Source organism: Platalea leucorodia (assembly GCF_965183815.1).
Source record: "Platalea leucorodia genome assembly, chromosome: 2".
NCBI classification, from domain to species: Eukaryota; Metazoa; Chordata; class Aves; order Pelecaniformes; family Threskiornithidae; genus Platalea; species Platalea leucorodia.
Genome location: NC_138824.1, coordinates 29,605,501 through 29,707,052, shown reverse-complemented (window position 1 = coordinate 29,707,052; position 101,552 = coordinate 29,605,501). Strand labels below are relative to the sequence as shown.

Sequence of the window (101,552 nt, the reverse complement as noted above, 5' to 3'; positions counted from 1 at the left end):
TCCTGTACATTTGTGCCAGAGGGGATGATCAGAGGCTTATCCACAGCAGTGCGAGGTGGATGGTTTCTATGACTGACCCTTGGACTGGTGGTGAAGGAAATGCCAGAAGAGGCACATAATAATCCCGTTTCCTTTGGCAGAAACTGAAGAGTAACTTGTGACACCAAACTGCTTTAACTTTTCTGAGAAATTTCCTTAACTCAGGAAAGATGGGAGGAGAAAAGGGGTCTTCTTTCCCTTTCACAAGTTCCAAAAGCAGCTCTAAGCACAGCAGGTAACACATCTCCAGTAGAGTCAGGCAAGACCTTTCCTGTGAGGACACACACAATTCCTTCTAACTTCTGAGAGCTGGCAGTGCTGAGGTGGGGAGAAGCTTCACTCCTTCCCCAGGGGCGAGGAAGCTCCACTGTATCTGTTACTTTGGCAGTCCAGGATGCGGAAAGTGCCAAAAGGGAAACCTTACAGAACATTTTCAAGCCATCCCCTCAAAAACCCCATCCTTTCCAGTTGGAAGGGAGCCATCTGGGCTGTTGTCTGACCCACTTGGGTAGACAGTGGTAAACCCAAGAAAACCATGTTTGCTACTTCTAACTCAGGCAATACAGAGCTTACCTTTTTGGAATACAAAACAAGGAAGATAACTCAGCGTTTTTATATATTGCTACACCACTAGTTCCCAAATATATGGCAGCTCCCTATTTTTTAAGGGATTGTTTTTTCCTGATAAAAATAATTAATACAGAAACTTATTCTTCATATTTCCAGTGCAAGCATACTTCTTTCTGAGTAAAACACATTTCTGCTCAAATACCTCTCTCCAAAGGGAGAACAAGTGAAATTTTACTGGCTTTTCAAGTGATGTTTTTAAAATACACATGCTTGATAACCTGTTTTGCCTCAATTCATTTGGTATTTAAAAAAAAAATAAGTACAAAGCTGTTAATATGACAGCTAAGTACCTTCACCAAGATTTAAGTTGTATATACAGATTGTATCATGCATGTTCTGAAAAGTTACATTTTTAGCAGAGAAGTGGCACTGATTGCAGCTGTGGTGTACCCAGTGAGAAAATGACCGTGTTAAAAGGTGTATGTATAATGCTGTATGTAACCTATATACAGGTACAGATGCTGAAGACCTACCATGATGGCATTGTGGTGGATGGAATAAAAACACATTTGTGGAGAAAAATGTTTGCTATATTACCAGGTAGTTTTACTCAGAAGAATTGCTGCTTTGGGCAAAAAAAAAAAAAAGGGCACACGCGTACTCTAAATAATATTTACAAAAAATGGAACAGCTTCCCTTGCCCATTTAAGTAAATGCACAGTTTGTACAAACAATTCTGGAAGAAAGCGTGGGGGAAATTGAGTACAGGTTTATGGGGGAGGAGCGGGGATTCCATTAAACCTGCATCCCCAATCCAGAAGAGGCTAGAGGGACAGTCAAGAGTCAGGATACTATTCCTTTTGTAGGAAGGAAGGCTTTTTCCTTTTGCTGCCATTTTCTCCACACAGGGAAAGAGGCATCAGGCTGAAGTCCAGGTCTCCTCTTTGTGAGATGCTATCATAGCATGTACCAGAGGTAGACCTTGTCTTTTGTGCTAAACACAGTGTATAAATAGGAAAATCCATTCAAGCTGTAAGAGCACAGGAGATTATCAGCCTTCTCCTGCCCTCCAAACTGTTTAGGCTTACTGAGGTTTTGGGTAAACTGTTTTCTTAAGAAATGTCTGAAAATCCAGAAATAGCACCAGTGAAGGATTTGTCATGGTGTGCATGTGTTTACCTGCTCTATACTCCTTCAGAGTCCATGCAGTCTTTCCTCTGACTTCCGTGGCCTTTAGATCAAACCCCCTCTGAACACAGCGGACCTGATTTATCCAAAGTTGTGGTCTATGTTATTGTTTGTACCCTGTCAAAACACTTGTAAAACACTGTGAGGTCAGACCAGCAGTTTTTTCCATCAGCTTGCAATTCACTATACGAGCAGCAGTGCCTAGGACAGTCAGGCTCCACAGGTTTAAATTTATGATTCGTTATTTTCTGTCGTATTCATGGTAGTACAAAAATAAATTATGAAATAGCATTGTATATTTATGGGACAGCCATTTTATCAACACTTGCCACTTCCAGATATGACAACCAACAGGATAAATTTGGTTCAAATCTGTTAAAAATTTTAGTATTCATTATTTGGAATAGGAAAAAAAAATCCTTTTCACAATATTTTAATAATATAGACAACATTTGATCTGAACATGAAATCAAAAACTGGTTCAAGCTGATGTGTTTGTCTGATCTTGGAATCATGCCAACATCCACGACAAAAGCTGATTGGGGCTTTCAAAGAAGAGGAGACTTTGAAACGTCTCTCTGCCTAGGGTGTGCCTCTGCAAGAAGGAGTTCAGCACATCTGGGGACCGTCTCCAGACGCAGCAGGAAGCACTGGTGCTGGAGGCCTACAAACAAGCACGGGATAGCTCAAGTGTCGATCGTGAGGCTCATGTGCGGCATTAAGCAACAGCTCCGCAAACATCTCAGCTCCAGATTTTACCACGTTAATCCTAATGGGAAGAAAGCCAAATGAGCTTCCATGGACTCTGACTTTATGCTGTCTCCAACTGGTGCTGTCTCCAAGTATTTCTGTTCTGTTTATGGATACTTAACTAGAAATGGAAGTTTTAATTGTTTACATTCATGGTGCTTGTAACCAAATTTTGGAATAACTGAGTGTCCTACTGTCAGGAAAAACAGATGATAGTGTACAGAAAACACTTTGTCTATAATAAAGACAGACAAGATTTTGAAGAGTGTTTCACTGAAGGTAGGTTTCATTAATTCTCTTCCCGTTATTTAAGAAGGGGCTGATCTCTTCAGGGAGTTGAATATGCACAAGTTTCATGGCGTTTACTTATTGTTTTGGTTAAATTATGAACAATGTCTTTTGATAACTGCAGGTTTTCCCTGAACTTTCTCTCCTTCTCACCTCAGAATGCGTTGCTTCTGTGAAATAAAATAGAGATGAAAAGTCAGTTGTGCTTAACCTTCTGCGTGTTCATTTATGAAGTATTGCAGACTCACTGACTGTTTTAACTAGGCTTCAAAATGATTGTGGTGACACAAGCTCTCCAGCTCTTGGCAGTGCATGTCAGTGTGATAATTATAAAATAAACATAGCAAAAATATTTTTATATTGGGCTCAGTTTTGCCTCTGCAGACCGGATCTTTTGATTCTCACTGTGTTGTTGTAAATCATTTGCTCCAGTAAAGCTGAATGATAAAATAGGAGCTGTGACACATATTGGTAATCTTGCATGCTTAAATCCCATCTTGGTTTGTTTCATGTACATTGGTCTTCATAATAGTACTTCCCTCTTATTTCCATCAGTGTGTGGTGTTATCTATTATACATTTCTTTATTCCCCTCATGGGATGTGTCTGCATGTCAATGTTATATTGTATATGCAAAGCTATGTAGGTTTGGCTTTAGTTAGTTTTTATGGTTTCATGGTTTAACATTGTGGGTTTTATATATATTTATATGGCAGTTATAGAGTCGTAGAAACATCAGGAGTTGGAAGAGGCCTCTGGAGGTCGTCTAGTCCAAAGCGTCTGCTGAAAGCAGGCACAAAGCTGCTCAAGCCTCAAAGCTTTGAAGTTAAATCAGGTTGTTCAGGACATTGTCTGGTCAGGTTTGAAAAAATCCAAAGGTGGCAATTTCACAGTGTCTCTGGGCCATGTCATGGTGAAGAATTACTTCCTAATCTGCAGTCAGAATTCCCCATGTTCAAACTTGTGATCTTTCCCTCTTGTTGTTTTGCTGTGCACCTCTGAGAAACTCTGGCTCTGTCTTTTCTATAATCCCCCTTTAGGTGCTGGAAGACTGCAGTTGCTCCCGCAGCCTCTTCTTGCACATCATATGCTGTAGCTCCCTGACCATCTGAACTCTCTCCAGTTTGTCAATCTCTCTCTCGTACTGGGGAGCCCAAAACTGTACGCAGCTCTCTGGATGTGGTTTGAGGAATGCTCAGTAGGCAGGAAGAATAATTTCTGTCAACCTGATGGCAACTCCCTTGCTTATCCCACCCAGTATGCTGCTGTTCTTATCACTGCAAGGGTGCACTGCTTAATCATGTTCAACTTGCTGTTCACTAGGACCCCAAGATCCTTTTCTGCAGAGCTGCTCCCTAGCCAGTAGGTGCTTAGCTTGTGCTGTCATACCAGGTTAGTCCATGCCAGGTGCAGGACTTGCATGTGTCTTTATTGAACTTTGTGAGGCTCTCGTTGGCACCTTCCTCCAGCTAGTGAAGGTCTCTGTGAATGACAGCCCTGCCCTTCAGTGTATCAGTCACTCCCCCCAGTTGGGGGTCATCTGCAGACTTGCTGAGGGTGCATTTCATCCCCTTATGCAAGGCATAGACCAAAATGTTGAACAGCACTGGACCCAGTGTTGACCTCAGAAGAATGCCACTTGCAGCTGGCTGCCAGTTAGACTTTAAACTGTTGTCCAGTACCCTTTGAGCCTGACAATCCAGTCAGTTATTCACCCACTTTGTAGTCCACCCATCTAGTCCATGCTTCCTTGATTTGGCTACAAGGATACTGTGGGAGACTATGTTGAAAGCCTTGCTAAAGTCAAGGAAAATTACATTCACTGTTCTTTCCCCATCCACCAAGGAAGTCGTCTCATCAAAGGCGGCAGTCAGGTTAGTCAGACATGATTTACTGTTGGCAAATACATGCTAGCTTTTCCAAATCACCTTCTTGTCCATCTTGAGCATGGAAATGGCTTTGAGGATTTCTTGATAATCTTCCAGGTGACTGAGGTTAGACTGATGGGCCTGTAGTTCCCCAGATCATCCTGCTTGCCCTTCTTGAAGTGGGTTATGACATTTTCTTTCTTCCAGCCATCTGGAACTTCACCAATGACCACAGCCTTTCAAAACTGATAGAGAGCAGTTTCACAATGACATTGGCCAGTTCCTTTAGCACTGTCAGATGTAGCCCATCCAGCCCCAAGGACTTGTGTATGTCCAGCTTATTGCATCCCTGACTCAGTCTTCTAGTGTGATTAGGATTTTTCTTCTCCAGATTTTGCTACTAGATACAGACATGTGGCAGGCCTGACAGCAGACCTTGTGAGTGAAGATTTTGTGAGTGAAGACAGAGGTTTTTCCAATTGGCAGGTTTTTCCACTTACAGAAGACAGGAACTGTTCTAGTCTGTTCTGAACCAGTTTCCAGTTGTTCAAAGAAGGCTTTGTCTGTCTTCTCTTCTTGATTGAGTGGGTTGCCCACAATAATATCCCTTTTGTTAGCTTCTACTGACCCATGAGCTCTTGACTTTCTCATCCTCTGTTCCCTGACGAATGTGCATGCATTCATGCCACTCAGTTGCCTAGAGCACAAACCTGACCACCATCTGCCATCCTTTCCTAAAGAACCTGTATCCAGCCACGGCAGCTCTAGTTACGCAACTGTCCTATCCAATCTCTAATAATCTGTTTTTACATCCTGAGGGTGCTGAGGTCTTTCAGGAGTGATTTTCAGATTCAGCAGCCTGAGCATTGGCACTGGCCATCCCATCTGCACAGCAGAATGGAGCTATCCTGGTCTTGGTAAGATAGTCCCATCTCACAAAGGGCTTTGGAAGCAGAGTAAAACCATGGATGTGTTAACTATTGAAGAAATCAGAATATTGGAACACATTGGTGTTTTCAGTGGCTGGTATCAGCAAGGAGATGAGCTCTTGTGATCCTGTACAGAAGCTTTTTGAGGCTTGCAGTTTCATGCCTAAGTAGCAAGCACTGCAGTGGCCTAGCTTGGACACCTGAGCTGCCTTCATAAGAACATATCCAAAGGCTATATGAATGATTGTGTGGCTCAGGAAGGCCTGAGGTGCCATAGATGGCACTTTTGTAAATGGTTTTCCTCTCTTGAATTTGTCCAATTGCTTTCTGAGCCCATTGATCATCTGCGGCATCCTGTGGCAGAGAGTTCCGCTGCTACATGTGGAACTACTACATGTTGGTTATCTGCCAAACCTGCCACCTGCTAACTCCATTTGATACCCCCTACATTTGCTCTAGGGAGAGACAGTCAATAACCATTTGTTCACCATTTTCAGACCACTCATGGTTTTATGGATTTTCTCCATCTGTTCTGTTTTCTCCTTTCAATCTGAGAAGTCATAATCTAGTTAGTTACTCTTTTTCATAGGAAAACCATTCCATGCTTTTGTTCATTCTTTTTACCCTTCTGTATTTTTTTTCTATTCACCTATGTGCTTTTTGAGCTAGGGGGTCCATAACCACACATAGTTTTGGAGATGTAGATGCACTGTGGATTTACAGAATGGCTTGAAGGTGTTTTCCATTTTATTTTCTGTTCCTTTCCTAGTAATGTGACTTGCTGCTTTGACTGTGGCTGAGCACTGAGCTACCCTTTTCATAGTTCTTTATATAGCCCCAAGGTCCAATTCCCAAGCAGTAAAAGTCGGTTCAGAGCCTACTATCATGGACATAAAATTAGATTCATTTTTTTTGATGTAATTAATTTTAGCATTAGCTACATTGAATTTCATCTGCCTTTTTATTGCCCAGTTGCTGTTTATTGTGAGACTCTTCTGCAACTTCCCCAGTTGTCCGTCATCTTTACTGTCTTGGATGCTTAATATCCTCAACAAACTCCCATCTCACGAAGCCCCCCTTTTTCCAGGTTTAAGTCATGCTGAACAATGTAAGCTTGAGTACAAATCCCTGCATGACTCCACTGCCAACCTCCTTCCACTGTCAGAACTGGCTATTTATTTCTACCTTCTGTTTCCTGCCTTTTAATCAGTCCTTTATTCACATAACCTTACCTCTTAAGCCATCACAGCATGGTTTCTTTAAGAGGCTTTGATGAAGGGCTTTGGAAAACCGTTCTTAGCTGTACACCTATTTGTTGTTGCCTTCTGAAGCCTCTAATAGATTTATGAGGTGTGATTTCCCTTTATAAAACCATGTTGACTCTTCCCCAAACTAACTTAAAATTATTTCTGTTCAGATAATGAATTCTCTCTCATCTGAGCCTAAGTGTCATTTGAGTACAGAGCAATCCTCCCTGTGGCATCCTTTCCCAGCTTCCAGGACTCAGCGTAGGGTAAATTTCTAAATTTACACAGAATCCAGACTTCCTGAGCCAAAACCTGTGTTCAGATCACTGTGTGACCAACTGGTACATTGTGCTACCAATGGATTTATCCTCCGTCAATTTGTCAAATTTTCTGTTGAATTTCTTTTCACTCCTCGGGTTCCCACAGCATTTCATGGCAACGAACGGCACTGAATTCATGCCCTACATGAGAAGAGAGTCACGTTTATTTTCAGCCTTCACCCAGACAATTTCACTGAGTGCTTCCTGTTCCAGGAGAAGTCAGTGCAGAGTGCTGGGCAATGTTAATTCAGTACCTGGGGAGGATCCTGTCGTCCTGAGCCCAGGGACGAATGGGTTGTGAGATAACTGGGAGGAAATGTCCTGCACGTGTGCATGTGGGGGAGGAATCCAACTGTTTGATGTGGAAAGCCCTTCAAGGCATTGTAAATCCTGTGATGGGAAAACGTCTACAGTGGTAAATGGAAGAGGGACAGGGAGAAGGTTCGGACACTGGATCATTTGGTTGCTTGTTGGCTCTGGTTTGGACCTCTTCAAGCAGCTTTCTCCAAGACACTACCCAGTGCCCTTCATCCCAAGGACTGTTCCCTCTATGGAATAGGCTACATGAAGCCTGGGCCTCTGTCTCCAACAGTGTCCCACCAGACTTTGCATCTTCCTGTCCTCCCACATGCCCTTGGGCATCCCACAGGGCATGAAAACTCAGCCCCTCAGAATCATGCTGTAAAAACACCTCTCAGCTGGGCTGCAACACCGTCCTCACTTTATTTTGGATAACAACCTCCCCTGCAAAATGGGATAATTGTGTCCTAGAGCTGTAAGGATCCCGCAGCAGTCCAGAAGGGAAGCCAGGCCAGCTGCTGTGTGGGATGTCTGTGACCGATGGGACAGCTCTGAAGGGTGTGGACACAAGGCAAACAGTGCTGGGCTGGCCTTGGACCTGGAGATCAATATTCAGCCTGCTTTTATTTAGCAATTTACAGATAGACAGTGTTGCTTCAATTTGGCCACAGAACAGGCATCTGGAGTCTGAGAGCTTCACAACTGAAGAGGCACACCCTGTCTCTGCTTTGACTCAGCCTTTTGCATTACGCATGGTTCACTTCAGAATCAGTTGTCCTTTTTAATCACTTTTCTTCTGAATATATGAGGCATAAAATGCAAAATAGTCTGGTAGGTGGAGGCCATTAATCCAATCTGCACATCGTAAACAAAAACTGCGGACCGTTAGTACATAATGAAATGGCAATGGAGACAGATTTAGCCAAAGCTGACCAGTCAGTAAGAGAAATACCCTGTTCACGTCTCTGTGACTGCAGAGTATCTGTATTTTGCAATGGGATCACAGCAATGCAGGATGCTATTTTTTTGTGTGTACATTGCTGGGAAGCCACCAGCCTGCAAAAGTTGCTAGTGCCACCTCGTGGTCTTCGTGCACACGAGTGTCAGCGCAAGGAGCTGCCAGCCCAGGCAAGTGACACCCCCACGGCCCGCGGCGGGGACCCTGCGGGCCCTGGCGCTGTGCCCTCCGCACCCCGCAGCGGTGCCTGGTGAGCCTGAGACGTGCCCCCGTCCCCGGAGTCCGCCGGGTGCTTTGCAGCAAGCATCCCCGAAGAGCGCGGGGTGAACGCGGTGACGTTCGCTTCACAGCACAGTAGAGAGCAAGCCTTCCTCCAGCCATCTCTGCCAACAAGACCTGCCTGCCCTCACACCCTCTGTGCCCTGTGTTTCCCGATTAGCTCCTGACAGTGCCTGTGCTGGGCTTCCAACCCACCACTGGGCTTTATCACCCTCCCTTCCATCACAAAGCTGGGCAGCAGAATACGGCTTGATGACCCAAATGGCTCTGCCGTGTTGTTTTGCCACATCGGAGCCACCAGCAAGGAAGCGGCCACAGCCCACGGGGCAACCGCTCAGAGCTGCGCTCGAGACGGAGCCGAGCATCTGCTATGAACAAGCCCTTGAGCACTATACGGTGAGCCGGCTGGCTGTCACAAATTCCCCTATTTACTTTGATGAAAATTTTAGCCCTCCTGGTACGGCGATAATCTGCTAAGTATGACCCAACTCCTGCCAAGACAACACTTCTTGTTAGGTTAGCAGTGCCACCAAAGCACTCCTGCTCCTGAGGTGTAATGTACTCGGTGACAGGGCCTCCCAAAATGATACAGTTTAAGAATGCAATACTTAATACTAATTTTATAGGTCCTCCTACTTCAGTGAATTAACAGCCATATTTTTGCAGTTCACATGTGCTATTGCATGGACTGATTTTTTTTTTTTTCAAACTGGATTGTGATTAGGAGCAGGTGGTTTTTTACATGGTTTGCCATGACATGGCTATAAGTCCCACTTTTTCCTACTCTGTTTTTTTTTAGTCACAAGAAAGCAAAGCTTTAATTAATTACTCTGCTCATGGATCTTGACTAGTTGCCAGCGTTCCCTTGTTGTGCCACATAAAGCTACAGAAATGCAGCCTCTGCCCTTAATTTTCTCTCCCAGCACTTTGCTGCCTTGCTTTCTTTCAAGAGCTGGTTGCTCTGTGGTTTTCCCACAGGAGGGGTGAGGATGCTCATTCCTGCCCTGCCACATTCGTGAAGACTGTGCAGAAATTTTGAAGAAAGGAGTTTCAGGGCTGCCTATGGCAGCGATAGGCACAGCTGCTGCTGGGGCTGCTGCTGCTGCCCGCCTGGGTATGTGATAGGGAGTGCTGGGACAAGCCAAAGGTCAGGAGAGGAGCGGAAATATAGGATCCAGCTGTAACCTTCCTCCCTTTTTCTAGCTCCAGATAGTGCGCCGGCTCCGGGCACGCGGGGCCGTGCAAGACCCTGCTCTTCAAGGCATCAGGGTGAGATATGGGGATGGTGGAGGGGAGCAGTCAGCCCCAGGGGCTAAGGACACTGAAGCTGACAGGTTGCCAACGGGGCCCGAGTGCACAGAGTGTTTTCCAGGTTTCCAGGACAACCTTTGCTCTGAGCTGACGGGCTGATTCGCTGTTTCAACCCCTTCCTTCGCAGATGAGTTCTCTTGGGTTCGTGCTGCCTGTCCCCACAGACCCTCCTCTTCCCTGTACTTCCCTTCCTCCCATTAATCTTCCCTTTTCTTTTGTCTTCCCATCCAGCTCATCCCTCTCCTTCACAAAACCCCAGGTCCATAAAAAAAAAATCACACTCAGTACAGCACTAACCCCTACTTGGCCAACACAAGCCTGGAAATGCTCCCACTGTTCCCATCCCCTGGTTCCCCATCACATCCCCTGTCTCATCTCTTCAGAGGGGACCGAAATTTGGGGTTGCATCTGCAGCTCTGTGTCCAGAACAGAGCAGGACAGGCCCCAGGCTCCTTTCCTTCTGCACAGTCCTCTCCTTAGTGTCTCCTTATTGATTCAATGGGATTTGGTACTTACCTTATCTCTAGCACGCTGCAGGGTACAAAATTCTGCTTTCAGCATCACTGGGAATCGTTCAATGACATCCACGAGGATGCAGCTGCAGGTGTGCCCTGCTCTTCTCTGGGCATGGAGGTTCGTTGTCTGTTAGACATATCAGGTCACCAGAATGTGCCTTTTCTGATGCTGCAATTTTTGGTAGATGGTCCAAAGAAAACCTGGCTGCTCTCTGGAGTGACAGCTAGCTTGCAGCCTGACACAAATGAATAGCATAGCAAGATGGAACAGATTTTTGCCCCAGGCCTTCTCTGCTGATGTGTTAAGTTTGGCAGCATCATTTGGAGAAGTGGTGAATTAATCTTATTGGACTTGTGTACAAAAGAGACTGGGGGGAAAAAAAGGAAAAAAAAAAAAAAGGATGTGTGAATCCATGTTGATTATTTTGAAGCCATAAACAAGTGGCATCAGAAAAGAATTTGACAACCATATGGACTTTCAGAAGTGTGAAATCTTCTGAAAGTTATATGCAATCATGTAAAGATTGGCATGAAAAAAAAGAAGACTTGAGATATGGATGGCTGAGAAATATAGACAGTGGACTGCAATCTGTGATACAGGCATTAAGATTCTGGGTACATGAAAAGAATGCTATATAGAAAAAAGTATATAAATTAAATTAAATTAAATTAAATTAAATTACGTTACATAAGAGAATTCTCCCAAAGGTGATAGGAATAACTGTCCTATTTCTTATTGGTGGTTCTTAAAACTAGACTCTTTAGGGAGCTGCGGTCTCAGGGATTGAGCAACAACTTTTCCATGAAAATAATCATTGTTTTCCTGGGAAGCTTCACCGAAGATGCCACATGCAATCTGGATTTTGCACAGGACAAAAACTACAGGTACAAGAGAGCAGGTCCTGCTGAAGGGCATCAGGCTGTTTCCGCTGAGTTCAGTAACTGACAGTGCTAGGTTTGTCCCCTGATGTTGACCAAGAGAGTGAACATCACCACTTCTTATCCCAGAGCTTGGGAGGTCCTGGCATTGCCCCTGAGAGGCAAGTAGGAGGACAAGAAAGCAGATTTATGGATTTTGTAACTTTGGTTACGCGCTATACGTGCGTATGGTGGGGACATCCTCGTGGGCCGCAGGGCCTGACAGATGAAGGTGCATGATATGAAGTCACCCACGTACCAGGAAAGGAGTTAATTGCTGCTCTGCTGTCTTGGAGAAATGGGGAAATTGGCAGGGGCAACTCATCAGATCTGGACAAGGGCCACCATGCTGCGTGAGGTCTTACCTGCTAGGAGGAGAGAAACTTGAGAAGCCTGAACTCTGTCTGGGTGACTAAGTGCCACTCTGAGCCTCTTTACACCCTGAGTGTTTTATGCCTTTTCCCTTCAGGTTATCACAGTGCACAATACTGTGAGATACAAATTGCAGCAAAAATCTATTCAGGCTTGATTTATAAATGGTTCTGATTTGTCTCTGATTTAAGCTTCCCCTTTGGCAGCAGCCCAGGTCCAGATATTGGTTTGTAATGCTCATCACACCATGAGAGAATGGGAAAAGCAGATGAAAGGTGAAAAACTGAAAGTGGAAAACAAACCAGCTGTGCCATCCTAAAGCAGCAGGAACAAAAGTAAGCTGAATGCTCAGAGAAGAAATGATCTATCATGAGAAAACACAGATCAGGGCAAAAGCTGACTTTCATTTATCGATAGAGATATATGATGGAATGAAATGTATGATGTATGTGAACTGTATCTATTTTGTATTGTGTAAATGTACCTAGTTTGGACATTGGATCTGATACATCAGTAGAACTTTGGCTGTGAAGTTACTATGGTTTGGAAAGAGGAAGATGATGTTACCTATGCATCCTGTAATGCACATTACTGTGGCTCACCAAAGCACTGGGGTCTCAGACCAAAGAAATGCAAAGACGACTGATATAGGGGAGCCCAGAATCAACCGAAAGAGCCTAGCTGATCTCTCAAGGGAGCACTTGTGGGATTTTGGAAGCCCTGTAAAATGTGTGTTTGTTTAGCTCAACAAAGGTGTGTGAAAGTAACCATCATCTCTTCCCCCTTCAAACTGACAATCACTTAATTGCCTCAATGGAAAAGCTGCTATTTGAGCCCCTTCCTGGCACATTTTGCATCCTCCTGAGAAGGGGAGGCAGGCGGCGGTGGCTGCTCCTTCTCCATCAATATCAGATATTCCCTGAGCCACAGAGAAAGCAAAAGGCCCCTCTGTGGTGTGGTGTATAACCAGGCCCTCGTATGGCAGCTCCAGGATCCAGGTCTCTAAGAAGCAGTTAAAAATTTTTTACGTGGTTGGTTCATTAGTACAGCCACACCAGTCTGAAAAGGGTGGAAACTTGTGTGCCCCGAACTTGTGGGCCCAGCAGCTTCTTTTGGCTACATCCATCAGCAGATACCCTGCCTCCCTACAGACTTCACAGGTCTTACACAAAGTGGAAAGTTTCAGCAGGAGGACTTCAGAGCAGCCTGCCTTGGCTGTCTGGGAAAGGGGGCGGGAAGCAGGGAAGGAGGAGCTCCTGCAAGATCCAAGCTTTTCGACTGCACGGCAGGTCAGGCAGGGGAGGATGTCCATGTGTCTCTCATAGCCCAGCTATGGTGGCCTATCACTGAGGCATCGCAGGAAACCTAACTCGGAAGCAGGTAAGGGAGGTGAGAGGGATCCCAGCCTTGTTCTGCCATTGCACGGGTTCAGTGCTGAGGAAGCCATGTGGGTCACACGAAGCACTGAGACAGCAGCTGGGGCATGGGGAGACGGACAGGTTGTTCTGCACTGAGCACCAGTAACAAGGTTCTGGGGAGAATATCTTAACTTTTTTTGGCCTTCAAACCATTTCCCTCTCACCTGTAATGCCCAAAGGTGTTTTCTGCTTTTCTCCAGTGTGGTTTGTATCTCAGCAGGGTACGTGCTGCAGAATTTTCTACCTCTGTTTTGCTTTGCACCCAGAATGAACAAAACACAGAATCTGGGACATGCGCAATCCTAGAGTCTGATATTTTTGGTCGCCCTCTCCATTCTGCAATATTCCCATTAGACCCCAAAGTCTTTAAGAAGTCAGTACACACACAAAAAGGTTCACATGTATCTCTAAATTTTTCCAGATGTGTCTTCTAAGTACACCCTTTCTCTCTTTCCCCTTGCCTTTCATTAGGCCATCGCAACACCCAACAATCTTTTGTTGCCTGGTGACATTAGCACAGTAAGTTTAATGTCCCATGGCCTCCTTCCACCACTGCAGGTGGTATTTGAAGTTAGTCCTGAGAGGGACCAGCAAGAAAGTGTCACTGATGAGAATGTGATAAAATGTATAGAGGAACACAAGGCTCTGCTGCTATTTAAAAAGGAAACTCCTGAGAACAGTTTAAGATGCCACGATCTGTATTTTCAGGCTGTGGAGTGGCAGGCCTAAGGAAAAGCATATCAAGACCCTCCTTATTTCTTTATTTAATGAGGTATGGTGTTTAGCTGAGGAATTTAAATGATTGACTGATAGGTATTTGGAATTCTTGAGGGTCATAAAGATCAAGGCAAATGGATCAATTCAATATAATTAATTTTGATGCTGTGACAACTGCTAGCTGTTTTTTTTTTTTCCCTAAACAAACTATTAATCTTTTTTTCTCTTCTTGAAACACTGAAGTAAAGGGGGAGTCTTATTTTCCAAGAAAGTGCAATATTAAATGTCCCCATGTTTGACATGAGCACTTACAGACAGATGTAGGTGTTCTATCTCTAAAAGAAAGAAAACATTCAAAACCAGCAATTTCTTAATTTCATGATTCATTCATTCATCAGCTGGTCCTTTGACACTTTTTCTTAATTAATAGAGTTGTTATGAGACAAAGCAGCAAGAGAGACACATTAAGCAAGGAGAAAAAAATCCATTGAGAAATGTTTTATATTTAATTACAACAGTCATGCAGTGAGCATATGTGCGATGCCACATCTCAAGCAGAATCAGTGCATCGTTGTGTCCTTGAAGAAGTGACCTTCAGAAAGAGCAATTAGCTTTTTAACACTTTTTCTTTTCTATTACCAGTAATGTTTCTGATAAAAGAAGACAGTTGAACAGTTTAATTTTGTCTTCTTCCAGAACACAGATTTGCCACGTTAACATTTTCAAATGTACAACCTCACGGGCTGGGAATATAGCAGTGCTGAGGGTCCCAGCTTGAAAGGCATCTCAGGACAAAGTGCGCAGAGAACAACTCCAGATGAAACACCAGCAGCCATCCTGCAGTTAATGGCACATGCCTTCTGCATGGCTTCACACAGGACCCTCAGCCACGTGGTGCCCCAGTCTCCCCAGAGAAAAACTGGGAGTAACCTTGTGTTACTGAACCTAGGTCTAATGTAGAGCTGCTTACTAGAGAGAAATCTGAACAAAACAGTATTATTTTGATAGAGGCATATTCCAGCAGACTGCACTTAAAAGGAGAAGGCAGTGCATGTTTTCTGTAAGAGCTGAGCCCGCATTTGAGCCCTGAAAGCTCAGCTTGGAGCCAGCTCTCTTCTCCTGCCAGACTCCAGCTGTGTCAGAAAGAGCTCATGGCTGGATATGAAGCAGGCTGCACACTGACAGGAGAGAGGGCAGCTTCCCAAAATCACTGCTACTCTGGATATTATTTTTACTCTCTTGATCTCCAAGAACCACTATGGCTTAGGGAAAAAGCTTCAGACTTAAGGGGGGAAAAAAAAAGGGCATAGCAAGCAAACAAGCTTCATGCTGGAAACAGCACTTGTTCACACAAGTACCTGCATGTCTACTTCTACAACTTGAGCTGGTTTTTGCCTCTCCTGTTTGGGGCCATCTGAACAAAGGTAAACCTAGGCAGTGAATCACCCTGTGCTCAGAGGATCGGAGGTGCCCTGGTCACCACAGTATCTGAAGAACTACTGCCTAGCTCTTTGGTGAATTAGCCTAATGTTAGCCACTTCAGGATCAGCAAGTTACTTTTCAGGATCCCATTTCTGGGAGACTCTTCTCCCCTGACCTTTGTTCTGCTGCTTCCTCCCTTTTTCCATCTGCAGGAACATCTGCAACAATATAGAAAAAAAATTCAATTTTAAAGTTTGTTTTTTTTTCCTGGGCCGTAAGGGTGATCCTATCAGCATGCCTTGATACGATGCAGAAGTCTTGAGCGACCATCACAAATAAGGCAACGTGACAGAGGCAGCGGTCCAGCAGGGCTGAGGGTCTGTGAAGAGCCTGCAGGGAGCAGGGTAACAGGATTCTGTTTTGTCCAGGACCCACCCTTCTGAGAAAACTTTATATTAACATACTGGCTCCCTATTCAATTGCCGGTCTGGCCATTGCCACTGTCATGAAGATCAAGAGCCAGAGCTGCTAACATCCAGCATCAACACTGGGTAGGGGTTATTTGGCTGTGTAACAAGCTTTTCTTGCCACCTCGTGTACCCAGTTTTCTCTGTTGCTTTAGCAAATAGTAGACCAACCCTGGCAGAGCACCATCATCTCCCGACACCAGTGGGTTGAAGGGTTCAACTGCAAATTACCACTTGTTCCTGTGGAAATTAAATCCATGAATCATCTTCAGCTCTACCACTGCAGTGCACCTTTACCCTTGCATGCTCTTTCATACCTAAGAAGAGGACAGAAATGCAGCTGCCATGGGTACGACCCGTGTGCCAGAGCCCAAGAGAGCTGCCCAAGGCCCCCAGGTTGTGACGGGGGTGGGAGGGAGGGGGCCAGGGAATGGCCAGCAGACAGTGCCAGGCCATCGCAGGGGAGAGGAAACCGGTGGCACAGGGCCAGCTGCTGGCAGGGGAATCAGGTGGATGATTTCCTGAGCTCGTCCCTGAAGAGTAAAGAAATCTGCTTTGCCTCCTAGTGAGAACAGCCCCTGGCTTATTCTTAGGAGCTAGCTCTCTCTCAAGCACAGAGGAGAGAGACAGGAGCCTTCTTTTCAGGAGACCGATGGTACCCTCAGATACTCCATCAGGAGAGAAAGGACACTCTAGCCTCAGCTGCTGCATCTCCTTGTCCAGGAACCGAATGCCAGGTCCAGGTTTGCGTTGGTAGAGACCCGCTCAGGCCTGTAAAGAATGTGTGCTAAGACTATTGCCTTGCTGGAAAAAGAAGAAAAAGAACAGCTATAAATGCATAATTTTTTGTAGAAAACTGTCAGCAGGAAAACAATGGTGTATAACTGGGAGCAACATGCTCACAAAGAGTGTGATGGTTCATTTCTCAGCCACATCAACCAGGCCACGTTAAATTGGACACCAGCAGGAGGTGCAACCCATCCACCCTGCTGTAAATCAACCCCTTAATGCTCTCTTCTGCACTGACTTTGACTAACTTCAATTACCAGAGGGACATTTCCACTTTAAAGAGGATCCCAATGCCATTGTGAACATATTTATTGATCCATCTTTGGATCTCCTGCTTTCCCCTTGCTCTTATCCTTACGGCTGTAAACTAACCTTGATTTTTCTCCAGCAGGATTCTTTGTCCTGGTGCATGGCTGCCCTTTCAGGTCTGCTCAGCTGTCACTCACAGCGGTCACAAGGACAGGCTGAGTCCATCACCCAGACCACTAGGTAGAAATACTGGACATCACGTTCTTCTGTGGAGACAGTAAGCCAAAGGTTTTGCCTTTCCTGGTGCAGGACACCGTGGGCTACCATTGGTGCTGCATCAGGAGGGAGGGTAGAGCAGGCGTCTGGTCTCAGGGAGGCTGTTTTGCACTTTTGGGTTGCACCAGGACACCCGGACTGCAGCAGCCTGAGCGCTTTGCTGTGGTCTCTGTGCTTCACACAGGTGTCCTTCATGCCTTGAGCACACACATCCCTCTCCTCCCAGGTGTTCTTGCTGCCAGCAGTGCCACAGCAGCGCAAGGCTTTCACAGCTGCTTCTCCCCACCACCAGTGTAAGACTCTTCTTGTACCCACCTTGCTCACTTTGCTGCATGTTGTTTGCTTTATGGGCTACCATGAGGCTGGGGAAGACCTTCAGCACGCTGCGTGAGGAGGGCAGGGCTCAGCTGCTCGGTAAGGGAAGATGAGAGCCACGGTGGGCAGTGTGCAAATAAAGGCACACACGCTCGCTGATGCCTTCCCGAGGCTCCATCAGACATGGTGCTTGTTCACAGGAAGGAAAAAGAGAGAGGACTCATATCCACAAAGTCATGCATCTTTACTGCTGAAAAAGAAGAAGAAACTGTTCTTCTCTTTCATGCTTTCCACCTTCTGCCCTGTTGCAGTGCAGCACTGACAAATGCTATCTGTAAAAAAGAAACCTCAACAGAAAGCCGTTAGGAAGAGGCCTTCCAGTTAGTGCTTTCCCCTTTCCTTACAACTCCAGCTTCATGCAGCGGTCTCCCTGCTCTGTGTTTAAAGCCGTATCTGCCTGTAACTCACCCACGACACGGAGCACTAGACCTCCTGCTGCGAAGCACATGCGCCGGCAGATAATCCAGATCAGTTTACCTCTGTGTACCTGGCAGCACGCTACTGTGCAATGACCAAATATGAGAAGAGTTTGTGGTTGATTAGGATCAGATTAATCCCTGCTGACTGCCTGTCTCTGTGTGAAAAGGGCACTAGAGGTTAGACAGTATTAAGTACCTTAAACATCTACTTGCATAATGTAAAAACCTACTGAAGATCCAGACTTTGTGCTTGAAAGTGTTGATGTGACATTATTTACCCCAGAGGCATTTAAACATGCATCTTATCCTATCAAAGCAAGAAAATCCATTAAAAAATTTCCAGGAGGAAATGTAACAAATATTTGGCCATGGAAAATAATAAATCAGCAGCACAATGGAGACAAGACATCTACAAAAAAAAGGCCTTAGAAATTCTGAACATTATTCCCAACTTCTAAGAATTTAGTTCAATATATGAAATATAATTTTTATAGCTGCAGTAAAGCTTTTTCTGGGATACAATTGTACCTCATTTTCCATTTTATTAATTCCTATTCATCATAAAAATACAACAGCTAATAATTAGATAGCTTGATATTTACACCCAGTCTATGGCACTCCCCATAGAGCCCAGGGGGCTTCACAGAAAAGACACATTTCCTTGCTCTTATATGTTCGAATTATTTAATGCATTCTTGACACTAAAATGTAGATTGTATTTTGTTGAGATGCTTAGCTATCCCTAAGCATATAAGTGGTTATTGGACATGTCAAAATATGGAGAACTTCTGTGTTTTCTCTTAATTTTAAATGTAATAATAGCATTTTTAAATGAGGAAGGATCCTGAGGTTGATTTTAAAAGCTGAGCAGCTATATAGAAGGAGATAATAGCAGAAAGATTTTGAGAGGAAAGACAGACTAATAAAGAATCTACAGGTCTGTGAGAAAATGTCAAATTTACACACATCTTCTCATACGCTAATAGACCATCGAGCCTTTTTTCTCTCTTATTTTTGTTACTGGCACATTTATATAAGTATTAGGGACTTTTATATAATAACAGGATATTAGTTCCTTTTGAGGTCATCTGTTCTTGTGACTTATTCCCCATTTACAGTCATAAGCTTCTCATTGTGATATCACCTTGGCGGCTGCAGCAGTACCTGTGATGTCACCAAAAGGGATTATGACCTGAAGTGGGGAGTAAGCTGCAAGAGCAGATCAGCTCCTAAAGAATAAAGGTTTTGTTTTGCCCTGCTAGCAGAGGGAGAAGGAAGCACCCCACCCACCTTCTCTCCTCCACCTGTCATGGTGGAGCAGGACCATTTTTCCATGCAGTGCAAGGACCCCTTGCTGCTGCCACCAAAACCTGCCAAGGCTCTGCTGTGAGCTCTAGTGGAGAAGGGCTGGCAAGGGAGCCGGATCAGGCCCTCCAGAGCTGGGACCCCCACCTGCGCTGCTGCTCTTCAGTGCTGCTGTGCCAGCCTTGGGATGGCACAAATACAGAAATCTGCTTAGGAAAGAGGTGGCCAAGATTGTCAGGAGACATCCCTGACATACAGGGACATCTGTGAATTACATCTGAGCTTTCCCACAACTATTAATGTGTGGGGCACTCTGGTGAAGAAGCGTTGAATGCCAGGGAGGAAACTCCTCCAGGGAGGAAGATTGGGGCTGGCTGGGTAGGAGGGTTTGGTTAGCCTGGGTGAACTTTGGTGCACCAAAGTGGGTGCATGAGAAAATATGTGCAATGTACAGATATGCACAACCTTGCTTCTCTGCCCAGCTCAGGGGTACATCACAAGCTGAGGTGAGAGAGTAGGACAACAGCTTGCTGCAAAATTGCAGCGAGCGCAGGGAGGCACACATGAAAGCCGCAATGGGACACATTGCAGATGTGCTGTTCCTGCTGTGTGGACCCAGCAGCCCCAGAGGTCGGTCAAATGTTGCTCACTTGGGTCCAGTTGGTTTTCTGACCTTATCCGCAGGCTGAAGGGAGGGTGTCTGAGGGATGACAGGCAGGATAGAAAAGCTGTGCCTTCAGTACTAAGCCAGTTTGGCAATGTGGCTTTCAGCGTGTATCCACCTGGTCAGTTCAGGCTGCAGGAGGGCAAAACTGCAGCTAATGAACTGGCCTATGCAGAGCTGCCCTGTAAATAACATTTTTCCACATTGTCCAGTCTGGAAGTTCCCATTTGATCTCACCTCTCTCACCTACTCAACCAAATCCCTCTTTCTGAAAACCAGGCTTCTTATTGGAAGTCAGCTCTGCAACTTCATAAACATCTTCATGTTTTCATCTTCTGTTTGGTTCCCTATCATTTCAGCGAGATCAGTAGCAGACATTGCAATTGGCAACATGCTCATATGAGGACCTCTTCCAATGTCAGTTACTTGGCATCATTTATTTGGCACTGTAAGAGACTGTGATAGTCAGTTAGATAAGCATTTGGGGGTATCTGAATTAAAAACAGCTTTTAACATACTTTATATTCCCTGTCAACAGTAAATGTATTTAAATTGTCAGTTCATGTAGTCATCTGGGGGGAAAATATGCTGCCACAGTGTTGCTCCTCACCTCTGCTTTTGGCTCATCGGCGTGTCTTGTCTGAGTGTGAATTTCCACCAGGCCCCATGCAGGGTACTGACGCTCTCCCAGAAGCATTTTAAATCTGCAGATACTAAAAGGGTGACTTTTGGGGGCAGAGGTGGCATTTCACAGACTGGCAGGTCAACTCTGAATGTGCTGATGCAGCACCTCTGAGCTACTACAGGCAGCAAAGTAGCTGATCTGTGACAGCAGCCACCACAGGTCAGCTGTGCACTCAGGAAGGGTCCTATCATATATTCATAGTCCACAGGGAAGAGGCTTTACTGCTAAGATCTTCATATAACACTGCAGAAAGTATATACACAGCTGATATTATCTCTTTGGAGCTCATGCATTGTTTTCCCCAGAGTTTCTTAAGCCATATTCCCCTATGAGACATGCATAGGAGAACTACTTGGATTACAATAAGGATGTACAAAATATTTACTTTCTCCTCAATCAGCTTTTCTTCCTTTCTTTATAAATTCAAATAAGTTTCATCAACCTTAAAAAAGAAGTGATCTTGTCCTTGTGGTTTCTCAGCCCTTTTGAATTCTATCATCTGTTGAAAACCATATAATAAGAACGGTCACCATCAGTTAGAAGACTGACCTGATTTGGGCTCTTATTCAGCCTACACTTCTGCATGTGGAAACATATGTCGCTTCATCAGTGTTATGATGTTAACCGCATTCAGCGAAACAGGAACTCCTGTTTGCTTTGCTTTGCTTTGCTTTCCTTTGCTTTGCTTTGCTTTCCGCCAAAGGCACCATTCTGCCCACTGCAGAAGACACCACAAAACACACTAGAAATGTCTACCCTGCAACTTGAAAAAGGAGTTAACTCCAGCACTGATAGCTCACACTGCTTGTTAACGTGCTACCTGGCCAGGTTTTGGGTTGCTCCCACTACCTGTCTCCAAACCTGCCCCTGGGTACAGTTCAGGGCTCATTTTTTCCAGGACTCATGCCAAAAGCCCCCATGGCAGAGCCTGCCCCAAGCCTGGGTCACACAGTCCTCCAACACCAGCCTATCAGCCCTTGCATCCCCAAGGGCACCCACGTGCCCTTGGGCATCTCACAGGGCAGGGAACACTGATCCCCAGTGTGATGCTGTAAAATCACTGCTCTGTTATTCCACTTGCAGTATTAGAGATACAGGAAAAGGAATCCACAAAAAATGTGATATTCATGTTTTAGAGCCACAGGGGCTGAATGGGACTGAGATCCAAGTGCTGCGCAGTTTGGTCACAGCCAGCCTGTGCCACTGCCCCTCTGCTACCTAGCCTGCAGCCATGGGCAAGGAGGATACCTCCAGCTGTGAGAGCTGCCAAAAAGCCTTTATCACTGCTAACAGTGCTTCTTTCCACCTGGAGCTGGGCAGGAGGGTGTGAGTGAAGCAGTCCTCACTGCCAGTTCTCCACTCCCCATCTGCACCGTGCAGGGATGGGAGCCAGGACCTGGTTCAACCCATGGGCAAAGAAAATGCTCTAAGCCCGGAGTTGCAACAGGGCTCCTTGTTAGACCCAGCGTCTGGGGGCTGCTGCAGGACGGAGCCCCTTTGTGGGGGGCTCCTCCCCACTGGGTCCTGGCCAGACAGGCGCTGACACTGAGGTCATCTGCTCAGCAAGGCCATACCCTGCAGAGGGGTTTGCTGCCATGCCAGCACATGGAGTTTGGTCTGAGATGCCATCATAGCGTCAGCTGGCTGGTTTTTCTTTTAATAAAGCTCCACAAAAATTATTCACTTCACTGGACTTCTTTGAAGGCAATCTTCTACAGTGGTCATCCTTTGAAGAGCCAGATTTTGTCCTCACGCCCCAGCAGGAGGTAGAGGTAGTGGTGGTTTTTACATGGCGTGTGGATAGCAGTAAGCAAATTCAATTGAACTTGCTCAGCTGGGTGTTTCGCGGCTCCGCAGCCAACCGCCTCCCCGCAGAATGAGCTCTGTATGAAGCAATGATGCAAATTTTTCTTATCCTGAAATTCAGCAGAACCTTCTTCCTGATTGACCGAATGTATTGGTATCTTGCAGTGCGGGCTCTCTCCTGGACGAGAGATGCAAGCAGGAAGGAAGCTGGTTTGGATTCAATTTAATTTCCCGAGGGTTATATATCTTAAAGAGAGCAAGCACACAAAAAACAGATGCAGATAGAAGGTTAAATTCTGTTCTCATTTATGAAGGGATAAATGTACAGTAATCCTGCTGATAACAGGGTTGTGCTAGAGCGAAAGGAAGATTGCTGGAGACCAACCTGACACATGAAAGTAAATCAGAGGGTTCTGAAGAGGAAAACCTGCTTCTCACCTCTTCCTCTCACCTTTTTCTCTTTCAGCCTTTACCGGGGCTAAATTCTGCTCTGGATTTCTGTGTAAAGTCTGTGCAGCAGGAGCCCAAACTAGCCAGAGCCCAAAAGCAGCTCCCCCTTTCCTCTCAGCAGCCATGCCAAACCAGGGCTCGGTTTTATTAGAACACAGATTAATAAATCAGAGAAAACTCCAGTCTTCTGGGAGAAACATTTGGGGGGAAATAAGGCTTCCAAAGAAATCTCCCTCTGCCCACAGTGCCCGTGCAGGCTGTGCCTTTCCCTCTGGTTTCTCATTTCAGTCCTGTGACTTCTAGCTGCTTCCAGGGCTGAACAAGCTCCTCACCTTCCTCCCCAATGCCACTGCCATGGAGGCTCGACCCTGAGTCTGTTTTCCGCAGTCAGGGAGCACCCTGTCCCCCATTTGCTCCAGGACCCAAGTTGATGTCAATGGTTTGCATTCACACTCCTGTACCTGAGAGCAGACTCTGGCCCGTGAAGACCTTGAAGATGAAGTTCTCCAGAACAGCTGCCTCTGACCATTTCTCTTTCCCTTGTCTCTCCTTTCTACTCTTGTGTGTTTTTCACACCAGACATGTCGGAGCCACCCATGATGGCGTCTGTCAGTGCTGAGCTGTGGGGGATGCTTCAGCAGTCTGTCCCCTTGCCCACCACGATGGTCACACAGGAGGACAACGAGGTCCCATACGGTAACAGTGCTGGCACACAGCAGACGCAGACAGGATCTAATCCATCGGTGAAAGCAGCCACCGCCTTCCGCTTCTCTCCAGCGCTTGCCACCAGTTCTGCTCCCTGTTTGGGGGCTTGCTCACACATCAGGAAGCTCTTTGCTGTTTTTCTTCTCAAGGAGTGGTTGTTTTCTTGGCTCAGTGAGAGGACAGAGAGGTTGGGCTCCCTCTGAAGCCCTCAGAGCCGCTCCTGTAGATGCCCAGAGGAGCTCCACGGAGGCAGACCACCATGTGCTCCAGCCTCCTACCTGCACACCGCTGTGGCGCATTTTCTCCAGATGTCCTCGTTTTGTGCCTTTCCTCACTTCCCTCACAGGCAGTCTAAGTTATCGCAATGTCAAGAAGCATTTCTCAAAATACAACTTCTACCTCTGCCCCTTTCTGTCTTTGAAGAGTTATCTTGGGGACAAATCAATTGCATTCCTTTTTAAAACCTTTTCCAGCATTTTAGAAATAAAATGATTGCCAGCAAATTTATCAGTACTTTACTCAGTACCTTGTGATGCATATCCAGATTAAGACTCAAAAAAGAATGTGATGCCTAAACTAGGACACAGGCAAGTTTAAAGACTTTAAAAAAAACATAAAAAAGAGCCAGAAACTCACTTTCTCCACAGCAGCCCAATTCTAACACTCATGTAGGTCCAGGACACTTCTCTTTTTGACCTGGAATTTCTGTAATTGGCCTATTTGGTTTGCAGCCCCCTGGTTATGCCCCAAACTACCCTCACTGGGACAGCTCAGCTCCTGGCTCCCCAGGCTCACTTGGCAAGCTCAGTTTTCAGACTCACCCCCACATGGCACCAGTTTCTCCTCAGATACCCAGTTCTTGGCTTTGGATCCCACTTCGGGGAACAGAAACTTAAAACTCTAGGCTGCTAAAATAAAGGGGCATGATATTTTTTGATCTGGCCTTGATCGTGATAAATGTTCATACCCTCCCCTGAGTATTTTGTCACTTGCTTTTTAGCCACAGCTAGTTTTACTGACTCTTACTTCTTTCTTACTCCACTGCCTTTTATCCTTCTAATCATTCACTATCCTTCTAATCATTCACTAATGGATTTTCTTTTTTATTCGTTATATGTAAAACTCATTTCTTATTCCCCACAGCTGCTTTGAACAGCATTGATTCATTTTTAGTTTTCTTAAGTCCTCTTTCCTTGTCTGCAAACACTGTTTTTGCTGCTAAGATTCCTCCATAGCTTTCCTTTCCTAAATCAAGTGCAGAGAGGGAGGGTTTGAAACAAACACCTCAATGTCTATGATGTCCCCTCTGTGATGAGACATAAGCCAGAAAGTTTTCTTTCCTCTTTCCCACAGAAACGGTGCTGTCCTACATCACATTTATACTGGGTCCAATTTTCAATTACATCTTCCACAGACACTTACCCCAAATCTGAATAGCATTTTTTGCCAGGGAATTGAATGTCAATTTTTGACAGTAATGTCTAAAACCTTCAGGGGATCCCTATCCTTCTTCTAAATCTTAATAAATCCACAGGATAGTATCAGGCAGGGCACAGATGAAATGTCTTATCAGGTCTGGAGCCTCTGGGAACATCACATCAAATCCAGCTGTACAGTCCTCACCGGTGACCAGAGTCAGTTAATCCATCAGCAGCTCTGAGCCCTTTGAGAAACCACTTGGTGGCCTCCATTTCATTCCCTCTGAATACATCTCCAGTGGACACTATTAATGATAACTTCAGCAGAGAGGTCCTCATTCAGCAAAACTTTTAAACCTAAATGTGATTTTCACCATGAGGATACTGCCATTGAAATCCATGGCCAAAGCTACATCCCTGCCTGTTGTACGAGACTGGAACAGGCCAAACTCTTGCCCTTCATCCATCCTAGCAGGAATGTGATCTAAACCCCAGAATCCTGAGACAGACCCCAGTATCTTCGTCGATTCTGTCATCTTCTCAAGAGAGCAGAAAGAGAGGAGCAGCACAAGTGCAGATGAAGGGAGTCCCATTGTTTCATGCTGATTTGGGCCCTAATTCAATTGTGTGGCTGCTCCTTCCCCACTAAGGGTGGAACAGTAGCACATAAACACTATTGCTTGATTTTAATGACCTGTTTCCCCATGTTTTCTTTCCCAGTTGCAACAGGAACAGACATTGTAAAATAGCTAAGTGTATATATAAAGTCAAACTCCATGAAGATCAGTAAGCTGTTGTTTTACACACATTTTTAAACCACAACCTTGCTTACCTTAGGTGCCATTGTGAAGCTGTGAGGCTGAACCTGTGAATATGACAGGCAGGATTTGATCCTGTCACATGAAGAAAGCCAAGAACAGCTGAAACTGTTTGTTTTTAAAACGGTCACAACCATAGCTCTTCTGCTTCTGATTCATTCAAAGCAATCCCTTCCTCATTCAATCTCCTTCAAGTGCACCTCTTTTTGTTGTTTCTTTCCTCCTGGAAACTAAAGAGTGAATGAAAATCTTGCTATTTGGGATGGCATTAAAAAAAAAAAAATAATGGCAAATAAAGATATTTTAATTGCATGGGATTTCTGAATAAGGTTTCAAAGTGGGGGAAAAAAATAGCTGTGTGCCTGGTACACAGAGAGCCCTTTCTCTTCCCCTTTGTGGCAGAGGAATCAATGGAATTCATATAAAAGAAAGAGGGGGGTGGGAAGAGAGATAGGAGATGCCTTGCTCGGTACCAGCAGGTCACAAGTCTCATGAGGCTCAAGCAGGGCTTGCAAGGAAGTTGCTGACTGTATCTCCATGTGTACCTTTTTGTTCCTTGCCTTGGATTTGCTGGTCAGTGGCATGCTGCTTTGCCTGGCTCTCCATAGAGCTTGTAGCCTACAGGAATTTGGACAGAGTGGTACAGACATCGCCGACAGAGACTCTGATCACTGACTATCCCTTTAAATGCAGTCTCATGACTTAGTCTTTACTCCACTACCTATTAAAGAAGGAGACAAGACGTACATAGACAGCTTCCATTCAGACACCCAGAAGGACACAGAAAGGCAAGACAATTTAACAGAGCTAACTGTGAGTAAATACGAGGCATTAGAGGTGCTCTCTAGAGCAAAGGGCATGGAGAACGATTTGTAGGAAATCCTGAAGTGAAAGAAGGTGCGGTATTTTTAAAAATATACTTGCATACAATGTAAAAGGCGAAATTCTGTAAAGAAAGCTATTCTGTCATTTTAGTATTACTCCTTTAAATATGAATCTAAGCGTCTCTTAATATAACGTTGACCAATGCTTGATTTCCCATAAAAATCCAAAGCAGTGATTTTGTGCTGCAAGCACTGGAGCCTTTTGCAAATACAACCTTTTTCACTGGGATAAATTTCATAGAAGGAATATCTGGGGGAGAAATTTGAAGCCAGCCTTTTGCAAACTTAGATCTAAGCCCCAGCCTGGAGACCCCGGTTAGATACCTGCACCTCACGAGGGGTGGCCTTCCTTCTGGGAGCGCTGGATGTGACCCCCTTTCTGCTGGAGACAGAAAGGAGCTGTGGGTGCTCAGCAGCATAGAGAGCGCACTAAGGTGTCCCATCATGCATGCAAGGTAGCTAATGTTTTAATTGAGGGGCTCTGTGTCTCCACGCACTGTAATGGCCAACCATCCTACATGGGTACAGCATTCTGGAAAACTCGGGGTTTTTTAGTGAACAGAGTCATCAGCATGTCCCTACATCTTTTTTTTTTTTTTAATAGCAATAGCTACTGGGTAGATCTGGACAAGTATTTTAACAGTGATCATTACTATTGCAAGTGATATCTTAACACTGATGGAAAGAGAAAGTTTCTCTGTCAGCTCAGCCTATTGCTTTCCTAAATATATCTGTATTATTAATTGCAGGTATGATTATCTGGTGGAGAGTGTTCCCAGCTTGCCTTCATGTTGCCTGTTTTCTTCTCTGCATTTATCCTGTCTGCTTGCTGCTTAACCAAAGGAAACTGCATCTCCTATGATGAGCTGAAAGAGCTGAAGACTGAATTTGCCATCAATCTCTACAAGCATGTATCCGAAGGAGAGAACAGAACCAACCTGGTAGTCTCTCCAGCAAGCGTGGCTGTTTCTTTGGAGCTGCTGCAGTTTGGAGCTCAAGGAAATACCTTCATGGAGCTGCAGGATGCCTTAGGATACAATATTCATGGTAATGTACTGCTTAAAAAAAATACTTCATGTCTTATATTTTGCAATAAATTCACAGCTTTACTAAGGAGACAGCAATTGCACACATCATACTAAACTTCTGTCTTCTGTCTCACTGCAAGATGTGGCTTAGGAGTGTTTTCTCCATCTTTGACAGTCAGGTAGCAGCTGGACAAAGGGAACCCAAGGGAGTATTTGATGTGTATGTTATTATTCCTCTTTTTTCTTGATCAGAGCTTACTCTCTTACTGCACTGAAATACAACTACATCTAGAAAAGCTGCTTCCATGAACAGCAGAATTGCTCCTGGTTTCCCAGAGGTTCATCGTGTCTGTTGTGTCCTGGCCTCCCCTGTGTCCTCTGTGAGGAGGTGCCAGGCAGAGGACAGTCGTTTTCTCTCCTATTCCATTAACAAATTTTATGAAACATAGAAATTGAATTATCTTTAAGACTTTGCATCTTTTTCTAATGTTATGACAACTGACCAAAAAGATGAAAAGTTATTAGGAGGAGACTAGCAGAGAGAGATATACCTTGACAGATGGATGGTGAAATTGCATCTTTCCCTGAAAGTAGGCTAAAATAAAACTTGCTGGGAATCTGGAAGGGATATGGAAAAGGCAGATGTCTTAAAATCCAGCATTAAGTCAGCTGAATTTAAGGATGCTGTTTTCATTTTATCTCTGGATTATCCTACCATCTCACATCACACGTCAAAAACTATTTTACATTATGGGCACAATGTTTATGAAAAGCAGATGACTGCCTCATCTTCAAAATTTGCAGCTTACATACAAGACTTATGTGTAGAGATGACACCACTGTTTCTCAGCATAAAATTTACTTTCAGCATATGAAGACTAAAGATAAAACCTCCAGCAATTTCATCGTCCTGTGCTGTAACCTGCCTTAGTCACCATTACCATTCTGTATAGTATTGATATTCAAAACCAACACAGCAGTAAGAGCTAACTCTGACTGATATATACAGATACAGCTGCATGTACTGACACAAGGACAGTGCATCTATATTGCTATAGATGTGCAGCTATAGCAGCTGATATAATGAAGTCTTGCCTATAAGACGCCTGTTTCTGTAAATTCAGTAGGGTAATTTTAAACAACATATTAATTCATACAAGGATTATATCTTGCTTGACACTTCTGGTCATTAGGGGCTCAGTTATTAAGAAAGAACCTTAAGAATAATATTGCACAGTGAAATTCAGGCACATATCTCCACACAAAACGTAACAAAAGAGAAGTGCAGAGGCTGTTAATGACCTGCTAGCTCATTTGCGCTGCCCCACTTCTTTTCACATCATATCAAGCAGACATTTAATCTCCATTTTAGTTGTCTGTGGCACAAGCCACATGAGCTTTGGCTTTCAGTAATATTAATGCATGAATGTGAAAAAAAAGCAGGATGGGATCTATTGCTATCGGTTATAACAGCACATTTCCAGTGATAGAGAAGGAAACCACTTCCTCAAATGGTTTAAATCAAATAAATAAATCAAATACTTAGATCAAATTTTCTGTCAGATGAGTAAAACCAAATCACATATATATGCATATCTGATAAAATTCCTTTCTTCCATTAGATGTTTGCATTAATGTTTCTGCTGGTCTGTCTTAAACAATAATGAAGGATGTAGTTAAAACCTTAGCAGGCTGAAAACAGTGAAAACATTGATGGTTCAGTCACTATTCACAGAGAATCCGCTCTTACATGCACTTGTAATCTTTTAATGTTTGGAAGATTTGTTCACTTTTTTCCCAGTACTAAGAAAAACAACGTATAAAGGGATGTCTCTCTAGACAGCACAGACAAAATTACATGCTTTAAAATGCTTTCTCCTTGCTGTTTAGTTTTATCCATGGCAGAGTATTTTAAAGCAATTTTGAACTGTTTTATGAGTAAGAATTCAGGACTTTGGTTAGCTAAGCTCTTTGATATAACTGAAGTTACAAGCTCAGGATACCACACCTCACGTTAACATCTGCTTCCAATTTACCATCTTTGATTTCTCACATCCTCCAGAGAGCTTGCCAAATGCTCCTGCACTAATGCAAAACACACGAGAAAAGCACTTTACACCTCAGACTGTGTGAGTTTTCTTGACATCTGTTCAAGGAGTTCAATATTTTATCCCTTAAAGAGTAATAGATCTAAATTTTAATACCAAATTTCCCATAGGCGATTAGTCTTCCTGCAGGTTATTACAGGAACACTATTAGGTCAGAAAACACGCACTGGATTCTCAAGTGGTAGAAGTTGGTAGATGTGAACCTCTCCCTTTACCCCTTCAAGAATCTGAACCAATGTAGTAAAAGTCTCCTGATGACCTGGCTGGCAGCTGGAGGTTCATGGAGATCCTGCCCTTGACCCGATGCTCAGCCTGGGACAAGCGAGTCCAGGCAGGATGGACTTCCCCGGTTAGCCACCCAAAACTACCCATGTCCCAGACGGCAGCCCAGCCTGACTTCCCTCCAGCACTGTCTACATCACAGGCGTCTGGAGAAACTTAGTGATTCCTCCCTTTGACTACGGTCTCCCTTGAGTCAAAACAAAGTTTTCCAGCCAGCCTGTAATGGTGAGTCCAGCCATGCCCATAGGGAGCCAGATATCTGTGAGCTGCCCAGGGCACCCTGGGGTTTCAGGCTGAGGCAGAGGAGCACCTGAGCCAAGCAGAGCAACCTGGAGAAGCAAGGGGCGCAACACCGACCCCACCTTGGAGATGGTGGCCAGCAATTCATATACAACAGTGAGCTGCTGAGATTTCACAAAGAAATCAGGACACTTGGTGGGGAAATCATAGAATCATAGAATCATTAAGGTTGGAAAGGACCTCTGAGATCATCGAGTCCAAACTGTTAGCCTAACTGCCTGGTCCACCTCTAAACCATGTCCCTAAGCACCACAGCCACACATTTTTTGAATACTTCCAGGGACTGTGATTGTACCACTACCCTGGGCAGGCTGTTCCAATGCCTAAAATCAGAAAGGTGTTGGTGGCCCCGCACAGTCAAGAGGCACTGATGTCTTGCTGAAGAAGAGCAGTGCTCCAGACATTTCCCAGTCCCCATGGAATACTTATTTACAGAAGGAGGAACCTGCTGAAAATGTCTTAAAGGCAAGTAACAGCCTCAACAAGACCTGTATTGGCTGGCTGTAGCCAAGTCTCCTCCAAAGCACAAGTGACATGGGAAAGGGGCTGAACCGCGAACACGGGAATTTTGAGGAGATTTGACAGAGAGACCATAAACATTGTTCAGACTCGGTGCAAGTCCCAGGCCTCAGGAGGTCACCTCAGCATGAACCATCCCACCACAAACCATTACAGCCAGCAAAATAAAGACAGCCGGAAATGGCTGCTAAATCACCCTTCCGGGGAGCCTACTAGAAACTTTGTGATTTTAAAAACATGAGATTGTCTAAGTTTTGCAGGATTCATGTTCCTGTTGGGCCCACACCTCAACCCTCTATCCATCACAGAAGCCACCACTGTTGAACTACCATGAGCTTCCCGGGAACAGGAGACCAGGACACTATTCAACTATTTTCATTAGTAGACAACAAACTAGAGAATACATTACTGAATTTTTGAATGACACTGAGCTCATGATTGCTACAAGCATTTTGGAAGACCAGAATAGAATTTAAAAGGATCCTGGAAAATTGGAGAAATGTGTGAAGTGAACAGGACACAATTCAATAAGGGCAAGTGCAGAATTCTGCATTTAGAAGGAACAATCAGCTGTTCAAATCAGGAGTCAAAGAATAGTGTTTTTAGGAAAGGATCTGAGGGTTCTTAGGAATTAAAAAAAATGAACATTGAGTAAGAAATATAATTGTACTTCAAAAAAAAGCAGACACTGTTGTGGGTTCTATAAGAAGAAGGGTCTCTTGTAACACACATGAAGCAACCTATCAGCTCTATTTAGCATTGCCAGGGCTCATCTGCAATACTGGGCCAGCTTGAGGTACCATCCTTCAAGAAACAAAGCAACACATAAGGGCCAAGGGTAGCAGAGACAGACCTGGGGTAGTCAGGGAGATGCCTTTCCTGGGATGGGTGGCATTGATAAGGCAGGAGAAGGAGACAGAGGTACTGCGGCATCGGCAGCTTAGCCAGTCACGGCCAGAGGTGCTGGATCTCACTAATGGGAACTCGGAGAGTGCCCAGGAAAAAATAATGTACCTTATGAACTGTAAGAGCTGTGTTTGCATAGAGGTGTGAGCCTGATGCAAAATCAGCCACTTGACATATCTGCACTAGAGTGATTTCTACAGCAACATGAAGAGTGCTTTCCTGTGCCCCGTGCATCATCGTCCTTGACAGCACTGCTTGACAGTAATAGCCCATAAAGTCAAGGGTGCTTCAGTTGTTATAGTGCTTTAACTCTCAGAGGACACCAGTGTCATCACTGGAGTTGAGAGCTGCAGAGCCCTGGTGCAATCTCTGCTATCCTTAACCTCAACATGATAATTTCAGCTTTTCCCTCTCTCTTGCCTGTCAGATCACAGTGTGCAGGATTTCTTGCACGCAGTGTACGAAGGAGCAACCGACTCCAGCCAAGGCACGGTGGTTCAGCTGGCGTGTTCCTTCTTTGTGGACGCTGGCGTGCAGCTTTCGCCCCGCTTCACTGCACGTGTTGCGCACTGGGCAAACAGCAGCCTGCAGCAAACCAACTTCACTGACCCCAGAAGAACCGCAGCCCAAATACAGGAATGGATCACCGGTAACCTTGGAGGTAATGTAACAACCCATGAGAATGATTCCACCTGAATAAAACGTAAAATAGGAGTAATGAGAGAAATTGCATTTAACCAAGTATAAAGTTTTTTGCTGCGCTCCATGCTGTCCAAACCAAGGCTGAGAGCTAGGAAATCTAGTTCTTGTGCTGATGCTCATTTCTAATGTGAGGAAAGAGCTGGAAGAGGTCTGAATCTGTGAGTATAAATTTGCAGTATCAACCTGGTAATCACTTGGCCTTGTTCCTCTGATTGTTAAAATGGCAATTCTTTGCAGTGTTTTCAGTTTTAATGAGGAGCAGCCAAATTCCCCAGGGACTGAATTTGCTGCATTGAACACTTTCATGCTGCTGTGGGGAACATGCAGGGCCGTAAGCTCAGCAGTCAGACTCTGAGTTTAAAAAGTCAAAATGGGAAATAAAAAGAATTTACTTTCCACACAAGCAAGAAAAGTAATTAAATTAAATCCTGTGTTAATGAAAAAATAATTGAAAAAGCAAGTCCTTAGAAGCAGTAGAGCAAATCAATCCCTGATTTGCCCAATCAACTTAAGTTACATGAGTGTTAATTTGGCCATCAACATGTGCGGTGATGTTAAACACACACATTAAAGCTACTACTGAAAAAAAAATTTCTATCCTTCTCAAATGAACTGTAATAAGTGATCCAGCTTCATGATAGAAAAGTATTGCTCTAGAAGCAGGTACTAAAATGGGAGTTCATATTGCGGTGCTCACATGTGTATCGATGAATTAAAAGTGGATCACACTTTCAAAAATCTTTGAGATACCTAAAGCAGGATCAGTTGAACTGCGAGGTAAATAGGAGAGGGGGAGAATTAGGATACGAGCTTCAGTTGACTTAGTTACTTCATGAAGCGGTCTGTAATCATGAATCCATTTCATGAGGGATTTCTGGTGCTAATGATGAACTACTCCAAGATGGGGGCACATTTAAGCTAGAAAACCAGTCAGGGCCAGGGCATGGTGCTGAGCACCGGGCTGCTGTCATCCATGCTGCTCAGTGACAAGCATAGTCCTGGCACAACTTTGGCCCTCAACATTGATCAACTTGAGCTTGGTTCTGGGGAGAGCACGGACCAACAGGTAACCCTGATGAGGTCCATGTACTTGTGGGGAGTACAGTGTTTAACAGTGCCTTGTGAGTTGTGCCTCTTGCCCTTAGGGCCAGAGAACAGTCCCAACTTGCTTTATATATTCACACAGACCTGGCTTTTAGGCCTGAGCAAGTAGGACAGCGTGTTTCCCGCTCCCTGCCTGTTTTCCTTGCAGAGGAGGACCTGCGTGGCATGCCGTTGGAGAGCGCTGGGTCGCCGCTCAGTCAGGTCTCCCTAGTGAGCACCATGTACTTCAAAAGCATGTGGCAAAAGAAGTTTTCCTTTATGGATACCCAGATGTTGCCTTTCACCACAGCAGAGGGCTCAACCCTGAAAGTGCCCACAATGCATCACACAGCCGAAGTTAACTACGGTAACTGTCCTTGATCCAGATTTGTTCTATTGTACAACATGGAACAGTTTTATTTATTTATTTTCCACAGCTACAGCACTAAGATGTGTTATTTTCCCAGCCTGGAGAAGTCTCAGAAGAAATCCCATCAAAGGAAGAGACCACCTGGGTGACCAAACTGACTCCTTATAATCCCAGGCAATCAAGAAAGAGATCCTGCGTTCAAAATGGTTCATAAAATATCTACTGTCCATGTCCCATCCCTCACAGACCAACACCTCTCAGCACTCCATAACAAACTTGCCAGCTGTAGCAAACAACCAAAAAGCACCAAGATAACATGCCAGGAGAAGGGAACAGGAGAGACTGAGGGCACCGCAGTATACAAAAGTCCTTTGCAATGGCATGGAGCTTGTTAAATAGAGCTGCCTAGGAAGGGAAGACCGTAGGAAGCATATCGGACCCCATGACAGAGGGGCAGTTAAAACGAAAACAATATCAAGCCCCTACCAGTTTGATTTGTGGGATGGGTAAGAAATTTCCTGGCCCCTCAGCCTAATCACTGTTTGTCCCTTGAGTGTGTGAGCACCAGAGAGAGGATAGTATCACCGTGAGCCCCAGCACTGCACACCTATCCCTCCTGTCTCTGGTCACAGCCTTTCTCCAAGGCTTTAAGGTAAAACTACAAATCTTCAGGGCCAAATTCTGCAACAAAGGGGAGAGAAATTTTGATGGCCCTTATACCCAATCAGTGGATGATCTCAGGACGGGCTTAAAACAGTATAAATATAGGTCAAGCTTTTATTTGTATAATATATGAAATACAGCGTATGCTGCTTTCAAAGGCTTAGAGTATGTGGGTTGCTGACAGAAGGACTCATGCTTTAGGCTTAATTTTCTACCACCAGGAATTCTGCCATTTAGCTCTACAATCTCTTTCAAAATGTAAAAAGCTCTTTTCCCTTCTACCCTAAATTTCAGAACTGCATTTGGTTAAAAACCTTCCTAATTTCAAGTCTAAATTTTTTCAAGACCAATTTATATCTCTTAGCATCATGCCAGCTTTAGCCTTTAAGTTAAATAATTTCTCTTCAGCTTTGATATTTACTTCCAAATGTATTTGCGAGTCATCAAGCTGCCTCTCTCCTGTTAGCTAAGCTGAAGATGCCAGGCTTTTCTAAACTATTCAAAAAACAGATACTGCAATTCTCTACTAGTCCTTTTCTGCACTTCTCCAATTTAAATTACTCTTTCTTGAAAATAAATGTCCAGGAATATACATAATACTTTTAATGAGACCATATACATGTTTCATAAAATGCTCTTAGTATTTCTATGACTTGCTAAAAATACCTTGTGGAGTGCACTGCAGAATCAACTCAGGTCGACCCCGCCTGGGCCTTTTTTCTTTCTCCATTTTTTTCCAGCTGATGAGTCCTAGGTAAATCAAGGGGAGGGAAAAATCTCCACAGGTACATACCTTTTTTTGTGTTTTTGAACCATCATTTGATTTCCACCACTCCAGTCATCACAGTAACCTCACTGTTTGTCTTTGATGGAAGTCTTGAGTGTTGGCAATACTTTGGAAAGCCACTGGTAACCTCTTTTCAACTTGGGAGCCCCTCTTTTAACTTAGCTCATTGTAGTTTGCCCTTCAAGCGGCTGCTCGTTGCCTTTCATTTCTTGCTCTAATGGCCATCACTTCTACCTGTAAATAGTGCCACAGTGAAATTATATTTAACCTTTTACTTAAAACTAGATGACTGGATCTATGCCTCTTTATCGAATCAGTTATCAATTCAAAAAAGCGTATAGATTTGTTTGCTAGGGTCCACCTGATATTACCATTTATCTCACTTTCTATTTCCCTCTCTGACTTGATTATTCTTTTCTCCAGAGTATGTTCTAAAGCTTCTCAAACAAAGACCTGAAATTTCCCAGATTACTTTCATTTTCCTTACAAACGTACTCCTGTTTTCCAGTCATGGGAAACAACTGAATCTACAGTCTATTAAAAATCTTCATTGATTCATTTGCAGTTCCACATCCAAGTTCTTTTCATATTCTGGGGTGGTGATCACCTAGGCCCCACATGATTATTTGTCTCTCCCAAGTAGTGTAAACTTTATTTCTTTCTCTGGTGTTGTAATACCTCCTGATCTTTCCTCATTTCCATTAGGAATTTCACCATTACCCTTTGCTGTATCATCAGATTATTTATCTCCCACCAGTTCCAGCAAATAACTGGGATGAATCTAAAAAAAAATTAATTCAGTGTGCAGCAGCACCATTCTTGCTTCCTTTTTCTCTTGTTTATACGGCTAAAACATTCTCCTTTTCTGTGCGACAGTCACATCAGGCACGCAGTTGGCAGCTCATTATTTCTATGCCTTTATATCTCTGAACCGTAATTCACCTGGCTAAGGAGTCACTTTTTCCACTTTTTGCAAGTTTGCCCTTACTGTTACATCGTTCTTTGTGGTCTTTCTTCTTCCTGGACATCCATGGTGTGTCCACCACGCTTCTTCCTCCTGGTGCACGGCCAGCTCCTGAGTGGGTTCACACCTCTGCCTTGGAGTGCTCCCATCCTCTTTACATTTGAATCCTTTATAAGTTAATTGACTTTACTGGGGAGTGAGAAAGTTTGCCTTTCCAAAACCCTACACCTCATCATCCTTGTTGTTGGGCAACATAAACTACTATGTCAACGCGTGATCTTCCAGCCTCAGGTGATTTTGTATCACCAAGCTCACTGCAGGGGCTTTGCTACCTGTGATATCCTGAATAGCCTCACCCTTCATTATTTTGTGAGCTATTCAGGTAAACAAACAGGTTTCTTGGGACTAATACACACCTATTAGCTCAGGAACAGACCTTTTCTCTGAACTTTCTCTTTTAGTAGAGTGAGATAAAGAAATGAGAGGTCTGAAATGAGAGGTCTAAAATCAGGGAAGGCAGGGGGCTGCCAGTGCTTATACAAGTGGAGATCTCAGGTAAAGACCAGTGACCAGAAATTGAGCAGCTGAGCTGCAGACTGACCATATATTTGCTCCTGAGCCCTTGCAAACTTGATGTGAAATCATTAGTTGTGCTCGTCTGACCATTTACCTAAACACAAGAACTCCATCCTATCATCCTTAAGTAGGTAGCTGAAGCATTAAATATTTGCACAGAAAAGGAAAGTTAGCCAAAATACTGAGGTTACCTTTTCATCCAGCCTGAAATGTGTGAGCTCTCTGCAGCCGGAGAGGCTTTTGAGGAAAGTCAAAATGAAAGGGATCATTTAAAATTTGCTGATTGTCGGATTTGATAGGGCCAATTCAGTCTTTGTCACTAGAAATGCTAGAAACATCTCTAACAAATCAGTTTGAAATTAATACAAAAGACTGGTTCAGTACAATAAAGCAGAGGCATGAGATAATTTTCCTTCATTATTAAATGATAGCAGCTGTCTCCCATCAGGATCCAAAACACGGAGCGAGAAAGATTAGCTGTGGCCTGTTATTGATCGCAGCATTTAGAACATTGTTTATCCTTTCAACGTGGCCACGCAGAACAAATCAGCCTGGGGACAATTAACACTGCTCTAAGAAAATGTCAACATTACTGTTTACACATGCCTTTTAAACACTGCAGCTATTTTACATATTCATTTTTCCGAGCAATTTGTTAACTATATTTGAATACTGATGTAGCATATATATAATCCTTACGGGATGCTCAAAATCACTTCAAGTAAGGAACGCTAAATGCTCTGACTCGATAATCTCAAGTCTTTGATTTTCTTTCTAATTAACAAATAAGGACTGTATAACCTTTGTGCAGAATGTGCTGACTTCAGAATATCAGCATGCCCACAAATTAAACCACTCATGACCAGTGCACCACAAACGTAAATCTTCCCTGCTTGCACATTACAAATGAGAAGGTCTTTTCTCAGCAAAGTGATCCACATGCTGGGAGGTGGTTTTAACAGCACAATTCCCTCTCTGCATTGCATGGCAGGAGGGCTAATCCAAGAGACTAAAATTTAATCTAGCAGAATAATCAACACTTAATGAATCCTATCTAATCTAGATCTGCAAACCTAACACATGTTTTACCACTAAACATTTGAGACATCCTATAGCTACTTATTTATTGGCAAATATTTAGGTATTATGAACATGAGCTACCTATATTCTGTTATTTACAACCCCTGACTCAATAAGTGTGAGTATCTACCCTTGAAGATACAATTACTACAGCTGGGTGAAGAGGGAGTCTTTTGGATGGCCTATGGCAATGGCAATAATAAGTCATTGGCTTGCAACTTGTATTGAACTCCTGGCCTGCTGCCTATTGCTGAGTGTTTCTGAAATGCTATTTATGGATTAACAGATGAAAAAATAAGGAAGTAAAATTGTGATAATTGAATCTGTTCTACTGTATAACAGAGTCCATTAGAAACACCTGGACTAATTGCTCATCAAAATATGGAATTTACATGGTACTTTCAAATGGCTGCTACAAATTGTGGCATAACTAATTACAAGGTCAGAAGCCCACCAGCTTTTACTTTTGGGACTAGTTTTTATAACCTTCATCTGATTTTGATATGTTTTAGGCCTAGGTTTTGAAAAATAAGAAATTTTGTGCTTAAATAAGCATAAGCCTAACTACTTTATTTTTTAATGTACCTATTTGTTTCTTGAAATAAGGTTAAAACTGATTTTTAAAGGTAGTAAAGATGGAAACATGAGGCAAAGTACGTTTCAGTTAATTAAATAGGACACTTCATTTTGGTTTTGTAATTTCTATCAATCAGTAGTGAATTTTTAGTGAAAGATATTAGAAAGTTGTAAGTTTATTCAAAGAACAAGCATTGCAGGAACAGTAACCATAAAGTTACTGTCATTGCCTCGGTAATGTTTTTTAAACTCTGAGCAAGGAGGACAGCTACTATATGAGAAAGCAATAAAATATCCATGCTCTGTTGAGATAGTGCTTCAGGCACCATTACTGTCATTGGCATTTTTCTGCCAAGTTATATATATATATATAAATCGGCTCTGTTCAGATGAGCCACTGTTGTGAGTTAAGAGCAACCCAAGTTGGCTGCAAGAGCCCATGCACTAGAGACAACCCCTTATACCTCATCACTGCTGTTCTGAACCGTCTGCCAACCCAGGCTTGGGTTGTGGGTTTTGGGTATTTTTCCCCACTTGAGTGATGAAATAAGATCTATATTTGCCCACCTTCAGGCCAATTCCAGACTGCAGCTCTAGAGGCTTTCAGCGTGGTCGAGTTACCCTACCTGGGGGAGAAACTCAGCATGTTCCTAGTGCTTCCCAGCCACAAAAGAACATCTTTGTCCCAGATTGAGTCTTGCCTTTCTGCCAAGACCATAACCCTCTGGGCCAACAGCTTAAACAGAATGAAGATGGACATTTTTCTACCTAGGTAAGCAATATTAATACTGCAAGATGGCTTCACTACTTCAGTTGTTAGAATCGGGTGTGATAGTGCTGACATGAGCAATGTGAGAGACAAAACCAAATGAGATACTTTCAGTTTTGTTATTCATCACATGATCAGAAAAGTTCTAATCCTTTCTTAAGCCATGAAGAGGTGAGCTGGAAATGCCAAAACTTTCTGGTATGCTCTGTACTGTTTTAAAAACCAAGTATTTCAGTTGATCCTACAGCTTTTACTTAAAACTTGTTTGGGGCATAACAATCCTTTAAAGATCTAAAATGAGAGAAAAGTTCCTGGGCCTTTCCCACACTCCATTTTTTTCTTTGCTGACGGAAGAGTAAATATATAACCTTTAAAAAAATGCAATAGTTTATTTTTACAACTTGCTAGTATACTACAAAAGTACTCTACAAAGAACTCGGGCCCCCTCACCAGTCTTACCCATCTTTCTGTGCACAAAGCAAGTTTCAGCCATTCGTTTTCCACATTAGTCATTAGTGCTAGCAAATGCACACGTCCTGGAGGTATTTTCTATCATCTATTCAAATGAAATTGCATAGCAGGAGGAATCAGGTGCCGGAGGGCCTTTGTAGCTGTACCTATTGTATCAGCATGAAAGGGCGTCGTTATGCATCTCTCACAATACATTCCTCACCTTAACGAAGCACTGGAAAACAATTTGTACATTAATATTCTTTTTTTCCAAGCTACTCTTTTGCAAATGTTTCAAAGGGCCCTTTGCTACAGCCAAAAAGATTGTTAAAAAGAGGACGCTTGGGGAAATGCAGAGTTCATGTGTCAAGAAGACTGAGAGGTGGTCTGGGTACAATAGATGGAGGCGAGGGATTCCTTCTGTCTTCAGGTGAAGATGAGTCGCTTTTCTGCAAAGTACACTTAATCAGACAGAAGGCATTGGGCTCATACAGAAATAGATGGATGAAATACAAAGGCTTGAAATAAATTGCATCTGTTCTACCTTTTAGCTCTATGAAACTGCAAATCCCACATTTAAATAAAATCTATCAATCATATTAATTTCAGGTTCAGTATTCAAAGCCTTTTTGACCTAAAGACAGTTTTTTCTGCCTTGGGAATTAGAGACGCATTTGATCCCATCACTGCTAATTTTAAAGGTATTTCAGGTAAGAGGCTTGACTGAATAAAAAATGATCACTGACCCAATAGTTGTAGACTCTTACATTTGAATGATTCGGTAGACCTGGTCCTTATGAATTGATTGTACTTCTTCCTCTGTGAATCTCTAAAATACAATTCACACTCAACTGTTCTGTTTTATTATTGGCAATTATATTTTGAGCTGTTGTTTTGTAGGAAAGAGGAATCTGAAAGGGACAGAGTTGGTTTTGGTTTTGCTTTTTTTCTTCTTTTTTTCCCCCCTTCTTTCTTTAAGATTAAAACTCTGAAGACAGCGTAGGCCTGGAAAACAATTATTTATTTAGAAATTTAGGATACTTTAGTAAAACTTGCATTCCTGTTTGTGTTTTTAAATAGTCATTTAACAGTTAGGGATGCTGATCCAACAAGTCAGTATTCCAACTCCTGACACCACAAACAATATTGGCATATGCCCGTGCCATGTTGTCTTGCTAATCCAGTGACCAGTGGACTAAATTATACTTTCCCTTTGCTAAAATACTAGTGTTACAATTGTAAACTGTCTTGGTTTTGGAAGTCTGAAATTATCCCACTCCTTGGAAAATTTTTATCCCTGTTTAATATTAAGTACTAAAATAATCCAAATTATCTATTTTTTTTTTTTTTACTACTTTCAGCAACACAAATTATTTCATCTTAGTCATTTCTGTTCATAGCAAAGACTCAGAGTGGTAGCTGCTCCTAGAGATGCAGAGAGTTCATGCAGTTCTTGCGCGTGTGAGTAAATAAATGGAGATATGACAACAAGAAATTCCTCCAATTTAGACAAACCTGCTTTTACAGAAAAGTTACTTCTCTGGGACGAATCTCAGAAGGCACATTACTTACGGGGTTTTTTTATACCCCTTTTAAAATTGAACCTAGCATTTTTTTATTACAGTACATATTTCAGATTGCAAAGAGATGCATGTTAAAAATAATTTGTTACTGCCCACTTATCTGTTAAAGCCTGCTGCTTTGTTTATTGCAAACAAATGTTAATATAGTGATAAAGTGCACAAGGATGCATCTTATAAAGTCAACATCTATTTAAATAAGATAAATACTTTGAGGAAATGAACTCCACCATAAATGATCTCATTTAGCAGCTTCTTTCCTATGCAACTTGGTGGCTTTCTGCTTCACGTCATACAGGGTGAGGTTTGCAGAAGTATTTGATCCTGCCTGTGGCACGGTTATGGATTAAAGGATATGTTGAGGCCCTTTGCAGTTCTGCTCAGTTATGTATCCTAATAGTAGGGTTATAGCTATGATGGTCTAAGAGTTATATGAGGCAGAGTTTTTATAGGGAAGGTTTATCTTTTATTTAACCAATAGATACAGTTGGAAAAAGGACAGGTAAGTTTTCAGTTCCTCTTCCATGCAACAAAGAAGCCGTAATCTTCAGAATATTTACTCTCAGATGACATTTAGCAAACAAATGTGTTACCTCATTTCAGACCTGGAATAGCTTCTTTATGCATGAAAGCTTCTTTTTTTTCTTCCAAAATATGTTAGATTTATCTAATTAAAAAAATTCTGCCTCTTCCCAGTTTTCATAGAATCACAGAATGCTTTGGGATGGAAGGGACCTTTAAAGGTCATCTAGTCCATCCCCCCTGCAATTGGCAGGGACACCTACAACTCGATCAGGTTGCTCAGAGCCCCATCCAGCCTGGCCTTGAATGTTGCCAAGGATGGGGCATCTACAACCTCTCTGGGCAACCTGTTCCAGTGTTTCACCATCCTCATCGTAAAAAATTTCTTCCTTTTATCCAGTCTGAATCTACCCTCTTTTAGTTTAAAACCATTACCCTTTGTCTTATCGCTACTGGCCCTGCTAAAAAGTCTGTCCCCATCTTTCTTATAAGCCTCCTTTAAGTACTGAAAGGCTGCAATAAGGTCACGCCGCAGCCTTCTCTTCTCCAGGCTGAACAACCCCAGCTCTTTCAGCCTTTCCTCATAGGAGAGGAGCTCCAGCCCTCTGATCATTTTTGTGGCCTTTCTCTGGACCCTCTCCAACAGGTCTATGTCCTTCCTTTGTCTTGCTTGTTTCCATCCCAGATTTTTGACTGAACAAAATTCAGATAGAAACAGCTAAAGTGGTCTTTTAGTATTTCCCTGTTTTCACCTATGTGTCAGACCAAATCCTCATATTCAGACAAGAAAGAAAAAACCTCACAACCTTCCCTGCTTTCTGCCCTCTGCAGTCAGCTGGGGAGAACTGGACTTGTAACACTCTCCTTGGTATCCTTCTGAAATTAATTTTTTTCCAAGCTCCATTTGATGTCACAGTCCCATCACTTCTTCCTGAAGAGAGGTTTTTCTGCAGTTTCCCTTCCAACAGTTCCTCAAACCATTATTCATTCACTGTTCCCACTGCGTTAATTAGTTTCTACTCTCACCACATAACCTTGTTTTCCACCACAACCTGGGAGATCTCTCTCAAACTGGTAATTCCCATTCAGCATTCAGGCCACTGTTATATAGTGGGAAAACAGTCATAAAGATGAAAGAACAGGTAAACATGGGTAGAAATGAGGGAAAAGAGGGTATTCACAATGGTGACTTAAGACTCTGTGAAAAGCCCCTCTGTAATCAAAGAGATAGATAGTCAAACGTGTGCATTCCTACTCACACTGACAAGGGACATGCCTCTCTCTGTCAGCCATGCAGAGATCTGAGACATGGTGTCTTCCCTAGACTAAAGCAACCTAATGTCACCTTCCCCACGTGTTATCTAACTTTAAAGATGTTCCTGTACTGCGTCAAAGCCATGCTCTTCTGTAGCCTGAGCCCGACTCCCACCACTGGACACCACTGGAAATGGGTCAGACTGCAGCTGGCTCCATCAGCAGAAATGCGAGGACACCTCACAGCTCTTCCAGGTTTACACCGATACAAACACAGTCAAAATCTTGTCATCCCCCTTCCCCCAGGTTAGAAAGCAGATCTGAACTATGAGAAGTCAATAGCAGAAATGCCTTTAAGCAGAAAAATATTCCAACTTTGCATTCACAGGAGTGATTCTTTCCTCAGAACTTCATTGCTTGTCTGACAGTGGGACCCATGTTTCACACAGAAGTCAGAGGCACCTGGGCCATCAAGTAAGCTGCACTCTGACAAAGGACACGTTCAGGCAGATAGATTCAAGACACACATGAATGTTTTAGCTTATTCTCCAAGTTGCCTGCACATGAAGTCACGCTGGTCCGAAAGCCATGTAGTCATACTATCTCAGCTACGTGCTGAGCTAAAAAGTCCTTAATAACAAGCTAGCTTAGATGTTCAGACTGTCTATGCTCATCCATATTAGGTACGTGTATGAAAAATCAGGAGCTGAGTGCAAATTAGAACTGAGGATCTTCTAACGTGGAAGCCAGATACAGAAAAAGCAATCGAAAGGCAGGTTTACACTGTTCTGTCTTTCCAATCATGATGTGGTGAATGGACCAATGGGAGGAATTTGCAACAGAAGAAAAGGTAATAATGTGACCTGTATTGTATTCAGTATGCTGTCATTGAATTAGCGGCCCAGGTGAAATACCTAACCGTTATGTCATCCTTAGATTCTGCAGAAAAATGGTAAAGGCATTCTGAATTATGGGGGAAAAAAATGGTGTTCGCAATGGAATTCAGAAAATAACTATTAATATTCATTTCTGTTTTTTTTTTTTTGCAGAGCAAGGTAGTCTTTATATTTCAGAAGCTATTCACAAAGCAGAGATTGAAGTAACAGAAGATGGTACCAAGGCATCAGGAGCTACAGGTAAATCAAATATACAAACTTTACTTTTCACTTCTGAAGATCACCACTACAGAAACAACTAATAATCTTTTATTAAAAAAAAAAAAAAAAAAAAAAAAGCATGGTAGCATTTAAATGTATACCTAACCTAAATTTAAACTTTTATATTTAACATGCTTCCATTTTACCTTTGTGATTGATCATAAGAACACTTAAAACTCTTCCCTTTCCATGTTTGATCTTAGACTAACATATAAAGACTCAAGTGAAAAGCATCTTTACTAGCCCAGGGAAAGTCCAGTTTAAGAAAATAAACCACTTCTTCTGTTGGTCAAATCTATTTGCTCAGATCATAAAAGGAAAGAACGAAAAAAGGTTACTAATGTTTTGTCCATAGCTCCTGAATCATTATGGGGTTTGTTTTTTGAAGATGATCTCTTTGGTAACATTGAAGGTGATGATGGAAAAGTTTTGTCTTCATGAAGATGAAGACAGGCTTGTTTCTTATGTACTTTGAGGTGCGACCTTCGTGTGCAGTAGTTTCTACTAACAGATCATTTCCAAGTGAGCAGCTGGGGCTGGCTGAGTGGGGAGATTCAGAGTAAAATCTCAGCTATGGACTAGAGTCAATAAATGACCTTCGTAAGCTGAATGACATCTCAATAGAAATCCTCCATAACAACTTACATAAAACAGGGGAACTAAAATTACTGAGCTGTTCAATCCCTTTTTTTTTTTCATTTTTGTCACATGAACTTTATCAAAGAAGGCCCGTGCTTTTTTGTTTCCCTTTTGGAAGCCTCAGGTGCTCTGGAGATGCTACAAGTCAGCACGAAAAGCAGCGGCAGCCCTAGACCCCTGCATGGATTACATAGGCATTGCTGCCACTTGCTTCTCTTCAGAAGCCGAACGTGTCCTCGAGCTGTTCAAACATCAGCACAGCAGAAGGACGATGGTTAACCACATCTCGCCTTGCTGCTTCCCTGGGCTGTGCTGACTGTAGATGTCCTCCACGCACACCCTGCAAACGCTGGTGGCCCTTGACTGCAGATCAGGCCAAGATCTGGGTCTGTCCCCTTTCTCCTGCTCGCCCTCCTTTCTTTCAGAAAGAAATCCAAGAGGCGTGTAGGGGGAGCACCGCAGTGCATCTCACCGCGGAGCCCACCATGTTGTGCACTGCAGACATCCCCCGGTCACGATGCTAAAAGGAACCTGGGCACACCTGCTTTGGTGTAGTATTCCTCTAGCAACAACTTTGAATAAGACACATGCTCAACATACGTGGGTGTGCAGTGAAAATCTCACATAACTAAGTTAACCTTTCTGCAGAGCTGTCCGGTTTTAAATTTTATAACAATTTTCATCTCTACTGGGGCATTAACATTTTAGTAATTTTTCTGGAAATTCCCATACAAAATAAAGGCTTTTAGGTGGCTTTGATTACATACCAAAGACTAAGGGTAATAGCAATCAGACATCAGACCTTTATCCCGTTGAAACCAATGCCTAAACTTCCCTTCACTCCAGTCGCACCAAGCTAAGAAGCTGATTTTAAAAGGTATTATTATGTTTATTGTTTACTTTAAAAGCTCTGGATCTAGTCACACGGTATCTTGAAAGCTAAAGCAGGCTCTTTTTTTTCGGAGCACTGAAATAGTGCCACTCAAACTAGCTTTACTGAATCCTACTTGAATTTTCAATTGAATTCCATTGTTTTAACTGCTCAATAAAAAATAATCCAAATCTGGGTTTTTTAGTATTGGGTGGTTTTTTACAATGTAGTCTTAATACTGTAGAGCTACAAGGAAGCATTTATTTAAATGAGATGTATTTTAATAATAGCTGAGCCATCATAATTCTTAAGGATGCTTTATTAACCTAATAATTAGCCCGCAACCAGAGAGGGGAAGGACAGTCAGAAATTGAGATGGAGAATGCTTAGGTTTTGTTGGGCGTTCTGACAGAGAAATTCCAGGATGACGTAGATATTTCTCTGCTGTTTGTCTCCCATTTAGAAAAGGGACTACATTTCTACCTTGCTTATTTTTTTTACCAGAACAGCATAGCTAGGAATTGGCTAACGGGTTAGGCAGTAGCATAGTACGACTTCAGCAGAGTTAGGGCTGCGATAACAACAAAAATTACATTACCTTGGAAATCCAAAGCCAGACGGACTCACTTCAGCAACGAAATACACCCGAATCGCCTGCATGTCGTCTCACAACACTTGACTTGCTCATTCACCCAGACCCATCTCACTGCTGGGTAAAATTGTTGTTTTATTCTTAAAGCAGAGGAGCACCTCAAAACTCAAGGTACTAAACATCAGAGCTTGAGAGCACTGTACAGAAGACTGAAAGAAACTGGACACGTTTTACTAACGTTTTCTTTGTTGCATTACAGCAATGGTATTACTAAAAAGATCTCGAACGCCTATTTTCAAAGCAGACAGACCTTTCACGTTTTTCCTGAGACAAGCTAACACAGGTACGCATGCTCTGCGTTTCAGTAGCGGAATCTTTCGCAAGTAGCTCTGAAATCAATAACAAGCTCTTTGTAAATAGCGGGCCATTCTTCAGTCCAGGATATTTCAACAACCATGGAAAACAGTGGGTTTAGGGTTTTTAAATCATAAAAACTACAGCTTAATTTGTTTAAAAAGAACGCGTGATAGTCATAGAAGCCAGGGAAGCGAGCTTAGCCTCTTACATGTATATGCAGTATGTGCTCAAAAAGATTTCTACCATAATTATAGGCACTAGAAAGATCTTAAATGGCCCAGGATTAGGGACCGACCTCCACAGGGTGATTCAAACTACAAATGGGCTGAATCCGGTAGATTAATATCTGAAGAAGATAAAAGAGAAATCTTTCCCTATAAATGAAACTTAATTCATGCCTAACACAGATGGCACACAGCAAACAGACTTCTGCCTGTAGGCACCAGGACTCCAGGGCCTGAAAGTCCCTGTAGTAATTCCTACCCCAGCAGTTTCTAGGGGGATAGCTCAGAAATTCCGAAGACCAACAATCTTTTGCCCAGCTACAGCTTAGAATATGCAGAAGCAAGTTTCTCTTCCCTCATATCTTGAATATCAACACCTTTGAGGAGATAGTTTTACACATCTGGACTCTTCACTACTTGGTACCCTCATGAGACATTGAGGTTATTAAAAGCCATGGTTATTCACTGTATATAATCATATAACTTAGCTCTGCAAAAAGCCTAACTTGTATCTTCACTTTTGCAAGGAACCGCCAAAAAAACGCATGTTCTTTTGCAGCTAACTCTCTTTCTTGTGAATGAACTCCCCCAGCCCCCCAAACAAACAAAACTGCAGAGCCACGTCTGAAAGAGCGAAGCGTCACACTGCTCCTTTGGCTTCAGCATTAGACTCTATGTCTCATTTCAGAGGTCCAATCACATAAGTTACTCCAGAACCGCTGCCAAAGGAAAATGCCATTTAGCTCGTTGGCAATACTAAAGAAGAATTGCATTATGCCCCATTTAGCAGGTGTTTGCTCCTCTGAAGCATCAGGCCATCTCCAACAGCTCTCACCATTCTTAGCAACGCAATAAATTTACACCTTAAGCACTTTTCCTAAAAATCCTTCAAACCACCAAGTTTCTCTCGTAACTGGGGTCACATCCATTTAGATTTCAAGGAAACATAAAGCTATTTATAGGGTTCAGTAAAACACTGGGGCCTGGCAAGAAAACCGAAGAGAGTAGTTTTCCTCATCTGCTTCCAAGCAACACACTCTGTTCTCTTAGTCGGTGAATACCTGTGTATGTAACATTCTGCTTTAAAAACCTCTGTCTTACCTTTTGACCAAAATGCAAACGCATCTTATTAAAGAAAAAAGCACTACCTTGGTGGGGAGGTTGTTTTAAATATGCTTTGGCAATCATTACCATTCAGTGAATAAAAGTATTTTTACTTGACAAATGCAGAATTAACAAAAACAAAAAAAAAAGGGGCACTAAAAGCTTATGAAACCTATGCCACAGACTCTTCAGGATTAAGAACAAACTGATTTCGGTGAATAAAATTGCTCAGTTTATGATATACGATAAATTATATAAATAGGAAGGAAATCAGATTGTAAAACTGGCTTTTTATATGAAGCGTAACAAAATATATACCTTCCAATCAACTAAAAAATCAGAAGTACATTTCTGTAATTTAACCTTTTTAATGCAAAAAGTGAAAGCGTTCCATCATTTTGTTTGTTCAGACTTAGTGACTGAAGTTGTTCAGGTATGAAAAGGGGAAGGGGTAAACAAGATTTGCTTTTCATACATTTTATTAACCTAACTAGATATACTTAAAACTTGCTATCCCCATAAAATCACAGTGAATCTTTATGCAGACCAAAAGTCTTCATTGCATCAGTCTTCTAGTAATAGCAGAAATATATTTTCCAAGACTTAAAATAGTATAGTTCTGCCTGAAATAATTGAAAAAGTTTGGGTTTTTTAATCTGAATTTCAGGTTTGAACATATTCCCTTTGAAGGACAGGCAAGGTAACAGCAATACAAACAACTGAACCACAAATTCAATGAATCTGAGGCAGTGGTTTCATTCAAGGGGTTGTAATAATCTCTTCTGTAACGAGAATATCAACACAAAGGAATTAATTTAGGCTCTGTTTTGCTCAGTTCAAAAGTGATTCTTTAGCCAAAGGTTTGGGTAAGTTTCAGGTTTTGGCAAATTTCTGGTTTGCGTTACCAACTATTTGGAAAGGCCTTTTTGTTTTTAATGCAGAAATGTTCAAATTATTCTGAGGCATGCAGGCAATTGCAGTCGATTTTTCCATATGAGCAATGAATGATCACAAATCTGCTAGTTCCATGCTTAATTTATGTATTTAAACTGTACTACACTTTGAAAATGTGGTCCCAAACTTAAATAATGTTAATATCGTTTTCATTTACAGGTTCAGTACTCTTTATAGGAAGAGTTACAAATCCTTCATAATAAACACTCGACAAATACACAGTCTTCTGTTCCTCCTCCTACGAGCTTTCCCTCAATGAAACTAAAGGCTACATTATATGTACTTATTAAAACACTGTTTTAAGGAATATCACTTTTGCAAGAGTAAGAGTCAGCAAGTCCTCCTCTAACTTACTAACTTTGTACACACTACTGGAAACTTACAGCTGTCTAGGAATCATCAGCACCACAACTACAGCAAAGATAGTAAGCATATAACCATCTGAGGAAAAACTGAACAGATTTTGCCATCCAAATATTTAAGTATATGGGCCAACAGGTTCTGCTTAACTTCATCATGGCTAAAGTCAGCTTGACTGTTGCTGAGTATGTAGGTCATCTGAAAGAAAGCATCCCATAAGAAAACTTTGTAGTATGTTATTTTTCAAGCACAACTTTATTTCCCTGTCCTGAAGTCAGAAACTTAAGAACAAAATTGAAGTTGAATCTGCTCCTGGACTTAGATATAATCCAGCTGAGACAGTAAAGTAACAAGCAAGCAGCAAAATGCTGTGAAAAGGAACTCAAGTTGAGAGGCTGTTTCAGAACTGACAGAACAGGTAGGAAGCAGAAATATCCAATCAGTGACCAAACAAATATTATTGCCAAAAAAGGTAGTAGTACTACTACCTTTACTACCTTTTATTTTACTTTTTTTTTAAATGAACACAGCATAGAACGGACATTCCTGAAGAACACTGAATGAGGCTAAAAGCATCTAGAAAAATGCTTTTTTCAGCATCCTGACAAAAGTTGGGATACAGTGAGTGTTTAAGTACAAGATTCAGCAACTCATGGCACAAGCATCAGAAAACGAGGCCTATAAAGATTTTGGGTGAAGACTGCAAACCACTGACACCTAGGAAAAGCACCAGAGGGGAGCTGTTCCCACTTGAATCAAAGTTTTCCACAAGTTAGGAGCATCTAGCACAGATGAAAGCCATGGCTAATAAAGCATTCAGTGATATTATGTGTCCAAGCAGCAGCACCTTCTGGTTGTTCCCACATTTGTAAACACGTAAAACCTTCTGACACAGAAAAACTCTGCAGCACTGCTGAAAGGCTACTGACCCCTGCTTTACTACACTGTATCCTCATAAAACCGTGGGTTTTGTCATTGCTGTGGATGTGCATACAGTACATCAGTTTGTTGTGCTAGTCACCAAATCGTGAAGCGCAAGGTACACAAGGCCAACAGGGTATCATCCTGCCGTAGCTGCAATTGAGCACGAGCTTCCTTTCACCTGTTCTCTGATTAAGAACAGAGTATCCGGTGATACAAAACTGCTCTTCGTTCTTTAACGCTAATACTAGAACATGGAAGCTCTGGAAAGGGAAGGCAAAATGAACCATTCCAATAAAAACTGTACTCAATCCTACACAAAGATTAAAATAGAGTTTTTATTGATGGAATAACAAAAGTGCTTTTCTTAAATATTTTTCAAAATACATTTATACAACTTACAATAATATATCCAAAATAACTGTATATACAAAACATTACCTTGTTTAATGTATGTGCTTTTTTCTTTTGAAAATTACAAAGCAACTTTTTGGCAAAGTTCAACCTTAAGAGGTGATAGTTTTGAAGGTTGGATAAGAAAAATAGAACCTGAGGGAAAGTGACACTTAAGTCCATGACAAGCAAGAAGTTCTCCATTTAGTTAAATAAAAATGTTTTTGTGATATTTTTCACATTACAAAAATAACAGAAGTGAAAAAAAAAGATGATGGATACTTTTCTCATCATTTTATAGAGCAGCTTCTCATTCTTTCAGGTATAGGAACTTGAGATAAGAGTGCATGTCAAAAATGAATGCAAGTAAGGACAGCAGTGCCCTGCTGTGGCTTTCTCTTGTGTGCAGTGTTTCTTAGCTGCTGTTGATATGGTTGACCTGATTGGATCTGCGATGGATTTCTTCCAGAAAACTCTCAAGCTGTTCTATCAGCATTCGTTTCTTAAACCTGTATATAAAAGAAAGCATAATAATGGATGCACACAGTAATACATGAAATATTGTTCACAAAACTTTTACTGAACCCTGGAATCTTCTATTATTATTTTAGGTCCAGTCCATGATGAGGTTATAGATACCTCATAGGTATATACACTGGCGCCTAAAGTTCTGGTAAATTACTAACTTGCTTTTCCATTTAATGAGAGAATACAAAAAACCATGCTTACTACAGTCAATTCTAGCACATTGCTGAACATCACTCAGCCCTCAGAACGCCAGGAAAAAAGAGTTAAGCATTTGCTGTTTCCAGAAGTAAATTTCTGAAGTGCAGAAATAAAATGTATGCCCAAAGAACTATAATCCTAAAGCTGGCCACAGCTTTTAGGGATTATTTGCATGCCTTCATGGTGCATTCAGAAAAGTTAAGTGAAGCTGGTACTGGTGAAGGAATAGCATTACACATTGCAGAGCAGATTTCCTGACATGAAAATACAAATTAAAAATTTGAGAAAGAAATTAAAGAAAATACAGACGTAACCCATACCTGGAGTCTCTGCAGTCCTATTCCATACTGATTACATACATTTGAACAGCAGACCATTTTGTCACCTTTGCTTACAGCCCTGCCTCAGCACACACAGCTCCTTGCTGTTTCCAGCTAGCCCTCCCCCTTGCGACATTTCTGCATCTGAGAAGCCACTTCTGACCAATGCTTCGGCAGCTGTACACATACTCAGAGATAAGCAGCAATGAAAAGATCACCCACTTTCTAAACTCAGTACTATTCTCAACTATACACAGCGTTCAGTCCTGTGGCCTTATTAAACCCCAGCAAAAGTCTTTAGTCCCAGCCGGGCCTCCCAGTCCATGTTCTTGGCTCACAGAAACATGGCATCTGCCCCAATTCCAGACCACAGACTTCCCCACAATCCCAGCTTGCCTATGGGTAAACAAGCTCCCATTTCCAACCACTTACTATCTCGTTGAATACCCATGCTCTGGGCCCTTACTCATCCTTCTCATCACAGTTTTCCTCAGTAACCCCAAAGAAATCCCACACATCAAGTACTGCTTCCCCTCCATTCTTCCTCATTGCTTTCACAACTGCTCCCTGCTTGTAGAAAAGTATTAACCTGGGAAATAGATTTTTATTCCTTCTCATTCCCTCTAGTAAAAGTCAAATTATTTAAGCTAATAGCAAAGTACTTTAATATATCCTAGTGAAAATTTAACATGCTCGTATTCTGTGCAAGTGACTGGGCAATGTTACTTTGCAGAATACCTTCAAGCGCCTCTGAAGCAGCTGTACAAGTTAACAGCAGACATTTCCTAGAAACTTAAAACATGGTGGAAAGTGAGGAAAAACCACATTGCTAACTCTTCTCACATTACTGTTGCCACAAGAATTTAGGTTTATGTCCAGCCCCTCAGTACATCTCACTGAAAGTTCTTTTCCAAATGCTGAACCCTACAGCACGCAACTTTTTTTTCAAGGCAATAGAAACAATTTACTACATTAACTAATATTGTAATTAACAGAATTTAGCATTGACTCTAATTCAACTGTTCACTCTGCTAGGAAAATTAGTACCCTTAATAATAAAACTTCCTTTAAGTAGTTCCAGCTATTGAGCATAAAGCTTCATTATTACTTTGAAATTGGTTGTATTAATTCTTGCCAGCACTTATCACTAGTGGGTATTGCTCAGCATTTTGTCTAGGTACACACTTTGGGCTTTGCTATGTGTATTAGTAGCTTAAAGCTCTTAGTTTGGAGAATAAATAAACGGGAATTGAATTTCTCATACTGAGAAGTTGGTTGATTTGGAGAATTTTGATCCATGTTTTGTCAGCTTTTGCTCTAGACTATTTAGCAGAGAATAAAACAACCACTTATTCTTAGTGCTAGGACCGTAAATGGATCGTTATGCCAACTCCAGAAATACTGAAGACCTCTCCACTAAATAGGCTAACTTCTTTTAGCCCGTTCCTAAATAATTCTTCATTTTGTGCATCCAAAGTCATAGCCATCTATTGGGAAGTCACATCTCTTGTGTTCAATAAGGACTCCTTGTTAGCACTATACTACCCACCCAGGCCGAGCCAAATGTGTATCACCAAGCATAAGAAAAGACTTTTGTCAGAGTAGAAATAGCCAAGAATTTGAAATTGGGATGTGGTACCTCCTCATCCTTAATATTTTTACAATTGACTGGAAGAAAACAAATCCATTGTCTACTCCATCTTGATTTCTGCCTCTCAGAAGTGATAGCTTTTCTGCTATCAGAAGAGGAACTGCAGGGCAGTCAGTTTCCAAATGAAGCTGAAAACTGTGGATTGCTTTAGAAATCTTTCTCTCCCCTCATAACTCTCTAGTGGATTAACCTCCAGAATTGAATGGGGACTTTTTTTTAAACACAGACTTTCTTGCTGAAATGCTCAAGAGCTTTCTTAAGTCTGTTATCAGATTCAGAGCTCCTTGGAGCAGGGAAAGAGAGTAGGCATCCCAAATTTGAATTGCACTCCATGGCATTGCAAAGGTCAGCTACCAGTTAACAAAACAAGACTATCTTGACAACTCTGGAGAGCCTAGAAATGTTTCCTGCAGGGAACCTTGGTTAAATGTGATAGCTTGCCTGGATAAGGAAAGAAGCAGAGAACTGCGTAGTGATTGTAGGCAGTGTTATTCAGGTGGATAACATGACCACACTATAAAAATCTAACCTAGGAGAGAAGAGGAAGGAGAGAGATTAAGTTGCTCCTACACTCAAACCAATAAAAATTAAAGTTTAACAACAGTCAAGAAGAACAGAATTTCCAACTTTTTGCATCAGTAGATAAAGAAAACTGTTGGCTACGGTGAGACACAGGATTTGGCAACACTCAACCACTGCCAAATTTCGTAGGGAAAGAGTCAACTCAAGATAACTGGAATAGAGAGGCTGTGCAACAAAAGAGAATTACAAATGATCTAAAGAGCCTAATTTTAGAGGCACAAGTATTCCAGCCCCGCTAACGGCTGCCACAGACTCCAGGAGCAACAGTATCGTTTTGGTGTGCTGAGACAGCGAGGAAGCGAGTATAATCTACAGGCTACAGAACAACTCTGACAGGTGATATAACAATACACAGATCAAAAGCAAAGGCATGATAAAGTAATTGTTGTTATAGGAAGAGCATGATCTATATAAATCTAGATGCCCCGCTGTGCTGGCAGTAGAAGGCTAGAGGAGCTGTATGAATGTCCAACATTTCATGTACCTTAAACTCTCAGCATGGTTTAATCCAAAAATTACTTCAACTTGTATTTAATCATAAAATTTGTTTAATAATGCCACAGGGGAAAAAAAGCTGACTACTACAAAAACAGATTAGAGCAAAAATATCAACTATTCTTTGAGGCTTCTGAAATAAGCCTCAAAGTTACAGTTATGTTTATGATCCAGCAAGATGCTGGAATTACTAGTTCACTTCAAACACTATTGGTTCCAATCATAATTACATGTTTCTGCTTTCTTTCCTCTTAGTAAACATGTAGAAGGCTAAGCAAGTATGGTCAGTCTAAGAATGCTGTAAGGAACAGTTTCTGCCTGGATTAACAACATGGGGTTTAAATCCTCAGCAAGTCTCTCTACTCCAGTGACAAACTACCTCCCATTTCCACAGCCTCAGACAGGACTACAATATCTCTGAAGGAAATAACTCTGAAGAGCAGAGACATGTCTTTATGGAGCATACCTGGATCTCAAAACTATTTTTAGGACAAGATTTTGAGTTTATATCGAACAATGAATTTCAACTGCTTCTAGAAGCCTAATTCACAGTAATATGCAGTTCTGTCAGTTTTTCAAATTGGCAGGATGCTCATACTTGAACTTTGGAACTTGAATGATTTTCTGAAGTTCCCTTCTCTTTCTATACCATTGTCCATCTATATTTATGGTGATTTGGCAGTTACAGCTGCTAACATTTTTAAGACAAAATCTGAGCCAAAAAGGTAAGCTTGTGCAAACAACAGACATCAGGAAGTTTATGTGTTTCTGTTTTTATCTAGGGAATTATTTACTTGCAGTGCAAAGCATTGCATGGCAAGTTTCAAACAAAGAACTGCATGGTTGTCAAGCAGTTATGTATGGCAGCACGTGGTGCAGTTTTATAAGATTAACACAATTCAGTTACCTACCTTGAAGCTTCTTTAATAACATTTTGTAAAAATATCAGTCGGGTTTGTAAGCTTCCTTGTACATGCTTCAGTAAAAAGAAGATTCTTTCATACTCTTTAAAGATAAAAAGAAGAGCAAAATCACAATTACGTAAGAAATGCCTATACAGATCTCTGTTGTAATAGATCGGAGTGAAATGCCAACAGATTTCATTCAGCTTTTGTAAGCTTTTATGATATATCTCCTATCAACCAGGCTTGTACCAATGACATACTGCTTAATGAACACTAACATTAAAAAACACAGGACACTGCAGTTTAGGATATTACTGAAACATCTAACAAGGCAATTCTAATACTGATAATACAAAAAACATGACTTTCATGAACATTGGTAGGTATAGCAATGTTTTAATCACTCATCCAGTAAGTTTTTAGCAGAGGTTTTAAAACAAATCTTTTCAGCTTTAAATTTATTTTGCTTCAGTCTCATGGTTCAGTATTTTTTCTAAAATAGTGATCTAATATGAATTCTTTGTCTAGCTCTCATGCCAATCACCTGAAAGAGAGATTTGGTATACTTACTCCTTCCTGGTTTTCGGATCTCTTTCATAATTTGTGCTCTTAGCTCTATATTAATCTCTCTGGAACTTCTGCAATGGACGGGTTTTTTCCCTTTGCTTGGCGAAGACATTGGCAAGTTCTCCTCGGTACTTTGTTCTTTACTACCCGATTCCTCGTGATTCTCCAAAAACCCATCAACATTCAAGTTATTCCCTAAATGTTCATGGCCTACGTCCTCTGTATGAGCTGCCGGTCGATCCAATGAATTGAATGGAGAAGAGGACATTGAAAACTCTGAATCCACAGTATTCGGGAAAACGTCAGATGAAAGTGGGTCTGTAACATGATTCTCAAGCACATCATCCATTGTAACCTCATTATTTGTTTCTGATGCTGAAAAAACAAAGATTATACTTGCCAGTTTCACATTCTTTATCATCTGATAGAAATCAATGAGTCAGTTCAGTATTACACTCTTGTAAAGCTATGCTGCAGCTTGTATATTGTACATGCTAGGCACAAGAAAACATGTTTGTGGGTTGTAACGCTGAGCACATTGCTGTATCTCTTGGCAATTAATGGCTTAAAAAAAATCACAGGTATATTCTTTATATGAAAAGGAAAATTGCTATATGGACTACCATCAAAAGAAAAAGCACCTGTAAAATGTGCTTTTATGACATGCTTGTCTTTCCCCATTAAACTGAACCGACAAAGTTCACTTCAGTGCTCAACAATAAGCAAGACTTACACAGCACCTCAGCTCCACACTAAGAGAAGTAAATTCACAGCACTACAGCAAAATTCAAATTAACTTCATGTTGTGATACTTTTGGAGCATCTGAATTCCCAGGCAAAGGAAGAACATCCTTCTGACTGTTTACATTGTCTCCTCATTTAATACAGGAAATACATTGTTTATACTGGGAAGTTCATATGAAAGAGACTTCTGTCTGGAAGACTCTATTAACTCTTTCTGTAATTAACAACAGATGCACACTTAGTACTTCATTTTCAAAAATGAGGGATAAAATTGCCATATTTGGGAAAATCAGCCAATGGTATTTCTACATAAACAAGTTTTTTTGCATAAATTAAAAAACCAAACTCTCTAAATATGAAGATTCACTTACTTTTGTGAATAGGAATAGGTTTAACAAGGTCAGGCTGTGCTTGTGTGATTGGTGTTGGTGGCCCTTTTCCTCCAATGTGGTTATTCACAACCGGAGGAGTTTGCGGTCGACCTCTGAGCAGGGGGGACATACAACGACGTCTTTTCGGAATCCCTTGCATATTTGGTTCTCCAGGTCTTTTATGTTTATTTTGAGGTCCTGATACAAATTCATCTGCTTCATCTATCATCATTCCCTGTAATTAATTTAATGGGAAGAATTCTTAAACTTTAAGCCAAAACCACAAAATATAAAATATAATGAATGCTTTGGTGTTTTGATGATGTTTACCATGTATAAGGCAACTAGGTACTGCATGTCATCATGCACTGAATTCTCAACTGTTGACCAAAGTAATACAGGAAAACCGTATCAAATCCTTCCTAGACTAAACCCATGTGCTTGAGGCCCTTATCCAACAGTCTGCCAAATAAGACAACTGAGTGGGCTGTCAAACTTCCTTTTCAGTAATTGCAAAATGACTCAAACGTTTAAAAGAGCAGCTCTAAATGATAGCAGTAATTTGGTCAAGTTCAAGACCGATTTGGACAAAAGGGAAAGTCCATGCTCTCAAAGTTACGGGAAGCTTTTTATGGGGGAAGTTTGGTAAAGGAAACATGATTCAGTATTAGCTATACTACAGTGACAAAAGTATTTCATTTATAATACAATTCAGAGGCATAATACTGGTTTCCAATAAAGACTGCCCTCCATAGGATACTATTGATGGAAAAACGTCTGAGAGACTTTCTTGTAAGCAGTACTTTTCGAAATACTTTAAAGTGTTTCTCCGATACATTGCTCTTTGAATGGTCTAATCAGCAGTGCACACACTCACAACAGCACATTTTAAAAAATGCGTTACAGAAAAGTCACCTTTTTGTCCAATTTGAATGGATTGCCAAATGTATGGAGCCTTCGTGGTTGATCAGGATCAAGCTCTCGGAGTGGAGAAGGTATTTGTTTTAGATACTCCTGGTAGTTTCCCATTTGTGCTATAGGTACACTGTGAACTTGATCTATCATAACAGAAGGGTTTATTAATATATGATACTGCTCACCTTATGAGAATTTAGTCTATATCCACTTCACACCTCCAGCTTTCAATCTCTTATCAAATGCATTAACAAAATAGATGTGCAAAACTCACCATTATTCTTGCCTAACTGGTATTTATAACACGTTTTGAGTGCAGAAAACTTGCTTAAATGAATCAGTACGTGTCTTGTGTATTTATCATTATGACATGGAAATAAGCAATAGTCATGCGTGAAAGTTATTTTTCCAGTGTGTCCCATAACTTTTCAACAGGGTAGATGGGTGAAAAAAACTGAGACTGGGAACAAATAACTAAAACATTACTACAAACAAAAGCTACATTAATGCAAAGTAGTAATGCCATGCTGCATACAGCTTTGACATAACTCCCAATAACCCCATAACTACCCAATTTTAGCCACCCCAAATTTAATTGTGGAGACTAGCATTTTCCCAAAGCAACGGTGATTTTTTGACCACTGGAATCAACAAATTCTTAAAATCCATAGGACCTGATTCCAAACTTCTTATGGATTTAGTTAAATTTGCCAAGCCTTTGATCAAGCAAAACATATGCTAGCAGAAATAGCAGAAAAAACCCTAACATTATTTTTTATGTGGTTTCACCCCCTCCCCAAAGAGCAACTTCTCTACATTTCACATTACATTATCACTTGGTCACAGATGTTAATCTGACCTAAGCAGTGGCAGAACTAACGTAACATACACTTTCACTTGCACTGCCATTCTCATTTTCTCCACTTATTTCATAATCTTCTGTTTGTTAAGATGCCATAAAGCAGTGCCAGAAGACACAGTAGAAAGGTAAAGAAATAAATTAGCAGACTAATGAACTATTTGCTGTTGGCATAAAGGGCAAAAGAAACACACTGACAGCACCCAGTAAGCAAGCTTACTTTTCCACTGCTCACAATCCACTTCTATGGAGAGAGATCATAATGTTCAGAAATGCCCTGTGATCTTTTTCTCAGATATATCATGAAAGTTAGGAAAAAACAACGAACAAAGACTCTTATGTAAAAGCCAAGTCGTCTCATATGGACTAAAGAACAGAGCAGTGAATCCACATCTTCCCTACCCTCACCATTTTTTCTTCCAATAAGTTATTTAAGGAAAAAAAAAAAATCTAAAAAAACATGCAGTTTAATGGCAGTATCAGACATCCACTAAGTTTTAAAGAGCTAGACTATTTGTTACAGTCTTACTTTTTTAGTACCAATCATATCAGAGTTAGGCAAAAAATAAACTCTTATCTAACCTTCATCTTGCCCTTTGAGGAACTTGCGAGTATTCTTCAGTAAATTAGATCTCATTCGTGTTAATTGATCCAAAAGATTTCTTCTGGGTATGTCATAAGCATTTCTAAAAGTCTGAGGTTTCAAATCCTATGGTTCCAGTAAATAAAGTTCCAATTAAAACCATGTATGAAACAATATCTAGCATTTCAATGGAAGTATATTGAAAATAACAACATTACACACAGTGGTGCTTACCTTATTCAGCAAAGCTATTTGGAACCCAGCATACTCCTTCATATTGAGGTCTAGAGGTCTATGAGGAATTTCCCCAGTAATCCCCTGTAGCAGATGTTGAAAATCGTTCCTATGTGCCATAGACAGGTTGTGTGATCTGCTTCTGACCTTAATTCCAGTCTCTTGCGCTACCTTTTTGCCTACAGAGCCAATGACTCTATCGGACTCTATTTTGGCCTTAATTTGAAATAAATAAATAAATAAAATTGACAATATGCTCTTAAAAGGATTAGTCAGACTTATTCATTTTAAATTCCTACCTAGAAGATTCAACAATGTGCTAATACACTATGACGACCATAACTAGGATGAGTGCTTAAGGAGTGCTTAATACATAACCACTTAACACTTACTACAATTTTAAATATAGCGAACAGTTTGTGCCTATGTCTTCTGCATATTTCTCCTCTGCTGCCCATTATGGTATCTAAGCACCAATATGCATGCAATGCTTTTATTTTCATAAAATGCCATAATTTAACTAGTAATTCTCTGCAAATCTATCTGTACTCACAAAGACTGTTTTCTACGATAACAGCTAAACATTGTAACTCTCAAAAGACCGATTCTCCCACAACTATAGTTGCGATCAGTCACACAATGGTATCAACTTTTTAAAAGCTCAATATGAATAGTCATAACATTAATAAATATGAAATACATGGTAATACCCAATTCTGTTTGACTAGGCAGACCTAACCCCTAATGTTAAGTTAGATTTGTACCAAAATTAAACATGTTCATAAACACCAGCTTTTTGGCAGAACGCAGTTGAAGAAAGAGCCAAAAGTAATTTAGTAATACACCTGCCAATGTTGGTTTTGCAGTTTCACATGAATTTGTAGACTACTCAAAATTTGAATATGTACTTACTAAGAATACTGAGTCTCTACTGACACAGCCTTTCAGAATTTAAAAAAGCTTTAAGTACAATTTGCAGTGCATGTCATTACATTTTAGGAGTCCAAGATGTCTAGGTTGAGAGATTAGTTCACAGAATACTGAGCAATAGGATTATGACTTAATAGCATATACTGCAAACTTCAAGAGGTTTGCTTCCTCAAATAATAATTTATATTAATGTTTTAAGAAAAAGCTGGTCCATAAGAACTCATTAGCTAAGTTACAAGTACTTGCACTACTGTTTCTTGAAGTTTCAAGCCTACTGCATTGTTTTGTTATCTTGAACAAGAAAGCTTAACATGCACAGTTCAACAAAATAAAAGTGGAGGTAGCAGGGCAGAAATGCTTTAGCTGGTGCAGGAGACTAGTCAAAGATAAGGGCACTATTCTGAACAGAGTCAGCAATTTCAAAAGGTCACTTGCCACTTCTACACCTGTATCCTTATTTGAGATTCTGAATTATGTCACTTAATATTTACTGAACACTTTCCATTTCATTTCACAAGCCAAAGAAAGGACACTTTCTGATTCAGATGCACAAAGTACAAATCTCTATTTTCTGGAAAAATGCTACATCATCTTTAATATCTAAGATAAGACAACATGCTTTCTTTTGGACAAAAGTATGTTAACTGTGTGTACAAGTAAAAATGCTCCTTAAATACAAAAAAAAATCTCAATTTGTACCTCCATATATATATCTTTATAGTTCAGTCTATAAAGTCTATATTTAAATGTCAAGTTTTCCTTCAATTCAGAAAGCTAAAATGCTTTTTTGCTAATTACTTATGGGAAGGTATTAACTTGATCTTTCTGCTCTTTTTTTCCTTCAAAGCCATTGAACTTGAGTATTTTAAGATTATCCTGATATTAGAATAAGTTTTTACTGCTCTGTTGCTTCAACATTACCTGCTGACTCAACTTTTTGAGATATGAAATGACACTGTAACTAAGTCCATATTCCACATTGTCAGCTATAAGGTTTGGTGCTCCCATCATTCTCACAGCTTTCTTCAAAGGCTGAAACATGGAATATATTGTATAGTCATATTTAACTTTATAAGTGTTGTATTCATACTTCTACTAACTGTATCCATTTCAAATAGAACCTGAGGTCCTCAAAGTTAGAAAAGAAGAAAAAGACTTTCAGGGCAGCATTTTTTTTGTTGTTTTAAAGCATTGTTCCATTCATACAAAAACAATTATTAACAGAGATATCATTTATATACTAGTCACTGTTGATGAAATTTTCATAACATTCAGGTCTCAAGCCTTACAGAGGACTTCAGTGAAAACAGTAAGTACCATTATGCACAAAGTTTAGCTATTCTCTCTTAAATTAATACATATTCTACTTGAAATAGGGAATACACCCATAGCAGAAAGATAACTATAGCTACATAATAAAATAGAAATTTTAACACACTAAGTCACCTTACCCCAAGATAATAAGGAGGCATTGTCTTCAAATAGCTTTCAAATGACTGTCGCCATTTCAATGTAGGCTTTGCCTTGTGTACTTTAAACAAGTCATCTGATGGTTATAAAAAACAAAAGACAAAATGAAAGGCATGTCTAAACAGCATTGCATCTTTTTTTCTGATAAAAGAAACTCTCAAAGAAATGCCAATTCCTCAATGCTTAAATTAATGTATGTATTGTAACATATATACAACTAAACTAAATACACAGACACACAAGATTAATGCTGCAGCCAAAAGATGGAACCTGATAAATTATTTATCAAATTGAATTGGTAATTGAGACAAGAGATAGGGAAAAATGGCTCCTAAAATAATGAAAGAACTGAGACCAAAACATATCTGAAAGACTGATGATTAAGTAAATCGTCTTACACATTGAGTCTGAGTCATGAAGGTCAGCCAGTTGGTGACAAGTGAAAGAAGTTATTGATGACAAACACATTGTTCAACATTCTACCTTTCGACAGGTGTGTGATTAATACTGGCATTCATTGCAGTAATCTATTTAGATGAGATCAATTTTTCAGTTGCCTACGACCTAAGAAAATTTTTATGAAGTGGTATTTACCTAGCAGTGGAAGGAGGACTGGATAATTGTAAGGCATCACAAATAAATTCACACAATTCAGCGCTGTACTAGCTTTCAAGTAACCAAAAGGATGACCAAGTTCACTGTATTTTGCGCTATTGCTCACATATACCTGCAATAAAACACATTATATTGTATGTAAATCAAATATATCACGTGCTGAAATATTATGTCCTATTTTGATTGTAGAATAAAGTCTATGAAAAACAGCATTCTATAAATAACTTAAATTCAGCATGCACTCTACTTGCCTGCCAGCAGGTCTGAGGGGATTTTCTTTCCAGGATAAACTGGGTCAGTGGTGAAGGTTCTAATTCGTATTTATCAAAAGGCAGTTTGTCAATGACCATCGGTTCACAGTCAGTACAGGAAAACTTCACCACAGGATGAGATGTGCGAGGTGGCTAAACATAAGCATTCCACTGTTAACAAGTCTGCACAACGATTACAATGCAATTGTGCTATGACAACTAAAGTAATACAGGTTCTTTGAAAACAGACATTTTTAAGGAGCCTATTCAATATCAGATTCATATTTATTGTTAATGCATCCTAAGCAATTAATGTATGATGTTAATACTGTCTTAAAATCTAAGGAATCTTATTTTCTAAATAAATGCCAATTATTTTACCTAGTAAGTCTAGAACAGTATGCAAGTAAAACTTCTTGCATATACACAAAAACTTTGCAAATGGAAGCAAATCCCAGTGGGGACAAAAAAAAGTCTTCAGTGCCACTCTGGGGCATGCCCATTTTTATTCCCCACAGAAGCAGGCGCTGTACTTTTGCATTTGCTGACTTCCTCCAGCACTTTTCCTTCTTGGCAAATTTAACAGTTAAAAATTCATGTTGCTATTGGTCATTCAGTTTGAATTCAGAAAAAAAAACAAGCTTTATAAGAACTCACATTTTAACTAGGCCTGTGAAAAATTATTTCAATTCAAGTAATGTAAGCGTTTGGATTTTAATCTTTTTATTAATCACAGGGAAAGGCCTTTGTGCCTCGAGTTTCAAGTATATGTTAACAACATATTTGAAATTTCTTTTGCTGAAAGGGAAAGCTGATTTTTTTTGTGCATGATGAAAATTGGAGTTGTACACCTTCCACTGAAGGGTTTTCAAGAGAGGAATGTCAGCTCTTATACTTACCCCGAGCCTCCTCCAAGGCCACTAGAATCTGGGGAGGAGCTCAATTGGGAAGCCTCCTTCCATTTACTCTCTTTACAAGAAGGTAAGCAATAAATACATAAGCTGAACTAGGGAAACACAGGATTTCTTGGACCTTCCTACCACCTCACCTTGAAAGCAATTTTTCTACGTCTATAAGCTCTAGCCTCTTCCTTTTAGGATGAGCCATCCAATTGTTATCTGCCCACAGAGCTGGTCTTGCCTTGAGTGTCTCCATTCTGAGGAAGGTTTACTGTCCAAGTGCACACAAAACAGGAGGCCCAACCAACTGAAGGAACTGCAATTCTCTTCAAAGAAGATGCCTCCAATAAATAGTTGTGGTAGAGTTTGTGACCAAGCCATGAAGCAGTTATACTAGGAATAAAAAGGCTGCAAAAGAAGCTGAATGCTAAGACTTGAGAAGTGCAATAATCCTTGGTTGGACAGCAGAACTATTTTTACCTCAGAGCAGTGGGAGCAGCCATTTACATGTTGATCTGCCAACATAATTATTAGCAGACTTTCATATACATTTAAGGAAGTCTTGAGAGTATCATTACCTACAGTACCTGAAACAGTTGTTGGGGTAGGACTGTTTGAGACAACTCCACTGTGGATCAGGTAACAGGGAGGAAAAGAAAAATATCTAACTATGGACTCTTACAACATGTGCTAAGTTTTAACACTATATTTTCAGAACAGTAAGGAAATACAAGTCTGGAAACACTATCAGCAAACTTAGCTCCCCAACATTGCATAAGGAAGGTTCAATGTGGAATTCCAATTGATGTCAACAGGAATTTAGGTGCATGTGCAATAATCCAGTGCTTTATGCAGTTATGAGAGCTATACATGCTACAACTGAGAGAAGAATTTTTTCTCATCTTCTTGCCATTTAGGTAAGTCAACCTCATGTTTTTAGCAGATTTAGTTCAACAGCTCTTCACTTGGCAAGATCTATTTTAGCAATCTCGATTGAGATCTGCAGTAGCAGACAAACTACTGACTCTACACAGTGAATGGAGGTATGTATGCCATTGATAGTGATAACAAGGAGTACACAGGACAGTTTTCCTAGAGAGCAGCTTTTTAATATCCAGTACACAATGATGTTTTGTTTTTTAAATGACTATAGAAGATTTACTTTTATTCATATATGCTAGCTTGCTTTGTAGTTCAGAAGGGCATCCACGCCCTTCAATGAATGTGGCCACAGATGCCAGCAATATCAAACCTGTAAATATGACTAAAATTTCATACTTATATCACTCCTCAACAACCTGTATTTCAAAGGACTTTATATATTTTTTTAAACAAAGGAGATAAAATTTATGAAAAGTTCAATGAGTTTGCTAGTCAGCACACCAGTTTCAGATGAAAAAAACCAACAAAAATTCAACAAAAATCATCATGAAAGGTAGGGAACAATTATACAATTGCATTGTTTCTACTTTAATGATTTTCAAAGATTAACCGAAATACAAAAATACATTATACTATACTAGTGATTAGTTCTCAGACCAAACAAAAGGCAGTGGCATACATTCTTTTATGAAAAAGAACAAATAAAATTAATTCTGTGGGTAGTATTTGAAAAAAAACTAAGGTGAGTTTCTCTACTTGGGATAAATTGAAGGTATGACTACACTGAACAGCAGATGAAATTACATTCATCTGCTAGAATGAAGACGAACTATCACAAGGATTCAAAATTGGGAAGATCATACTATTTTCTATTAACACCATCTGAGAGGCAATAGAATTTGATAGTCTATTATCAAAGTGCCACCTTATTTCTGGTTTGATATTTTAACAGAGTTCAAACAGAAACACTACGTGCATGTACTAAGTCTACAAATAAATGTTACAGGCAGTTTCTTAATGCTTCAAAGTTACTAAAAAGCAAACCCCATAGTATTATTTGCTCATCAGTAATTTACCCGAGATAACTGCAACACGGGTTTACATGTGTCATTCCTTCTTGTGTCACACTGCTTTTACGATTGCTACAATGAAGTACATATCAAGATTCAAAAATCAGTGAATCGGAAATCCTTGAATAGTTCCTCACGCACAAACCGTTTGGCTTTATCTAACTTCAGTACATACCAGCGTTGGAGAATTTTGATCTGGCCAAAAGGATTCAGGAACAGGCCAATGACCTATAGGAACCCCAGTTTTAGGGTTTGGTCTGACGTAAATAAGTTTGTGACAGCTGTGCCAAGGCTGAGGTCCAAAGGGTCTAGATATATCCACCTGCCCATCTACAGAAGAAAAAGGCTTTATGAGTCAAAATAGTGTGAAAACTCAAAGAGAGTATTAAACAACTTCTGTGAAGAGTTTAAGAACTATACCCCCAGGGAAGCTCCTCCTGCAGTTAATATTATTTCTAAGAATAGCAGATAGTTGTCAGTAAGCATTTCTGCAAAACCCCAGAAACTATGAGAAACCAGATAATCATCGAATGTTTACAGGATCAAAGCCAATTATCTGGAGCCCTTCATAATAATCAGTTTCTTTCTCCTCCCATTGTTATTACCAGATAACCTTCAAATCTCCACGCATTAAGAAAAAAAAAAAATATACACGACTAATACTGCTGGACTAACTTTTTATTGCAGCAAAGCAGGATTTAAAAAAATCCCACAAACACTTCCTAGTAACACCCTAAGAGGGACCTAGCTAAGCTATTTAGAATGAGAAGTTAAGGCTGCAGTCATATTTGCTATTTTAACTTTTAATGCAGCCACTTTACTACATTAAACAAAAAAAAAAGATAAGCGTATAAACCCACAATATTTCCCTATCAAGCTATTTACATTTCTAGCTGGTTGAAAACTACTGCTTAAAACTCATGAACCCATTTAACTACACTTGATGTGAATAACTGCATTTAAGCCTACCTGAGTAATATGACCAAATGTAGAGATTTTACACACTGTGTAGCAGCTATAGCAAGTATTTTGAAAAAGTACAACAAAATTTCAGACATAGCAGGTCCTTTTTGTAGTAATGTCTTTTAAAATGTAACAGTTTTCCTTTTGCTTTGGCAACTATTACATTAAGTTCACTAAATTATATTGATAGTCATCCCTGCCATTCGATATCATTGTGCAAAAAAGTTCAAGTACCATCAATCGGTGAGGGATCAGGTCCAGCTTTTTCAAAATTTATTACCACTCCACTTTGCACTTTTTGCACCAATGACTCAAGACACTGATTCAGCATTCTTGGAGAGCACACGCAATATGATCGACCTAGAACAAAACAGTCAAGGTTAAGGTTGTTCAGTGTTTCTGCCCTTATTTCAACTTGGATCATTCAAAACTGTTCACCCGCCACACACATTGATTTATGTATGGATCACTGATTCAAAGCTTCTCCCAAACACTCCCTCTTTGTTTAAGCAGCAAGGCAGCCTAGTGAAGCAGTGATGGTGTTTTATGCACCTCATTGGAGATGTTTGGGTTTTAGCCCCTTAATGACTTTAACTCAAATTCTTGGTTGCATTCATGGAAAATGGGCTCCCCCTTGTGACAGACATCAACACTTAACTGTCCACAAATTTCAGTCAAAGCACTGGGAGTATAGCCTACATTACAGTCAGAAAGCAGTGGAATCAAATCCTTTTGGAATGCTTTTTAAAATCCCTTTGTTTGCTTTCTATCACATCCCCTCCAACGCATTAGAAGAATCATTATGTTTTTAATATGTGATGTAATAAAAAACTTTTACAAATAAATTATAAAATTATTGCCTGAGTTTGATCTGGAATATAATATCTAAGAGATTAAGAATATGAGTTATGATGGAGAGAAAAGTATCAATTTTGCAGAATTATTATGCATTGTGCATTGCAGAAATTCTGCATGCTCTGGAGGCAGAAAAAAACAACCCAACCCATTTCCTTCACTTTTGGCTTCTTTAGATCAGAGTATGACAGGAATTTAGCAAAACTGTACTGCAGAACAGACTCAATTCTTACAATTTCTAGTTGCAATACCAAGTTGCGTTAAAAAAAAGTAAGTTTTCTCTTCTAAAAAACTGCTAAAGAAAGTAGATTCACACTCTTCCAAGACAGGTTACATTAAATTGTCTGTAGCTTTAATGCAATAGGTGTCTTGAGTTTTATTATATTGAGTTCTGAGTTTTTACAAGTAATATAAGAACTTAGAAATACTTATTCCACAACACGTACATGATTAATAGAGCTAAATTGAATTCATTTTCAAAAGTATTGACTTGTCAAAGGAAACCAGGGCACTCACCTCCTGTGACTTCACACATAGGTGTGATTGCAGAGTCATCCACCGGTACCCCTGTCATCTGCTCCGATTCCGGTGCTGTAATACCAGGCAAACGGAGAACCAAAGCAAATAACCTCTGATCCCATCGAAAGGGTTCCTTAGTCAACTCACTTCCAGGTAGAGGGGAATTGAGAGGTAAATGGAGCTGAAAAGGAATTTAAATCTGTGAATATACTGCTTTAAAAAAAAAAAAAAAAAATCAGGTTACATAGTGATGGCAATTCACTCTATATAAACACACTTATAACCTCTCCACAGATACTTACAATTTGATTCAAGTACTGTACATTACAAGCAAGACACCCATCATTTAATCAACACCTTAAACATTTCAAGGCAACATGATGCACGAAGTTGAGAGTTACAAACCAAATGGGAACAACCATTTTTTAAAACTGATCTAAATTTCAGAATCAATAGAATATTTCCTTTAGAATTTCAGCAGTAAGAAGTGCTTCACTGCAGCGTTCTTTTGTTCAAACAATTTTCTGCAGAACAGGCCCATTCTCAGCTCAGTCTTTTCCTTGATTCTTCAAGATAAAAAACATAACTGAATGAAAAGGTAATGTTAATCCAAGACTCCTGCAAAAGAAATATAACTTGGGTATAGCTGCTCAAAAATATCTAGCTGCCAGGATCACCTACTCCAAATAACTCGGCTTCAACAAACTAACTAATGTGGTCATTATGTTATAGAATCAGAAGGCAGAAATTTTACATAACTTGGGTATATCCCACAACTAAAATCATGCCTGTGCTTTAAGTGAAAAGCAAAGATTAAAATCAACACTGAAATGCCAAATGAGTTCTCACTTTTAGGTAATAGATAACAATAGCAACAGCCCCTCTTACACAGAAGAACTGCTTGCCATGTGCCATTGTGTTGCCTCTGTCTGGGAAGAACTACACAAAAGTTTTAGTTCAAAATATTGAAGATACCATCTGAGGACATACAATACATAGGAGCATTTCTTTTTGCTGGAATTCCTAGAAAAGGCAGTAAAGAGATTCCAGTTTCAGGCTTCAAACATGCTGCACTACAGATACAGCAATGTTCAGGATATTATTTATTAATCACTAACAGGAACAGGCAGAGAGACTAACAGAACATTCAAAATTCCCAGGGTTAGTGGTAGTTTTATAAGAGTTAACTGAAATAAGGAAAAAAAAAAAAAATCAATGCTTTAGCTTCTAAGGGATAGCACAGGGCATTCAGAAGACTCTAGTCTCTCTTTCTGCATCCAGATACCTCACATAGAGATTAGTGGGAAAAAGAAAGCTTATCAAAACATTCAACTACAGAAGCCCTGAACAGATAGACTAGACTTATAACAAGTAATTACAATTTTCAGAAAGATTTGATAGATCCCTGGCTGCTGATACCACTGTTGGTGCAAGCAAAATTCTCATTTTATCTGGAGCACTGCAGCCATAAAGGGGAAAAAAGATCCCCAAAGCAATGACTCAAGTGGTGCAAACTGTTCCATTACCAGGGCAAATACAAGGGTTAAGCCCAAAAGCTGGAGCAAACTCAAGAGTTTCTCAAACACTTTCCTTCTCATGCAGCATTCAAAAAATCCCAATTCTCAATCTCAACTCTATGTTAGCAAAGGAAACTACTAGTCTCTTCCAAAACTTGATGCAAGTCCACAAAACCACCCATGACAAATTGGCTTCATTTTCAGTTCATAGGGGTTAGTTACGGAGCTTGCAACAAGCTGTTGAAAAAGTTTTTTGTTTGCTTGTTTTTAAGAGATGAACTTGAAAGCATTAAACCTAATTTCCAAACTGGAAACCTCTGCTATTTCTATTTACATAATTGCAAGCATCTCATATTGACATGTCTTCATGTTTGAAAAATAATCAATTTATTGATACAATCTCAAAGCCAGGAAGAAACACAACAAACCCACTCTCCTAACACGTGAGCTAGAATCAAAACACTTTGGACTTTTCAGCGCACCTGATGCTTCCTCCTGAATTTCTGCTTTTGCTGATGCAAGCAGAGAGCACATGTGAGAAGAGCACTATTTTCCCCAAATGTTTCACGTGAAATTGGCCAAAGGGCACTCAGCTATGTACCTGGTTTATTACTGATTCACATGCATGTCTTTCCCCTTTTCACACAAAGAGCCAGCAATGCCTGTCTGGCAAAGGAAACTCAGTTAAAAGAATAGCCACATTCTTAGTAAACAGCCTAGAATCTTGACTGTAAGAGAACTCAATTGCAAGCACTACACCGTCCTCCTTGGGGCTATCATTAAGGAATGCCATTCACCAAACTTTCCTACTTAGATCTGATTGAACAGAAGATTTACTAGTTACATTTCATCTGCGAAACATACCTACTTAACAGCACTGTTTTTCCTCAGGCAGCATATATACATTTTTTTGAGATATATATATGTATCCCATTGGACCCTCTACGAACACTATCCTGAGTTCAGTTTATCTCAAACTACAAACCCTTTCTTTGGCTCAGCTGGTTACACTGAGAGAACCCCAAAACCAAACAGTACTCAGGAGCAGGCCATTGCATTATGTACATATTACTATCAGAAACATTTTCAAACTGTAAGATGACATGCAAAGCCATCAGCATCAAGTCAAATGTCCTCACTTTCTTTTTCACATTTTAATTCCAGTTAAATTTAACATATTTCTGGAGAAGTTATAGATTCAAACCAGGCCTCATTCTCCACAGACATTAGTAACCTGATCTTCTCACTTCCAGTTACTTTTTTCTTTTAACTGGCATTGTATTACCATAGCAACTGCATACCTAGCAGAAAATAAGATGGGCCTAGAAATGTACATCTTGCATTTCATTTCTCTTTCCCCACGCATATTTCAATATGAAGACATGCACATCTTTTCCTCTTTGTCTTTCATATTGGTTGTTGAGAAAAAGATACACTGAACAATTTAAAGGGAGGTTATTTACCAGCAATGGTCTTCAATATGTTGTCTATATATAATCACACACAAGTGTCCTCCCAGCTAAGTACTAAAAACAGCTGTTTTGTCTCAACACTAGTTTGTAGGAGCACAAACAAACCCTACCATTCCCAAATGCCATAATGCTACAGTAAGATAGCAGTGTGTGCCTTAGGCCCCTCTTCCCTGCCTTTAAATCCACTAAAATGTTTAAGAACCGAGAGGGGTTGGAGGACAACCTGTTACTGAAGAGATCTTAAAGAACGCTGTTATTGGTGAACAGGTCTTTTTGTTTATTCTGAGTCCTTGTTTCTACATACATTTATGCAATCATAAGCAGCAGCACCGTCTGAAATCCTCAAAAAACATCAGAGGATCCTAGAGACCCCAGGCTGAATAAAAGCTAGATCAGCATTGGAGAACTCTGCAGTGGCATGGTAGTTGGTGAAAGAATGCAGTGCTCTTCTGGCAATGACTGCACATACAGGCTCAAACGTTACAACGGGCAGCGCTAGCACTCCTTAAGCTTTAGTACACACGTAATTACAGGCAGCTCCACATTGGGAAATCTCATAAAAGGTTGTTACATGATCAGGTACTCAATAAAAATATCCATACAGAGATAGTCAACTTCTTTGTCTTTTTGTATCTTAAAAAAAAAAAAAAATCTATCTGCAAGCAACCTTTCTTGCAGGCTTTTCTGGTACCCATAAAAAGACAAGACACATCTAACATCCCAAGCAAATGCAGCATTTCATCCTTGGAGCACTGAAGGACTAAGAATGGGCAACAAGATTCAAGTCCAGCTGAGAAAACAAGCCCTTCATAGACTGAGAAACTCTACTTAGCCTTAACAACAGCATTATGTTTTCCTATCTTTTTTCATCCAATCATATGCAGTTATAACACAGAGAGAAAGCTACAAATTGGTTTTCCATAGGAAATAACTGAAGATCACAGAGAGACAGCAGAAGCCAAGCAGCATTGCTCATGCTTTTTGTTTGCACAACCATTCATCAGAATGTATCAGTTGGTCAATAACCGAGTTTCAGTCTTGCAAACAGGAGTTTAATGCTTCCTCTTAAAACAGAAGCTATGTAGAAGGAAGACAAGGAAAGATAGCCCAACAGCTGCAAAACTGGAAAAGTATGACATTTTATTTCATAATATAAAGAAGAATAAGAGAAAACCCCTCAAGCAATTAAACACTTGTTAAAGGAAAGATCAGGAAAGGGCTAAGACCAAATTTGAGGGATCAGGCCAGAAGTGAAAGCCACCTCAAGAGGAATCCATAGCATGAGACCAATAATTAATGATGGTATTCCAACAGCATATGAGCCCATGCCTTCCTCGAGTTATGACTTGGACAAGCAACTCCAGGGAAGAATCTGGTCAACCTGCCATGCTGGACGTAGAACTGACACTGGCACCCTTCAGTGCATCGGCACTGGTGCATTAGAAGTCAGTGCCAGAAGGGACAGGACTGAAAATCATATTAACTTGTGCTGGTGGAGATAATTGCATAGACTGCATCATTTCTGTCTTCAGTCTGAGGAACCACATCCATCAGAGACAAAGTAGTGCTGAATGGGTAAGACACTTTATCTGCAAAACCCATATTAAATTCCACAAAGGAACAGGACATCTGAAGAATTCAGCAAGAGCTCTGAAACAGGGTTTAAGCTTGACTGCTTCACACTAGGGCAAATGACAGTGTTCCCACAGTGATAAAGCTGATTTCATTGGTAAGAATGCAAAGTTCACCTGAATGATAAAGCTTTGAGAAAACTTGCCTCCAGGTTCCATGCTGGCTTCACAGGCTTTCCAAAAACAACGTTCTATCAGTTCTCTTATACATAAGTTTTAAAAGAACTAAAAATATACTGCCTTAGTCCATGACAAGAACTTTACACAGGAAGTAAAAACACTGCTGTCATAGCCAGTGGGATATGATCACTTCCAACACAAACTCTGAAAAGCCTCTCCAAAGTCAAACCCAAAGAACAGAAAAGACATTTGAAAGTGACCTAAAAGCTTTGTTATTGAACAGAAGAGTAATAATGGACTTCTGTATCTCCAGCGTGCTGTTACTGTATTAATTCTGCTTCATTTCTGCATGTCCAACTTGAGACATAACTGTAAAGGACGCTCAAGCTACACTAAGAAAAAATCTGATCAATAGGACATGTTGACAAAAGCAAAAGATCATCCCTGAAAGACAGAAGCACCCTTGGTTGCTTTGTTCCTGTGCTCTTTGATAACGTTAAGGATGTTCCTACGGGTACAGCTATGGCAAAAAAGAAAAAAATCACATCCATTGCTCGGTATGAAATATATACCCTGTAAATACATATGGAAGAACACTCAAAGAAATGCACTCCTGCATTTTGTCTTGCAGGAAGTAAGAGCAGTGGTCACTTTCAGTTCCTCCAGAAGGCAATGCCTTTAAATTTGCTCATTTACCAAGAAATCATTAGTTCACTATCATTAGTAGAGCAGATTCTGCATCTCTAGAATGTAGTTTAACAATGATCAAATCATGTAAGTGTCAAATCTGGCCCAATGTCATGATCATGACACTAAAACTCTGTGCATAGTGCACACTTATCAGTCAGCACCACTCATGAGCCAAGCCTAAATTCAGTAGATTGAAGCAGCCACCAGAAAACCCATTTTCTCAACATAAGTTACAATTTAAAGATGTGAATGTGTGACCAAATGGTTGCCTGACCGTAAGAAGATGTCTTCTCGTGAAGACTAAGGTGAAAAAGTTGTACCCGCATTTGAAGGAAAAGGAACACAAAAAACTTACTGACTGTAAAAAATCCTGAGTCTTGCTGAAAGAAAAAGAGCTCATGACAGCCAATAGAGTTTTCTTACCTAAATCATCTTGGATAAATGAACAAGATGAAAGAAAACATAACGTAGAATCACAGAACTGTGTATATTAGAAGGGACACATGAAGGTTATACAGTCCAGAGCCTTCTGATTGCTCAGGGCCTTGTCCAACTCAGTTTTGAGCATCTCCAATAATGGCAATCTCACAACCACTGGACAACCTATGCCAGTGTTCAATCACCTGCACAGCTAAAATTTTTCTTGATACCCAATCAGGATTTCCCAAGGTATAATTTGCAGCTGTTGCCTCTCATCTCAGCCCTGTACACCTGCAAGAAAAGCCAGGCTCCCTCCATCATTAAGTTGTTGCAGATGGTGGTAAGACACCCCTCACCCCCACAGGCTTCTCTTCTAATGACTGAACAAACCCAGTTCTCAGCCTCTACCCAGATATCATTTGCTTCACCCCCTGAGCATCTTGGTGTCCCTCACTCCAGGATGTCAATGTCTGATTTTTACAAGTTAGTCATCTGACAGCAGAGAAGTTGCTTCTCCTCAAGAAAGGACTTACGCAGCTAAGTTGTTACCCAATTAGCTCTTAAAAAAAAAAAAAAAAAAAAACCAAACAAACAAAAAAACAGTTAACAGCTAACAGCACTAAATGTTGTAGAAGGCTCTAGAAGTGTCACGCTACCCTCTGTTGAATTAACACTTGCTCACTGGCAATCACTGTAAATATGAGGCTGCTGTTCTACTCAGTATTTTGCACCACACCCAATCACTCACTCCATTAAGCTGAAAATAGCTTATTAGGTAAAAAAATATGATGAAAGTGAAGTTTTGTACAGACAACCTACTTGGTATCATGGGTCCAGGCACTCCCTTTCTGTTACTGGCTATGGCTATTTGTTAGTAGTCCACACTGAATTATGAGGTCATTTAACTGTCTTCCTCTAAGTCAGATACATTACAAAAATACTCAAATACCACCTTCCATACAAACAACTTCTGTAAGTGCTGTAAGAATGCAATATAATAGAGCATTAGGAGAAATTCGAGTACCTAATGAACAGCGATGTATGACAAGTTAATCTGTATAGTCAAATGTGGTGTACCACACAGAAAAGTCTGAATACTCCCCTTAAGCTTTAGGACAGACCTTTGGATATTAACCTTTTCCCTGAAAAGGGAATGAGCTTAGGGATTTGTTGTTGTTGTTTGTTTTTTTTACTACTGAGCTGGTCAGACCAACCCTATCCCTAGTGACCTCTTCCACCTTTTTAAGGGAAGAATTCAAAATGGCCAGTAAGTTAAAATAGTTCAATGCCTCAGCATTTGCTATAGCTCTGAGTTTGCCAGATGTCTGAGCAGGTACTCCAGTATATTAAGATCTGGTGTTTTAAACTGCTCTACAGATTTAATTCGAAATACATTTCTTCAGCTCTTATCTTGGATTATAAGGACACTACTGATTTGATTATAATCACTTTAAGAGCCCAGTGTGAAAGTAGTACGTATTTCATGTACTCCCTAGCGGCCACATCCTTTGGGAAACCACTACGTTAATTTGGGTCTATACATAAAGATTTTCTATCTAGACCAGTTAAACACATACATGCTTTACAGAAATCAATTTCTTCTGCTAACATATTTGAAAAGCCATGAACTCCCTGGATAGAAATAGCAAACTGAGTCTACTAAACAGGCCAACAGTTGTACTACATGCTTCTGCCACATGTGACAAGGAAAACGAGCTATTCAGATTTTTGTAGTACTATCACATAAAATTACCTCAAATTAAAAGGAAAAAACATGCAAGTTTAAGCTAATAATAAGCATACTTTTGAGGCGTCATTTATGCTCCTACTGTAAACAGTATTCTAACACAACATTTAGTACACATCATTGTAAACAGAGGTCAGATCTTACCTCTTCCTGTATCCCACTGGTAGTAGTTAATTTACTTCCATCAGTAACTGTTATAATTATTGCTGGCTCCAGAAAAAAGGGGTTTCGTCCCTAAGGGAAAAAAAGCAATTTCATTTAAAATGCTGTAAACAAATTTGTAAGCTTCTGTTCAGTCACTAAATGGCCACTGCTACCCACCAACAAAACAATGAGGCCTGAGGTATTTATTCTCATATACTATATAGTACAGTGCTATGGGTTTTTGAGTCTTTTTGCAGTTAGGCCACGTAAAGCTACACACTTAATATATCTGTATTCAATAAATGCATGCAGAAACATGGCAAAAATGGTTAACATAGGACTTCAAGAACAATGTGTACTGCAGTATTCTGACAAACTAGCAGCTGTTCAGAGGAGCAACTGTCTGTTCAAACCAGAGATACTTCCAACTTCCCCTATTCCAGGGTTGATTTTATGCGTGACTTAATTACTGTGTGACCAACTAAAGCATTTACAGAGTACCTTGTGATCATGATCCCCGAGTTAAGAACTAATACACTATGTATTAAGGAAAACCCTGACATGAATAGTACCGGTTATGTTTTGACCAAGGCGATTCAACCATGCAAGCAAGACTTACTTCAGAAACAAATACTTGAAAAGTAGATAAACTTTCTATATGAATCATTTAAGATAGAAACATATATAAGGTAAGACATTCTGTGATCCCACCAAGACATTCAACTAGCTTAGCTGTAAGAAAAAAACTTGGTTTGCTATTGGCATTTCCTTTTCCTACTGCTGGTATGCTAGGAGCCTTTTGTGCCCCCTGAAAAAGAGGATCCCAAAGTAATCCATCCACACGGCAACTCCAAGCACAAGTAGCGTATTCCACTCTAGCTAGGGTTAAAGATGGACTGGATAAAAGCCACAACAAGCTTTTTTTAGTGGGTCCCACTCTCCTATTGCCAAGCTTAAGGTCTCATTTTTCTTCTTCATAAAACAATAAAGACAAAATAAAACTAGACCCATAGCCTAGTTCTGCTTATAAAGACAAACTGTCTCATGAATGCTTATAATTTACTCTAAAAGAACTAATAGGTTTTAAGAAAAAGATCTTTCAAAGCCATTTTTTTAGAACCCATTTAATATAAAGGATCATTTACTGATTGTGTGCTCAGAACAGAAATATCACCTAACAAGTTTAAATATATTTGATGAGGGGTGTCCAGTCTGAAGCGGCAACACCACGTTTACAGTGTTTAATTTACTATATGCTAACAGAAAAATTAAAAAGTTATTTGCTCAATATTTTCTCAAACCTCAGTGAAAATCCTAAAATTTTCTTTTAAAATAGCATACCATTACTATGAACAAAAAATATGCAGAAATAAAATTAAACAGTTAAGATCAATCTCTCCCACAAAAGCTAAGCTAGTTCATAATCCAATTTAAACAATTACTCAAAAGAATTTAAGGACTCTTAAAATACCATCAATTTTAATTAAAATAATTTCCTAAGAATATTTAGCCTTATTTAATTCTGAAGAACAGTTATGGTATATTATTCTGCCAACTAGTAGTTCACCACAACTGCAAAACATCAGCTGGAAGCTAATTACGTTGCACTGAAACAATATTGAAAGAAGGGTTTCTATCTAGAGGAAAAGGATATTGTTCTCATGAACACTCAGCATAAAAATACTTTAATCCTATTGCTAATAAATTATTGTAAAAATTAATTGACAATTAATAGAAATTACAAGATTTTAGATTTAGAATGTCATAAGCTATGCTCTTTAGGTCAATGCTCTGATCCAATTTGAAATGTAAGTATTAAAAATTTAGTGTCTGACAACTCTTATCCAGATATCCTCATTATCTTAAACACTTTTGTGTACCTCAGCTATAATCTTTCTCAATTTTACCCATCTAAAATTTAAGCCTTAAATTTAAACACTCTGGGCTCAGAATGATTATGAAATTACAAGGAAGGAAATAAGAGATTCTAAGCTTGAGGTACCCCCCGGAAAAATGTCTGAGGGAGAAATTACTTCATCCTCAGTCTATCTTTTATAATTTCACAAGCATTTTACCTGTACAATGGATGATTACCGACATACTAAGTCAAGAATCAACGCATATAGCATCATATTTACAAAAGCAAAAATCGTTTTTTACCAGAACAAGAACAACATTCATTTGTAGCCAGAGTAACAACTGATTTGAGACTCTCTGACCTCAAAGTAACTGACATTTCTACATGTATCATCTACAGGATAACTGTGGAAACACTAGCAGTGCAGTGTTACAGAATACTTCACACCTGTTTAAGTAATAAGGGAAAGTTTTCCCTTGAAATCTCTTCTTCACTGGCTAGATGTGAAAATACAGTAATCTCGAGTTCACCAACTCATCAATACAGCTGTAAGTATTACCCTTTCTAGAAAGAATTCATGAAATCAAGTCACAGAGTACACAATTCACCACTGAATTATTTAAAGACAAGTGACCAGAGCTGAGTTCTCAGTTGCACTTAGGTTCACAGCTCCATGCAATTTAGAAACACAAAATGAGTATCTATGTTCCACCTAAAGAGCCAGAAACATAATTAGAATATATCAAGGAAGAATTTCAGATAAAATGTCTATTATTGAGGTTTATTATTTTTTACTAAAATTTCCATGTCATTAATTCTTAAAGAACACCACTGACTCTTCTGACCCTACTCTTCACCTTAGCTATAGGAAGGCATACAAAACCAGTATTAAGTCAGGTATTCCTAAAAAAAAACCCTTCTTATTTATATAAGCTTTCAAAATTCAGAGATGCTTTAGTAAGTTTGGCAAAATGAAATTCCAGAAGACTTAGACTTACCAATTTTTTAAAATAAAGTGCAGCAGTTTTGTCAATTACCGTTTTAGAACTTTATTTCAATCTGATCAAATTATTATCTATTTCACTTCCTTTAGAAATGTACTATTAAAATAAAACACTATGAATTTACACATCTTAGAAATATCATATTCTTCAAAATACATAGTAATACCATTGACTGTGAATGCATAGGGAATCGATTCAGCACAGCTCAATTTAGTTACGGGGTGGAACAGTGAGTGACAGAGCGTACATTGCCAGCTCGTTGGCAGCTTACAGGTATGCTGACATGCACTGGAAACCAGCTCAGCATACCAAGGTGTAAATAATAAGCCTGTTTACAACTTGCTCTGACAACTAACTAATCACCACGAGGTTTTGTTCATTTCAAAAGAAAAATAATCCAGCAGCTATTTTTAGTATCATCTTACATTCCCACACAGGAGAGTCAAAGATAGAAAGTGTGAAACCCTGAGTTCTCCAAGTAAGTAGGGTAAAGATCAAGTCGGCCTCAGTACCAATACCTTGGGAAACATAAGGGCATCACTCTCCATTTCAGCTAGCATTCTATTCTAGGCCTATCCTAACAAGCACACAAGCAAAGATACTTCTGTTCTTGTGTTATCTGTTTTCAGATAGATTATAACCACTGATAGTGGATAAACATTTAAATGAGTCCAGAAACTCAACAGCTATATTTAAACTGCAGCAAGTTTGAGTCCCAATTTACTAGTCAGGCTACAGTAAATTGAAAATTATTTAAGTTTTATTTTAAACTCTTATTTTTAAATAGATTTGCCTATAAGAAAAAGTATTTTGGAAAAACTAAACATGACTTATGTTTCTGGCTGAAAATTCAGTGGCAACTAGCTCCCACAGGGACTTCAGCTAATTGCGTCATGTAGGCAAATTGGCTCATTTGATATCCTTTTCAGTCCAAATGAGCTGCTAGAGTCACCTGACTGCAAATTCTTTTCAATAATACGCTTTTCCCTTTGAAGGTTCCTAGCAGTGGTGAAAAAAGTACTAAGGAAGAAGCACCTAAGGTATTAATGGCTAATCATCCTGTTCAGCCACCAAGTATTGTAATGCGGTACAAGAGGGCTTTTTCATTCACCTACAATCTCCATTTTCAAGGGCAGATATGCACCAGAGAGACAAAAAAACCCCACACACCTCTTTTTGGAAGAAAGTTATTTAAAAATCAGCATCAATACAGGGGCAAGCTTGCTAGGCTAAAATGGAATAAGCAAGAGACTTAAAGCCTTAAAACTAACTTATCTGTTACACAACACACATTCTTTTGAACAATTTGACAGCTTAACGACTATTTGTTCCAAATCACAAAGCAGCTCGGTTACATCGGTTGCCATTTCTTCAGTCTCCAGCTGAAGCAGTTCTGTGCTCAGATTAATACAAAACAAATAGAGAGCTGTGAGCACCACTGAGCTCCACGCCGCTCACCCGGGGTCACAGCCAGCCCACACGAGCTTGCGCAATGTTCTGAGAGGGAGCCTCAGATCCAGCCAGAAGGGTATCAAATTATCAAGACACGTTATTGTCTGGTTAAGACTCTCAAAACTAAGAATTCACTTTCATAGGCAAGCAAGCTCAGCAACCATTTTTAGCATGACTAATACATTCATGGATTATTTTTTCTTTCCTTCTTCAAAGTGTCCAGGTAAAGCAATTCAAGAGCTATTGTGACCTTTAGATGTGTAAGCATACAATATTATACATGCAGTAAGAGAAAATTGATTTAAGACTACTGTTATCTCAATGCACACATTTAAATATTAATTTCAGAGTCAGAAGTGTTGAAAAACTTAATCGCTGAGGCAGAAACATGCCCAAAATCCCACCAAGTCAGAGACTAAAAATTACACGTTCAACAAGCAACCACTATAAAAAGAAATAAGTATTTAGCAGCACAAAAGCTTCATGCCCAAGAAAGGCTAGAAGTTGAAAATAAAAGTAAACTGAAATAAAGTGCATATTTTTTAACAGAACACGTTACTAATCGCTGGAAAAAACTCATTTTCAGATCATGATCAAATGTCTAAAAGGTACGCTTTCATTTCAGTAAATCACAAAACTTAGCAGAAGTTGTATCACACATCCATCATACATTATATTATTGCAGCAGAGCCTTTTTATTTTCAGAAGTATCAGCCCTAACTGCCAGTAAATTTAGTCATCTGACCAGGAAATACAAAAGTGCACTATCAGTTTTTTTCAATTCAATCAGGTTTTTTAGAATTTAAAAGGTCAAGATTCTTATAAATGCTCATGAGAATCTGTGAGCAACCATTGTTCAAAAACAATAGTTTAAAATGAAATCTAAAAGTCAGAATGACGGCAAAATTATTAGCTTTAAAGCTATTTTTTTAACTGATAACAGCTTAAAAAAATACCAAAACACAGAGCTTGAATTTCAACAAACTAAAACAGATGGTCCAAATCCATCATAGTTCTCACTTAGTTTTTGTATCTTAGGAACTTCAGTTACACTTTAACAAAATCACAAAATGTCCAAAACATTAATTTAACATTAGAGACTTAACCCTTCATTTCTCAAGACACAACACTACCCGTCAAGTACACAGAGGTATTTAACAACTGCTCTATGCTCTGATAGACAGCTACATAGGAACTGTAGCATCTTGTGCAACTTCTTACTTGTCCCACTCGCATTTTCAGCAACTTTGACTATTTTCTGTTATCCCTGCAGACCCAATCAATATAGTTGTGAAGACCTATAGAATCAATCGTATTTTATGGATTCACACAACTGTTTCCCAAGTCACAAACACATAACTGGCAATGTAACTCTTCACAAAAACTACTTCACCCTCAAGATTTTTTCAAATGTATGTAGACATGCACCATAACCATGCATATATGCATACACACTATAGTACTCAGGAATGAATGAGCTTTCTGCTTCAGTAGATTAGTAAATTCTTTCCTACTCCTTGATAAGAAGCAAAATGGCTTTAAGTGGAAGCTTTCCCAGATGAAGCTATGCTGCATCTCACTTAATTAATATTTAGCACAAACACACTATGAAATTCCGTGATCTATCAGAACACAAGGACGAATACGCTGCGGGGAAAAAGAGCAAGAAGGACAGTCGGGTTCTACTGCAACATTAGCTTTCATAAATCTGACTTCTCACGGGATATGCCACAAGAGCTCCATGATTCTGTGGCCAGACTGAAAAGCACAGCACCTCTGAGCTGCATCATGGTGTTATCTAAGTGACTGAACCTGCATGATAAAAACAGCTTTGAAACCATATTTATTTGTCATGGCTGTTTTAGAACAGAAAGTGACCCCATGAATGGGAACCCCTTAAGCATCAGAGAGACTTCTGTGATTTCAGGCTGAATGAGGAAGAGCTGAAGAACATTCTGGAATTCTGTACAGGATTAAGATCTCTGACAAGCCAGGCTTCATGCACAAAGTTGCTAACTCGTCTCTGTTTTGCTGTCTGAGAGATTTTGATATATTCCCTTGATGATGTTGATTATTCAATACATGATGCAGTTTTGCAGTGGTAGCAATTCTGTCTTACTAGTAGACGATCAGGTATTTGTACAGCAGATGTATTTGAAGATCACTTTCAGAAGCCTCAGAAGAAAGTTCAATGAAAGCCACACTAACCAGTTTGAGTTTTACACAGGATATGTGTGTTTTGAAGCCTGTTATTAAGTTTTCAAGTCATAAAAGAAATTTTAATATAAAACAGAAATTTACCTTGATGCCTGATTAATGGCAAAGACAGATGCCAGGTTGGTCACAGATGGGAATCTTATGAAACAACCAAATGAAACACTATTCCGGGAATTACACTACCACCAAGAAAAAATGCCCAGTGTTTTTCTGAAAGGGCTGCAGGACAGCAGAAGGACCCTTACCATTAGCTCTAATCCACAAACAACTGCAGTATGCAGTATCATAACACTGAAACCTTTTAGGTCTCCCTGCAGTATCCAAGATGGGAGGACTTATGCTCTACCTCCCCTTCGTGCTAGGCAGCTGGGAATACCACCTCACCCTCAAAGACAGGTTTTAGGAAGAACACAGGTAAATTAATCACCTGCTAAAGGTCATTTAAGAGAGCCCCTTACCACACCCAGAAGAAGAGTGCTCCACATCTTGAAGGGAAAGCAACTACTATCAGATAGTAGCAGGTTTTAGAAACTCAAAGTGTAGTCCTCCATAGTCCCAAGAACCATAAAGATCTAGTTCCTCCATATATGAAACAATATACACACACGGGATGGGTAAAAACACCAAATCTCTTTGACTGAGGGACGAGGGAAAGAAACAGGTTTGACAAATGCTGAAGGAGTCTTGATTGAGCCCATGACAGTAACTATGGACTATGAAAAGACCAACTTTCAACACCACCACTGACTCTCACAAATTAGGGCTCACATGGTTTTCATTGCAGTTTTACCCCCATAAAAGGGATTTTTATAAATTGTGGTTTGGCCAAAACAGCATATGAGGGAGTACCTCACCTATGAAAACTTGTATTTTTACTTTGTAATTGGAAAACTAGCCAGCAGAGGGGGCACAAGTTAATAAAATCTATCCTTGTATGAGGTGATTGAGTATCGAGATAAACATGAAGCACGCTCTGTTTGAATACTATCTCAAAATACATACAAACAGGTAAATACTTCTTTTCTAAAACTGTGTATACCTAAAAAACCCTAAATGATTGTATAAGTAAAAATAAGAAGTAATCAGTCACTGAACCCTAATCTCTTGATCTAACTCTATGTTTAATCCAACAGTTAGTTCACGGTTTCGGACATAAGGGACAGCACACAGTATTATTCCACTTCTCCCCTTTTTTGCTGCTGATTGCCCATCTTTTGGAAGCCTCAGCCACAAAATTCAACTGTATTCCACACACACTCCCTTTTCTTTTGAAGCAAAGATAGAATACTATCTCAAATCATTTTATCTTTTGGAGAAGACCTTAAAAACAGCGTTTTAAGAAAGTCTACTAGAATTTAATCAAAGTCTGAACTCATGCTTCCATTAACTCACCATCTTTTCCCCCAATGAAATGGAAAATGCTGTTTAAGCAGTCACGATTTCTCCTGCACTCATTCACACTCTGAAAGTCAGGGTATTAATGGCAACGATTTTGCAGTAAGGATGGCTGCCATGAAAGACCTTTCCTCCATGAGGTAAGGAAACTCCAAAACCTAAATTCAGCTATGTACAGCTGTCCTTTGCTATAGGCTACAGCAAGGTTATTATAGGCAAAGTAATTTTTCATGTCCTAGACAATTCTTTAGTTAACTACATTACAAATCCTTAAGAGTTACTCCGATGCCCAAGTCATGCACTAATCACAGTTTCTTATTTGAATCATAGAATCATTAAGGTTGGAAAAGACCCTTAAGATCATCGAGTCCGATCATTAACCTATCACTGCCAAGTCCACCACTAAACCATATCCTCAAGCACCACATCTACCCAGCTTTTAAATACCTCCAGGGATGGAGACTCAACCACTTCCCTGGGCAGCCTGTTCCAGTGCCTGACTGCCCTTTCGGTGAAGAAGTTTTTCCTAATATCCAGCCTAAACTTCCCCTGGCGCAGCTTGAGGCCATTTCCTCTTGTCCTATCGCTTGTTACTAGGGAGAAGAGGCCGATCCCCACCTTGCTACAACCTCCTTTCAGGTAGTTGTAGAGAGCATTTGGAATGTCTATGGAAGATTACAATGTAGTTGCATCGGTTTTGCTTCATCCCTTACTGGCACTACAGATTAGCAGTAGGTAACGCGATTTTTGCACATGCACGTAGGACACTGATCCAGTGGTACAACTGAAGCTTTCTGTATTTCAGGTGACTGGAACAAATTAGTTGCAGGTTTGATAAAAAAACAAACAAACAAAAGAAACAGTGAGCAAAAGGTTTTCAAAGCAGAAGTACAACAGCAGACTTTTCCTAAAGCCAAACGAGAAATTAAACTCCTCAGCACACCAGTTACAGAATATACAAAGGGAGCATTCCTGAAACAACTGCTACCTCCATAACGTAGGCTACGTAAGTTCCACTTAACAAAACAAAATTTAAGGCATCTAGGAAAACAAATGGGATGAAAAAGTCATTTGCTCCTTGGTATTTGCTCCTAAGCATTCTTTTAAAAAATCTTTTTTAAAAAAATAACCATTTATGGCTTCAATTAACTATTGAAGCTCAAAACATGTCACCTTATACTTTTCCAGCCCAGTCTGGAAGCCCTACAGCAAAAATCAAAGGTCCAGTCAGATATCACTTACTATAATTAAAAATACTACAGAAACAAAATAGCTATCTGAATTGCATAACAAAAGAGACACCAAACCATGTAAAAAAACAAACAAACAAAAAAAAAACCCAACACAACATAGAAATGTAGTTAAGCATATCAGCTGCTTGCTTTGCCTGAGCTTGCAAGTTTGAGTTCTATGGGCAATGATTTCATTGCATATCCATCTTGAAACATGCAACAAAACAAAATTCTCTCCTTAGTATCATTTTTATAGATGCTCGTAACTTTACACATTCTGAGTTCCTAAGTCTGGCACCAAGCATACTGCTGAAAGATTATTTAATTGCGCAACTTCAGTCATTTTGGAATGGAAAAAGTTTGTGTTAAGAACAAAACCCAAACTAACAGCAAGAAAACCAAAAACGCAACCCAAAGCAGCCTGAAAATCAGGAGATTCAATGCAAGTGACGACCGCTTTGGAATATAAAATCTCCATATTGAATAGTGCACGTGTGAAAACAGAAGAGATGTGTGTCAAGGAAGCATTTTCAGACTATGTTCATGCTGAACAATAAAGGAATGATGAATACATGGTAGGATTTACTAAGACATCAAACTTAAAATCCCAAGACACATTGACGTCTTTGTGTGCATAAATCAGAGAGTTCCCAACATTACTAAGACAGAGTTTCAAAAATGGCAGTTTAGTATAAAGGTATGTCCTGTTTCTTTCATCTAAGAACAAATTTAATTGAGGTCTAAATAACATATTATATAAGTGATAACTTCTTGATTAACTTCTAAGTGCTCCAATTTAGATGAGGTCCTTGGTAAATTTCAAAAACAATTCACTCCTTGAATCTTTCACAATTTATGACTGTTATTATGTGACATTCTCAAAAAAAAAAAACGCATAGAATGGACGTCATATATCATGAATTCCAGCAAGTACCTAAACAGTGAAGAACAGCATTGAAATGAAGAACGAAAAGCCACTAACATTTGAAACATGCAAGCACTGATGTGATAGATATATGATAATCCCAAAAAGGAAAGAATTTTAACTTTTCCTTACATTAAATTAATTGAAATATATAAGCAGAAAAGCAACTGTGATCACAACCTGTACCTTATTTTTAAGGTAATGCTAACTGTCCCTTAAATAAAGATGCACCTTATCAGTTAGTTACAGATTAGTAAATGAATCACTACTGGAATCACCTCAAATTGGATAAATCAACCAACAAATCCTGGTTGTTTCCAAAGTTATTTGATGGAATATAGTAAATGCAAGCTGCTAAAAATAGGTTATATTTCAACTTTTATAAACTTGGAAAAAAAAAAAAAAAAAAAAAAACAGCTAAAATAATCATCCATACCAAACATAACTTTAAAGTCAGCCCCAAAGAATTTGGGTTTAAAGATGATTTTGGTCATATTTCCTAAAAATATTTCTGAATGTTTTATTCCAAAAATAACTGACGTTGTCAAGCCCTGGATCAAGTCCCTAATTACTGCAGCCTTTCTGCTTCACAGCAATGACTTTCCATAGCTGGTCCTGGCTCAGTCAGTGCAATTCACAGTGCTAAGCCAGGCCTCTGTTCCCCATATACTGGAGAAGCATAAGGAATTTCACAGTTAGCAGCACACTGAGTAGGGAAAACACACACACACAAAAACAAAACAAAACAACCCACACCACACAAGGTGAAAAGCCAAAGAGAGAGTTGTATACAAAATTCTCCCTACCTTTTGGGGGGTTATCAATCCAGAGTACTGACAAGCTGACTGAAAGTAGCTTATTGACTCATGAACATAAGGCAGTTCTTCTGAATAACTGCCCCACAACTCTCTCCTAGAGTTTATCACCACTACAGCAGAGGCAACTTAGCTGTTTTTTAAAACAGATTCTGAACCACTACAGTTTACAGTCCAGCTTATTAAGCATCTGAAGCAATCACCGATTTATTTTACTACATGAAGTCACACTCACAACTTGCTTCAAGTTTGGCACAACTATGAGCACATGAGAGGCTATAAGCTCAGGAGCAGAGTAGGCAGCTAGGCTAGATATGTCTTACATATAGTGATGCATACAATCAAGTCGGCATTCTGGGATCCAAAGCCCCAGGGGGTGCATACTGGTGGAAGAAAGAGATGACCACTTTTTGCTCACATTCTGTATGCTGAGCATGAAAAAAGAATGTCAGTGCTCTAAATTGATTCCAATGACAAATATTCTGGATTTGTCCAATGCAGATTTTTGGCACAAGGAGACATTGACAAAATGCACAATGTATCCAGGTAATTTATTCTCAAACATTATTATTGGATGAAATCAGCTCTCCACAAGTAGCAGCAGGTACACGTAGATAGGAAAAAACCCTATAAATTAGAGGAAATGGGAGTGGCTACACTGAGCAGACACCAAATGTGATCATTCGGGTAAAAGTTTCCTGGCCAAGTCAACAACCGGACATTAAGCATTATTTTCAATACCTATGTCCCTGAATCACTGTCAAAACCCCATACTAGAGACCTCATCTGCTCTGCAGTTCCTGCTAGAACAGTCTTCTAAAGGACCTCCGATGTTAAAGCCATGGAACTCTGTTAGACACAATCAACACTTATTTATCTGCTATTCTAGTTATCTACCACTGCAGTGCTGCAAGATCCACGCTTACCACCCATATTAGAATAACTAGAGTAGGACCAGATTTTGACAAATCCTCTTGTCCTCTCATACAACTAGAAGTCTTATCTATTCAATGCCTCAGTCATAGTCATTCAAGGTTTCTGACTAAGGTTAGTATCATATCTTGCAGCCAGCAACTTCCTACCTGTCTATTTTAATTCAGCTGTAGGCACTAACCTAGTTTCCCCACTGGAAAAATTTAGGCTTGAATCTATAGTGGACTGTAGATTTATGTAAGCTCGGGCAAATCCATTAACTGAGGCAAAGACACTATCTCTAGAATGAAAACAACAGGTGCTTAGATAACAGACACTTGATTTCTCGTTAATGTAAGACTGAAATTGCTTATACAATACATTTTTGAAAAATGTAGTCCATTAGGGGCCAACTTTACAGTACCAGAGTGATTAAATACATCCCTTCCTTTTTTTTTTTTTTTAATAAAATATACAGGCAATAATAAAGAGCCCAAATTCCTATTTGCTGTCAATATTAAGAATTATAATAGAAAAAATTTGCTGAAACATAGAAAATACTTCATGAACATGTGATATCCTATGTAGACATCACAGAAACATACTACAGGATCATCAGAAATCTCTTATGGCTCACAGACTAGTCCACTTTAAAAAAAAAAAAAAGCATCTTTAAATACATATGAATGATTTATCCTAAATATACATATAACCATTATCTCCTATCTGCAGCACTAGTTTGTTTTTAAATGAGACTGGTCTACACTTTGGACAATTAAAATTAGCACCATAATCATGCAATGCAAACTGAACGTTTAATAAGAGTTCTGTATGAGCTAGATACTAATGCTCACAAATTATATGAAATTCCAATCTGCTGCATAAGCGACAGGTGAAAACAACTTGAAAACAAGGGCCAGACACTATGATGCTAAAAATTACAGCATGAAGTGGAAACATGAACACGTTTTTTAAGTGCGAGATGCAGATATGGGAATATTCTATGAACTACAAGACTCACTACGTTGTTAAAGGTACAGAATGTACAAGAAAAAAGCAACAGCAAGACTCTCAAGCAACACAATCATAGTTTCAACCGAGCCTCAGTTGAATTAAAATTCAGGCACATACACAAATAACAGTTCTTTCCTTCAAGCTTCAGAGATATGGACTGTCTACAACAGAAATCCAAGACTGAATGTAATTATTCAGTAAGAAAAGTGAAAACAAGCTTAAAGAGAACAAACATAGCAAGGGAGACACGGGGAGGAAATAAATACTTGAGATTCACAAGATAACCAAACTCCTGGCGCTATATCTATATGTATTTGCCTTCCTGACAATTGGCTGTGATGAAGTGCAAATACATTTCAAAAAGACAAGAATACTTCAGCTGTGGGACACATACCTTTAAGCACCCAAATAAGAAAGCTAGTATATCCAAGGAGTCTATAATGACCCGTTCAAATAAACTGTTCCAGATAGAAAGTCAAGCCAAGAGAGAAAATGTTGGTACTCCCAACTGTCCTCCGACTCTCTCTGATGACTTTTTAGTGAATCCAAGAATATCAGCCAGAGACAGACATCTGTATCATCTGCTTAAGCTTTGGCAGCATGACTGAGCTCACCTGACCTCTAAAAATCAAAGCCACAACGAGCACGTTATGGCACTGCCCCTTTCAAATAAATTTATTGAAATACTGAGCACTTAAAGATTCGAAGTGTTCAAAGCATACTTGATATTCAGAACACGAGGAAGTATCTCACATCTTTCTGCTAGTGAAACAGATTGATGAGATCATTTTCATCAGAAAAAATAAAGTACTTTGTGTAAGCTTGTTTTAACTTTTAAATTCTTCTTAAAAAATGTACTGGATTAGAACTTGTCAAGTGATTTTAAGAACACTTAAGTCTGATGTGATTATTATTAGTGAGACTTTCAGTGAATTTTGTTGCTCTGGGAAGGCTGAAAGGCATGCAGTTCCACCTCACAGTGTGAAAAAACACTTGCAACAATGCCTGCTGTAGTTTTCATTAAAGGATACTATCAAACAAAACTAACTAAAAATTACAAACATTTCCAGAAAGGACAAGATCGCATGCTTAAAGGTTACAGCCTAAAAAGTATAAATTGGAAGCAATACACTTAATTTTATCACATAAGAGGTGAGATAGATTGACTTTCGCCAGCACTCACATATAGAGCTTTGACATTTAACAGGCATACAGGTTTATGTTAAAATCATTTCTATTCCACAGAAAACAGGAGACTATGAGAAATCCTTTCTTATATGTATTTCTGCCATTACCATGCTTATGCTTGCTATGCGGTTTTCTACTGCCTGAAATTCTCCCATTTGGTTTTGTTGGGGAAGGGGGGAAAAAAAGAGAATGGGAGAGCTGCTCTAGAAGTGCAAACCTCTGCCTCTACCAACATGAGAAGCAAACTGCCTGTGCAACCGTGCCAGCATGACAAAGCAGGAAATGCTAACCTAAACTTTGGTTCCAAATTTGGATGCACACTCAACACAGGCCATTCCAGTGCAGCGTTTATGACCCTAGAATGCCAAGACAAAAGTCATGCTTGAAGGATTTTGACATTTGAAAGCAAGGAAATCCAGTAACAATCCTCAAAAAACAACTGGAAAATAAAACTGCTCAACAATTTAAAGAAAACAGAATGTATCACTGCAAAAGCATAATGTATGCAATGTTAGGGGACAGTATTTCCTACGTGTGATTGTTGGGTTTTTTTAAGCTCAGTAGATCTTAGACACAGATAAGCACATAAGTAAGGAGTCAGTCTATAAGATGTGACTTAAAAACAAAGCTGATGTGTGCCTACAAGCACAATTAGACTTGATCTCCTAGGTACGCTATTTACATGTTTTTGGAATGCTATAGTGTTTAAGCCACTATGGCAAAACACACTGATCTCTACAGACCAACACTAATTTTTACTGTGTGAACACGTCAGCAATACTGCTACCGTAGCTACAAATGGGTCTAATCATATATTTAGAGAGAACTATAAAGTAGCAGTTACCATACGATGCATTGTTTAATGGTCATACATAGTATGAATAAAACCCGTGGGAAAAAAAAAGACTGTGTTTAAAAACGATGCTGTTATATGCAGGACACCTTCCAACTTCCAGGTCAGAAATAGGTCTTTCCAGCCCTTAACGTATTTTTAAGTTCCCAAAATATTCTTAATCAGTTGAATTCCATTTGGATTTTAGTTTGTTTCAAAATTTCTTAGTTATGCTTTTCTAAGTGAAATGCACTGCAGGAAAAAAGGCTTTCGCCAAGACTGCGCACAGCCTGGGAAGTCATCAAAACAGTTTTTCTTGTGTTAGTCTAAATCCAGACAGCACCTTATTCATCACCATGAATGAAAAATACCTATCCCGAGTCCACCTGGATTACAGAAGCATTATAGTTGGCTTTTCTGTTTCAAAACAACTAAGCTAGCCTGTGCTTCTGTTACATGAGATTTGTTTAAAAGTCAAACTCATCTCTAAGCCAGTTTTACCATATCAATAATTACGATGCTGAAGAATATGTGCAAGATACTCTAGTGAGATAAAAAGATCATAAAAAGCTTATGTTATTGAAAAGTGCTGTTTCTAGCTGCAATATTAAAATGAAATTTCACCCTGAAAAAATTTGGAAAAGTACCTTGTGATACATCAACTCAACCACTTTGAAATACACTCAGATAAGTACATTTTATCCTCTCAAACCTCATTCTATGCAATACTGCTGAAAAAAATAGTAAGAGACCTTCTATTACGCAAATAACAATAGGCAAGGTGAAACACAGGTTATCAGAGAATCAGAGCTTTAGCAATTTCAAACATCCATCAGATTCAAATTTTGGCAGTGCTGTGTTGGTCCTTTGTACGTGAGTATCAAAACACCATTGGTACACATTTTACCTACCTTAGCTTCAGAACTTGGTCTTAGAAACTTCACTACAAACTGCAAATAATTTAAGTACGTAGATGGTTCAATTGAACCATTTGTTTACATTTTTGCTGCATTATAATAGTTACATTTTTCATATTTTCTGTTTCCACAGAAAGAGAAACACATCTATTAGTATTTAACCCTTCCACGAACTGTAAACCAGCTGCATGTTTGCCTCACCCATAACTATTCAGATAAATTGTGACGATGCATGTACTGCTGAACAGGCCATAGCTATAAGATTTAGGAGTGCATTCCAAGAGGACAGAAAATCTGCTAGTAAAAGGCTTGGTATTTCAGACTACCTGAAACAATGGAGAAGCTGAATTGTGGAAAATATGACAAAGAGAAGTCAATTAGCTAAGCACGAACTGGGCTAATTGAAGTACAATGTTTTGTGTGGTACAACAGTGAGCCCTGACTGAACTTAATGTGTTTAAATTGCTTTCTTCCTGAAGACATCCAAATCCTGCATTTTTTCCTAAGCTTTCTATAAAAATGCAGAAGGTGAAGAGGACCACTATTTTTAGTGAACGCTAAAAGCTGACACCCTATTAGAAGGCTCATTCTTCTGCTATCCTAATCAGCAAAGCATACTATGAGGGAAAAAAAATATAACTATTATTGGACTCAAGCAATGTAACACAGAATTTATCAATCCAAAAGTGCTGTAAAAATTAAAGGAGTAGTCACCTTAAAATGTGTACCTTCCAAAATCTTTTGTTGTTGACGAAAACCTTCACAAAAATGTGAATCTAACAACCCTAGGTAAGACAAAGGGTTTATAAAGCCATACCACAGCATTAGTATCAGAAACAGCTTATGAAAAAAAACTTCCAGGCTCTTGATGAACTAAATGTGTTGACAGTGTCCCTTTAAGATCTGAATGTGAGATACTGTGATCAGCTAATACAGCTGTACACTTGGTAACTCAATCTTCATGAGCAACTGAGTCAGTGCTTATTTACTGAAAAAGTAATATGATAAATACTCATATTAAAAATCCAAACATTAATGTTGCAAGAAAATATGAAGCAGGAGATTTTCCTCAATTTCAGAATGACCATTCAGCCATCACTCTTGTTCAGGAAGTCAGCTGATGGAGAACTCTGGTCTACTTTGAAAGAAATCAAGTATAGTGAGTCACACTGCCATTTAAACAAACAGTTCGTACTCAGCAGGGGGACAAGACATTACGCTGTCAGATGACATAACCGGACAATCCCACCAAGCTTCTATCATGTCTTGTCATATGTACGTATAACCAAAAAATCTGTTTTACAATTCATACACGTGAAACAAGTGGATCTTAGCAAATATCTTAGAAGCTTGTCAATACACCAAAAAACTAAGCGTGACAGTCAAAAGATGTTAAGCCAGAGAAATTTTCCAGAGAAAAGCTTAATAAAAGTTTAGATTTATTCCTTCATGTAATACCACACCTAACATCACCTAAACGCTGCATTTTTGTAAAATTACCTTCTCCTCCCATTCTACGATAATCACTCTTCAAACATCTGTCTGCTATATTTTAGTTAGCTACTCAAATATTTTATGGTCTTAATATTTTTAACTGCTTTAAAAAAAAAAGTGACTCAGCACTTTATGCTCTGAGTGAAAATCATTTCAGATGCAACTGAGCATTGTGATCACTTTTATTACCCTGAATTTGTAAGTTTCTCACACCATGCACACTTAAATACCCATTCATCTTGAGCAAATTTTAGGTAGTAGACATGAAAAATAGGAAGTTTACAAGATAACGTGACGTAGTGCTCAAAGGCCAATGTGAAGTTGAGGAAAGTTAACCACCCTGGATCTCATCCTGCGAGCACTGAAGGACCAGTTAAGTGCTCCACAATTTGATCTGATTTATGAAAAAATGCTACTTTCATTAGTAGGGCCAAAATGGGAACCTGTGACTTCAGCAGCAGATGACCCGGCACTTACAATATATTCATCTATTTTTGCGGACACTAAAAAGAGTTAGAATTTCTATTGAGTCACCTGACTGCACATGTGAACACCTCTTCAACAGCCAGCTCCATATGTGGAACACAGCAAAAAACATGCATAAGCAAGGGTGGGTTCAAGCCCAGACAGAGACTTGTAACCAAAACAGATCTAACAAAGAAAAAGTCATTGCTCCACAGACAAAAGAGCAGCTCTTTGCAGTAATGAACACTATTAGTGAGTCAAAACAGTCATGACAACTCAACTGCCCACTTGATCAGGCAGTTAAGCACAGCTGGTTCACTTAGAACAAATTATTTGACATGGGTTTAATTAGAGTTTCATAATTGTCAGTAGCAATGGGAAAGAGCAAGTATTTCGTGTGTGTGCCTACAGTGGTAAGTGTTCAAAAAAGCTTCATATAACTCATGTAACTAAACAAAAACATCAGAAAATGGGAAAGATTAGCACACAGATGTATAAGAGGACAGCAGATGGTAAAAGACAAAAAAATAACCATGTGTGGAACTAGCACTTTTTTTTTTTTTTGAAGTTTCATCACTAAACTGGCATTTTAAAAATGTTTAGGCTCACTTGATCACCTAGTGGCAAAGCCATACAATGCAACATGAGAGAGAGAAATTTCCTTCCCAGACAAACATGGCATGTTATCACATAGACTCTGCTTAGACTGGAAAAGGGAGGGGGAGGAAGGGGACGACTTTTCACAACCACATTCCCATGTTAAATACCAAGAGCAGTAACTAATCCTCAGATAGTAGAGGGAGCATGACATGAGAACAACAAACAAAAAGGGGAGAACCAAGTTAGTACATCCCGCGTGAAAAATACACGACATACTTTGCCCAATACTAATAATGTCCTTTATGTGAAAAAAAATCCAGGATTTGATCCAGTGCCAGAAAGAACTGGGTATGCTTCCTAAAGCACATGTTTAACCTAGAGTTTGTGTCTTTTAGCAACTCATACTACTGAGCAAGAGAATGCTGGCCCACCCCAAAAAGAAGTCCTGCTTTAAAGGGATAGCTGCAATATAGACACTAGAAAAGCAGAGCTTCTCAAGGCTCTGATACAACAGGCAGGTTTATAAAAATACAGGTATGCAGAGAAAAGTTGTAGTAAACTCAATGGAAGGAAAGAGTTTTGGAAAAGTTGTGCTCCATTCAGTACTTCTGGACATGCAGTGTTGTTAGAATAATGGCTCATCTCCCAAACTGTACTTAATTGATTCTACAGCACTATATAGAGAAAGCAGTTTTCATGACCCCCACCAGGCTCACCAGCTAAGGTTCTGAAGCATAGACTTGATACAAAAAAAAGGCAAAGTTTAACTGAGAAGGTCAACTTAGAGGCCACATCACAGTTTAAAAACTGAGGAATAACTGAAGTTTAAAAAAAAAAAAAAAGTTGGGTACCAAACTACAGTCAGCGACTGCACCACTTCGAACTATCTGGCTCTGCTTACTTTTGAAGAAGCCCCCCTACTGAATATTTCATGAAGATGACACTTTGGACTACTAGCTAATTGTTGTCTCTGGGAAGGTTGTGTTTTACGATTTTTCTGCCTATTAATAGTCAACCTACCTGCCCATAGTTGTCTATGCCAGTTACTAATCTATTTAAGTTTAATAAATCAAAAGCTGTCCTTAGGGACTGGCCAAGAGTCGTAAGTCCTTCAGCTTGAAGGTTTTTCAGTTCATTCATAAACGTTGCATGGTTTTCCTTCCAGCCAGCCTGAAAAGAGAAATGTGAGAACACTTATTCTCCAGATACGAGCTTTGCTTTCCTGTTAAGCTACAAAGCGCCTTCCTTGCTGCGCGCAGCTCACTACAAATGTTAACAAAACACCTCGGAAGTTGCTAATATTTAGCGTCGCTCCATAACGCCTGAAAATATGTACTTGTCTTAAACCTGAGCGCTCCCCGTCTATCGAAGGAAGATTTTCGGTTTGTTCCACAGGGCAAACGTCCGTGAAGTCACAGATGCACCGAGCTTACAGCGGCCGGCGCGGCTCTCCCGCAGCCCTTTCGAGATGGAAGCCGACCTCCAACAGGTTCAGCGCCCTGGGTCATGTGGGCCCGCCGCCCCCGTCCCCGCGGCGCGGCTCCCCCCGCCCGGCGGCCGTGAGGGAAGTCCCGTCCCCTTCCGAGTCCGGACTCCCCGGGCTGAAGTCGCTCCTTCCCCCGCTCGCCCCTTCCCAGCTGAACTCTCCTCGGAGTTGCTGTCACTTCTCCCAACTTGAATAAATATCCCCCACAGTTCATTGCTGCTCACACACACCACACAGGGAAAAAATGTCGGCCATGTTGATGTCAGCGCTGCCGCCGCCGCCGCCGGAGCCCCTCTGTGCCGAGCTCCCCCGGACCGCCGGCAGCCCGGGCGAGGCGGGCGGGGGGGCGGCCGCCGGCAGCGGCCCGCGGCGGCGCGGAGGGGCCGGAAGGAGGCCGGGGGCGGGGGGGGAGCGGGGGGGGGGGGTGGTGAGCGGGGGTTACCTTGATAGCGTAGGGAGGCTCCTCGAAAGTGACCAGCATGTACCTGTCTCCCCTGCTGGCCGGGTCCCGGGCTCGGAGCTGCGGCGGCGGGGGACAAAGCAGAGGGTGAGCCGAGAGGCGGCGGCGGTGCCGCCGCCGGAGCCCCCCCGGCTCGGCTCGGCACGGCTCGGCTCGGCTCGGCCCGGCGCGGCCCTCCCCTCCCCTCCCTGCCCGCACACACACGCACTCCCGCCCGCCCGCCCGCCCTCGCCCCGCGCCCCCGGCCCAGGCAGCCCCCCGCGCCCTGCCTCCCCCTCCCCTCCCCGCGCAGTCACTCTCGCTCTCTCTCGCCTCCTCTCGCAAGGCAGAGCCGGTACCTTCATGAAAGTCTCTACAGCGCCTTTGGCTATGTCCAGATAGGTGGTGCCCAGATGGGTGCGCTGGTTCATGGAGGCGGACGTGTCTATCAGGAAGAGTAAGATGGGCATAGTGCGGAGGGGCCGGCGGCCGGGCGGCTACATGGACAGCGGGCGGGGGGCTGAGGGGAGAACCGCGGGGCGGGGTGGGAGGGAGGGGGGGAAGAAGAGAAGAAGAAGAAGAAGACGGGGGACAGGAGAGGAGTAAGTGGCTGTGAGTGCTCTGCACGGGGAAGGGCGCCTCCCCGCTGCCCCTCTGCCGAGGCGGGGGGGAAGGGGGGGCAGCCCTGCCTGCCCTGCCCTCCTTTGTGTGAGGGGCCTGCTCAGCCCGACAACACAGGCTGGTTTATGAGGGAGAGGCGGATAGGGCTGCGCTGCTGCTAACCTTCCCCCCCCACCACCTTCCTCCACCGCCGCCCGCCCTCCCCTCCCCCTGTTGATGTTACTCAGAAGTTTCGGGCGCAGCAGCCGCAGCCCCGCCACCCCGGCACTTTCTCTCTCTGACTGAGGCGCTTCCTCGCTCGCCGCCCGCTTTTAAGGCAGCCTGGGCAGGTCGGGGCCCGCCTCCGAGGGACACGTCCCCGCCCCACGTGACCGCCTCCCTGCCCCGCCATAGGGCCCTCCCTAACCGCCTCATTAGCATATTCAAATCACCGGGGGGGGCGGCCGGAGCGGCTGAGGGAGCGGGCGGCGGGGGAGCGGCGGCGCCGCGCAGGCGCGGTGGCGGGGGGGGGCGGCAGGGGGAGCCGGGGCGGGGGCGCCCTCACCCCGAGGAACGTTCTGGGGGCCGGAGGGACGGGAGGGCCGAGGGGGGCGCGGCCCGCCCTGCCCTGCCCTGCCCTGCCCGCCCTCGCCGGGCTATTTCGAGGGCCGCGGGGTGCCGCCTCCCGCGGGGCGGCGGGCGGGAGCTTGGCCGCTCGGGGAGGGTGGTGGGGGGAGGCCCCCGGGGAGCGCGGCCCGCCGCAGGCTCCCCCGCGGCGGCCGGGGCGGTGACTCCGGCGCTGGCGGTTTGTCCCCGGCGGGAGCGGGAGGGTGAGTCACTGGGGGGGAGGAGGCGGGCGCCGCGGCTCTCCTTGAGGCTGCGGGAAGGTCCCCGGGCCGCGGAGGGGCTGGGCCGGGCCGCGGGGAGTCCCCGGCTGCCCCGGCGGGTCATCCCCCCTCACCGGGAGGGAGGGAACCCTTTTGGGGGGGCCCTCTGCGGCGCTCAGCTGCCAGCGCGGCCCCTCAGGCGTGGGGGCGGCCGGGGAAGCCGAGGTCAGCCCGAAACCCGGCGGCACAGAGCCGGGGGAGCGGGGGGCTCGCCGGCCAAGGGAGCTGGGGCTCCTGGCAGGCAGCGCTTGGCGTCCTCCGTCATTGCCGCTGGGCCTAGGATGTGGAAAACAGCGGTCGGTACCATTTTGGTGGTGAATTCCCAGAGATGTGATCTGGCCTTTCACTCGATGCTTAGGAAAAAAAAAAATTAAAAAAAAAAAAAGATAAAAGAAAAAAAAATTGGCTAGCCCTAGCTGTGACCTTTTCCCCTACGTACAGGCAGAGATTAACACTAATGTTTCTTTGATCCATGCTCAGGCACTCCACATTTACTTCCTATAAATCATGTAATTGTGGAGTGTTTCCAACCAATTAATGACGAAGATCTCTGTTCTCAGTTGTTTGTTTGGTGGTTTGGTTTCTTTTTCCCCAGCAATTGAGTCTCTGCTGTTCCTGCTCTCGTAGCCTTGGAGCAGTAACTCTGGAGCCATTTCTTAGCATAATCTGTTCAGGAGATTGCTCTGTTTCCTATCTGACTGATATTTTTTTTTCCCTGATCTAGCCGATGTGCTCCCACAGCCACTGCTCTAGAAGGTATGAAGCCACTGTGCTCCTTCCTTCTCTCAAGATAAAATTGGCAATGTCCTGGTTTGATTCATCTTGCTGTTCCAGGCAAGATTTCTGTCTTGTTAGGCAAGAGCTGGTTTGGGCTTTTTTTTTTTTTTTTTGAAGACTAATGAAAGATTAGCATTTAGTTTCTAGGAAGAGAGAGGGATAGAATCATACTTCCATTACAGATTAGTATGCATTCTTATGCCTGCGAGCAGCTTATTTAGGCTTTCCTGTTGGGGCTGCATGTGTGCGACCTGTGCCATCCCTTCTCAGGGTGAAGTCAGGGATGCTTCCTTTCAGCCCAGTCCACCATTCAAGGCCATTGAGGAATCTCTGATCTCAAGGACCCTGTGAGTGCTGGGAAGGACTCTTTGGAGCTGGTGCAGACCAAAATAGGGCGACTGGGTTTCTTTGGAAGCAACGTCTTTTACTATCAGTATTTCTCAGCATAGATCCTGCTGGTGGTGGTAAGAGTGGCCAAGCTCATGTGCACCCGGTGGCTCGAGCTGCTTGTGTCTTCCCAGCAGTCTCGTGTTAGAGCTCCAGCAGTGGTGCTGTGTCTTGTGACTGGCAGCAAGGCTGTTCTGGTCCAGGTTCTACTGGCTAATCTGAATCCCTGCTGTCAGAGGAAGCAAACCAGCAGGTGCTGCAGAGGCCAGATTGCCATGTTGCCCTGGAATCCAGCTGCGTGCCAGCCCCTGGTAGACAGTAAAACATTTGGACTATGAGAGAGACTTGGTTCAGTCATTTTCTCTCTACAGAGGTGTTTTGGTACACCTCTCTTCCCCTCAGCTCCCCACAGAAAGTTGCAGGTATCTTCTGCAGCTCCGAAGGTCACCAAGACTGGCTGCTGCTAGTGTAGTAATTGTCTCCCTAAGGTGGTGGGATTCAAGTTGTTTAGTAAAGGCTGCAGTGCTGCTTTAGCAAATCATGCCTTGGGCTTATTAAGTTCATTTGGGAGTAATGTTGAGTGAGTGTATGATGTTGGCCTCTAACTGGCTTCCTTTTACATCTCTGAGATGGGCACATTCTTCAGACATGCCATCTTCTCTCCTATTTGTATGTCGCTGATGTTTCATTGACGGTCCTAATAAAAACAGCATCACTTTGATATATCAAGCATTAAGTATTTTCTTGGAGAACATCCTAAAAATGGGAAACTTCTGGAATGGTTTCTTCTCCAAAGTACAGGAAAAAGGCATTTTAGAGTCCTTGCCATACCTGGAAAATATCATGGTGAAAGGCAGCCTGGGCCATGGAGACTGCATAAATCCTGGAGGGTCATTTGGAATTTTTAAGTTTTGTTGGCAGTAAGTGAAGAGAGAGGGGGAAACAAAGCCATGGTAACTCTTAGTGGTAGAATCGGTCATAAACCAGCATGAATTCTGAATCAGCTTTGAAATGCGAGCTGTAGGCACGCTGTAATTTTCTTACCAACACAAGAGGAAGGTGGGACCAAAGCAGCTGGGCCTGCTCTACCCATAGTCCCCTCAGCCCTGGTGATTACCACTGAGAGAAGAATCCCACAGACAAAACTTATACACAGTTCCAATGGGATTTGTACAAGCAAAACCACTTTACTGTACTTTTCTGTATGTACTTGCTTTTTGCTGTTACCTCTGAAGCTATGTGGAACATTCAGTTCTTCCCGCTCCTGTGCATCTTACATTAGGTCCGTATTAGATCCCCTATAGGGCAGAATCAAGGCTGGGTGTGTGTTGCCTGTGGTAGGCATTAGTACTTTTCTGCTGGGAGCGAGCCAATTTGATTAATATTGAGAAAGATTCTTTCAAAGATAGATGATCAACCCAAGCCTTAAGTGTGTATCAGCCTCTTGATGTGAGAGTTGTAATGGCTAGTACTGCCATCAGAGTCACATTTATTAATCTGTATGGGAGATTCGCTGCGAAGGAGCAAAACCCAGTGATGTTAGCGCTTATGCTCATTACTGGTACAGCTGACACGGCTGAGCAGGGAGAGAGCTTGAGGCTGTCGCTGAAAACAGAGGCACCTTTCTTTCGCTTCAGCTTTTTTATATGGTGGGCAAAGTTATACCCCATGCGTAGTCTGAGCCAGTTCTACCTTTTCTTCTAAATCTAGATGAATGATTTCAGCACGGTTCTATCTGGAGGAATACTCTTGCTGTCCTGATGATGCAAAAGATTCCAGCTACTTTCACACAGTTTTTGTTTGTTGTTTGTCGTGCATCCATGAGTAAGCATGAACGTATATGTATGTCTAAGAATACTCATTTTCTGATCTTCAGAATGGGCGTTGTCCATTTGGGGACAAATCGGATAGTATTAAAATTGCAAATTTCACTTTAAATTTCAATGCTAAGTCAATAAATCAAAACTCAAATATATTTAAGTATGAAAATATACCTGAAAAAAACATCATACGAAAAAATTGAAGAGTATTTTTGGTATCATTTGCTGTTATTGTGTTTCTTCCTTAAACAGCTTCTTCTCCCAGTCAATATTTGTGAGATTTTTGTTGTGTTATCATATAGTGTTAGCCTTATTTTGTCCTAAACTGCAGGCTTGAATGAAAGATGTTATGCTAAAGACCTTCAAGCAGGTCTGAGAACTAAAATTGACAGTATAACTTTTTTTTTTTTAAATTGGCTTTCTCCTTCTCAATACAGAATTGTTTCACAAAGAATATTTCAAGATCTTGATCAGTCCAGATTTTAATGACACAGATAAATTTTTCAGAGCTTCCTTTAGAATACCATTCCGTAGCCTTGTAGATTGTCACCATTAAGCTTTTTTTCCCTGTTTAAAAGTCTGATATTTTCCATTGCCTAATTTTATGTTACTGCTTATCATTAAAATATATATCTTTATACAGCATTCTGAGTTTCAATTTATTATCTTTTAATACTTGTGTCCTATTCCTTTTAGTCTTTCTTTAGCCAAGTTCTGTGCATTCCATTTACTTGCTTTTTTTTATAAATAAATTTATATTTTTCACTTGTCTTGCATACACGGCAGCTTATATTGTTGGGTTTTTGGGTTGTTTTTACTAGTTTCAATTCAGTGAGTTTTGACCCTACTTTTTTTTCTCTTCCTGAAATTGTTACCAAAG

The 101,552-nt window shown here is 40.8% G+C and overlaps 2 protein-coding genes across 4 annotated transcripts; one reads left to right on the top strand and one right to left on the bottom strand.

The window, feature by feature from the left end:
• Nucleotides 1–27,506: 27,506 nt before the first annotated feature.
• SERPINE3 (serpin family E member 3) lies at nucleotides 27,507–49,335 on the top strand (the record flags this gene model as incomplete). Its single annotated transcript, XM_082331099.1, has 8 exons — nucleotides 27,507–27,765; nucleotides 32,289–32,522; nucleotides 33,816–34,013; nucleotides 39,236–39,434; nucleotides 40,491–40,591; nucleotides 44,287–44,373; nucleotides 46,756–46,839; nucleotides 49,295–49,335. The coding sequence occupies 8 exons, from the start codon at nucleotides 27,507–27,509 to the stop codon at nucleotides 49,333–49,335; spliced, it is 1,203 nt and encodes a 400-aa protein (XP_082187225.1).
• Nucleotides 49,336–50,768: 1,433 nt separating this feature from the next.
• Nucleotides 50,769–97,087, bottom strand: INTS6 (integrator complex subunit 6). Of its 3 annotated transcripts, XM_082304987.1 has the most exons (19): nucleotides 97,046–97,087; nucleotides 96,561–96,721; nucleotides 96,205–96,282; nucleotides 95,297–95,446; nucleotides 75,957–76,046; nucleotides 68,213–68,396; nucleotides 67,076–67,201; nucleotides 66,054–66,208; nucleotides 63,028–63,180; nucleotides 62,756–62,888; nucleotides 62,143–62,237; nucleotides 61,613–61,723; nucleotides 59,762–59,977; nucleotides 59,527–59,653; nucleotides 58,086–58,228; nucleotides 57,171–57,405; nucleotides 56,059–56,430; nucleotides 55,495–55,588; nucleotides 50,769–51,318 (listed from the first exon to the last, which is right to left on the bottom strand). In XM_082304987.1, the coding sequence occupies exons 2-19, from the start codon at nucleotides 96,669–96,671 to the stop codon at nucleotides 51,225–51,227; spliced, it is 2,667 nt and encodes an 888-aa protein (XP_082161113.1). In that variant the 5' UTR covers nucleotides 96,672–96,721; nucleotides 97,046–97,087; the 3' UTR covers nucleotides 50,769–51,224. The 3 variants fall into 3 exon arrangements, with proteins under 3 accessions (XP_082161113.1, XP_082161112.1, XP_082161114.1); XM_082304986.1 differs by having other exon boundaries at nucleotides 96,561–97,077; XM_082304988.1 differs by lacking the exons at nucleotides 59,762–59,977; nucleotides 61,613–61,723 and having other exon boundaries at nucleotides 96,561–97,078.
• Between the last annotated feature and the right edge of the window lie 4,465 nt (nucleotides 97,088–101,552).

Excerpts from the sequence above, each read along its gene's own strand:
- INTS6 (XM_082304987.1), bottom strand. The coding sequence starts at position 96,671 with ATGCCCATCTTACTCTTCCTGATAGACACGTCCGCCTCCATGAACCAG. Across the intron at positions 62,238-62,755 it reads AGTCCTCCTTCCACTGCTAG|ATGACTTGTTTAAAGTACAC; the intron begins GTAAATACCACT and ends TATAACCATCAG. Across the intron at positions 61,724-62,142 it reads TGCCTCCTTATTATCTTGGG|CCTTTGAAGAAAGCTGTGAG; the intron begins GTAAGGTGACTT and ends TCCATGTTTCAG.